This window comes from Bubalus bubalis, chromosome 6 (assembly GCF_019923935.1).
Source record: "Bubalus bubalis isolate 160015118507 breed Murrah chromosome 6, NDDB_SH_1, whole genome shotgun sequence".
In the NCBI taxonomy this organism is placed as follows: Eukaryota; Metazoa; Chordata; class Mammalia; order Artiodactyla; family Bovidae; genus Bubalus; species Bubalus bubalis.
In genome coordinates this window covers 1,778,315-1,922,493 of record NC_059162.1, presented here as the reverse complement: position 1 = coordinate 1,922,493, position 144,179 = coordinate 1,778,315, and the positions used below count along the sequence as shown (strand labels likewise).

The 144,179-nt window shown below is 43.0% G+C and overlaps 2 protein-coding genes and 1 pseudogene across 2 annotated transcripts; 1 reads left to right on the top strand and 2 right to left on the bottom strand.

Annotated features, from left to right (window-relative positions):
- Positions 1-31,746: 31,746 nt before the first annotated feature.
- Positions 31,747-88,218, bottom strand: GPA33 (glycoprotein A33). Its single transcript, XM_006057301.4, has 7 exons — positions 88,017-88,218; positions 70,864-71,018; positions 62,435-62,651; positions 49,603-49,755; positions 33,566-33,685; positions 32,725-32,857; positions 31,747-32,338 (listed from the first exon to the last, which is right to left on the bottom strand). Exons 1-7 carry the CDS (start codon positions 88,057-88,059, stop codon positions 32,272-32,274), a joined length of 888 nt encoding a protein of 295 aa, XP_006057363.4. The 5' UTR covers positions 88,060-88,218; the 3' UTR covers positions 31,747-32,271.
- Positions 88,219-90,873: 2,655 nt separating this feature from the next.
- STYXL2 (serine/threonine/tyrosine interacting like 2) lies at positions 90,874-143,956 on the top strand. The gene is made up of 6 exons (XM_045165976.1): positions 90,874-91,031; positions 91,699-91,824; positions 114,616-114,710; positions 123,434-123,665; positions 127,551-127,768; positions 140,604-143,956. Exons 2-6 carry the CDS (start codon positions 91,715-91,717, stop codon positions 143,429-143,431), a joined length of 3,483 nt encoding a protein of 1,160 aa, XP_045021911.1. The 5' UTR covers positions 90,874-91,031; positions 91,699-91,714; the 3' UTR covers positions 143,432-143,956.
- Positions 126,329-126,873, bottom strand: LOC123465867 (annotated as a pseudogene).
- Positions 143,957-144,179: the final 223 nt, after the last annotated feature.

Genomic DNA, 144,179 nt, shown 5'->3' with positions numbered 1-144,179 from the left:
TTATTAATCCTAGCATGTCCAGAAATGCAAAAGCAGTGTGAGTACTGAAAAGGTCATAAGAGAGGATGAACAAGTATAATGGAAAGTAAAGAAACTAAAAGCCACACTGTGGGAAATAATGCCTCAATAGACTTTCCATGTCAGCAAAATTGTCTATTCAGGGGTAGATGGTCACGCATTTACACGAGGTGAAGAAAATTGAGTACACTGGTTTTAAGGCTTCTTAAAGCTTTGGAGAACTAGTTTACTTCTCCTGCTGTACGGAAATGCATCCAGGGACTTGCGAATTGAAATATCACAGTCATTCTGGACTTGAGATCATGTGGATCTACACACAACCTTTCTCAAGCTAATTTGAAAATTAGAGATGGGTAGAGTTTTACCACTGTTAAGAGTCAGATATAGTTGTCTTTTTCCAATTTGTAGACAAAAAAATACTACATAAAGAATGCATTTTCCAGGGTTTTAGGTTTGTGCTATGAATTTTTCTTCTGTCTTGGAATTCTTAATCACCCGTCATCTCTTCCTGCCTGTTATCAAAACTGCTAAAGTATCACATGTCAGAGAAGCTTCACTGAGCCCCCAGCACATCTTAGAGACCTCAGCCTGAGCCCCTGCTCCATCTACCCTAGCACTCACCACAGCTAGTGAAGGAGAAATATCTGGTGTATTTCCCCAAGGTACAGTTGGGCATGGGTTCAAGTGGCCACTCCAGAGCGTGCATCTGAAAGTATCCAATGACCATGTGAAATCCAAGCTGGTAGATGTGTAAATGGTCACGCTGACAGGTAACAGGTAGCTGGGAGTTGCCTACAAGAATTTCTGTGTAGTTCTGACCATTTATATATTTAAGTGTTTGTATTTATTTCAGAATTTGTTTACTTAGTCTACAATTTATGATTTAAACTCTAGGAGGCAAAAACTTGGCTAACCCATGTGGAAGAACACTGAGAAACTATAGAAGAAATGCTGATGAAACATTAAAAGAGAGATTAAATTGACTACTAGATTAGGCTATTGATAAGGAAAACACCTGAAAAAGAATTGAGGGAAAAGAGAGGAAGAGAAACATCTTAGGACTAATTAACAGGAAGAGGCCTATGCAAATAATCAGCTCTGAAATATCAAGACACAGGAAGATAATCTTACAACCCAGAGGGCTGAGGTGAACTGAACATTGTTTTCATATCATTTGCTACAAATAGGCTCTACCTATTCAAAATCAAGATATGGCATTAATATTTCCTTACTAACACCTAAAATCCACTAGAATAGGTACAAGTGGCTGTATTCAAATTATTTGTTTGTGTTCCCACTCAAGTTCCTAGGCATCAGTTATATTTTTAACCCCAGTCCCTAGCATTTGACAGGTTCTCAATCACATTGAATATTCCCAGGTGGCACAATGGTAAAGAAGCCATTTTCCAAAGCAGGAGACACAAGTTTGATCCCTGGGTCAGGAAGATCATCTGGAGGAGGATATGGCAACCCATTCTAGTATTCTTGCCTGGAGAATCCTACGGACAGAGGAGCCTGGTAGGCTTCAGTCCATAGAGTTGCAAAGAGCTGGACACAACTGAAGCAACTTAGCACACACACACAATACACATTGGTTGAGTTGAATTGATAATCAAACAATGAAATTGACAACCAACCATTAATTCCATGGCAATTAAACACACAAATGACATACAGAAAACTTGAATGTATAAGGAAACACAAATATAGTGATAATGGTCATTTCAACCTTTAGTGGAAAAAATTAAAATAAGTAATGAATTTTAAAAAAGACAACATCTGGAATTCCCTAGTGGTCCAGTGGTTAGGAGTCCACCTACCAATGCAGGGGACATGGGTTTGATCCCTGGTCTGGGAAAATTCCACGTGCCAAGAAGCAACTAAGCCACAACTATTGAAGCTCATGCACCTAATGCCTATGCTCTGCAATTAAAGAAGCCACCGCAACCAGAAGCCTGCACACCTCAATGAAGAGTAGCCCCCACTCGCCACCACTAGAGAAAGCTTGTGCACAGCAACAAAGACCCAGCACAACCAAAAATAATTAATTTAAAAAATAAGATGTCTAGGGCTAAGGGGGTGTTGGTGATACATGGCATTCATCATGTCGTGCATGGTGATGTGCATTCTGGGGGACATACTTGCTGTAAATGTACTGCAAACGAAATGACTGCGCTGTCATGTAAGCAGGCAATTTGCAGTACACGCCTGCCTGCTCAGTCACTCAGCTGTGTCCAACTCTTGTGATCCTATGTAGTGCAGCCTGCCAGGCTCCTCTGTCCATGGAATTTCCCAGGCAAGCATACTGGAGTGGGTTCCCATGTTCTTCTCCTATAGAAAAAAAGAAGAGAAAAATATAATCCATAGTCTCTTGCTGTGTGTGTGCATGCTAAGTTGCTTCAGTCATGTCTGACTCTTTGCGGCCCTATGGACCATAGCCTGCCAGGCTCCTCTGTCCATAGGATTCTCCAGGCAAGAATACTGGAGAGGGTTGTCATGCCCTTCTCCAGGGAATCTTCCCAACGCAGGGATTGAACCCACGTCTCTCACGTCTCCTGTATGACAGGTGGGTTCTTTACCACTAGTGCTGCCTATGGACCATCTTCTCTAGGGCTTTCCTCCATCTTTGCTGCAGGCTTTTCATTTTGATCTCCATTGTGTGCTTCCTTTTACCATGTGCCATTAAAGATTCCTTCAAGACTTGACCTTGGCTCCTTTCTCACCACACGCCATCCAGGGCATCTCCTTGGCATCCATGGCCTTGCTCCTTCCTGGATGTCTATGACCCTTGAAGTCTATAATCAGCCAGAACTCTTTCCAGAGCTCCAGGTACTTAGACCTCACACCTCTTTTCATTGTTCTTATTTATTGCTAATCAAACCCACCTTGTTTTCAAAAGAACTTATGATATCAAGGTGGATTATAAAAATACATTTAAAAAGCTACATAAAGGCAATATGTAAAGGCAAAATCCATGTGAAGATAAAAATGAAGGCAATTAAAAAATAATGGAAGAGTTTTTTCACAAGGTCTGTTTAGAAAAGTTGTACATAGTTGCTTGATCTCTATCATGTTTGTCTTTGAACTTGCTACTAGCCATTGCAAAAAGGGAAACACAAGTTCATCAGTTCAGTTCAGTTCAGTGGGTCAATCGTGTCTGACTCTTTGCAACCCCATGGACCACAGCATGCCAGGTCTCGCTGTTCATCACCAACTCCCGGAGTATACTCAAACTCATGTACACTGAGTCAGTGATGCCATCCAGCCATCTCATCCTCTGCCATCCCCTTCTCCTCTTGCCTTCAATCTTTCCCAGCATCAGGGTCTTTTCAAATGAATTAGTTCTTCGAATCAGGTGGCCAAAGTATTGGAGTTTCAGCATCAGTTCTTCCAATGAATATTCAGGACTGATTTCCTTTAGGATGGACTGGTTGGATCTCCTTGCAGTCCAAGGGACTCTCAGGAGTCTTCTCCAACACTACAGTTCAAAAGCATCAATTCTTCAGGGCTCAGCCTTCTTTATGGTACAGCTTTCACATCCATACATGACTACTGGAAAAACCATAGTTTTGACTAGATGGACCTTTGTTGGCAAAGTAATGTCTCTGCTTTTTAATATGCTGTCTAGGTTGGTCATAACTTTTATTCCAAAGAGCAAGCATCTTTTAATTTCATGGCTACAGTCACCATCTGCAGTGATTTTGGAGCCCCCCAAAATAAAGTCTGTCATTTTTTCCACTGTTTCCCCATCTGTTTGCCATGAAGTGATGGGACCAGATACCATGATCTTAGTTTTCTGAATGTTGAGTTTTAAGCCAACTTTTTCACTCTCCTCTTTCACTTTTATCAAGAGGCTCTTTAGTTCATGTCAAATTAAAACAATACGTCTATAGCAAATTTGTTGTTCATGAGTAGCAAAAATCTTCCTAGTAAGCAGAAAGCATGAAAGCAAATTCTCTAGTGAATTTTAATCAATAAAAAACTTGCAATGTAATGATTAGTATCCTCAATAACATTCTAAAGGTAATTACAAGAATGAGAGACCTAATACTGTTTCTAACAATTTTCTACAATAGTCAGTGGAATAACATATAAAATAATTCCAGAATAAATCAAGATGGTACAAACCAAGAATGCAGATCTGATGATTTGACTTGAGTCAAGGATAAGGAATATTATATACTTTGCAAAATTTTTCTGCAAATTTTATTTTATTCAATGGAAAATTTGAAATTTATTGGTTGGCAGTGATTTTTCTAAAGTGTAAAATATTTCTTTCTTGGTAGTTAAGTGCGGACACATTTGCTTTAAAAGCTAGACAATGAGGGTGAGAGTAAAAGTGACGACCTTTTTTGAGTGTTGAAATGTAGACACTAACCTAAAGGAAGCCACTCCACTTGTTTCTGCGTGGAGATGACCTGAGGGGCTAGCAATGGACAGAAAACAACCCCAGGTTCCCTTTGAACCAGGGATATGTCAGCAGGCCAGGCCTAAGGTCTCTATGCCATGGAACAATAACAAAATAATAAGGAGAACTGAGACGGTGAAGACACATTGGAGAAATGCTAAAAGTAGAATCTTCAGGACTGGGCACAGGATGGTTAAAAGAAAAAGTAGAGTCTAGAAGGACCCTTATATTAGGGAAAGACTTTCATTTTTTTGTACTTTTTTTCTTCTCACCAAATTTCCCTGGGCAAATCACCACTGATAAGGAGAAGAGAAGAGACCCAACACCAGAGGAATCAGCTGCAAGTGTCAAGGTGCCTAGCAGAGCAAATGACCAAAGAAGGACCCTAACTGAACGTTCCTCTCTTCACGCCGTTGAGGCTGAGTGACTGCAGTCAGGAGAAAAGGCTCCTGAAGAGGGGCAGTGCCCGAGGCTGAGGTGGAAAGAGACTCGGTGAGATTCAGGACCTCCTTGAGGGAGAGCAGCCTAATGCCTCCTAAATATTGAGAGAGCTACATACTATGCTCATAAATTGGAAGCCTCGGTATTGTTAATATGTCAGTTCTCCTCAGTTTAATTTATTGATTCAGGGCAATCCTAATCAGAGTTACAACCAAGGAAATGGCAGTCTACTCTAGTATTCATGCCTGGGAAATCCCATGAGCAGAGGAGCCTGGTGGGCTACAGCCTATGGGGTCAGAAGAGTCAGACACAACTTAGTAACTAAATCACCACCATCATATTACAAATGTAAAAGCTGATTCTCAAGTTTATATAGAAAGGCAAAGGATCCAGAATAGCCAGAACAGTCTTGAAGAAGAACTAAGTTAGAGGACTCTGATTTCAAGGCTTACTATAAATCCATAGTAATCAAGACAAAATAGTACTGGCATAAAGATGGACAAATAGATCGAGGGGAAAGAGCAGAATTCAGAAATAGACTCAAATATATCTGGTCAATTGACTTTTTGCAAAAGTACCAAGGCAATGGAGGAAAAAAAAGTCTTTTCAATAGATGGTGTCACAGAGATTGGATAAACATTTCAACAAACTAAAACTTCACCTGATAACATATTCAAATATTAATATGTGATGAATCAAATATCTAAATGTGTAAGCTGAAACTAAAATGCTTCTGGAAGAAATATATGGAAAACATTCATAAACAAGTTAGTCTCCCTAAACAAGGATATGAGAGGATATATGGTTAGAAGGTTGTCCACATGGACGAAAGAGCAGTGGCAAAGTAAAGCAGTAAAAGGAGATTGGTCATCCAGGGAAATTTATCAAATACGCAAATGATTGAAAGAAAATTGAGTCTGAATCTTCATTTCTGGAAGAGGAATATACCAATATGGAAAGCGAGAAAACTCACTTGAACCATGTAGTGTGTTGAAGGCATTGGTGTGAACTAATGGCCGTCAGTATGGAGAGATGAATGTATACATAAATATAGAGGTAAAGTAGAGGATACTGTGTGTGGAAGAAATATATTTCATTCACTAGATCTTTTCACTTCTGAGAGGGGCTCCCATTGCCAAATCTGGGACAATTCAAATGTCAAAGTAAATAATGATAGGAATGGGTCCTAGCCCAGTGGGTAACATAAAAATGCAAGAGCCCATAGAAACTTAATAAGTTGATGAATAAGCTAAAAGTTTAATGAGAAATGGAACATTTCCATTGTCTCTTAAAACCTCTCAATAAAGCATCTTTTAATTGCAATGGGAAAACAAGTAACTTTAGAGTGGAGGAACTGCAGATACCATCTCATCCAGTGATCAAAGTCAACATCATGAGTAACAGGAAAGTTGAATTCCTGTGCCACCTAATAGGATGCAATGAGAAGAACACAGCTTCATTTCTGCAGTATTTTTGCTAAAGATGCATGAGTTTAATCATAAAGAAACATCAGACAAACCCACATTGAGAGACATTCTACAAAATAACTGGTGTGTATTCATCAGAAGTGTCAAAGTCATGAAAATCAAGGAAAGATTGAGGAATTGTTCCAGATTGAAGGAGACTAAATATACATAACTAAATGCAGTGAGTAATTCTGAACTAGAGTCTTCTGCTCAAATGTAAATTCCTGGAGAAACTGGTGAAACTTGAATGTGGTCTGCAGATACTGATACTGATTTCCTGATTTTGATTGCTATATTGTAGTTAGGCAGGAGAATATCCTTACAGGAAGAAAATGCACATTAAACATACATATATAGGATGATGGCATGTTGTGTGGGTAACTTATCCTCAAATGATTCAGGAAAAGTCTTTTATATTTACTTGTATATTTTTTTGTAATTTTGAGATTATTTCAAGGAAAATATCGTAAAGGGGGAAAACTCTAGTGGAGGGGTGTGCAGAATCGTACCTGTTTTCTGTGTATGTTGGCATCTACATATGTGCCAATCTGATTGCAGGACCAGCCATATGAGGAATCAATTCCCCATTTTCTGGAACTAGAAAGATATCGAAAGGTGCTTGTTCTTTTTAGGCCTTCAGAATAAGGTATGAATATTCCTGAGATTCCTTTTTTGGGGGGGAACTTAGATAGCTCAGTTGGTGAAGAATCCACCTGCAATGCAGGAGACCCCGATTCAATTCCTGGGTCAGGAAGATGCGCTGGAGAAGGGATAGGCTACCCACTCCAGTATTCTTGGGCTTCCCTTGTGGCTCAGCTGGTAAAGAATCCGCCTACAATGCGGGAGACCTGGGTTCCATCCCTGGGTTGGGAAAATCCCCTGGAGAAGGGAAATGCTACCCACTCCAGTATTCTGGCCTGGAGAATTCCATGGACTGTAAAGTCCATGGGGTCACAAAGAGTTGGACACAACTGAGCAACTTGCACTTTCACTTTCACTTAACTAGGTCACCTCTGAATGAGCTTTAACTCTTTTGAAGGTAGGATAAGTCTCTCTTGACCATTTGAGAAAGTGCAGGAGTGAGGCTGAGGAGGATGAAGAGACCTAGTTCTTGGGAAAAACAGGATACTCTCAGTTGGTTATAGCTGAAGGCAGCTGTGTTGTTTATTCTTCACTTGCACCTTCCTGTTTTTCCCCCAACTCCATTCTCTTTCCTTTTCTTCCTTAATTTGTACTCCTGGAGAGCACAGCCTGATCCCTTGCCATCTAACTTCTAGTTGGGTTCTGCCAATGAGAGGTGGGCAGGATGGGGGAGTGGGAGGAGAAACTGGTTGTGGTGTTTCCTCCTTTGCACACTCCCTGCATTGGCGCTGCTTTGCTAGCAGAGGCATTTCTCCATGATTCCAACTGCTGAAAATCCCCCTCTGTGCTTCTAGCTCTTCCTGGGTTCTGGAAGGTTTCACCCTCTTCTCTGCCCTGGTCCTTTCAGGCCTTGGGGAGGTTATGGCTTTCCCAGCAATAAAGAACTCATTTCCCATAATGAAAGACAACTCCTAAGCTATATAGTGAAGAAGTGAAGTGAAGTTGCTCAGTCGTGTCCAACCCTTTTCGACCCCATGGACTGTAGCCCGCCAGGCTCCTCTGTCCATGGGATTCTCCAGGCAAGAATACTGGAGCGGGTTACCATTTCCTTCTCCAGGGAATCTTCCCGACTCAGGGATCAAACCCGGGTCTCCCGCATTGGAGGCAGACACTTTAACCTCTGAGCCACCAGAGAAGCCCAAAGCTATATATGATGGACTTAATAAAGAAGCTAAATAGTCTGTACAAGTGGCTTCCTTTCCTTTAAGAAGTAACTTCAAGTTAAGTGATTTTAAGAATTGATTCACTTTCCTTTATGTTTAAGCTGTATGGGGAACCTGTGTACAGAGGAAGGGAATGTGAAGGTGGACTAGATTGTTCAGTGTCTTAATGCCTCTCCCTAAGGAAGAGGATGAACCCCTGCCCTAAGATATGTAACATGTATCTGGCTCTGGATAATGAAATGGGAACAGAAAGGATGGTGCCTCAAGAAGAAGCTTTATGAGTCACTTTGTGAGTCTATCATTTTTCATTCCCCTATACCTTGAGGCCAGAATCATCCAAAGATCTGGATTTGTTACCAAGGCCAAGCTGTACTGCTCACCACATGATGGGCCAATTAATCAAGATGAGTTGTTGTGGCAAGGAATAGTGACTTTATTCAGAAAGCCAGCAGGCCAAGAAGACGGTGGACTTGTGTCTCCAAGAACTATCTTACCAAGTTAGAGCTCAGGCTTCTTTTATACTAAAATGGGGGAGTCAAGTCAAACATTTCTTGGTTCCAGTCAGCATCCAGGAGGGACGTGTTAGTTTCTTCCTCCCTGCGGTTATTCACAATGGGCCTGGTCAGGATGTTTCCTGTGAGCTAAACAAAAGTATTTTATCTTAATGCTCATTACCTGGGAGGCAGGGTTCCCAGAGATGGGCTGTTATAGGCAATATCCCTTAGTGAGTAACATGTAATAGAATACAAAGATTCTTCCCTATTACAATTCCCCACTGTCGGTGTCCATTCTACAATCTCGTGGGGAAAGGCACGAAGAGTTCCCAGTGATGAATATTCCTAGACTCTTTAGTCAATCCTTTATTATCTACAACTATTTGAACCCGATGAAACCTCTCAGCACTTTGCTGTCTGATTTGTCATTGAACTGGAGGTTTTGGCTCCAGTTCCCAATACATATACTAAATTCCTGTGCTACTTATGTGTACAAAATTAAACAAACTGGTTGATCCTTCTCCAGCTGCAATGAAATTACCATCTACTTTGGTTGAAGAGGCAGATCTGTTGGAGGCAAGCTCATGAACAGACGTTGGTATAGTGCCCAAAGTTTTCACATAATTGGCAACTTCTAGGTCTTTTAGGGCATTTATAGATTTTCTCACCTGGATGGACACCTAGAATGGCCTACCATACACTATTTTATTTATTTATTTATTATTTTTTTTTTCATGCACTATTTTAAAGGGGCTTAATTTAAGCCTGCTTCTGGGAACCACTGATCTATAGCAGGGCAACTGGCAAGGCCTTATCCTTAAATTAATATTCATTTTATTGGTTTTTCCTGTTGATTGTGGTCTCCAGGATGAATGTAGTTCTAATGCCCTAACCATATCAGGAGATAAAGGGTTGTAACTAATTAGAAGCTACTTATTTTAAAAACTAATAGCTTAAAACTGTCATACAAAAAAAATGGTCCACAAAACATTCTCCTTTCCTTCTGAAGGTTTTATGATGCATTGTTATCATTAACCAGCCTTTTACTATAAGTTAAATGGCCAATTGAGCCAACTGAGACAAACAGTTCTGACACCATTCTTCCTCCACTGATTAAGATTGGGGTGGCTGGTATTGGGGATAACACTCATTTAGCTTTCTGAGCTTTGTGGGAAGACTTGGTGACCTTGCCAGCTCTCTCTGCCTTCTTGTCCACTGCTTTGATGACGCCTACAGCAACTGTCTTTCCTGTTGTGAGCATCAACATGGCCCAGAAGAGGATAGTCGGAGAAGCTCTCAACATACAAGGTTTTGCTAGGAACCATGTCAACGATGGCAGCATTAGCAGAGTTCGAGAATTTGAGGCCATCTTCCAGCTCTTTTCCTGGAGCAATGATCTATCTTCACCTCGTCCCAGCTGACTTGCAAGCAACGTGAGCTCTGTGACAGTCCAGCACAGGTGCACATCCAGCAATGATTTGGCCTGGATGGTTCAAGGTAATTCCTTGAGCTGTGAAGCAGCCGCTTCCACTGGGGGGTCATTTTTGCTATCACCAGCTGCACTGCCATGATGAACATCTTTAACAGACATGTTTTTGACATTGAAGCCCCACATTGTCCCCAGAAAGGACTTTGCTTTAAAGCTTCATGGTGCATTTCAACAGACTTTACCTCAGTTGTAATGTTGACTGGAGAAAAGGTGACCACCAAGTCAAGTTTGAGAACACCAGTCTCCAACTGACCTGCAGGGACAGGACTAATACTGCCAATTTTGTAGTCATCCAGGAAAGGCAGGCGCAAGGAATACACTGGCTGGTATCCTAACAAGTCAATCTGTGGGAGAGGTGATCCTCTCGCCTCAAATGATATTACTTTGGGTTAGGTGTCAGTGTCCCTTTTTAATGGGATTTGTACTGCCCGAGTGTTTGGCCTTCCCCAGGGTGCTATGAGCACACACTTCTGAACTTACCTTTTAGTAGACCTCGGAGCAGGGGGGAGCTCTGTCCCCTTTTCTGGGGTTTTCATTTGTGAGTTTGGGTTTTGGGGTGTTTTTTTTGCCAGATTTCTTGAGTCTAGTTCACTTTTGCTTTGGTTCTCTTTTTCAAAACCCTGTCAAGATGCATGAATAAGTACTGCTCTAAAAGGGCATACCTCCCTCACTGGGGTCCCAGTTTGGTTCATCTGTGGGTACAACCAAGTGGGCTTCAGCTGTAGAAAATTATCCCTATAAAGGAGGGTTATGATCCTTTCAATTACAATAGAAACCCAGCTGGCTCTTTGCACTTACCCGCCTATGTGAGATAACAGCAATTGAAATTGCCCTGCCCTGGGAGTGGCTCCTGTCCCAGACTGAATAGTCCACTGGTTCTTAGTTAGTGATACCAGGCCAAGTTCCTGTGGTCCAGGAAATAACAGGATTTTCTTATTGGTCCCTAGAAAGAAGGGAAGTCCTGATTCCTGGAGTCAGGAATCAAAAAGAAAGGACGGTGGGAAAGAATGGAAGGTAGAGGAAGGAATGTATACATTGGCATAAGAGCAGGTGCACCTGGGACACCTAGCTCAGCTGGAAGGAGGTAAGGTTTGACTCAGCACATCCTTGCCCTCTTTCCCTTCCTTTCCTTGTTTTCCCTGATGTATTGATAAGGGTACAAGTGCTTGCACATAAGGGATATCATCATTCCTCAAGCTATTCCTCAGCTATTCTTCAAAGAATGGCTACAGAGTCATTCAAACCATGAATAGCAATTGATCATCTCTAACCATTTTGCTTTGGCATCAACCAATTGAGATTGTAAAGAAACTTGGTTACTACTGTGACATACAATTTAAGATAATTCCTAAACTTATGACTGGTATCATTTACCAGGGTATACTAGATTTTGTGAAAGTTAGTCACTCATTTGTGTCCAACTCCTTGCGACCCTTTGGACTGTAGCCTTCCAGGCTCCTCTGTTCACAGAATTCTCCAGGTAAGAATACTGGAGTGGGTTGCCGTTTCCTCCTCCAGGGGATCTTCTCAACCCAGGTCTCTCAAATTGCAGACTGATTCTTTACCATCTGAGCTACCAGGGAAGCCCAAGAATACTGGAGTGGGTAGCCTATCCCTTCTCCAGGGGATCTTCCTGACCCAGGAATCAAACTTGAGTCCCCTGCATTGCAGGTGGATTTTTTGCCAGTTGAGCTATCAGGGAAGCCCATGCCAGATTTTAGGAGCCCCATATAATGTCCAAAATGTGTACATCAATGTTCACCCATCTGATATGATCCAGAGGTTTTATTTTCACTTATTTAATAATTCTTCCCACATTAATTCAACACACTGAATAGGTCCAGTTAGTTTAGTGCTCCTGTCTCAGATGGGGAGAAAACAAATAATTTGAGGTGTTCCAGGAGTCTTTGGAAAACTTCAAACTTAGCTAGAGGTCAAATGAATGGCACCCAAAATTTGATTTTGGAGAAATCTGTCAAAATATCCAGAGTTTTAGTCAGTGATAATAAGAAGATCTCAATGGCAAATACAGATCACTTAAACATAGAAATACAGTTATCAAGGCAGAAAGGCTGGCTCGAAGGCTTAATTGGCCCTAAGGCATGTGGGATCTCAGTTCCTCCAAGCCTTGGGGGAATCTTAGTTCCCCTGAGGTGTGTGGGATCTTAGTTGCCTGACCAGGGATCGAAATTGCATCCCCTGCATTGGAAAGCGATTCTTAACCACTGGAGCACCAGGAAAGTCCCAACATTCATTTTCTTAATTAAGTTCAATCTTATTTAGTGAATCCTGACTATGTCACCTTTTTCCCTTTAACAAAATGCATTTTCATTCCTCATACCTTCTTTGCTGAAAACGCATAATCTATGTCTCTGCATACTGAAATGTTTCCCTTATATTCTTCATGTTTAAACCTTAATCTCTAGTGAAAACCAAGAAGCAAATAGTTGTGAAATGTTTGTCTTTTTTTTTTTTTTTTCTGTTCTCTTTCCTTCATTTGGCATCACTAAAAGTTTTAAATATTCCAAAACTGATTTGGCTGTAAATGGAGAACCAGTACCAAACAAAATGAAACAAACACCTCAAAGGACAAACAGGAAATCCTAAGCTAACCCTCAAGTTTGCTCTTGATTTTACACACCCCAATGACACAGCAAACCATAAGTGATCTAATTAACATAACAAGGTAGCAGTACATGGTGGACAGGGTCCTGAGATAACCCTCCTAAGCCCCTTGTGGAGATCCTAACAGATACTGTGGCCACACATTATCACAATAAAACATCACCTTCCTCTCACTCATGGATTCATATCTGTAATCAGATCACTTATCCAAAATGCATCTCACAGGACTTTAGGGATAGTTGAAATATTCCCCATTGTTAAAGACAAATTCAAGACAAAACACAAACTTTACACACAAATGCTAACATCCAAAGAAATGAGTGAGCCAATTCACAAATCGGGTAAAAATCCAACAATTCCTTCCTCTCTCCATCAGGGTACCCCATTCAAATACAAAACAAATTGGCTTATTCCAGAGAAAGAGCCCTGAATGGAGAGGAAATAAAGTTTCCAGCTGCACACACTGGAGCAACTTACCCTATTTCATAGAGCTTATCTGCTGTCAAGTGTTGATTCCTTGCTCCAACTGCCAATCACTGGGGCAGCCGTGTGCAGCTTTGGGGAATCTTGAAGAGAAGATCCTCAAAACAAGGGATCCTAGCACCTGCTAGGACCTAACTTGAATATCTCCCAATCAAGGCAGCCAGCCAGAAGTTGCAAGGCTCCTGGATGGCTATGGCTAAACTTGTTTATCAAGTCCAAGCTTGTACTGCTCACCACATAACAAGCTGATATATTGAGAGATCATTTGCTGGGCCAAGGAATAAGGATTTTATTCAGAAAGCCAGCAGACCAAGAAGATGATAGACTCATGCCCCCAAAGAACTATCTTGCCTCAGTTAGAACTCAGGCTTTGTTTATACTAAAAGGAGAGAGAGTAAAGACAAACATTTCCTAGTTCTGGTCAGCCTCCAGATTTCTTCCTTCCTGCAGGTACTCATAGGTGGGACTGGTCAGGAAGTTTCCTGTGAGCTAAACAAAGGTATTTTAGCTTAATGCTCATTACCTGGAAGGCAAAAGTTCCCAGAGATGGGAAGTTATGTATAATTTAAGCTTATAGGCAATATCCCTTGTGATTAACTTATAATAGAATGTATAAGTTACTCCTTATTACAAGTTGATCTTCAGCTTGGATTCCAGAATGAGGAATACGTGGAGGAAGACTGAGCCTATCTGAGATGGCATGTTATATGAGCAAGAAATAGTCTTTTGTTGTTGTGAGCCACTGAAATTTTATGTTGTTACCACAGCGTAACTTAATTTAAGCTGGTTAATACAAAAGACACTTCCTTTGTGTAATTTTTTTAAAGGCCTAATGGTACACACTACCCTGCAATATAGTTTGGCCCTTTCCTACAACTGGCAAAGACAGGTATATCCACTTACAGTTGACCCTTGAACAACAGTGGGAGCAGGGATTTCATTCCTGTGCAATCAAAAGTTTGCATTTAACTATTAACTCCCTAAAAACTTAACTACCAATAGCCAACTATTGACCGAAAGCCTTACTGATAACATAAACAGTCAATTAACACATATTTTTGTATGTCATACATATTATATAGGGTCCTGGGGGCTCAGACAGTAAAGAGTTTGCCTGCAATGCAGAAGACCTGGGTTTGATCCCTGGATCAGGAAGATCCCCTGGAGAAGGGAATGGAAACCTACTCCAGTATTCTTGCTTGGAGAATTCCATGGACAGAGGAGCTACGGGGTCACAAGAGTCAGAGATGACTAAGTGACTAACACACCTCCTGGTGGCTCAGATGGTAAAACATCCACGTGCAGTGCAGGAGCACTGAGTTCGATACCTGGGTCAAGAAGATCCCCTGGAGAAGGGATTGACTAATCTACTCTACCAACTCTAGTGTTCTTGCCTGGAGAATCCCATGAACAAAGGACCCTGGAGGACTACAGTCCATGGGGTCACAAAGAGTTGGACACAGCTGACTGATTAACACACATACAAATATATACTGGATTCTTAAAATATAGTAAGCCAGAGAAAAGAAAATATTAAGGAAATCATAAGAAGAAAACATATATTTACAGTAGTGTACTGTATTTGTTAATACCATAAGTTTACATTGTCTGTTTATAAGATAAATCATCTGTCAGTAGCTACATCAATATCATCTTATGTGTACAAAACACTGTAGACGTTACTAACACCAGACATCAAAAATGAAAAGATAATGTGAAAAACAAAAATTCATATTTATTTATAAGTATAAAGAATCATGCATTGATAATGAAGAAGCTGCAATATGATTATTTACTGTAGCTAGTGCTATGAAATTAAAAGACTCTTGCTCCTTGGAAGGAAAGCTATAACAAAACCTAAGGCAGTGTATTAAAAACCAGAGACATCACTTTGCAAGAAAGGTCATATAGTCAAAGCTATCGTTTTTCCAGTAGTCATGTATGGATGTGAGAGTTGGACCATAAAGAAAGCTGGGTGCTGAAGAATTGATGCTTTAAAATTGTGGTGCTAGAGAAGGCTCTTGAGAGTCCCTTAGACTGCAAGGAGATCAAAGCACTCAATCCTAAAAGAAATCAACCCTGAATATTCATTGAAAGGACTGTTGCTGAAGCTGAATCTCCAATACTTTGGCCACCTGATCCAAAAAGCTGACTCACCGGAAAAGACCCTGATGCTGGGAAAGACTGAGGGCATGAGGAGAAGAGGGTGACAGAGGATGAGATGGTTAGATATCATCACTCACTCAATGGACATGAATTTGAGCAAACTCTGGGAGATAGTGGAGAACAGAGAAATCTGGTGTGCTACAGTCCATGGGATCGAAAAAAGTAGGACACGACTTAGTGACTGAACAACAACAGTGTAAAGTTTAGTTTCTTCTAGTAGCCTAGCCTATAAATTAATGAATAAATCATTAGAAAATATTGATGGCATCCAATATTGCAGTCAAATTCATAGTACTGCATTGTAAACATTGTCACATTTTTTTAAAAATCCACTTACCTGTGATGATAGGCTTGTAGGCAGTTTCTCCAATTATGAGAGAAAGAGGCATACTACATGGTAATACAATTTTTTGAAAACAAAGTTAGAAAAGTAACACGTTAATTTTGCATTACTGTAAATATCACTCACCTTATGCCTATGTAAGGATACAAGTCTTACACAAAATGTGCTACATGATAAATACTTGGGCAGTGATGATGATGACACAAAAACTTCTCATAGAGTTCTTGCTGTGCAGTTTTTAGATTTTCACACGAAGATACTCACACACATATATGACAGATAAACCTATTAATATTAGGGCACAGTGATTATTTACTATTCATTAAGGTGAAATGGATCATCTTAAAGGTCTTCATTCCCTTCCTGTTCACATTGAGTGGGCTGAGAAGGAGGGTGAGGTAGAAGAGCCAGGAGAGGCAGAAGAGGTGGAGGAGATGGAAGTGGAGCTGCATTAAAAACATATTCAGTTCTTCCTTTTCTAGTTGCTTTAGGTGTAGAGTTAGATTATTTATTTGACTTTTTTCTTGTTTCTTGAGGTATGCCTGTATTGCTATGAACTTTCCCCTTAGGACTGCTTTTACAGTGTCCCACAGGTTTTGGGTTGTTGTGTTTTCATTTTCATTTGTTTCTATGCAAATTTTTATTTCTTTTTTGAAATCTTAAAAATTAGGGCAGAAATAAATGCAAAAGAAACAAAAGAGACCATAGCAAAAATCAACAAAGCCAAAAGCTGGTTCTTTGAAAGGATAAATAAAATTGACAAGCCATTAGGCAGACTCATCAAGAAACAAAGGGAGAAAAATCAAATCAATAAAATTAGAAATGAAAATGGAGAGATCACAACAGACAACACAGAAATACAAAGGATCATAAGAGACTACTATCAGCAATTATATGGCAATAAAATGGACAACGTGGAAGAAATGGAGAAATTCTTACAAAAGTACAACTTTCCAAAACTGGACCAGGAAGAAATAGAAAATCTTAACAGACCCATCACAACCATGGAAATTGAAACTGTAATCAAAAACCTTCCAGCAAACAAAAGCCCAGGTCCAGATGGCTTCACAGCTGAATTCTACCAAAAATTTAGAGAAGAGCTAGCACCTATCCTACTCAAACTCTTCCAGAAAATTGCAGAGGAAGGCAAACTTCCAAACTCATTCTATGAGGCCTCCATCACCCTAATGCCAAAACCTGACAAAGATGCCACAAAAAAAGAAAACTACAGGCCAATATCACTGATGAACATAGATGCAAAAATCCTTAACAAAATTCTAGCAATCAGAATCCAACAACACATTAAAAAGATCATACACCAGGACCAAGTGGGCTTTATCCCAGGGATGCAAGGATTCTTCAATATCTGCAAATCAATCAATGTAATACACCACATTAACAAATTGAAAAATAAAAGCCATATGATTATCTCAATAGATGCAGAGAAAGCCTTTGACAAAATTCAACATCCATTTATGATCAAAACTCTCCAGAAAGCAGGAATAGAAGGAACATACCTCAACAAAATAAAAGCTATATATGACAAACCCACAGCAAACATTATCCTCAATGGTGAAAAATTGAAAGCATTTCCTCTAAAGTCAGGAACAAGACAAGGGTGCCCACTTTCACCATTACCATTCAGCATAGTTTTGGAAGTTTTGGCCACAGCAAAACTTCAGAGCAGAAAAAGAAATAAAAGGAATCCAAATTGGAAAAGAAGAAGTAAAACTCTCACTGTTTGCAGATGACATGATCCTCTACATAGAAAACCCTAAAGACTCCACCAGAAAATTACTAGAACTAATCAATGAATATAGTAAAGTTGCAGGATATAAAATCAACACACAGAAATCCCTTGCATTCCTATACACTAATAATGAGAAAACAGAAAGAGAAATTAAGGAGACAATTCCATTCACTATTGCAACAAAAAGAATAAAATACTTAGGAATATATCTACTTAAAGAAACTAAAGACCTATATATAGAAAACTATAAAACACTGGTGAAAGAAATCAAAGAGGACACTAATAGATGGAGAAATATACCGTGTTCATGGATTGGAAGAATCAATATAGTGAAAATGAGTATACTACCCAAAGCAATTTATAGATTCAATGCAATCCCTATCAAGCTACCAATTGTATTCTTCACAGAGCTAGAACAAATAATTTTACAATTTGTATGGAAATACAAAAATCCTCAAATAGCCAAAGCAATCTTGAGAAAGAAGAATGGAACTGGAGGAATCAACCTGCCTGACTTCAGGCTCTACTACAAAGCCACAGTCATCAAGACAGTATGGTACTGTCACAAAGACAGAAATATAGATCAATGGAAAAAAATAGAAAGCCCAGAGATAAATCCACGCACATATGGACACCTTATCTTTGACAAAGGAGGCAAGAATATACAATGGATTAAAGACAATCTCTTTAACAAGTGGTGCTGGGAAAACTGGTCAACCACTTGTAAAAGAATGAAACTGGAGCACTTTCTAACACCATACACAAAAATAAACTCAAAATGGATTAAAGATCTAAACATAAGACCAGAAACTATAAAACTCCTAGAGGAGAACATAGGCAAAACACTCTCCAACATACATCACAGCAGGATCCTCTATGACCCACCTCTCAGAATATTGGAAATAAAAGCAAAAATAAACAAATGGGACCTAATTAAACTTAAAAGCTTCTGCACAACAAAGGAAACTATAAGCAAGGCGAAAAGACAGCCTTCAGAATCGGAGAAAATAATAGCAAATGAAGCAACTGACAAACAACTAATCTCAAAAATATACAAGCAACTCCTACAGCTCAAGTCCAGAAAAATAAATGACCCAATCAAAAAATGGGCCAAAGAACTAAATAGACATTTCTCCAAAGAAGACATACAGATGGCTAACAAACACATCAAAAGATGCTCAACATCACTCATTATCAGAGAATGCAAATCAAAACCACTATGAGGTACCATTTCACGCCAGTCAGAATGGCTGCGATCCAAAAGTCTACAAGCAATAAATGCTGGAGAGGGTGTGGAGAAAAGGGAACCCTCTTACACTGTTGGTGGGAATGCAAACTAGTACAACCACTATGGACAACAGTGTGGAGATTCCTTAAAAAACAGGAAATAGAACTGCCTTATGATCAGCAATCCCATTGCTGGGCATACACACCGAGGAAACCAGAATTGAAAGAGACACGTGTACCCCAATGTTTATCGCAGCACTGTTTATAATAGCCAGGACATGGAAGCAACCTAGATGCCCATCAACAGATGAATGGATAAGAAAGCTGTGGTACATATACACAATGGAGTATTACTCAGCCATTTAAAAGAATACATTTGAACCAGTTCTAATGAGGTGGATGAAACTGGAGCCTATTATACAGAGTGAAGTAAGCCAGAAAGAAAAACACCAATACAGTATACTAACGCATATATATGGAATTTAGAAAAATGGCAACAAAAACCCTGTATACAAGACAGCAAAAGAGACACTCATGTATAGAACAGTCTTTTGGACTCTGTGGGAGAGGGAGAGGGTGGGATGATTTGGGAGAATGGCATTGAAACATGTATAATATCATATATGAAACGAGTCGCCAGTCCAGGTTCGATGCACGATATTGGATGCTTGGGGCTGGTGCACTGGGATGACCCAGAGGGATGGTATGGGGAGGGAGGAAGGAGGAGGGTTCATGATGGGGAACACATGCATACCTGTGGCAGATTCACTTTGATATATGGCAAAACCAATACAATATTGTAAAGTTAAATAAAATAAAATTAAAAAAACAAAACAAAACATATTCAGGCAGATTTCCTTCCTCAGTGATTTTCTTCATGACATCTGGTAACTCTCCTGTTTCCTCTTGGTCAGAAGAAGGTACTTCTCCTGTAATGCAGTCCACCAGGCCCCACTGTCCCTGAGATTCTCCAGGCAAGAACACTGGAGTGGGTTGCCATTTCTTTCTCCAATGCATGAAAGTGAAAAGTGAAAGTGAAGTCGCTCAGTCGTGTCCCACTCTTAGCGACCCCATGGACGACAGCCTACCAGGCTCCTCTGCCCATGGGATTTTCCAGGCAGGAATACTGGAGTGGGTTGCCATTGCCTTCTCCAGCTCAGTTTCTTACTAATGATAAATGTCCTTGGTAATGGAGAAGGCAATGGCAACCCACTCCAGTACTCTTGCCAGGAAAATCCCATGGACGGAGGAGCCTGGTAGGCTGCAGTCCATGGAGTTGCGAAGAGTCGGACATGACTGAGTGACTTACTTTCACTTTTCACTTCCATGTATTGGAGAAGGAAATGGCAACCCACTCCAGTGTTCTTGCCTGGAGAATTCCAGGGACGGGGGAGCCTGGTGGGCTGCCCGTCTATGGGGTCGCACAGAGTCGGACACAACTGAAGCGACTTAGCAGTAGCAGCAGCAGTCCTTGGTAAAATTTATTTTTTTTTTTAAGAATAGGGTACTTCTATCTGCATTAAAAACATTTTCAGGCAGATTTCCTTCCTCAGTGATTTTCTTCATGGCATCTGGTAACTTTCCTGTTTCCTCTTGGTCAGAAGAAGGTGCTTCTCCTGTTATCTGGATGTTTTTGAAGCCAAGCCTCTTTCTAAAATTATCAAATCATACCTTGTTGGTTTTAAATTCTCCAGCTTTAGATCCTTCACCTTCCTTTCACTTTAAGTTATATAATGACTTCGTTTTTTCTTGAATCACATTAAAGTCTATAGGTATGCCTTGTTGTTACTGTTCAGTCGCTAAGTCGAGTCTGACTCTTTGAGACCCCATGGACTGCAGCATATGGCTTCCCCTGTCCTTCACTGTCTCCCAGAGCATGCCTGCCTTTCTTAGAGCAACTCTGTAACACATAAAATCTGTACTACCGATACTAGATTGAAAGGTATTTTGCAAAGAGTGCAAGGTTTTCTAAGGCTTCCCAGGTGGCTTTAAAGGTAAGGAATCCAGCTGCCAATGAAGAAGATGTAAGAGACGTGGGTTCAATCCCTGGGTTAGGAAGATCCCCTGGAGAAGGGAATGGCAACCCACTCCAGTATTCTTGCCTGGAGAATCCCATGGACAGAGCCTGGTGGGCTACAGTCCATAGGTTGCAGAGTCGCACACAACTGAAGTGACTTAGCACGCATGCATGCAAGGCTTTTTAGACTGCTGGAGTAGCTGCAACAATGGTTTCATGAATTTTCTCTTTTTTTACAATGGTCCTTACGCTGGATTCATTATCTTGGAATGGTGGGCAGCTGCAGACCTCAATTTACTGTATATATCAAGCCTTTCAACTTTTTCTTGTAATGTCATGTCTTGTAATGTCTGCTTCTTGGGAACACTTCCAGCATCATTAGTGATAGTTCGTATGGGTCCCATGGTGTTATTCAAGGTCTATGGTATTTCACTAAACACAAAGGAAAATACACAAGAATCATGAGATCTCCTTTTAGTGTAACATGCAATTGCCTGGAGAGAGAATCCGCTCACACAATTTTTGATTAGCTGATTAGCATCACACAGCACAGTGGACGCTCGTATCACTTGAGCTTATCACAATAGCAACAGGAGGTTGCTATGGATTATGTACATTAGTACAGTATGTACCACAGTTAATTTTATGCAGTTATGGTTTAATACTATATCTTTACACTTGTTTACATTTCCCTTTACTAAGTGTGGCACCATGTATGGTCTGTTTGTGAGCATAAGCTTTGATAAATTTTATTTTTTATAATATATTTGTGTATATTTTATGATAGTAAGTGGTAAAATAGATTAGTACATACATATACTTTATATATTCATGATATAGTTATCATTATCTTAAACCTTTTGATATTTCTAGGCTACACAATTTGCAAGTTTTTCAAATTGTTGCGGATCTCAAAAAAATTTTCCCATATACTTATTGGAAAAAAAAAAACTGTGTATAAGGTGTTAGTCACTCAGTTGTGTCCGATTGTTTGTGACTTCATGGACTATAGCCCACAAAGCTCCTCTGTCCATGGAATTCTCCAGGCAAGAATACTGGAGTTGGGTTGCCATTTCCTCCTCCAGGGGACCTTCCTGACTGAGGGATCAAACCTGACTCTCCCACATTGCAGGCAGACTCTACCGACTGAGCCACCAGGCCCCCTTTCATATAAGTAGACCTATGCAATTCAAGAAAATTAGAGATACCAAGGACCCATTTCATGCAAAGATGGGCTCGATAAAGGACAGAAATGGTATGGACCTAACAGAAGCAGAAGATATTAAGAAGAGGTGGCAGGAATACACAGAAGAACCATACAAAAAAGAGCTTCATGACCCAGATAATCACAATGGTGTGATCACTCACCTAGAGCCAGACATCCTGGAATATGAAGTCAAGTGGGCCTTAGAAAGCATCACTACGAACAAAGCTAGTGGAGGTGATTTCCAGTGGAGCTATTTCAAATCCTGAAAGATGATGCTGTGAAAGTGCTGCACCCAGTATGCCAGCAAATTTGGAAAACTCAGCAGTGGCCACAGGACTGGGAAAAGTCAGTTTCATTCCAATCCCAAAGAAAGGCAATGCCAAAGAATGCTCAAACTACCACACAATTGCACTCATCTCACACGCTAGTAAAGTAATGCTCAAAATTCTCCAAGCCAGGCTTCAGCAATACATGAACCGTGAACTTGCAGATGTTCAAGCTGGTTTTAGAGAAGGCAGAGGAACCAGAGATCAAATTGCCAACATCCTACAGATCATCGAAAAAGCAAGAGAGTTCCAGAAAAACATCTATTTCTGCTTTATTGACTATGCCAAAGCCTTTGACTGTGTGGATCACAATAAACTGTGGACAATTCTGAAAGAGATGGGAATACCAGACCACCTGACCTGCCTCTTGAGAATCCTATATGCGGGTCAGGAAGCAAGAGTTAGAACTGGACATGGAGCAACAGACTGGTTTCAAATAGGAAAAGGATTACGTCAAGGCTGTATATTGTCACCCTGCCTATTTAACTTATATGCAGAATATATCATGAGAAACGCTGGGCTGGATGAAACACAAGCTGGAATCAAGATTGCCGGGAGAAATATCGATAACCTCAGATATGCAGATGACACCACCCTTATGGCAGAAAGTGAAAAGGAACTAAAAAACCTCTTGATGAAAGTGAAAGAGGAGAGTGAAAAAGTGGCTTAAAGCTCAACATTCAGAGAACTAAATCATGGCATCTAGTCCCATCACTTCATGGGAAATAGATGGGGAAACAGTGGAAACAGTGTCAGACTTTATTTTTGGGTGCTCCAAAATCACTGCAGATGGTGATTGCAGCCATGAAATTAAAAGATGCTTACTCCTTAGAAGGAAAGTTATGACCAACCTAGACAGCATATTAAAAAGCAGAGACATTACTTTGTCAACAAAGGTCTGTCTAGTCAAGGCTACGGTTTTTCCAGTGGTCATGTATGGATGTGAGAATTGGACTGTGAAGAAAGCTGAGCACCAAAGAATTGATGCTTTTGAACTGTGGTGTTGGAGAAGACTCTTGAGAGTCCCTTGGACTGCAAGGAGGTCCAACCAGTCCATCCTAAAGGAGATCAGTCCTGGATGTTCATTGGAAGGGCTGATGCTGAAGCTAAAGAGTTGACTCATTGGAAAAGATCCTGATGCTGGGAGGGATTGGGGGCAGGAGGAAAAGGGGACGACAGAGGATGAGATGGCTGGTTGGCATCACCAACTCGATGGACATGAGTTTGAGTAGACTCCGGGAGCTGGTGTTGGACAGGGAGGCCTGGTGTGCTGCTATTTATGGGGTCACAAAGAGGCGGATATGACTGAGCGACTGAAATGAACTGAACTGACTGATACAATTCAAACCCTGTTGTTCAAGGGTCAACTGTACTAACAGGAAAATTCAAGTACAAAAATAAGCACGTAGCCTAAAACCAACAAGTGATAAAAATCATATTTTTAAAAGAGAGACACTCCCAATTCTATGGTCAAATGAACTGCTCAAAATTCTACAGAATTGAATGCCCCTGGATACTCACAGCATTGACTTAACATCACTTGTATTTTCACTATGATTGTTAATGTTTAAAAGTGATCAGTGTAGAAAGCTTTATTGGTCTGCTTCTAATCCTAACTTTCTTTTAAATCCCATTATTTTTAGCTTGTGATTTTGCAGACAGCAAGGTTTTTTAGAAATGCACATACATTATATCTGAAATGTCTATGTTACAGTAGGTAACTGCCAAACTTAAAACTCCCTAACTCTGTCTCCACTCCCACATTTTTCCCATTCAGTCATCCAGTTCATACACATGGGGTCAGGAGGAAATATGATCAATGGGAAGGTCTTCAGAATCAGACAGAATTGAGTCTAATTCTTATTTTGATACTGACTTGCTATGTTAACTCAATTGACATTATCTCCCTGGGCCTCAATTTCCTCATCCACAAAGCAGAGACAGTAGATAAGACTTTGTGGAAATTGTCCGCAGAAGAGATTGTCTCAGTAAGCAAACTCAATAGCCAATAGCCAAGTGAACCTGAAGAGGCCTTTCCTGGGGAACTACACTTTCCAATGGGGACCAGGCATGATCTCTGCTGATGCCCAGGGCCCTAAACCAGAACATCTAGGGAGAGGGTCAAAGCCAGTGAAGGTTTCAGAACCCCTGCAGATGGCAGAGCCCCTGGTTGCACACATTGTTATAGAGGATGAGCGCTCCTTGAAGACAACTAACTTCCTTTGTTTTGATTCCACACCAACAGCTGAGGTCATGGTGCCCACAGGGTGAGGATGCCTAGGTCAGGTGGACAGAAGTCCATTCTACCTGACAGCTGTAAATATCAAATTGACAGTCTGTATTTATTTCAAATGCTAAAATTCACTGTACCTTGGATTCCTCATCTGTAAAATGGGAATAATAATAAGATTTATCTCAGAGAGTTGTGGTGAGAAATATGAGATGCTATATGGAAAGTGCTTTAAACAGTAGCTGGCTCAGAGCACGTGCTGTCTAAGTGTTTCCTATTCGTACTGTACATCAGGCTCTATCATGTTGGGTAATGTGACTCTGCCTTTGAAAGCCAATGCCCTCTCAGTGTGCCCAAAAGCAACTTAAGAACAAGGCCCTGAACTGTGGCTAATTTATTAAGAAGGTACATATTCCCTGGCCCCGGGCAGCCAGTCTTTCTTTGGGTAATGATATGCATGCCTGACCTTAACATATGCCTTTCTGTTTTCTCATTGTTAGTTTATAGGAATGCAAGGAATTTCTGTGTGTTAATTTTATATCCTGCAACTTTATTATATTCATTGATTAGCTCTAGTAATTTTCTGGTGGAGTCTTTAGGGTTTTCTATGTAGAGGATCATGTCATCTGCAAACAGTGAGAGTTTTACTTCTTCTTTTCCAATTTGGATTCCTTTTATTTCTTTTTCTGCTCTGATTGCTGTGGCCAAAACTTCCAAAACTATGTTGAATAGTAGTGGTGAGAGTGGGCACCCTTGTCTTGTTCCTGATGTTAGGGGAAATGCTTTCCATTTTTCACCATTGAGGATAGTGTTTGCTGTGGGTTTGTCATATATAGCTTTTATTATGTTGAGGTATGTTCCTTCTATGCCTGCTTTCTGTAGGGTTTTTATCATAAGTGCATGTTGAATTTTGTCAAAGGCTTTCTCTGCATCTATTGAGATAATCATATGGTTTTCATCTTTCAATTTGTTAATGTGGTGTATTATATTGATTGATTTGAGGATATTAAAGAATCCTTGCATCCCTGGGATAAAACCCACTTGGTCATGATGTATGGTCTTTTTAATATGTTGTTGGATTCTGTTTGCTAGGATTTTGTTAAGGATTTTTGCATCTATGTTCATCAGTGATTTTGGCCTGTTTATTTCAAATGCTAAAATTCACTGTACCTTGGATTCTTTTTTTGTGGTATCTGGTTTTGGTATTAGGGTGATGGTGGCCTCATAGAATGAGTTGGAAGTTTACCTTCCTCTGCAATTTTCTGGAAGAGTTTGAGTAGATTAGGTGTTAGCTCTTCTCTCAATTTTTCGTAGAATTCAGCTGTGAAGCCATCTGGTCCTGAGCTTTTGTTTGCTGGAAGATTTCTGATTACAGTTTCAATTTCCGTGGTTGTGATGGGTCTGTTAAGATTTTCTATTTCTTCCTGGTTCAGTTTTGGAAAGCTATACTTTTCTAAGAATTTGTCCATTTCTTCCACGTTGTCCATTTTATTTGCATAGAGTTGCTGATAGTAGTCTCTTATGATCCTTTGTATTTCTGTGTTATCTGTTGTGATCTCTCTGTTTTCATTTCTAATTTTGTTGATTTGATTCTTTTCCCTTTGTTTCTTGATGAGTCTGGCTAATGGTGTGTCAATTTTATTTATCTTCTCAAAGAACCAGCTTTTGGCTTTGTTGATTTTTGCTATGGTCTCTTTTGTTTCTTTTGCATTTATTTATGCCCTAATTTTTGTTATTTCTTTCCTTCTACTAACCCCAGGGCTCTTCATTTCTTCCTTTTCTAGTTGCATTAGGTGTAGAATTAGGTTATTTATTTTACTTTTTTCTTGTTTCTTGAGGTAAGCTTGTATTGCTATGAACCTTTCCCCTTGGTACTGCTTTTACTGAGTCCCATAGGTTTTGGGTTGTTATGTTTTCATTTTCATTCATTTCTATGTGTATTTTTATTTCTTTTTTTATTTATTCTGTGATTTGTTGGTTATTCAGAAGTGTGTTGTTTAGCCTCCATATGTTGGAATTTTTAATAGTTTTTTTTCCTGTAGTTGACATCTAATCTTACTGCATTGTGGTCAGAAAAGATGCTTGGATTGATTTCAATTTTTTTTAATTTACCAAGGCTAGATTTATGGCCCAGGATGTGGTCTATCCAGGAGAAGGTTCCGTGTGCACTTGAGAAAAAGGTGAAATTCATTGTTTTGGGGAGAAATGTCCTATAGATATCAATTAGGTCTAACTGGTCCATTGTATCATTTAAAGTTTGTGTTTCCTTGCTAATTTTCTGTTTAGTTGCTCTATCCATAGGTGTGAGTGGAGTATTAAAGTCTCCCACTATTATTGTGTTACTGTTAATTTCCCCTTTCATACTTGTTAGCATTTGCCTTACATACTGCAATGTTCCTATATTGGGTGCATATATATTTATAATTGTTAAATCTTCTTTTTGGATTGATCCTTTGATCATTATGTAGTGTCCTTCTTTGTCTCTTTTCACAGCCTTTATTTCAAAATAAACTGATGGAGAAATATACCATGTTCATGGGTTGGAAGAATCAATATAGTAAAAATGAATATACTTCCCAAAGCAATCTATAGATTCAATGCAATCCCTATCAAGCTACCAATCATATTCTTCACAGAACTAGAACAAATAATTTCACAATTTGTATGGAAATACAAAAAACCTCTAATAGCCAAAGCAATCTTGAGAAAGAAGAATGGACCTGGAGGAATCAACCTGCCTGACTTCAGGCTCTACTACAAAGCCACAGTTATCAAGACAGTATGGTATTGGCACAAAGACAGAAATATTGATCAATGGAACAAAATAGAAAGCCCAGAGATAAATCCACACACATATGGACACCTTATCTTTGAAAAGGAGGCAAGAATATACAATGGATTAAAGACAATCTCTTTAACAAGTGGTGCTGGGAAAACTGGTCAACCACTTGTAAAAGAATGAAACTAGAACACTTTCTAACACCATACACAAAAATAAACTCAAAATGGATTAAAGATCTAAATGTAAGACCAGAAACTATAAAACTCCTAGAGGAAAACATAGGCAAAACACTCTCTGACATAAATCACAGCAGGATCCTCTATGACCCATCTCCCAAAGTAATGGAAATAAAAGCAAAAATAAACAAATGGGACCTAATTAAAATTAAAAGCTTCTGCACAACAAAGGAAACTCTAAGCAAGGTGAAAAGACAGCCTTCAGAATGGGAGAACATAATAGAAAATGAAGCAACTGACACAGAATTAATCTCAAAAATATACAAGCAGCTCCTGCAGCTCAATTCCAGAAAAATAAATGACCTGATCAAAAAATTGGCCAAAGAACTAAACAGAAATTTCTCCAAAGAAGACATACAGATGGCTAATAAACACGTGAAAAGATGCTCAACATCACTCACTATCAGAGAAAGGCAAATCAAAACCACTATGAGGTACCATCTCACGTCAGTCAGAATGGCTGCTATCAAAAAGTCTACAAGCAATAAATGCTGGAGGGGGTGTAGAGGAAAGGAAACCTTCTTACACTGTTGGTGGGAATGCAAACTAGTACAGCCACTATGGAGAACAGTGTGGAGATTCCTTAAAAAACTGGAAATACAACTGCCATATGACCCAGAAATCCCACTGCTGGGCATATACACTGAGGAAACCAGAATTGAAAGAGACATGTGTACCCCAATGTTCATTGCAGCACTGTTTATAATAGCCAGGACATGAAAGCAACCTAGATGTCCATCAGCAGACGAATGGATAAGAAAGTTGTGGTAGACAGCAAAAGAGACACAGATGTATGGAACAGTCTTTTGGACTCTGTTGGAGAGGGCAAGGGTAGGATGATTTGGGAGAATGGTATTGAAACATGTATATTATCATATGTGAAAAGGATCGCCAGTCCATGTTCGATGCATGAGACAAGGTGCTTGGGGCTGGTGCACTGGGATGACCCAGAGAGATGGGATGGGGAGGGAAGTGGGAGAGGGGTTCAGAATGGGGATCACATATACACCCGTGGCGGATCCATGTCAGTGTATGGCAAAACCACTACCATATTGTAAAGTAATTAGCCTCCAATTAAAATAAATAAATTTATATTAAAAAAAGAAAGTTGTGGTACATGTACACACTTGAATATTACTCAGTCTTTAAAAAGAATACATTTGAATCCGTTTTAATGAGGTGGACAAAACTGGAGCCTATTATACAGAGTGAAGTAAGAGAGAAAAACACCAATACAGTATATTAACGCATATATACAGAATTTAGAAAGATGTAATGATGACCCTATATGTGAGACAGCATAAGAGACACAGATGTATAGAACAGTCTTTTGGACTCCGTGGGAGAAGGCGAGGGTGGGATGATTTGAGAGAATAGCACTGAAACATGTATATTATCATATGTGAAACAGATTGCCAGTCCAGGTTCCATGCTCAGGGCTGGTATACTGGGATGACCCTGAGGGATGGATGGGGAAGGAGGTGGGAGGGAGGGTCAGGATGGGGAACACATGTACACCCATGGCTGATTCATGTCAATGTATGGCAAAAACCACTACAATATTGTAATTAGCCTCCAATTAAAATAAATAAATTTTTAAAATAAATAAATAAAAGCAGATAAAGAGAAAAAAATACGCCTTAATATTTGAAAGTCTAAGTGAGGATTACTTGAAAAACTGTTTCAAGTGCCTAATGAGTGTCTAGCAAACAATCTTCCCTCAACCACAGGTTTCTTTTCTTTTTTTCTTCTTTCTTTTTCTTGGTATCTTTTCTCAAACACAGTAAGGCTATGAACTGTCAGCTGGAAACCCCAAATTGGGAAGGAGGCTGTGGTAATGGTGATTGTAAGGGAACCAACAATAATCTGATTCTCATTGAGTTTATGGCTTGAAATAAATACAGCAGGAGGGTAGTCTCATGAACTCATTATGTAATTTAAGACCAAAGTAAAAGAGACCTGAAACGGAGGACAGAAGGCACAGCACCACCCCCTTTCTCACTTTTAAAACCCCTTTTTTTCCTTCAAGATGCAACCCACAGGTCACCTCCTCTTTGAAGCTTTCCCAATCCCCTCTGGCTGAGTAACTCAGGCCCCTGTACTGTGTTCTCATGACATCTTCACCATCTCACATGACCACGCTCCTGCCTGTCACCTCCATTAGATTGTAGCACCTCCTGAGTAATGACGTCATAGTGAGCTCTATATCCCCTGCAGCCAGTACTGTGTTTGGCACATTGTTGTTGCTGTTCAGTCATTCAGTCATGTCCGGCTCTTTGCAACCCCATGGACTGCAGCATGCCTGGTTTCCCTGTCCTTCACCATCTCCCTGAGCCTGCTCAAACTCATGTCCATTGAGTCAGTGATTCCATCCAACCGTCTCGTCCTCTGTGGTTCCCTTCTCCTCCTGCCTTCGATCTTTCCCAGCATCAGGGTCTTTTCTAATGAGTCAGTTCTTTGCATCAGGTGGCCAAATTATTGGAGATTTAGCTTCAGCTTCATAGCATTAGTCCTACCAATGAATATTCAGGACTGATTTCCTTTAGGATTGACTGGTTTGATCTCCTTGCAGTCCAAGGGACTCTCAAGAGTCTTCTTCAACATGACAATTTGAAAGCATGAATTCTTCAGCACTCATCCTTCTTTATGGTCCAACTCTCACATCTATACATGACTACTAGAGAAACCACAGCTTTGACTAGACAAACCTTTGTTGGCAAAGTAATGTCTCTGCTTTTTAATATGCTGTCTAGGTTGGTCATAGCTTTTCTTCCAAGAAGCAAGCATCTTTTAATTTCATGGCTGTAGTCACCATCTGCAGTGATTTTGGAGCCCAGGAAAATAAAGTCTGTCACTTTTTCTGCTGTTTCCTCATCTATTTGACATGAAGTGATGGGACCAGATGCCATGATCTTAATTTTTTGAATGTTGAATTTTAAACCAGTTTTTCACTCTCCTCTTTCACCTTCATCAAGAGGCTTTTTAGTTCTTCTTCACTTTCTGCCATAAGGGTGATGTCATCTGCATATCTGAGGTTATTGATATTTCTCCTGGCAATCTTGGTTCCAGCTTGTGCGTCTTCCAGCCCAGAATTTCTCATGATGTACTTTACTGCATAGATGTTAAATAAGCAACAATTTTATTATTACTGACAGCATTTTGAATGAACCAAAGAATTTAACAAAACATATAAAAAATATATTTTTAAAAATCACAGATGGACAACAGATTTACAGATTTGCTTTCCTGATTATTCAGAAAAAAAATGACAATGTTTACTTACTGGAAAATTGCATTTGAGTGAGACTAGCCACTGGATCACAAGACCCAAGCAGCAGAACACTGTCGAGCTCTTGGGAACAGACGAATTAATCGACCAACAGGTGAGAGGCTATGGGAGGGGCAACTAGACAGCCAGCCAGCAAAGCAGATCTGGCAGCCCAGCCAAGACAGGAACAGGCTGGGCAGAGCAGGGGTTAGGTATCAAGAAGCAGAGATGGGCATGTCAGTTACTCTGGCCTTGAGAAGAATCACTGTGACCACAGGGCCAGCTACAAACTGACTCACTCCAGTGTACGTACTCACATGAGTGTGTGTCCATTTAAATCATTTCTTCCTTCATTCATGAAATTAGCAAGTGGGTTTGGGTGTGTCTCAGGGACCAGACAGGGGAAGGCCCAATCTAGGAAAGCAGTTTCCTAAATTTAGGTGGACTGAGCCTGCTAGAAGAGCTGTAGACTGTGAGGGCTCCAGGAAAACCAGGGGGTTGAGGCCCAAGCCTTGCTCCAGGAGTTCACACTATACACAAAGGGCCATCAGGCACCTCCGTCCATAGGATTTTCCAGGCAGGAGTACTGGAGTGGGGTGCCATTGCCTTCTCCGATACACAGAGGGAGAGACCCTCAGACAACTGTGCCATGTGGCCTGTGATGGATGTGGGACAAAGTAACAAGATTGTCCCCATCTGTGTGTGAGATTAGGATGGGGTTATAGAGTTCAATTGCATTTGAGACAGGCCTGGAGGGGCAGGAAGGATTTGACAGGCAGAGATGGGAGTTTCATGGGCATTCCCAGCCAAAAGGAGAAAGCAAAACCCCATGAGGGTGTGTGCAGTGGGAGCTGGGGTGGCCCTTGCAGGGAGCATCTGGAATGTTCAGAAAAGTTGTGGGAGATGTAGCTGGAGAGGGAGCTTGAGGCCAGGCCAACATGGGTCCAAAGCAAGGAGTTCACACCAAAGTTGGATAAATAAAGGCTTTATGTACTCAATTATTCCTTCATTCATTCAACTAAAATGTATTGCATGCAAAACCTCTGCCAGGTGCTGTTCCCCTGGGTGCTGGGCACACAATGGGGAGGCAACTTCTGCCATCCTGAGGCTAGTATCACCTCTGGGGAGCAGGAGTGCCATGGGGAAGTGGAGGCTGCTGCCTAGTCCAGGGTGAAGGGCCCTGAGGGTAATAGGAGGGTCACTTCAAAGGGGAGGGCACTTGGCAGGGTCAGTCAAAAGTGACATCCCCTTGGCTAGGCCAAGCCAAGTCCTCCAGCAGCCAACATGGGGAATGAAGCATCCCTCAATAACTGGGACAAAGGGTCAGAAAAGTAGGGTCTGGAAAGGAGAGGAGAGGCCTGGAGGCAGGGGGATGACCCCTAATCCTCCCACTGGCCCCAGCCTGCAGCAGGCCCAGATCATCGGCCAGCCTGGTCAGGGGTCTCTCGGCCGGCGTTCCTCTGGTCTTCATGCCTGTAGTCATCCTCACCCTACTCTTCTTGTCTTCTGGAAAGCTCTGTCAGCTGCTCTGGTGGCTCCCGGTAGGCCGCCCGATTCCTGCAGGCATTGAGGACAGAGGGGAAGGGTTCACACTCACCCATCAGGACTGAGGGAGCTGGGTCTAGTGCTTCCTATGAGGAGAGAGCAGCCTATGACAGAGGCTTGCCCCTACACCCGGCTCTGGACACCCACAGGAAACTCTACCCTGGGATTAGAGACTGGCGAACCACGGGCCCTGGAGTCATGTGCCAGATAGCAATGCCACTTTAGGATTTGGGTGAATCATTTACTCTTTTCTCAACTATAAAATGGGATGGATAAAAGTTGTTTTTATTGTTAACAGCTGCCCCCTGGGGTGTTGTGAGAGGAAGAGGCTGTGAGGAGCTGGGGCACATCTTCCTAATCTGCTTAGACCCTTGCCAACAGGCGTCCCCGACACTCACGGCCGTGCGACCTCGGCGTCTTCAGCCTTGCCGGTGTCCCGGCAGCAGCAGCAGTACAGGATGACGCCAATGATGACGAGAGCCGCAGCCACGCCCCCAGCGACGCCCGCATACAGAGCCACATTCATGGAGGCTGGGAGAGACAGAGCCGCAAGTCCTGTGAGCACTAACCACAGTTCCCAACTCGAGCCCATAACACAAGTCAAGATGCAGGGAGCATGCCAGGGATGAGGGACCACAACAGCCAGTGTCCCAGATGTGAGAGGCGGTCCTTCCCAGGCTCTGAGCGGTGCCTGTCTTCCCAGCCCAAGGGGCAGTGCCGCCAGCTTCTGGGGGCACTCCGTGGAAGGCACGGCCTCGTGGGAATGGAACCAGACAATGCGGGAGGATACTTCTCAGGATGGAGGTGTACAAAAGGCAGATGGCCAACAGATCTGAGCTACTCAGGCTCCAAAAAGGCCCTCAGGTGTCATGCCAGCTCCTACTCTAGCTCATTTCCAAACTGCTCAGGGTGTCCCTCCCCAAGTGATGGGGTCCAGACTCTTGTGGAAGCCAGATCTGGGCACTTCCCCCATGCCCACAGAGCAACCCTAAGGGTAGGACTAATGTCTCCAGAAGCCAGTCTTAGGTGCTATTTCCAAACAACAAAAGGAACAGGGCTAGCCTCCAGATGAGGGGAACCTGGGATAGGAGCATCTGGTCATCGCCTCAGCCACCTGCCAATGGGAGACCCCAAGAGGCTGCCCAGCTCACCTCCCAGTCAGCTGACTCTTTGGACCCCCAGCCAGTCACCTTCTGGCCTTCACCCTCCCACTCTCCCTCCACCCCAAACTGCTCTTACGAGATCTGACAGCTACGGTGATGTTGCAGGACTCGGTCCCCACCTCGTTCCTGGAGATGCAGATGTAGTAACCCGACATTTCTGTGGAGATGTTTTTCAGAGAGAAGGTCTGTCCTGTGACTGGGAAGGAAGAAGAGTCAGGCTGAGGAGACAGTCCATCATAGCAGAATAGAAACAGCTAGGAAGGAGTGTGGACTCCTGAACTCCTATGTAGATAAAAGCATTGCCACTGAGCATGTCTGAGCCTCATCTGGAATGTGGAGAAAATATCCACCTCTAGGGCTGCAGGATGATTAAACTAGGCGGGCTGCACAATTCTGAAGTGCTTAGAATTCAGGCAGGAACCGTGTGTTTGAAGCCACCTTAATTTTGTGACTTTGGGCAAGGAACTTAGCTTCATTAAATCTGTTTATTTACAAATAAAATAATAATAGTGCCTTCACAATAGGGCAATTGTGAACATGAAATAAAGTACTAATGAATATAAGCCCACAACCAAATGCCTGATGTAAATGCTTAGGAAACATAATATGCATTATATCTTACATAGAAATGTTTTATAATTAGATGATACGATTATCACTTTTATGATCTTCAGAAACAGAATTCTGCAGCTTAGACTCATGTGAAAGCAGGCTTTAGAACCTCAAGAACTCTAACTTTTGTATTTCTGTACCATGAGTGGTGTGTGTGTGAGTTTATGTGGTATTTGTACGTTCTGTATGTACATGTATGTGTGGTGGGGCGGGAGGAGGCAGGCAGTCAGTCTAGACTCTTCCTCTTTCTTTTCCACCACTTAAGTAAGCCATTTAACTTCTGTGAGCACTAGTTACCGAACCTGGAAGTGGGAGGGAAAGTATCTGATCTCCCCAAATTCAGGGCAATGGTCTAGATGTCCTCATGAGAAGACATTCTACTAAATCTATGATCCTACAAATGTCTTCACCTTGAAAGGGAGAGCTAAAGCATAAAACATAAATGTTTAGGCAAATTTATATATCCTATCCTCAATGATGGGCTTTCCTGGTGGTGCTAGTGGTGAAGAAACCCCCTACCACTGCAGCAGACATAAGACATGTGAATTCAACCCCTGGGTCGGGAAGATCCCCTGGAGGAGAGCACGGCAACCCATGCTAGTATTCTTGCCTGGAGAATTCCATGGACAGAGAAGCCTGGCAGGCTACAGTCCATGAGGTCGCCAACACTTGGACACAACTGAAGCAACTGAGCTCACACACACACACCCTCATTAATGCTGTGTCATAGCCACTATTATGAGAGAATAGTTAGAGACCTTGTCCTCTAATGTGCTGCACAGCCAGCTGCCCCTGCTGTCACCAGGTGGGTTACACTCCTTCCGAGGAGATATTCTAAAATGCAAATAGGATCTGAGTGACATTTCAGAGGCAGTCCCTCATCTTCAGTAATAAGCCCATGTTTCTTAATATGGACATGATGTTACAGATCTGGCCTTGACAATCCAGCTTTCAGTTCAGTTCAGTTGCTCAGTCGTGTCTGACTCTTTGTGACCCCATGGACTGCAGCACGCCAGGCCTCCTTGTCCATCACCAGCTCCTGGAGTTTATTCATAATCATGTCCATTGAGTCGGTGATTCCATCCAACCATCTCATCCTCTGTCATCCCCTTCTCCTCCTGCCTTCAACCTTTCTGAGCATCAGGGTCTTTTCAAATGAGTCAGCTCTTTGCATCAGGTGGCCAAAGTACTGGAGTTTCAGCTTCAACACCAGTACTTCCAATGAACACCCAGGACTGATCTCCTTTAGAATGGACTGGTTGGATCTCCTTGAAGTCCAAGGGACTCTCAAGAGTCTTCTCCAACACCACAATTCAAAAGCATCAATTCTTCAGTGCTCAGTTTCCTTTATAGTCCAACTCTCACATCCATACATGACTATTGGAAAAAACATAGCCTGGACTAGATGGACCTTTGTTGACAAAGTAATGTCTCTGCTTTTCAATATGCTGTCTACGTTGGTCATAACTTTCCTTCCAAGGAGTAAGCGTCTTTTAATTTCATGGCTGCAGTCACCATCTGCAGTGATTTGGGAGCCCAGAAAAATAAAGTCAGCCACTGTTTCCACTGTTTCCCCATCTATTTGCCATGAAGTGATGGGACTGGATGCCATGATCTTAGCTTTCTGAATGTTGAGCTTTAAGCCAACTTTTTCACTCTCCTCTTTCACTTTCATCAAGAGGCTCTTTAGTTCTTCTTCACTTTCTGCCAAAAGGGTGGTGTCATCTGCATATCTGAGGTTATTGATATTTCTCCCAGCAATCTTGATTCCAGCTTGTGCTTCATCCAGCCCAGCATTTCTCATAATGTACTCTGCATATAAGTTAAATAAGCAGGGTGACAATATACAGCCTTGACGTACTCCTTTTCCTATTTGGAACAAGTCTGTTGTTCCATGTCCAGTTCAAACTGTTGCTTCCTGACCTGCATACAGATTTCTCAAGAGGCAGGTCAGGTAGGCTGGTATTCCCATCTCTTTTAGAATTTTCCACAGTTTATTGTGATCCACAAAGTCAAAGGCTTTGGTATAGTCAATAAAGCAGATGTTTTTCTGGAATTCTCTTGCTTTTTTGATTATCCAGCAGACGTTGGCAATTTGATCTCTGGTTCCTCTGCCTTTTTTAAAACCCACTTGAACATCTGGAAGTTCATAATTCACGTATTGTTGAAGCCTGGCTTGGAGAATTTTGAACATTACTTTGCTAGCATATGAGATGAATGCAATTCATCTTGGTAGTTTGAACATTTTTTGGTATTTCCTTTCTTTGGGATTGGAATGAAAACTGACCTTTTCCAGTCCTGTGGCCACTGCTGAGTTTTCCAAATTTGCTGGCATATTGAGTGTAGCACTTTCAGAGCATCATCTTTTAGGATTTGAAATAGTTCAGCTGGAATTCCATCACTTCCACTAACTTTGTTCATAGTGATGTTTCCTAAGGCCCACTTGACTTCACGTTCCAGGATGTCTGGCTCTAGGTGAGTGATCACACCATCGTGATTATCTGGGTCATGAAGATCTTTTTTGTACAGTTCTGTGTATTCTTGCCACCTCTTAATGTCTTCTGTTTCTGTTGGGTCCATACCATTTCTGTCCTTTATTGTGCCCATCTTTGCATGAATTGTTCCCTTGGTATCTCTAATTTTCTTGAAGAGATTGCTAGTCTTTCCTGTTCTACTGTTTTCCTCTATTTCTTTGCACTGATCACTGAGGAAGGCTTTCTTATCTCTCCTTGCTATTCTTTGGAACTCTGCATTCAATGGGTATATCTTTCCTTTTCTCCTTTGCTTTTGGCTTCTCTTCTTTTCACAGCTATTTGTAAGACCTCCTCGGTCAGCCATTTTGCTTTTCTGCATTTCTTTTCCATGGGGATGGTCTTGATCCCTGACTCCTGTACAATGTCACAAACCTCCATTCATAGTAACCCAGCTTTACCTCTTGCTAGTTCCCCTGGTGGCCAATCCTTTCCCTGCCCAGCTCTACTCTGTTGCAAGATTGTATCTCAGTGTGAATTTTTCTTGTCTGAATGTGCTACTCACTATACTTCCTCAAATATGATGTCCTCTGATTTTTCCAACAATCTTGTATTGTGGATGGAAGAAATATTTCAATCTCCAGTGCCCTAGAGGTAACTGGAGGATTGGAGAAGTTAAGGGACTTCCCCAAGGTCACAAAAATAAGAAATGACAAAACAATAACAAAGATTCATTTTTAGGTCTAGAATTCCCAGGAACAGTTGACACCTTTCTATAAAAAAATATAGAAAAGAGAACAGAGAGGGTTATAAGGAGAAAGACCATGCCAGGACTTTCCAGATCATAGATGAAGAAGAAGCACAGTTTATGAGTAATTGCCCCATTGTGGTCTCAGAAAGGACCCCATGGAAGAGAACATGAATCTTGGTGTTCTGGACAGTGCCACTCGCAGGAATGGCTGCAGGAACAGGCTGTGTGGTTCTAAAGGCTAGCATCATATAGAAACACATCATTTATCTTCAAAATGAGGCCTCTCTGACCAAGAAATTTTGTGAACAAGATTCCACATTTGATGGGGTGACCAACAAACCAATCTTAGACTGCTGTGCCTATGGAAATACCAAGTACAGACACATATTTTATGTGAATTTGTCTAAGAAGACACACCCAAAGGATTACCCACATGTCCACACCTATGGTTGTTAAAGAACTTTGGCTTCTGGTTGGAGACAGGATGGCAGAGTAGAAGGACTTGAGCTCAACTCCTCCCACAAAAATACCAAAATCATATCTAACTGCTGAAACAATGACTGACAAAAAAGACTGGAACCCACCAAAAAAGATACTCTACATCCAAAGACAAAGAGGAAGCCACAGTAAGATGGTAGGAAGGGCACATTCACAATATGCCCAATCAAATCCTATACCCACCAAGTGGGCAACCCACAAGCTGGTAAATAATTATATCACAGAGTTTCTTTCACAGAAGTGAGAATTCTGAGCCTCACATCAGGCTGCCCAGCCTGGGGGTCTGGCACTGAGTGAGGGGACTCTTCAGAGCATTTGGTTTTGAAGGCCAATAGGGCTTGATCACAAAAACTCCACAGAACTGTGGAAATCAGAAATTCAACTCTGTTGAGTTAGAGGGTGCACACAAGGTTTTATGTGCACTGGGACCCAGGGAAAAAGCAGTGACTTCATAGGAGCCTGAGCCAGAAGTATTTGCTGGTTTTGTAGAGTCTCCAGGGAAGGCAGGGGGTAGCTGTGGCCACTGTGGAGACAAAAACACTGGAGGCAGAGGTATGGGGGTGTACTCTATGGTGTGGGCTCTCCTGGAGGGCACCATTTTGACCTGGCCCCACCCAAGAGCTCCAGTGCTGGGATGCCTCAGGCCAAACAACAAACAAGGCAGGAACACAGCTCCACCCATCAGCAGAGAGGCTGCCTAAAGTCTTCTTGACCCCACTGTTGCTGTTGCTAAGTCGCTTCATTCATGTCCGACTCTGTGTGACCCCATAGATGGCAGCCCACCAGGCTCTGCCATCCCTGGGATTCTCCAGGCAAGAACACTGGAGTGGGTTACCATTTCCTTCAAACACAGCCCTTGACATGGTTCTGCCCACCAGAGGGGTAAGACCCAGCTCCACCCACCAATGGGCAGGAACCAGTCCCTCCCACCAGGAAGCTTTCATAAGCCCCTAGGAGAGCCTCACAAATAAGGGAGCAGACACCAGAAGCAAGAGGAACTGTAGACCTGCAGCTTGTGAAATGGAGATCAGAAAATTAGACAAAATGTGATGGCCAGAAGCATATGTTCCAGATGAAGAAACAAGACAAAACCCCTCAAGAAGATTAAGTGCAGTGGAGATAGGAAATCTACCCAAAAAAGAAACCAGAATAATGATAGTAAAGATGACCGAAGACCTCAGAAAAAGAATGAAAGCACAGATGGGGAAGATACAAAAATGGTAAACAAAGAGCTAAAAGATATAAATAACAAACAGCTGAACAATATAATAACTGAAATGAAAAATAAACTAGAAGGAATCAGTAGTAAAAATGAGATAGAAAAACAGGTAAGGGAGTTGAAAGACAATATGCTGAAAGTCACTATGGCACACCACAATAAAGAAAAAGAATGAGAAGAAATGAGGACTTATGGGACAACATTAAACACACCAATATTCACATTATAGGGGTCCCAGGAGGAAAAGAGAGAGAGAAAGGCCCTGAGAAAATACTAGAAGAGACAAAAGCTGAAAAACTCCCTAACATGGGAAAGGAAACCTGACCCAAGTCCAGGAAGTACAGAGAGTCCTATATGGGATAAACTCAATGAAGAACATGTCAAGAACACATATTAACCAAACTGACAAAAATTAAAGACAAAGAAATAGTGTTAAAAGCAACAGGGAAAAGCAAAAAATAATATACAAGGGAATTCCCATAAGGTTATCAGCTGATTTTTCAAGAGAAACTCAGCATGCCAGAAGAGAGTGGCACAATATGAAGTGATAAAAGGGGGAAACCAGGACTTGCTTGGTAGTCCAGTATTTAAGACTCCATGCTCCAAATACAGGGGCATGGGCTTGATCCTTGGTCAGGGAACTAGGACCCTGCATGCTGCATGGTGTGGCTAAAAGAAAAAAGGGGAGGGGGCGCAAACCTACAACCAAGAATACTCTACCCAATAAGGCTCTTGTTCAGAATCAATGGAGAAATCAAGTTTTACAGACCAGCAAAAGCTAAGACAATTCAGTACAACCAAACCAGCTTGACAACAAATCCTAAAGGAACTTCTCTAGGTGGAAAAGAAAAAGGCACAAGAAAATTACAAATGGGAAAGCTTATCAGTAAAGCCAATAAACAGTAAAGGTAGGAAATCATCCACACACAAATATGATATAGAAACCAGCAATCATGAGAAGAGGAGAGAACAAATGCAGCATATGAAATATACATTTGAAATCAAAAGACCAGAACTCAAAACAATCTTGTACCTATATAAACTGTTATTTCAAAACCTCCTGCTAACTGCAAACCAAAAATAAACAATAGATACACAAACAAAAAGGAAAAGGGAATCCAAACATAACACTAAAATTTGTCATCAAATAACAAGAAAACAGAACAGAAAGGAAGAAAAAAAAGTACAAAAACAAACCCCAAACAATTAACAAAATGAGAATAAGAAAATACATATCAATAATTAACTTAAATGTAAATAGATTAATTGTTTCAACCAAGGGATATAGACTGACTGAATGAATACAAAAACAAGACTCATATATACAGTGTCTAGAAGAAACCCACTTCAGATCCAGGGACCCACACAAACTGAAAGTGAGGGTATGAAAAAGGGTATTCCATGAAAATGGAAATCAAAATCTGAAGTAGCAGGACTCATATCAGACAAAATATACTTTAAAATAAAGGCTGTTATAAGAGACAAAGAAGGACATTATGTAGTGATCAAATGATTAATCCAAGAAGAAGATATAACAATTATAACTATATATGTACCCAACATAGGAACACCTCAATATATAAAACAAATGATAACTGACATAAAAGGAGAAATCAACAGTAATACAATAATAGTGGGAACTTTAACATCCCCACTTACATCACTGGACAGATCATACAGACAGAAAATCATTAAGGATGGATCTCCTTGGTGGTCCAGTGGTTAAGACTCCACACTTCCAATGCAGGGGGCACAGGTTTGATCCTTGGTCAGGAAACTAAGATCCCATATGCTATGTGATGTGGCCAAAAGGATTTTTTAAAAAAAGAAAATTAATAAGGAAACATAGACATTAAATGAAACATTAAACCAGATAGACTTAATTGATATTTATAGAGTATTCCATCCAAAAGCAGCAGAATATACATTCTTCTCAAGTACACATTCTTCAGGATAAGTCACATGCTGGGCCACAAAGCAAGTCTTGGTAAATTTAAGAAAACTGAAAATATATCAAGCATCTTTTTCTGTCCACAATGCTATACTATTAGAAATCAACTACAAGAAAAAAAAAAAAAAAGCTGAAAAACACACACACATGGAGGCTAAACAATATGCTGCTGCTGCTGCTGCTAAGTCGCTTCATTCATGTCCGACTCTGTGCGACCCCATAGACGGCAGCCCATCAGGCTCCCCCGTCCCTGGGATTCTCCAGGCAAGAACACTAGAGTGGGTTGCCATTTCCTTCTCCAATGCATGAAAGTGAAAAGTGAAAGTGAAGTCGCTCAGTCGTGTCCGACTCTTCGAGACCCCATGGACTGCAGCCTACCAGGCTCCTCCATCCATGGGATTTTCCAGACAAGAGTACTGGAGTGGGGTGCCATTTCCTTCTCCTAAACAATATGCTACTAAACAAAAAATGAATCACTGAAGAAATCAAAGAAAAAAAAATTTTTAAATACCTAGAGGAAAATGAAAATATAAAAATAATGATTCAAAACCTAAGTAGTTCTAAGAGGGAAGTTTATAGCAATACAGTCTTACCTCAGAAAACAAGAAAAATCTCAAATAAACAACCTAACCTTACACCTAAAACAACTAGAGAAAGAAGAACAGACAAAACCCAAAGTTATCAGAAGGAAAGAAATCATAAAGATCAGAGCAGAAAGAAATGGAGACAAAGAAAACAATAGAAAATATCAATGAAACGAAAAGACGGTTCTTCAAGAAGATAAACAAAACTGATAAATGTTTAGCCAGATTCGTCAATAAAAAAAGGGAGAGGACTCAAATCAATAAACTTGGAAATGAAAAAGGAAAAGTTACAATGGACACCACAGAAATAGAAAGGATCATAAGGGACTACTACAAGCAACCATACACCAATAAAATGGACAATATGGAAGAAATGGTCAAATTTCAGAAAGGTATAATCTCCCAAGACCGAACTGAGAAGAATACAAAATATGAACTAATTACAAGTACTGAAATTGAAACTGTAATTTAAAACCTCCCATCTAATAAAAATCCAGAACCAGATGGCTTCATAGACTAATCTATCTAACATTTAGAGATGAGTTAACCAGAGTTCGAGTTGTGCAGTCCATTAGTACTTGGTACTTATATATAGAAAAGACTTAACACCTATCCTTCTGAAACTCTTGCAAAAATTACAGAGGAAAGAACACTCTCAAACTCCTTCTTTTAGGCCATCATCACCTTGATATCAAAACCAGACAAGGATACTACAAAGAAGAAAATTACAGGCCAATATCACTGATGAATATAGATGCAAAAATCCTCAACAAAATACTACTCAAACAAATCCAACAATACATTAAAAGGATCATATACCATGATCCAGTGGGGTTTATCCCATGGATGCAGGGCTTTTTCAATACCTGTAAATTAATCAAGTTAGTGTGATATAATGCGCTAAGAAATTGAAGAATAAAAAACATATGATCATCTCAATAGATGCAGAAAAGAAAAAATAGAAAGCTTTTGACAAAAGTCAACACCTATTTATGATTAAAAAGAACTTCAGAAAGTAGGATAGATGGAAACTACCTCAACATAATAAAGGCCATGTATGACAAACCCACAGCCAACATTATACTCAGTGATGAAAAAGCTGAAAGTGTTTCCCCTAAGATCAGCAATAGGACAAGGATGTCCTTTGCTCAACATAGTTTTGGAAGTCCTCGTCACAGTGATCAGAGAAGACAAAAAAAGAATCCGAATTGGAAAAGAAGTGAGACCACAAAATGACCAGATCGCATCAAAGAATTTGGTAAATTTGCCAGATATAAAATTAATACACAGAAATACACTTCTATGCACTAACAGTGAAAGATCAGAAAGAGAAATTAAGGAAACAATTCCATTTACCATCACATCAAAAAGAATAAAATACTTAGGAAAAACCTACCTAAGGAGACAAAAAACCTGTACTCTGAAAACTATGAGACACTGATGAAAGATACCAAAGATGACACAGATGGAAAGATACACCCTGTTCCTGGATTGGAGACATCAATACTATCAAAATGACTACACTATCCAAGCCAATGGCTTTTTTTTGCTGAATTAAAACAAAAAATTTTTAAATTTGTATGGAAACAAAAGACTTATAATAGCAAAAGAAACCTTGAGGGGGAAAAAAATGCAGAGTTGGAGGAGTCAGGCTTCCTGACTTCAGACTATACAACAAAGTTACAGTAATCAAATCAGTATGGTTCTGGCACAAAAACAGAAATATAAGTCAATGGAACAGAAGAGAAAGCCCAGAAATAAACCTACACATGTTTGGCCAATTAATCTACAACAAAGGAGGAAATAATAATATCAGTACAATGGATAAAAGACAATTTCTTCAATAAGCAGTGCTGGGGTAACTGGACAGCTGCATGTGAAGAATGAAATCAGAACATTCTCTAACACCACACACCAGGCTTCCCTGGTGGCTCAGTGGTAAAGAATCCACCTGCAATGCAGGAGCCACAGGAGATGCAGGTTCAATCCCTGGGTCAGGAAGATCCCCTGGAGGAGGGCATGGCAACCCACTCCAGTATTCTTACCTGGAGAATCTCACGGACAGAAGAGCCTGGTGGGCTACAGTCCACAGGGTCACAAAGAGTTGGACATGACTGAAGTGACTTAGCACTCATGCACTAACACCACACACAAAAACAAACTTAAAGTGGATGAAAGATCTCAATGTAAGACCAGGCAGTATACAACTTTTAGAGAAAAACATAGGCAGAACACTCAATGACCTAAATCGTAACAATTTTTGGAGCCACCTCATAGAGTGATAAAAATAAACAAATAAAAAATGGGACCTCATTAAACTTAAAAACCTCTGCACAGCAAAGGAGACCATAAACAACATGAAAAAACAGCACACAGGATGGGAGAAAATATTTGCAGACAATGTGACCAACAAGGGATTAATCGCCAAAATATATTAACAGCTCATGTAGCTCAATATCAAAATAACAAACAATCCAATCAAAAAACGTGCAGAAAATCTAAATAGACATTTCTCTAAAGAAGACATACAGATGGCCAAAAAGCACCTCATCATTAAGTCAAGGATGCTCAACATCAGTGACTGTTAGAGAAAGGCAAATTAAAACTACAAAGAGGTTTCACCTCACCTGGCCAGAATGGTCATCATCAATAATCCTACAGACAATAAATGCCAGAGAGGGTGTGGAAAAAAGGGAACCCTCCTACACTATTGATGGGAACGTAAATTGGTACAGCCACTATGGAGAACGATACAGAATACTGTTCAAGAATAGAGCTACCATATGACCCAGCAATGCCCCTCCTGGGAACACATCTAGAGGACACCATACTTCGAAAAGATACATGCACCTCAGTGTTTACTGCACACTGAGCACAACAGCCAAGACATGAAGACATCAACAGATGAACGGATAAAGAAGAAGCGGTACATATAGACAATTACTCAGCCATAAAACAGAGTGGAATAATGCCATTTGTCGCAACACAGATGGATTTAGAGATTATCATACTAAGTGAAATAAATCAGAGAAAGATATCATGTAAATCACTTATATGTGAAAGAAAGTGAAGTCCGACTCTTTGCGACCCCATGGACTGTAGCCTACCGGGCTCCTCCGTCCATGGGATTTTCCAGACAAGAATACTGGAGTGGGTTGCCATTTCCTTCTCCAGGAGACTTCCCGACCCAGGGATTGAAACCGGTCTCCTGCATTGTAGGCAGACGCTTTACTGTCTGAGCCACAAGGGAAGTCCACTTATATGTGGAATCTAATAAAATAATACAAGGGTAACTTATTTACAAAACAAAACAGACTCACAGATATAGAAAACAAACATGGTTACCGAAGAGGAAATGTAGGGGAAGGGATAGATTAGGAGGTGGAGATTAACATATACACACTCCTATATATAAGACAGTCAACAAAAACCTACAGTATAGCACAATAACTTAAATGGGAAAAGAACCTGTAAAAGAATAGATATATGTGTATGTATAACTGAATCATTCTGAAACTGACACATTTTAATCAACTATACTCCAATATAAAATAAAAAATTTTTAAAGAAAAGATAATTATACAAGCAATAGACACTTATTATAAAAACTTATATTACGTTATGCTCATTATAATAACATGTACATAATACACAAGAATTTATGACATAAAATTATTACTTCAATTTAGTCTAATCTAGAAAATCTTGCTATGCTTATCACATCATTTCAAAACAAGATGAAGAGGGTCCCTATCCTTTGGTGTATATAAGGGAGAACAGACTAGAGTTCATAATGGGAGCCCTATTAGATCTTAATCTCATCTGAAGGGTCTGAGAAGGCCTCTGTGAAGAACAAAGAACAAAATAAAAATCGTTCATAATCTCACCTGCTGGAAATAATAGCACGTTGATTTGAGATTATTTTCTTCCAATCTTTTCGTATATACTTTCTCTAGATTCATCCCCTAAAACTCAGCATGATAGTCTCTGGTTACTCATTCTCTGTAACACACTATTCCTTCCATCCTAGAATTTCATACCTTGGCAATTTTTCTGGAACACTGTTTACATGTGATATTAACATATGATACTAAGAAAGGGTTTGTGACCAAAGCAAGTTCAGCATGAGTTAGAGTTTCTGATGTGCTGATAGCACCGGACACTTCTAACATGGGGTTATGGTATTAATGGCCTTGTTTTCTAAGCCAATTGGATTTTCATATTTTTAAGAGGTGTCTTGAAGGAACACAAAACCATTCTGAGAAATATTCTATGAACCTGGACATGTTTCAGAGGTGTATGGCTCTTAACAGAGTCCCACTATTTTAGAACATGAAACTCATTCTATATGTTAAATGTGCCCAGCACATTTCAAACAGATCAAGGTGGAAAACCTCAGGCTCTTGCCAGGCTCTTCCCATTTATCAGAGCCCAGCTTGGCACTCCTGGCCCTCTTTAGGGTCAGGAACATGTGGCAGCCTAGGCCAGAGTCAGCACTTTCCTTCCCCAGTCTCTCAAAACAAACAACAAACATGAGAAGCTACCCTCGGATTAACCAGCACACAAACATTGCCACAAGACCTGTTTTGATTCTGATTTGGAGCTCTCAAGTCCCTTTTCCTCTGGAAAGGACCCAGTTGTTCTTGAAATCTGGCCAAAATGAATGTTTCTTCTGCAATGACACCTCGTGGTCAAGAAGGGAAACACGTAGGACAGAAGGGTTTCCACATTCCCTCTGCTTCAGCCAGGGAGACGTTTCCCTCCAGAGCAGCCCAGGTCAGCAAGAGACACTGATGTCAAATTGACAAGGTTTAACTTCTCTGCCCACTACCCCAGCATCTCCCTGATCCCATGGTTTGTCAACAAGCTCAAGCTGCCTTCAAGATCTTCCCTGGCTGCTGGGAGCAACGTCCATGCTGCCCTTCAGAATGCACGTGGGAGTGTGTGCTCAGCGTGCCCAGTCGTGTCCGACTCTGTGACTCCACGGACTGTAACCCACCTGCCTCCTCTGTCCATGGGCTTCTCCAGGCAAGAACATTGGAGTGGGTCACCATTTCCTCCTCCAGGGATCTTCCCGACCCAGGGATCAAATCCAGGTCTCCTGCATCTCTTGCATCGGCAGGTGGGTTCTTTTATCACTGAACCACCTGGGAAGCCCATCCTTCAGAATATCCTCCCCTAAAGTGCTCCCGCCCCAGAATTACTTCTCCCACCTTCCTTATTACCCAGATTCCTACTCCTTCAGTGCATGAAACTCAGCTGACTGACAGGGTTTACAAGGATGTTCAGAGGTATCACATACCTCTGATCACAGAGGTGATCGCCTCTTACCCTCCCCACAGTCTTTGGGGAAGGCTGTATAACGATCATCCCAATCTTGCAGATGAAGACCCTAAGGGTCTGAGAGGCCACGAGTGACAGAAGAAGCCAGAACTCAAACCCTCATTTGTTGATTCCAGATTCCCTGTCCTTTTCCTCCTGGCTTACTCCCGCTGATCTAAGTTAAAGCAAACAATCTCTAATGTTGAGAATTCTCTCTTTGGATGTAGAAGGGTTGAGGAACTCTGCTCCCCAGATTGCCCACTATGGGTTGTTTTAAAATATTTTAAAAGTCAGAAATGGGTTTCAACTGACCCACACAAGATGACATGATAGACTCCCTAGGGCTCCGTGAGGCAAGGCAGAGCCGAAGTCTTTAAGAACAACGCCCAACCCGCACCACCATCCAGATGCTTTTTTCGGTCACTGTCAAATCCCAATTCTGACTCCGAGTAATTCTTAACTAGACGCTGAATAAATCTTTTCCAAAGTAACTAAGCAATCTCCATTTAACCTCTTTTATGGCCCTCATGTTTTGGATCATTGAAAAACTGAGCTTTGGCTTCTAACAAGCAGAGGAATCTTTCCTGATGGAGGCGGGAGAGCTGTGAGCAGGGTCCCCACATCCTCCAGGGCAGAGGCCAGCCTCCTGAGTCCAATGAGCAGGCCCTACATCATCTCTCATCTCAGCTTCTCTTCAGTGGCACCTCCCATCCTTCCTGCATGCACAGTTCCTAAGCTTTCTCCATCCTTAGCCTACTCACTCATAAGGAACCAGCTCAGATAACAGCTGATCATTCTACCAGGCACTTGGTGGTCTCAGTACTTTACATGGACTTTTATTTAAACTTCACAATAGGACTTCCCTAACTCCACACTTCCAATGCAAGGGGCATGGGTTCGATCCCTGGTTGAGGAACTAAGATCTCACATGCTGCAAAGAGAAGCCAAAAAAAATCTTCACAATATCCCTATGAAATAAATACTAATTTTATGCCCATTTTACAGATGTGCAAATGAAAGCACAGAGAGACTGACTTGCCAAGGTCACACAGCTAACAAGCCAGGATTCAAGCCCATGCATGCTCCTAACCACCATGCTCTCCTGCCTGTTCAAGTGCCCCCTCCTTGAAGAACTCTTCTTTGACCCCTCTGGGTTCTAGCACCACTGGATACAAACTACGGCAGCATTTCCTATCTTGTTACCCTCTGCTAGCTTCACTGACAGGTGGGTCAGTGGTAAAGACTCTGCCTGCCAATGCAGGAGATGTAAGAGACACAGGTTCGGTCCCTGGATCAGGAAGATCCCCTGGAGAAGGAAATGGCAACCCACTCCAGTATTCTTGCCTAGAAAATTCCATGGACAGAGGAGTCTGGCAGGCAGTCTGGCAGTTCATGGGGTCACAAAGAATCAACTGAGTGACTGAGCATGCACTCATGCAACCCTCTGCTATACATACTCTGCTGGAAGGCCAGATCAACTAGTGTCTGTGGTTGACCTGTTACCATGTATGGAGTCCCTGGGCTGTTCACAGCCCAGAGACAGGACGTCATACAGCCAGAGGAGAGCTGCCAACCAGTTTTGACACACTCAATAAAAACTTGCCAGCTAGAAATATGTAAACAAATCCAGAAGCTTGTTGAAATCCATAATATATCTTCTATTTTACATTCAATAGAGTGGGTTCTACTAATTCTTTTTTTTTTTTTTAACTTTTCAGAAGTTCTTGTTTTACCCCCAGACAAACAAATGGTAGAGAGCTTAAGTCCCCTCCTTTGGCGGGAGCCCCTGTCTGCGCCCTCACTTGGTGGGACTCGCTCTCCCGTCTCATCTCCTCAGACCTGCTGTCTATACCCACTGCTCCACCACTCACTTCCTTTCCACCCACACTGGATAGAAAGTCTTCCCAGAAGTTAATCCAGTGGGACTTTCCAGACCTTGTCTTTCTTGATCTTCAGGAGTGGTAGGTGCAGCTGGCTAAGCAGCTGGTGGAAACAGGGCCCAGGGATTCCACTGGGGTTTTCCCACATTAGTTGACTCCAAGGTAATGGCAGCGGGATGTTTATACAAAAGGCAGCTCCTTTTTTCTTTCCAGTTTGTTTCCTGATTGAAAGGTCAAATACCAAACTGCCTGGTACAAAACCAGTCTCCTGGCAACCAGAGCAGAACCTACCATTTCCTTCCCTGAGAATGTGGGAACCTCAGAGCAGACCCAGTTGTGTAGCGGATGGGACCATATAATGGGGTGAGTTTGGGGGTGGGAACCAGGGCAGTCTGAGATGTATCTGCCTAGACAGAGGGTGGAAATAGAAACTTCTCCGTCCTTAAGTGGAGCCACAGAGTCAGACTTGAGGACTCAAATGTATACTTTAGGACATAATCATAATCAAAACTAAAATCCCACGAGTGCTTGTGTAGCGACTGGTTACTGATACATGCTTACTAAAGAGAACTCAGTTATGGGGAATAAAGAAAACAAGTTAATGTGTACGATGTTATTATTTGTCACAATAACCTATGAGGTGGGCACTATTATGAGAAAAATGCTGCTTAGAGAGATGTCCAAGAGAATCCAGTGCAAAATGCAGGGGGGAGGGGCAGCCTTCAGGGGCATCTGACTGGTCAGCCCAGGGTCTCCTCTGGCAGTGCTAATCACATCAGCGGCACCTCGATGTGCGGCGCTGGCCTTCCTTGCCGACCTTTTTACCTGGTGTGACTTGACGCTCTTGGTGCAGGACATCGTAGCTCTTCCAGCTGTACTGAGGGGCTGGGGAGCCCTCCTTTGACTGGCAGGTCAGCTGGATGTCGTTCCCAATGACAGTCTCTCCCTGGATGCCACAGTCTGGCTTGGAGGGCGGCACTGCGCAGGGGAAGAGCCAGAGAGAAGCCAGGAATTAGTTGGGGCTTGGTGACAGCCACTCCCTCACCCCAACACACACCAATTACCTTGTTTGTTCACAGGCAAAGAAAGGTAAAAACCATTCTTAGCTCACATGCCATAGAAAACAGTCTGCAGGCTGGATTTGGCTGCAGTTTGCCTACCCTTGGTTTCAGTGAAAGCCTCTCTCTCTGAAACCCTTCAATGCTAACTTCTTAGCAATGTTCCCTTCAGTTAAGCAGAACTCTCTTCCTGTGCTTTGCTGATGAAATGGAATTACCATAAGTAACTGGGTGATGGAAGAGCCCCCTGGCGGCAGTAGGATTATGTGCAGGGTAGAGAACGAGGGCTGAGCGGATGGAGGGGGCAGGAAGGAACAGACACACACAAAAGAAGCCCACAGAAAGAAGGTTGCGAAAACCAACAGGCCACCCTTAATGCACAAGCCCAATCTGATCTCTTAGAATTCCTGAAGACCTTAAGCCAGGGTCGTTCACTCAACACTGTAAGTTAACACACCACTGTGTACAGTGGTTTTTCTACAAAAATACTGTATACCTGACTGCTGGGCATGGAGATGACATAGTGTGTGAGTTTTTGTGTTTAAGGAATCCAGTGGGGGCAAAAAAAAAAAAAAACAAAACAATGACCAGTGCCGAGGTCCAGCCCCGGCTGATCCAGGGTATTCGAAGGAGAGACGGCTAGGCGACCTATTCAAATGTTAATTAGAGATAATAAAGAGTAATAGAATGAGGATAGCTCAGTAGGAAAATTCAGTGGAGAAAAGAAGCTGAGTGGCTTGGTTTACGCGGAAAATCAATATAACCCGTGACACCAGGTTAGCTCTGACCACGGAGGCCGCAGGCGCCCTCTCGAATAGCGGAAGGTGCCCCACCTTAGACACCTTCTCGAGTGGGTCTTAGAAGCCCAGGCAAATAAATGGTCGCAGAGGACATCCGCGCTCCAGATGGACACTCAGCTGGAAGTTAAAGGGAAGAATGACATGGGGAGACCAAGCGTTGGTGAGCAAGGCCCATAGCTTTATTTTCAACAGGGGCTTTTATACCCTAAGTTACACATAGAGGATAATAGGGGATGCAAAATCAGCAGTCTCTGATGCTTATCAAAAACCAGGGTTTCTTTCCTGCAGATTTATCGTATACAAATGGTTTAGGTGATTTACATCATCTTCTGGCCAGAGGCCTATTAACATTTTATGACTCTTGACAAGGACTTATCAACAAAGACTTATTTTCTCTAAGAGTAATTATTTTATGGTTTGGCGCCATCTTCCGAAGATAAGATTACGTTCCTATAGGGTGGATGTGTAATGGGTTTACAAAGGAAAGAATTTACTACCTTAAGGGTCTAAAGTTACTAACACCAAGGCCACTACTTATTTTTTCTACATACCAACTATATTAATTAATGCACATTCAAGGATACAATTCAGGGGATGTGAAAACTTGGCAACAAACATTGGCTCATCAATGAAATCTTTTACTAGTTTTATTCTGACAGTTTCTAATTCTCTGAGAGGCTCTAAGCTATTTGAATATCTTAAGCTTCCCGTGCCTCTGGAGGCTGGGAGACTGTAAACAATCGTATGCATAGCTGTAGGTGTCCGGGTAAACTTGTCAGGCGAGTTAGAGAGCCATCTGAGGGGTTTGGATTTAAACACTCCTAATAGCCCAGGAACTTTATTAATTGGAGCTGTAAGTTAACTCTTTGACAGAGAGAGTGAGATGGTGGTGGGGGACAGCCCCCAGTAAAGTCAGAGGTGAGAGCACAAAGCAATAAAGTAGGCAGACTCTGGTTTTTGGGGGGTAGATGCTCGAGAATATCCGGGGGCACTCCTGAGGCTCGATCCCGCCTTTGCGTATGCCGAGCCTCCTTCCTCATGACCTTTGTCACGAGTGGAATGTCTCTCACCGGCTCCCGGCAGACCAGGCAGGACGCAACAATGCTGAGACAGGACAGGCATGACAAGGGACACTGCCCCAGTCGTGAAGCCAATAATGGAGGTGCTGGGAGGGGTTAGAGAAAGAGACTGGATGGCACTCCAGCCCGAGGCAGCAGCCTGTGCAAAGGCCCTGAGGCAAGAAGACTCCATGGAGTGTCCTTTTGGGTGGGAGGAAGAGGACACCAGTGGAAAGTACTATTACTGAATTCCTCAGCGGCAGGCCTGTCCATCCTGCTTCTTTCTTCACATGCCCCCTTGGACGGCTTGCTTGCCCCAATAAACAGTGCTGCCCTTTCTACAGTGCAGACTGCACAGGCGCACACTTGCTGGGCGTGGAGGGTGAATTCCAATCTCCGCTCGGCCCAGGGCTGCTGGGAGAGGCTATCCAGGAGGCACCTCTCCCCTCTAGCCTCACATCTGCTCTGGTATTTGCTCTCCGACAAAGGCAGGTGGTTGCTGGGTGTGCCCCCTCATTTCCTGTTGTCTTGGTAAGGGACAGCCAGGCATGGAGCAGCGTGGGGCAAATCAAAGGCATTTCCCACTGCCACTCTAATCAGTTAGTCCCTAAACCTAGGTTCAAGAACAGGACTCAGGTATCCATGCCCAGACCCCTGCTTCAGGACTGAAGCAGCCTGGGGAGGAAAAGGCTGCTACCCACGGGCTATTCTCATAAACAGCTCTCTGCCCTCCCTGCAGGCCCAGCCAGCAGGTATCTGCAGGACAGAAAAAGAGAGCATCACTTCTGAGGAGACTGGCTACTGGTCAGAGCTGTTCATGAGCCAAGCTTTATCTCTTGAGCTCTCCGCAGGTCCAGAAACATCCCTCCCTACCAATAAAAATTATCACCCTTGCTTCCCAGGTACTCCTTTAACAGGATCCTAATCTTTTATTCCACAAAAGAGACTGGCCACAAATACGACACCACCTTCGAAGTCTCTCATTGACTCAGAACCATGCTAAGGGTGCATGACTAATAGCCAGCATATGCTGTACATATCCGGTGACTAGCTTTCTTATGCCACTGTTTGCTGAGGGAAAATTATTAAAAACAAATTCTTAATCCACTCTAGTCAAGGCTATGGTTTTTCCAGTGGTCATGTATGGATGTGAGAGTTGGACTGTGAAGACAGCTGAGTGCCAAAGAATTGATGCTTTTGAACTGTGGCGTTGGAGATGACTCTTGAGAGTCCCTTGGACTGCAAGGAGATCCAACCAGTCCATTCTAAAGGAGATCAGTCCTGGGTGTTCTTTGGAAGGAATAATGCTAAAGCTGAAACTCCAATACTTTGGCCACCTCATGTGAAGAGTTGACTCATTGGAAAAGACTCTGATGCTGGGAGGGATTGGGATCAGGAGGAGAAGGGGACGACAGAGGATGAGATGGCTGGATGGCATCACCGACTCGATGGACGTGAGTTTGAGTGAACTCCGGGAGTTGGTGATGGACGGGGAGGCCTGGCGTGCTGCAATTCATGGGGTCGTAAAGAGTCAGACACGACTAAGAGACTGAACTGAACTGAACTGAATCCAGTCTAGAGGCAGCAGTAGAAAAAACGGCAAACAAGGGATCAAGCACTTCCTAGGAGACCCACCTTACGGAGGAATATGTCAGGGTCCTTTCCCCAGGCCCTAAACCACAGCCCTCAAACTACTTTCCCACCTCAGCTCATCCTAGGCACCGCCAGCCCTTACTTCGTCCAGCTCCTCCCCGAAGCTCCCCTCCGCAGCCCTCACCATCAAGAACAGCTAGGACCTAGAATCATACAGATCTAGTTCAAACAACCCTTCCACCCGCTGAGGCAGGGGGCGGGGGGATTTAGGACTCTTGTAGACTTTGGATTCTCAGTTGGCGCGTCCCAGCTCCTAAATAAATTGTAGATAATACCTGAATATTTATAGAGGGCGGAGTGATGGGAGGGAGCTGGTCCAGGCCTCTCCAAAGCCTGCGACTCCCGCTGCAGACGTCAGGGGGCGCCAGAGGCCGGGAAGACGACCAGTCCTGCCCGGCGGCGCCAGGTCCCGGGTCCCCGGGCCAGGTGACTGTCCCTTGGTGACCAAGACGGTTCCCCTCCTTCCGGAAGCTCCATGCTCACCTCAGTTTACTGTGAGGTCACGCAGCCTGAATGGACGACCCCATTTAATTCAAAAGCTGTTCTGCCTAAAATCAGCCCAGCACCAAACCATTTGGAAATGAAACTTGTAAAAATCTTTTTCCCTGGGTTTACTTAACATATAGTACCAATTATTTCTCTTTTTAAAGCAAAACTGTCTTTTCACCGAGTTTCATAATCTCATTAAATTTGTAGTCTTTGCTGTTCGAGTTTAACTAATTCGTCTCTTAAAGTGCAGCTGGTCCTAAGAGAGGAGAGGAGGGAAATCCAGAAGGTCACACTTGAATTGGGTCCGGCTGCCCTGCCTGAAACCAGTTTGCTGCCAAAAGAAAACCAAAGCCGTTAAATACGGAAGCCAGAGGAGCCAGAATCAGCCAGAGAAGGACCAGGTGGAGCACAATGAGGGACTCAGCTGGGGGTGAATCAGGATAAGGGGAGGGGGTGAGGGAGGGCAGACAGTGCAGAAGAGAAACTGGAGGAAAATGCTCGTTTCCCTGGCTGAGTAATCTCTCTCTCGGGAGCTAATGCAGATAAAATTAAGTGCTGTGAACACAAAACGGTTTAATGAAACATTAATTATAATAGCTTAAATTGGAAACAGTGTCCAGTTCTGGGACAGAGGACTCAGCATTCCCTTGCTGAAGTGGCATGAAGCTTACAGAACAGCAAGTGCTAAGACAGCACATAATGAAATGAAAAGAGAAAAGTTCCTATGGTTAGGTTACAAATTCCATTATGTATGGAAATAAGTATGTGGATAGGAGCTGGAAGAAAACACGGAGAAATAAAACCCAATGATATATGTGAATGTTTGTCTTTTTTTTGTTTCATCTTTCTTTAAATTAGTATATTTTTAAGAGACAAGGGGTCATCAAACACAGCTATTTGTTTATTTGTGTCAGGACTAAGGTCCTTGGAGCAGGAGAACAAGAACAGGCCAGCAGAACAGAAACAGGCTTCTTTCTAAGAGTCCGGTGCACTAGAGATTTTGACATGAGGAGCCCTTCACAAAGAGGCAGACTCTTGATTCCATGGGGCCAGTAGAAAAACCATCACGGCACTCCACCTGGTCCGGGTCAACCGAAACACAGCTGTAAAAATGCCTTAAGATAATAAAATGTGATGGTGTCAGCCTTGTCCAGGAGATTAGGGGAGGTGTTCCTGCAGCTCTAAGACCATCAGAGCTCCCAGTGAAAACCTTGAAATAAATATCCATGTACTCAACGGGCTGTGGGGCTTCAGTGTCCCAGACCTAGGTTAAGACCTTCAGTGTGGAAGAGCAGTTACAGAACCTCAGTTTTCATTGAGTGATGCTTCCAAGATGGGCATGTCCTGTGGACAGTGGGCACATCCATGGCTGGCACTGCTCTGCCTCTCCAACCTTTTTTCATTGCCATGGGCACAGGAAGGGCAAGATACAAGTTAATGCAATGACACCATAAAACATAATTCGCAAGCTTACATCTGCCACAAAGTGAAAGAAAGGGTATGCTGAAAAGTTGTCAGCCATGCAGAGTTTGGGAATCACCCAGAATTGGAAGGCTTGATGGTTGGGAACAGTGAAGGGATTTGAGCATCAAATCCTTGTTTGCATCAAAGCTTGGACACTTTCTGGTGGTCATTTAACTGCTTGGGTCTCAGTGTTCCCTTCTATCAAATATGAGTGTTAATACCCACTGTCACAGATGTATTGCAAAGATGAAATGAGATCATATCCATAGAGGACTTATTGAGATGCCTGGCACATACCAAACAGACACTCAAAAAAGGATAGTTGTTATGATTATGAACTTGGTGTTATCTAATTAAAAGATGCTTACTCCTTGGAAGGAAAGCTATGACCAACCTAGACAGCATATTAAAAAGCAGAGACATTACTTTGCCACAAAGGTCTGTCTACTCAAGGCTATAGTTTTTCCAGTAGCCATGTATGGATATGAAAGTTGGACCATAAACAAGGTTGAACACCAACGAATTGATGCTTCTGAACTTTGGTGTTGGAGAAGACTCTTGAGAGTCTCTTGGACTGCAGGGAGATCCAACCAGCCCACCCTAAAGGAAATCAGTCCCGAATATTCATTGGAAGGGCTGATGCTGAAGTTGAAACTCCAATACTTTGGCCATCTGATGTGAAGAACTGACTCATCTGAAAAGACCCTGATGCTAGGAAAGCTTCAGGGTGGGAGGAGAAGGGGATGACAGAGGATGAGATGGTTGGATGGCATCACTGAGTTGATGGACATGAGTTTGAGTAAGCTCCAGGAGTTGGTGATGGACAGGAAAGCCTGGCATGCTGCAGTCCATGGGGTCACAAAGAGTAGGACACGACTGAGCGACCGAACTGACTGATACAGGCAAAGGTCATTGCAATTTGATGATAGTTTACAAGAGAAGACTCTATACATGGACATCACCAGATGGTCAACACCAAAATCAGATTGATTATATTCTTTGCAGCCAAAGATGGAGAAACTCTATACAGTCAACAAAAAACAAAAACAAGACCAGGAGCTGACTATGGCTCAGATCATGAACTCCTGATTACCAAATTCAGACTTCAATTGAAGAAAGTAGGGAAAACCACTAGACCATTCAGGTATGACTTAAATCAAATCCCTTATGATTATACAGTGGAAGTGAAAAATAGATTTAAGGGACTAGATCTGATAGACAGAGTGCCTGATGAACTATGGACTGAGGTTCATGACATTGTACAGGAGACAGGGATCAAGACCATCCCCAAGGAAAAGAAATGCAAAAAAGGCTGTCTGGGGAGGCCTTACAAATAGCTGTGAAAAGAAGAGAAGTGAAAAGCAAAGGAGAAAAGGAAAGATATAAGCATCTGAATGCAGAGTTCCAAAGAATAGCAAGAAGAGATAAGAAAGCCTTCTTCAGCGATCAATGCAAAGAAATAGAGGAAAACAACAGAATGGGAAAAACTAGAGATCTCTTCAAGAAAATTAGAGATACCAAGGGAATATTTCATGTGAAGATGGGCTCAATAAAGGACAGAAATGGTATGGACCTAACAGACGCAGAAGATATTAAGAAGAGGTGGAAGGAACACACAGAAGAACTGTACAAAAAAGATCTTCATGACCCAGATAATCACAATGGTGTGATCACTGACCTACAGCCAGACATCCTGGAATGTGAAGTCAAGTGGGCCTTAGAAAGCATCACTACAAACAAAGCTAGTGGAGCTGATGGAATTCCAGTTGAGCTATTTCAAATCCTGAAAGATGATGCTGTGAAAGTGCTGCACGCAGTATGCCAGCAAATTTGGAAAACTCAGCAGTGGCCACAAGGTCAGTTTTCATTCCAATCTCAAAGAAAGGCAATGCCAAAGAATGCTCAAACTACCGCACAATTGCACTCATCTAACATGCTAGTAAAGTAATGCTCAAAATTCTCCAAGCCAGGCTTCAGCAATACATGAACCGTGAATTTCCAGATGTTCAAGCTGGTTTTAGAAAAGGCAGAGGAACCAGAGATCAAATTGCCAACATCCTCTGGATCATGGAAAAAGCAAGAGAGTTCCAGAAAAACATCTATTTCTGCTTTATTGACTGCCAAAGCCTTTGACTGTGTGGATCACAATAAACTGTGGACAATTCTGAAAGAGATGGGAATACCAGACCACCTGACCTGCCTCTTGAGAAATCTGTATGCAGGTCAGGAAGTTAGAACTGGACATGGAATAACAGACTGGTTCCAAATAGGAAAAGGAGTACGTCAAGGCTGTATATTGTCACCCTGCTTATTTAACTTATATGCAGAGTACATCATGAGAAATGCTAGGCTGGAAGAAGCACAAGCTGGAATCAAGATTGCTGGGAGAAATATCAATAACCTCAGATATGCAGATGATACCACCCTTATGGCAGAAAGTGAAGAGGAACTAAAAAGCCTCTTGATGAAAGTGGAAGTGGAGAGTGAACAAGTTGGCTTAAAGCTCAACATTCAGAAAATGAAGATCAGGGCATCTGGTCCCATCACTTCATGGGAAATAGATGGGGAAACAGTGGAAACAGTGTCAGACTTTATTTTTCTGGGCTCCAAAATCACTGCAGATGGTGACTTCAGCCATGAGATTAAACGATGCTTACTCCTTGGAAGGAAAGTTATGACCAACCTAGATAGCATATTCAAAAGCAGAGACATTACTTTTACAACAAAAGTCCATCTAGTCAAGGCTATGGTTTTTCCTGTGGTCATGTATGGATGTGAGAGTTGGACTGTGAAGAAGGCTGAGTGCCGAAGAATTGATGCTTTGGAACTGTGGTGTTGGAGAAGACTCTTGAGAGTCCCTTGGACTGCAAGGAGATCCAACCAGTCCATTCTGAAGGAGATCAGCCCTGGGATTTCTTTGGAAGGAATGATGCTAAAGCTGAAACTCCAGTACTTTGACCACCTCATGCAAAGAGTTGACTCATTGGAAAAGACTCTGATGCTGGGAGGGATTGGGGGCAAGAGGAGAAGGGGATGACAGAGGATGAGATGGCTGGATGGCATCACTGACTCGATGGACGTGAGTCTGAGTGAACTCCGGGAGTTGGTGATGGACAGGGAGGCCTGGCGTGCTGCGATTCATGGGGTTGCAAAGAGTCGGACACAACTGACTGACTGAACTGAACTGAACTTCCCTTCATTTAAGAGGATCCCCTTGGTTTGCAGAGCAGGGGGACACAGAGACTGGGTCTTTAGTTGCATGGAATGGGTACAGTTTCCTGCCCTCCTCTTACGCAACTAAGTAAACACATTAGTCTTTATTTGGCCACAGATAGCCTGGAATCCAGTCATTATAGATTCACCAATATAGGTCAGAAAATCTGATATATCATCTTTCTTATATCATTAAAATGTCCTTCCATTGCAAATTAATACGTAAATTGAATATAATTCCAACCAACTTTTTTTAAACATAGCAAAGTGATTTTAATATTAACACGAAAGAATAAATGTGTAAAACTGATTTGGAAAAGTTTAGTAAGAGCAGATATTACATAGTGCCAGATTTTAAAAGCCATGCACACAAATGCTGATAACTAAATATGTATGTGTGCATGTGTGTTTGTATCTCAACACGGACTATAGACACACTATAATCACAACAATGTGATATTGGCATAGGAATAATCCAAAGGAGAAAAAATGAAATCAGGAGTAAAAAACAGCTGTGTGTTTGTAGCAATTTAACTTGTGACAAACCTGGCATTCCAGTGGGAGAATAATTGTTTCTTTGGTATAATAAATAAATGATGTTGATGTAATTGGCTATCCATTTGGAAGAAAACAAAGACCCTTAGTATCCTGTGTTCAAAAATAAATTCCTGATGAAACAAAGATCTAAGGGTAAAAAACAAGACTTACAGACATAAGAAAAGAACATTAAGTTCATTTTTATAACCACAAAGGTGGTGTGAGAGATCTTGTACAAGACAAGAGTCCCCAAATCCAGAGCAGAAAACATCAATGGGATATGGAGGGGACTTCTCCTGTGTCTCAGAATGTCCACTAAAATCTTCAAGTTGAGGCTCTGAATGGCTAGCATCCTCCCTGCTGAGGAGAGGAGTGGCCTTCCCAGGAGTGAATTCTCTAATTATCAGTTGCCCTCCTCCTTCCCATTTAAGAGAAGACTAGAGATTCATCAGAGAGATTTCTTTAAAGAAGACTGCCAGAAATAGGGACCATGAGCATTTCTCCTCCTTCTCTTGGTGGAAGGGAAGGAGGTATTTCCCCACATCTCGTTCCCAGCCGGGGAGGAACCAAGAGAATACCATGTGGAGATAGCAGTTGTCTATTGTCGGGAACTAGCATCTCTCACTTCTCGCTGAGACTTGTAAGGAATCATTAAGTTCCTACAGTGTACTCCTGGAACGTGATGTTGGAAGGGCTTTATAGATGTCCTTGGGTATCTGAGGAACCATCTGGGGTCACATTCAGGTCCTACCTCTTGCTCAGAGAAGCTGGCTGGGGCAGACTGCAATGGCAAGGTGAGGAGAGCATGCAACAGTGAAAAGGATCTGCCCTTCCAGGTGCAGGGTTTAACAGAATAAGGACGGAGGCGTGTTCTTGTCACACTGAAAGGATTTGGCCCCAGAGAGCTGTTGGCTGGGTCAAGGGGAGCCCAGAGTGGACAGTGAAGAGTAAGAGCAAGTTACCATAATCAGGGGATGGTGGGAAAGGGTGAAAGATGTGAAAATCTGCCCTGCAGGTGTGCAAAATACTTGTGTCAGGTGGATCCCTTGGTGGGGGCCAGTGCTGAGAAACCCTATCACGCACCTCACAAAAGAAACAGTAGTGGGATGTCTGCTCTGGTTGGGATCATGAGATAGCAAGAGAAGACTGTAAGTGGCCTGGCTAGGTGATCACGGCTTTGCTTTCCCCTTTAACACTTGGCCATGACCTCAGAGTCACAGAAGTGAGAGTGGGAGGAAGTGGACTAAGGAGAATAAGGAAACAAACCCAGCCTTTAACCCACTGCTGGTCTCCTCACCTAAGGTGGTCAGCACCAAGTTAAGGAGACATGTGAAGCTTATCCAGGTTTCCTAGGTGGTGCTAGTGGTAAAGAACCTACCTGCCAATGCAGAAGACATAACAGATGAGAGTTGGATCCCTGGGTTGGGAGTATCCCTGTAGAAGGGCAACCCACTCCATTATTCTTGCCTGGAAAATCCTCCCATGAACAGAGGAGCCTGGTGGGCTATGGTCCATTGGGTTGCAAAGAGTCAGACACAACTGAAGTGACTTAGCATGGATGTGAAACTTGAACTGAACAGATTTTTTTTTTTTCACTTAGTCAATTAACAAAATTTATAAAAAATAAAGGTTCCCTTGTGGCTCAACTGGTAAAGAATCTGCCTGCAATGTGGGAAACCTGGGTTCGATCCCTGGGTTGGGAAGATCCCCTGGAGAAGGGAAAGGCTACCCACTACAATATTCTGGCCTGGAGAATTCCATGGAATTCCATGGGGTCACAAAGAGTTGAACAGGACTGAGCGACTTTCACTTTCACAGAAAAATTAAGAAGATTGATAATATTCAGTTCTGGTAAGAACATAGGAAAACAAGCATGATCACATAATGTTCATGGCAATAGTAAGTTGCTTTGGAGAAAGTAATTTGCTAGTATGTAGTAACTTTTAATGAAGGCAAAGTCTTTGACCTAGAAATCCTTCTTTTTAATTTTTTTTTCCTTGATGCCTAATGATGTTGAGCAATAGAAATCCTACTTTTAAGAATGTATCCAACAGAAACAAAGGTAACACAGTAAAAGAATATGCATATACATATATATGTACATACATATATGCACACATATTATACATACACATATATTGTTTGTACAAAAAATGGAAACAGCTTGAGAATGTTCATCAGTATGGGCCACTGGAATAATCATAGTACATTCATGCAAGGGAATGTATTATATTAATAGGTATATTTGTATGTAATGATCTGGAGAAATTTACATGAAACATTAAGAAAAATAAAGTTACAAAAAAACCTTTATAATATGATTTCTTTTTTAAGAAAAGGAAAGAAAGAAAAATGAAATATGTGTGTGTGTGTGTGTGTGTGTGTGTGTGTGTGTGTTGAAAGGACTTGGAAAGGAGTCTAGAAGAATGCACACAAGTACTAGCCTTGGCCACCTTGTTAGCACTAGGGTGCAAGGAGGAGATGGTCATTCTTTATTCAGGGCTTTATTGTTTAACTCACTACAATGATTCAAAAACCCAGGCAGCTACCTTATGCAATTAAAAATAAAATCCCACTATGTAGTGTAAAGGGGGTAAAATGGAGGAACATGATCCATTTGTTTGGTTTAAAGTATGGCTAAAAAGTATTGCTACCTACCAGTGTGGGGATCATTTCTTAGAGGAGACACAGGCTGGCTCACTAAAGTTTTTCCAACAACTGTTTGACATTGAGTCTCTGGGCCTCATCTACAAAATGAAGATCCTAAAAGTAGGTGATAGTTCCAATCATTCCAAAATGATAGACTCCAATAATAAGCTATTTGTATAAAAAGAATGTTATTGTGGGACATATTTCAGAAACAATAGAACCTGATGAATGGTGTGTTAGAGCCAAGGTCTGGAGAGATGGTGGTGTGAAGGACTTCTACTGATTAGCTGAATTTAGAGCTGGAAAAGATGCCTGACTTGTAAGAGTCATGATTTGGCCCTCAGCATCACAACAAGGCAGTTAGAATCTTTCCAGTAGGATCTAGGATTTCCATTTTTCTTCTCTTTAGTAAGTTTTCCATGAAAAAGAGAGGAGCTGGTGTGAAGGAAAGAGCACTGGAGGGAGCATGGACAAGAATCTTCAGGGATGACCTCCAGGGACCACTCCAAATCAGCCTTGACCTCTGTCCTGGGGAGCTGTATGCCCAGACAGAATCGTATTTGGTTCCAGGGGAGAAGCAGACCCCCCAAGCCTCCGGACAGACTAGATGAGGGGAGAAGTCTTAGCTCTTCATTAGGCATTGTTTCCAGTTTTATCTTGCCACCAGGGTGCCTCCTCCTCACACCCCACCCTCCCCAGCTTCTTCCTATCACCCCAGCAAGGAGGAAGCACTCACCAAGGACCAAGAGATAGACACGTGACTTGGAGACGCCACCCAGATCTGACGTTAGCAAGACGGAGCACTCATAGGTGCCATTGTCATCCATGGTCAACTGGTCAATGGTGATGGAGGCATCTGACTGCTCGGCGTTGTTTGATATACTAGCACGATTCTGATAAAGTTCACCGTAGACATAGTTTTTGGTCGAAAATGCCCAGATGAGCACGCTTTCCTGGAAGGAAGAAGAAATACCACTTGGTCTTCAGCCTAAGACCCTGGCACGATGCTGCAGCCTGTCCTGTCTACCCTCACCCACCGTCCCCAGGCCCAGATGTACTGACAAGCCGACCCTGAAGAACAAAGAGCTCCACATATGGGGCCCATTCATGGATTCCTCTTATGATATATAGTACTAAAAGCCCGGGGCACTGGAGGAATCAACCTGCCTGACTTCAGGCTCTACTACAAAGCCACAGTCATCAAGACAGTATGGTACTGGCACAAAGACAGAAATATAGATCAATGGAACAAAATAGAAAGCCCAGAGATAAATCCATGCACCTATGGACACCTTATCTTTGACAAAGGAGGCAAGAATATACAATGGAGAAAAGACAATCTCTTTAACAAGTGGTGCTGGGAAAACTGGTCAACCACTTGTAAAAGAATGAAACTAGAACACTTTCTAACACCATGCACAAAAATAAACTCAAAATGGATTAAAGATCTAAACATAAGACCAGAAACTATAAAACTCTTAGAGGAGAACATAGGTAAAACACTTTCCGACATACATCACAGCAGGATCCTCTATGACCCACCTCCCAGAATATTGGAAATAAAAGCAAAAATAAACAAATGGGATCTAATTAAAATTAAAAGCTTCTGCACAATGAAAGAAACTATAAGCAAGGTGAAAAGACAGCCTTCAGAATGGGAGAAAATAATAGCAAATGAAGCAACTGACAAACAACTAATCTCAAAAATATACAAGCAACTCCTGCAGCTCAATTCCAGAAAAATAAATGACCCAATCAAAAAATGGGCTAAAGAACTAAACAGACATTTCTCCAAAGAAGACATACAGATGGCTAACAAACACATCAAAAATGCTCAACATCACTCATTATCAGGAAAATGCAAATCAAAACCACCATGAGGTACCATCTCACGCAGGTCAGAACGGCTACTATCCAAAAGTCTACAAGCAATAAATGCTGGAGAGAGTGTGGAGAAAAGGGAACCCTCTTACACTGTTGGTGGGAATGCAAACTAGTACAACTGCTATGGAGAACAGTGTGGAGATTCCTTAAAAACTGGAAATAGAACTGCCATACAACCCAGGAATCCCACTGCTGGGCATACACACCGAGGAAACCAGAAGTGAAAGAGACACGTGTACCCCAATGTTCATTGCATCACTGTTTATAATAGCCAGGACATGGAAGCAACCTAGATGTCCATCAGCAGATGAATGGACAAGAAAGCTGTGGTACATATACACAATGGAATATTACACAGCTATTAAAAAGAATATGTTTAAATCAGTTCTAATGAGGTGGATGAAACTGGAGCCTATTATACACAGTGAAGCAAGCCAGAAAGAAAAACACCAATACAGTATACTAACGCATATATATGGAATTTAGAAAGATGGTAATGACAACCTTGTATGCGAGACAGCAAAAGAGACACAGATGTATAGAACAGTATTTTGGACTCTGTTGTGGGGGGAGGGGGATGATTTGGGAGAATGGCATTAAAACATGTATAATATCATATAAGAAATGGATCGCCAGTCCAGGTTGGATGCAGTATACAGGAAGCTTGGGGCTGGTGCACTGGGATGACCCAGAGGGATGGTATGGGGAGGGTGGTGGAAGGGGGTTCATGATGGGGAACACATGTACACCCGTGGTGGATGCATGTTGATGTATGGCAAAACCAATACAATATTGTAAAGTAAAAAAAAATAATAATAATTTTAAAATCTTTTAAAATATTTAGACAGAAAAAAAAAAAAAGAACAAAGCAGTTCCTCAGAGTTATCTGTGAGGCTGTCTCCCAGGCTAAAGTCCTTAGTAATGTCCCAAAATAAAACTTAATTCACAATCAAAAAAAAAAAAAAAAAAAAAGCCCAGGGCAGGCAGGCACTTCATACCAGAGGCTTTCACCTCTTGTAACCTATGGCACCTCTTCCTTACTCCATTTTAGTTCTGTTTTCAGACCTTCAGTCAACCAATATTAACTGAGTATATAAGATGTCCAGGCATTGTGTTGGGCAGTCATCCATGGCTTGCAACCCCCTACATTTATTTGACTCTTACCTTTGGAATTTGTTTATTCATCAATATACTCATCATTTATCAAATAAAACATGGTATAGCTAAGATCACTACTTTTGAACCAGACAGCCTCAATTCACATCCCAGCTCTGCCACTTAGTAGTTGTATGATCTTGAGGAAAACAATAGAATGGGAAAGACTAGAGATCTCTTCAAGAAAATTAGAGATACCAAGGGAACATTTCATGCAAAGATGGGCACAATAAAGGACAGAAATGGTATGGTCCTAACAGAAGGAGCAGATAATAAGAAGAGGTGGCAAGAATACACAAAAGAACTATACAAAAAAAGACCTTCATGACCCAGATAACCATGATGGTGTGATCACTCACCTAGAGCCAGACATCTTGGAATGCAAAGCCAAATGGACCTTAGGAAGCATCACTACAAACAAAGCTAGTGGAGGTGACAGAATTTCAGTGGAGCTATTTCAAATCGTAAAAGATGATGCTGCTAAAATGCTGGACTCAATATGCCAGCAAATTTGGAAAACTCGGCGGTGGCCACAGGACTGGAAAAGGTTAGTTTTCAATTCAGTCTCAAAGAAAGGCAAAGCCAAAGAATGCTCAAACTACCGCACAATTGCACTCATCTCACACAGTAGCAAAGTAAAGCTCAAAATTCTCCAAGTCATGTTTCAACAGTACATGAACTGTGAACTTCCAGATGTTCAAGATGGATTTAGAAAAGGCAGAGAAACCAGAGATCAAATTACCAAAATTTGTTGGATCATCAAAAAAGCAAGCGAGTTCCAGGAAAACAACTACTTCTGCTTTATTGACTACAATAAAGCATTTGACTGTGTGGACCACAACAAATTGTGGAAAATTCTTCAAGAGATGGGAATACTAGACCACCTTACCTGACCCCTGAGAAATCTATATGCAGGTCAAGAAGCAACAGATGGTACTAGACATGGAACAGTAGACTGGCTCACAAAGAGGGAAAGGAGTACGTCAAGGCTGTATATTGTCACCCTGCTTATTTAACTTATATGCAGAGTACATCATGGAAAACGCTGGGCTGGAAGAAGCACAAGCTGGAATCAAGATTTCCTGGAAAAATATCAATAACCTCAGATATGCAGATGACACCACCCTTAAGGCAGAAAGTAAAGAGGAACTAAAAAGCCTCTTGATGAAAGTGAAAGAGGAGAGTGAAAAAGTCAGCTTAAAACTCAACATTCAGAAAACTAAGATCATGGCATCTGGTCCCATCACTTTATGGCAAATAGATAGGGAAACAATGGAAACTGTGAGAGGCTTTATTTTGGGGGGCTCCAAAATCACTGCAGATGGTGACTGCAGCCATGAAATTAAAAGATTCTTGCTCCTTGGGAAAAAAAGCTATGACCAACCCAGACAGTTTATTAAAAAACAGAGACATTATTTTGCTGACAAAGGTCTGTCTAGTCAAAGCTATGGTTTTACAAGTGATCATGTATGGATGTGAGAGTTGAACTATAAAGAAAGCTGATTGCCAAAGAATTGATACTTTTGAACTGTGGTGTTGAAGAAGACTCTTGAGAGTCCCTTGGACTGCAAGGAGATCCAACCAGTCAATCATAAAGGAAATGTTCTGAAGTCCTAATATTCATTGGAAGGACTGATGTTGAAGCTGAAGCTCCAATAATTTGGCCACCTGATGCTAAGAGCTGACTTACTGGAAAAGACCCTGATGCTGGGAAAAATTGAAAGTGGGAGGAGAAGGGGACGACAGAGGATGAGATGGTTGGATGGCATCACTGACTCAATGGACATGAGTTTGAACAAGCTCCAGGAGTTGGTGATGGGAAGCCTGGTGTGCTGTAGTCCATGGGGTCACAAAGAGTCAGACACAACTGAGCAACTGAACTGAACTGAACTGAGTGAAATATTTGACTCCTTTATGAGTCTCTTTCTTCTTCTACAAAGTGGAGATAATGATAATAACACTTGTATCATAGGATTTTTGTGAGGATTGAAGTAGATAATATATGAAAAGCAAATGACATTGAGCCATGGGCTTAATGGAGCCACCTCAGGTAAGCAAGTAGAGAAATGGCAAGCCCCCAAGCTACTTAATTGAGAAAGTCAGGGAGAGGTCAGAGAGATAAGAGTGGAAGCCAAGATAAGACTATCAGAAAGCCAAGAGAGAGAGGTTCTGAGATGGGGAAGTGGCTGATAGTCAGAAAAGCTAGGGAGAAATGAAATAAGATGAGGACAGAATCAGTACATTAAATTTAACAAAAGAGAAGTTGCTGATAATTTTGGTGGAGTGTTAGGGGAGGAAGGCAGACCATGCTGGGTAGGGAAAAGAGTCAGGTCTGAGGTCTGAATGTACTCTTTATGCAAATCAGGAAAAGATACTCTAGTTGTTGGACAGACACATCTGTGCCAAGCTAATGGTGATCAGGTCCCCTGGGCTGGGTACCCAGATGCATAATTCACCCGGTCACATGCCACAGCTCTGGTAGGAACAGATGACTCTCAGGAAGCTTGGCTGAGAAAGGGAGGAACAAGAAAGCAGGAGATGAGGACCTGTCTTGAGCTGTGGATGACTGTATGGATGTCGGTCTTTCTCAGTTCAGCTTTTTTTTCTGACCTACTGGTTACAGCCATCCTAAGGCTTCCCCTTCCTTGACTCTCCCCCATGTCATCTCCCACTCTTGCTAGTACCTGTCACAATAATCTCCTTGAGGGCATAGATGTAATCCTTTTCTCTGCACTCTTACTTGCTCTCAAGTAACAGCAAATTAAAATTAAAAATAGGGCTGTGGTAGAACTCACAGAGTATTCTCACACCTAGACAGCATATTAAAAAGCAGAGTCATTACTTTGCCTACGAATGTCTGTCTAGTCAAGGCTATGGTTTTTCCAGTGGGTCACGTATGGATGTGCAAGGTGAACCATAAAGAAAGCTGAGCACCGAAGAATTGCTGCTTTTGAACCATGATGTTGGAGAAGACTCTTGAGAGTCCCTTGGACTGCAAGGAGATCCAACCAGTCCATTCTAAAGGAGATCAGTCCTGGGTGTTCACTGGAAGGACTGATGCTGAAGCTCCAATACTTGGAACACATGATGAGAAGAACTGAATCATTAGAAAAGACGCTATGCTGGGAAAGATTGAAGGCAGGAGGAGAAGGGGATGACAGAGGATGAGATGGTTGGGTGGCATCACCAACTCGATGGACATGAGTTTGAGCAAGCTCCGGGAGTTGGTGATGGACAGGGAAGCCTGGTGTGCTGCAGTCCATGGGGTCACAAAGAGCTGGACACAACTGAGCAACTAAACTGAACTGAACTTACTTGCTCTCAACGTGATTGCCTCAAATCCTTTAGGAAGTAAGGGATCAGTCAACATAAGATCTTTAGTATTTATCTCAAAAGAGGTAAATTTATCTTTGTTAGGTGCCTGGCAGAGACCTAACATCTGGTTTGCTGAGAGAACATGTCTTCAGTTTCTGCAAGCTAACGGCAGCAGCTGCCTTCTCTAGGTTTCTTCCCTGAGATTCTGGAAACAGATAGGACAGGTACTCTGGCCCATCAGGGTCCCTTGGGCAACAGAGAGTAAGGTGCCTCAGGCCAAGAATTACTCTCCTTTCTCCTCAGCCCTGCTGCTCTAGGACTTGGATGTCTTGGGTCATCCCTTCTTCTCTGTCAGGGAAAAGCTTAATGCCTTCTCTCTGAATAGCTGGGGATCTAATGCCAGGCATGTCTGCACTTTAAAAGTAGAAGTAACTTTCAAATTGATGAATAGGGACTTTCTGGTGGTCAGTGGTTAAGACTGTTTCCACTGCAGGGGGTGAGGGTTTGATCCTTGGTTAGGGAACTAAGATCCCATATGCCACTTGGTGTAGCAAAACAGAACAAAACAAAACAAAAAAAATTAAACCCCAAAAAACTTATGAATAGATGTCCCTCTCCTTACAGTTAAAGAAATGTGAATTTGATCAATAAAGAGATATTTTCCCACTCATCAAATTCACAAATATCAGATAGTTTGAGAATAGTCTGAATTAGAGAAATAAGTGCCTGCACTGTTGGTGAACCTGAAAATTGGTCTGACATACAAAGAAGGCAACTTGACATTTATCAAAATTTTAAATTCATATAGCCTTTGACCCCAAAGTTCCATTTTAAAATAATTTATCTTATATATGAATACATATTTATTAACAATTACAATAGTAGTTATAAATATATACCTAGAGACATGCATATATGAATATTTATTGCAATATTATTTGTAGTAGCAAAATATAGGGAGTAAAACAAATGTCCATCATTGGTACATATAGAGCATTCATAAAATGAAATATATAATATGAATTTTTTAAAAAAAGATGAATATAAATGCACTGACATATGGAAAGAGCTCCAAAGTATATTAAGAAGAAAAAAGCCAAGTGGAGGACAGTGTACATGAAGTTTATAGAAACTTACATATTCATATATGTAAATATATGCCTATGTTTACATGTGATGCATCTACAGAAGGCCACCCCAAAATCTGGTAATAGTGGTTGCCTCTCGCTGAGGGTCGGACACGACTGAGCGACTTCACTTTCACTTTTCACTTGCATGCATTGGAGAAGGAAATGGCAACCCACTCCAGTGTTCTTGCCTGAAGAATCCCAGGGACGGGGGAGCCTGGTGGGCTGCCATCTATGGGGTCGCACAGAGTCAGACACGACTGAAGTGACTTAGCAGCAGCAGCTAGTGAGCTTCCCAGGTAGTGCAGTGGGAAGAATCCCACTGATAATCCACCTGATAATGCAGAAGATGTAAGAGACCAGGTTCGATCCCTGGGTTGGGGAGATCCACTGGAGTAGGAAATGGCAACCCACTTCAGCATTCTTGCCTGGAAAATTCCATGGATGAGGAGCCTGCCAGGCTCCAGTCCATGGGGTTGCAAAGAGTTGGACACTACTGAGCACACACACTCACACACTCATACACACACACACACATACCCCTCTAGTGAATAGGGGACTGGGATTCTAGGGTGGAAAGCATATGTATTTTCATGTATATGAATACATACATTTTCTGAACTGGCATAAAGAACCATTGGAAGGAAACACAAGAAACCAGATCTTAGCCAAAAGTGGTATTCACAGTACTGAATGATTGTGGCAGAAATACCAATAAATTAGAGCAAATGCGGCCCCCAAAGAACCAGTACCAGTGAAAATTAGCCTTGTCTGGGAGAAAGGGGAGATAAGGGGATTAGGGTATGGAAACTGGGGCAGGGATGGGACAAGATTGGCAAGGATGGGAATGAGACTTATCAATGTACTTCTTCACAATGTTTTAATTTTTGGACCATAGGATTACTATCTATTCCAAAATAGAAAATAAAATCTCCCCATACTCCCTGAAAGAACCCAAGCAGGAAGGGGAAAAAAGCTACAATAAAATTTGGTCTCTGGGAGAGCTCTGTGTTAATCAAAAGTAATGACTGACTCAAATGATACAGTAAAGGTCCCTTGAGACTGGACAACAGAAAGATGTTTGAGGGAAGGTAACTCTTTCAAACTAGAGATGGCACAGTACAGCCCTCCCTGGGTCCAACATTCACTGCTCCTTCCCCACCCAGCCCAGCCTGGGCATTAATGAGGTTTAGTCTGTCTAACTTGTATTGAAAGGTTTTGTAGTGCGTGTCCTCTAAGACAGGAGTCCCCAGCCTCCAGGTCACGGGCTGGTACTGGTCCTTGGCCTGTGAGGAGCCGGGCCACACCACAGGAGATGAGAGGCAGGCAAGCGAGCAAAGCTTCATCTGTGTGTACAGCTGCTCCCATCACTCGCGTTACCACCTGAGCTCTGCCTCCTGTCAGATCAGTTTCTGGAAAATAAACTCAGGGCTTCCACTGATTCTCATTATGATGAGTTGTATAATTATTTCATGTATATCACAATTTAATAATAATGGAAATAAAGTGCACAATAAATGTAATGTCTTGAGTCATCCCCAAACCACCTCCCACCCCCCAGTCCCTGGAAAAATAGTCTTTCATAAAGTAGGTCCCTGGTGCCAAAAAGGTTGGGAACTGCTGCTCTATGGTCAGGTCATACTCAGTCCTATATGCATGCTCCCAGCGTTTTAAGGATCCTTACCGTATGACTCCTTAGAAGCTTGTCCCACTGGATAAATCCGTCTCGGTTGGCGGAGGAAGTCTGGTAGGAGCATGGAAGGGTAACATTTTTCCCCCTCGCAGCCCGAAGAACATCCTTTGGGGTTTCCACAAAGATGCCATGGACAGTCACCCAGACTGGAAAGAAAGTAGGAAGTAAATGACATGGCACACCCACTCACTATCCACTGGATCTCCTCCAACCACAGCTCAACACACTACAACTGTGATCTTGGCCATGGCACACCGGCTATTCTCCTCCAAGCCTTGGGTGAAGACAAACACGTATACCTTGGTTCACCCTGCCCCATCCTGCAGCATCTCAATAAAGTCAAACGGCTTGTGTGGTGGGCAAAAGCCTGGCTTTGAGCCTCAGCCACACCCCTCCCCTTAGGCATTGTGTGAACTTTTCTTAGCCTCAGTTCTCATCCAGAAAAAGGAACATTAATACTTTTCAGAACTGTTTGGAGAATTAAATGAGATAACATGTAAATGTTTTGCTTAATGCCTGGCACATAGAACACACTCAATAAATATTTTCCCCCATCTTTTTTTGTTGCGATGATAATTCACTCAATATTTAATACATATTTATGGAGCACTTATATATGGTAAATTCATTGAATAAGATTAAGTTAAGGTAAAGAGAGAGAGGGTACTCCCAGGAGCATTTATTCTATATAAGTTTATCAGAAAAAAAAGAAAATGGTGAGAAAAAGAGTGTGGTCACACTAGCATCTCTCATCACATACATTCTTACCATGTAACACTGACTCTCCTCCATCGAGACCTGGGGTCTGTGTCCCCTCCCCTTGAATCTGAGTCAACCTGTGACTGCAATGTGAGTGATGCCCATTTGGCTGAAGCTGTAGCAAGTGGATTTCCTTCCATATAGTCTGGGTGCCCTTCAAACTGCTGATTTTTATGCTGTTTCTCAGGTGGGCAAGTCCATGATTAGGCCCATCAGCAATAACCCTCCTTATTGGTGTTAGGGGTTGGGTTCCCATGGATACAACATCTCTGTGTTTCCTACTCATTTCTATGTTGCCCTTCTGTATGTAGTGACTTTGATCAGCCCCCAGGTCTTCCTTAGGAGGAATTGTTCTGTATGTCGGTGTAGATTCGGTGTGCCTGTAAGGGTAGCATAGCACTGAGTTTAAATGCACAGGCTTCAGAGCTAGAATGCCTCTTTGGAATTCCAGCTCCTTTATCTATTAAATGTATAGCCTTGAGCAACTTACGTAAGCTGTCTGTGCCAGAGTCCTTGCTTGAAAAATGGGTTGTTTGAAAATTAAATAACATGAAATGTGTACTTTGTTTAGAATGATTCCGGACCCATAATCAGTGCTTAATATATGACAGTTACATTACATATGTGTGTGTTCTATATATATATATATTCATATTGAATAACTTCTACTTTTTCATCTCATAGTCTTTTGTTGAGGTGCATCCTTAATTAGAAGTTAATCACAAGAAAAACCATCACCATCACCATGGGTGAACTATTGTAAATTAATAATAATTACCCCACTCCAATGTTCTTGCCTGGAAAATCCCATGGATGGAGGAGCCTGGTAGGCTACAGTCCATGGGGTCGCTAAGAGTCGGACATGACTGAGCGACTTCACTTTCACTTTTCACTTTCATGCATTGGAGAAGGAAATGGCAACCCACTCCAGTGTTCTTGCCTGGAGAATCCCAGGGACAGGGGAGCCTGGTGGGCTGCTGTCTATGGGGTCGCACAGAGTTGGACATGACTGAAGCGACTTAGCAGCAGCAGCAGCAGCAGCAATGACTATAACTAAAGAATAGATCAAGGGGCTTCCCTGGCAGTCCAATGGTTAAGAATATGCCTGTCAATGCAGGGGATATGAGTTCAATCCCTGGTCTAAGAAGATTCCACATATGGCGGGGCAACTAAGCCTATACACGCTAGAACCCATGCTCTGCAATTAGAGAAGCTGCCACAGTGAGAAGTCCAGGCGCCGCAACTAGAGAGGAGCCCAAGAGCAGCAACCGAGACTCAGTGCAGCGAAAAATAAGTAAGTTAAATAATTTAAAAAGAATAGATCACTTTTAAAGATCATAATAACAGTGAGTTAAAGTCATTTTATGTTAGTGAGAGAAGAGATTGAAATGAATGGATGAGGAAGAACTCATAAAGAAAGGGAAAATATCTTGAACAAATATAGAGTGCTATTTAAATGTTATTTGTAAACCTGAGAAGGATTTTTAAAGGCCAATCCTGTGCCCTAAGGCACACTTACATTTTCCATAATCCTAGATGAGAATTTATCCTATGTTTAAGCACTTCGTGCCAACAGCCATCACTGGGAATCCTCCATAGCTAATCTAAATCCTTCTCGCTGACTTCAGTGAGTATCCTCTTGTTCTGACATTACTGGCAGCAAAGACATCTGGCTTAACTTCTTAATAGCCTCCCATCATAAACTCAGAGGCTTCTGATGTTTGTAATCACCAGCTTTCTCATTCCTAGTTCTGTAATAAACTGTAATAAGTCCAGTTCCTTTCACCTCTTCCCATAGGCTTACTGTGACCCACATTCTATGGAATCTTTGCATCCTACGCAGTGGATGAGGGAAAAGCACTGGGTAAGGATATCTAATCTATAATCAGAACACTAGGGAGTGGAGAAGTTGGTTTCTAGAGCTTTCCAACAACCTCCCTTTCTACTTTTTGTATAGGTCTACACTGGGCATCTTCTTTCCAGTCGCCCAGAACCCACGCTCTCCCCAGTCGTTGCCACTCACACATCCTGTTGCTGCTAACAGCTGTGTCTCTCCTGCTCCAGAAGTATTCTTTCTCTCCTCCTCCCTGCTGCTCTCCTTTCTTTTTTTCCAAGGCTGGGCTCTTCCGATATTGATGAAGATCATCTGTCTAAGCTAATTCACCATAAGGTGTTAAAAACTAATAAATAGTTCAGGGATGTGTTGCCCTTCCCAAGGTATACAAATTGGGAAGTAGGTGCTTTCACCTGCAAAGAAGGAATGAAAATCTCAGACTTTTGTGCCACAAGCACCACCTGTGCGTGCCTTCATCCTCGTGCTCTCTCGTGAGAGTTTGTCACACACGTGGCAGAGTGGCCAAAAGCACAGCCACTGAAGCCAACTGCCCAGGCCGGCATCCTCATCCTTAGTTTTCCTAGCAGTGCAACCTTGCACAACTTAATTAACTTCTCTGTACCTCAGGTTCCTTGACTATAGAACGAGGTTAATTATACTACCTAACTCAAGGCTGTGAGGGCTGGATAATAGCATATTTAGTATGCACAACCTTTACCCTGGCAGATAAGCAAGAGCTGTGTCCACATTCTATATTGCCGTGTCTTCTCCTCTGCTACACTGTGCTTCTTTCATTTTCACATCCTCAGGGCTCAACAAAGTGCCTAATACATAGGAAATACTCAATTAAGCGCCCTTTGCCAACAAAATGAATGAGTTACGAAGAACTTAAATTTAAAAGATAGGTAGGATTTACAACCAGAGAAACTTAGTTGCTAGAAGATGTAAAAAAAAAAAAAAAAAAAATCAAATAAATAACCAAAGGAGCCCCAGAGAGGGGACACCAAGTCTGCAGGTGGCCCCAGGTGGAAATGGTAAAGGTCACTGAAACTCCCTAAGTGACTGGGGTGTGAAGACTCAGCTTGAGGCCTCCAGAATTGCTTGTAAATAATTAAGGTTTGTTAAGAAGATAATAAACGGTCTCCTGAGAGCTAACTAGAAAGCAATACATCCAAGGAGGCTAATGAAATGCTTGATGGAACCGGCTGTTTGAGGCGTACATAGCACATTATGGGAACCCTTGGGAAACTGGCAGTAATGCCTCCACTTAGGAAAATCCATTTGCACAGAGAAACCACAGTCTTAGTCAGGGAGGAGGTGTGCTGGAGGCCAGAAGGGACCCATCGTGCCTTAGGACTAGATAAATAGAGCTCTTACACTGAGAAAGTGCTGGTCTCTAGGGCAAGGGGTGCAGCTCATACGTGCACGTGCGTGTTGGTTTGTCCTGTCCCCCAAGGTGGACATGACCCCTGCAGGCTCTCAGAATGACAGCTGGGGAAGGAGAGATGGAGAGGCGGGGAGGAGGGGCTAGAACTCAATGGACATTTGTGGAAGCCTTTTTTCAACAAAGATCTTTAGGAATCTATATATTCCTGTCAATTTACTGAATTTTTCCTAAGGCCCTAGCTTAGTGCAAGGCACTGAGAAAATGATCAGAGGCATGTTCATGCCTCACCTTCTTGGGGAATCCACCAGGACCGTCTCAGCCCTTACTGGCTTTGCTGAACTGCTCCAGGGAGCTTGTGTTCCACACACATCATTATCATGTCAGTGTGGGCCTACGTGTGCAGGCTGCCTCCCCTCATCACATGGCAGCTCCTTCTAGCAGGGTGTGTGTCTCAGACTCCTCTTGTACTCATCATTTGCCAGTTCCCACCCCCAAGGTGTCTACACAGAGCTGGGTGCTAATAAGACCTTGTATGTTGAGTGGTTTGTATTCCCTGCCCAGGAAGCAGTTAGAAGTCACTGTCAGCCAGCATCCTAACAAAGCCTAAGTAAGTGTTTAGTGCAAGTGTTAAGGAGTGAAGTGTGAAGGGATGGAGGTGGGGAGAGAGGGGAGGGACTGCGTTTGGATCCAGAAGAAGGATTTTAATGGAAAGTCTTACTGAGCTGATGGGACTTGAAATAGCCCCCAAGGGACTCAGTTCATGTTGTTGAACTTGTGTATATAAGAGAGTAAAGCAGGGTGCATAACTGTGCATATAACAGTATCTCACTTCCACAGAGTCACAGAAAGTAAATTTTAAAAGAAAATATATCAAAGTATAGAATTAATAGCAGTTATCTCTGGATTCTGGATTTCTTTTTTGTGTATTTTTATTTTCCAAACATTCTGCAGCAGACATGTGATACTCTTGCAACCATAAAACTGAGTTACATTTCTACAAGTCAAGTAGGAAATAAGGAAGCAGAGAAGTAGGGACGGACTGTTTTGTCAGGGAGCTTGCCTAACACAGAGAAATGGGAAAGCTGCAGACAGAAGGCTATGAAAGATCTTGAGACGGTCTCTTTCATCCCCTCTGGAATGGAAGATGGATAGACTTGAGCAGGCTCCTAGGTCATACGGATGGAGCTCCTAGAAAAGAAGTGACACCTTAAAAAAAAAAAAAAAAAAAGGAGAAGAAGCCGATGGAGCACGACCCCTGCCTGGGTGGGTATGGGCAAAGGTGGAGGACTAGCCTTGCCCATGGCAAGAGGCACCTGTGCCCGAGTGTGCAGAAAGAGAGCAGCCAGTGGGCAGGAGTGGAGCAGTGAGCTCTGCCTGGGGGCTTTGCCTTGCACCGCTACGTGCACTGTCTGTCTGTCTGTCTGAGCGTCCGTCTGTCGCCATGTTCTACCTATGCCGGGTGTTTATGGCATCCCTGACTCACAGGGCAGAGGACAAGGAAGCCGCCCAAAGGGCACTGACTGCCAGGAGAGGAAGAACCCCGGAAGGAGGCGGGTTCCAAGTGTGACAGTTGGTGCCCTGGGCAGAGAGGGTGCTCTGGGAACAGAGACAAGCTCAACAGTCAGAGGTTAGACTGTTGGGAACAAAACCTGAGTGTTGCCAAAGTGGAGTGGTTTGAGGAGCAACTGAACTTTACCTCCAAGTCAAATATATTCTCCACTGGCTGTCTCAATACTAAAATCCCACCACTGAGTGAAGGCACTGTGTGTGAGTGTGTGTGTGTGTGTGCGCGTGTGCATGTGCATTTGTGTGTGTGTGTGTGTGTGTGTGTGTCTGCATGAGCTTAGCCACTTGGTCATGTCTGACTCTGCAGCTCCATGAAGCCCTCCAGACTCCTCTGTCCATGGGATTCTCCAGGCAAGAATACTGGAGTGGGTTGCCATGCCCTCCTCCAGGGGGTCTTCCCAGGAATGCAAGCGCTGCCTGGGAGGGAGGGAAGGCACAGTGAGTGGCTCTCTTCCTTTAACCTGCAGGGCAAACCCATCTCCTTAATTAGCCCCTCTCACCCATCCATCCCTAGAAAGGGGATGCAGGATGGATAAATGTTGATTTAAAAAAACAAATGCTATTAGGAAACTGAGGCTTGGAGAGAAGGATAGTGTAAAGGCAAAGGAAGAAAGACAGGTAGGAAACACTGAGAGCAAACCAGCTTGCTGCCTGCTGAGGTTCAAAGGGGTGGGTGCTCATTCGTTGACACCCACTCAGCAAATGGCTGCTGGACACCTGTGTTCCAAAGGCTCTGCTGGACTCTGGGGGAAAATGGCAAGCAGAGACAGACACAGTTCCCACATCACAGAGATAAATGTAAAACCATCATGGTAACCGGTGGTACACAGTCAATGACAGGATATAACAGAGGATTTGGGGATGAGGAGAGGTTGTCCTGAGGAAAGGCCCTTTGAGCTGACATTGGAGGATGGGCAGGAGGGAACCACAAGAAAAAAAGGGAAGAGGTGAGAGGAGGAGAGAAGAGCATGTACAGAGGTCAGGGCATGGGAGAAGGTGGGCCACGTTCCAGAAACTAATAGAAGCCGCTGTGCAGCAATGGAAGTGGGTGGTGTGGGTGGGCCGTGATGATTCCAAATAAACAGAGGCCAAGTTCAAACTTCATACTTGGGCCTCAGGGCAGTTTAGGATAATTCTTGCTATCTGTCAGACTTCACCCTTCAGGACTCTCCTAGAAAGCAACTCCAAAGTTACACCTCCCCCAGTGTGGTCAGAAATATGGGATGGGCCCAAGTCTAATAGGCCATGATAGCAATTGAGGGTTTTGGGTTTTTTTTTTTCCCATTATCTACATCTATTTGAAACAGTTCTTTTGAGTATGAGGGTTCTTTCTTGCATCGAATGAGTGAGCGCTTGTCAGTTTGAAAATCACTGATGTTTATCTTTAGATAATTAAATTAGGAGGAAAATGAAGAACCTACTAGTAACAGGAAGAAGCAAGAGTCCTCTCCCGTCTGGCATTTGATGAGATAGATATTCGTTACTGTGCATTCCCATTGCTTTTCCAGGACAGAACATAGGGCAGAGACTTGACAACATGGGTGTGTGAAGCCAGATTGAGCTTACATTCCGTAACTATGTCTCTTGCAGGGCTATCATTACTATATTGTCTGGCTGTGCCCCAGACAAACAGGATCTGCTGCTACAAACCTTTCTCCCACTCTTCATCATGAGGAGGGCACTGCTATGCTCTCAGCCACTGTCTCTTATCAAAGTTTCCTGGTTTGGTTGACAATATCCTGCTCAATATGATTTTTGTTGTCACAAATTGAGTATGATGATTGATTTCAACCCAAGGAACCTGGTGGTGAGCATAAAGGGACAAGCAGTGAATTGCTGCTTGGGACGTTACTGCTTGTTTGGGACATCAGCATAGTTTGTAAGATACTTCCAATTTGGAAATGAAGGAGGCAAATCCAAGTGCATGGTCCAAACACGCTTGTTCTTCAGTGCCCTTCGCCCCACATCGGTGTCATAGCAAAGCTCACTTCCAGGTCCTGATGCTGAAGGTAAGGCCCCCACTTCCTGTGCTCAGCAGTCTTGGCTCTGGTCAGAGTGTGGAGCTAGGGGCTCAGCCGTGGGCATAATGGTCGCCACCATCTTTGGACCCCTTTCTCTGGCCCTTCTCACTCCTCAGTGTCACCTCCTCGGGCCCATTTTCTTTTAGCGCATCCTCTGGCTCCCAGTCAATCTTTAGGGAGATCAACCCTGAATATTCACTGGAAGGACTGATGCTAAAGCTAAAGCTCTGGTATTTTGGTCATCTGATGCAAACAGATGATTCATTAGAAAAGTCCCTGGGAAAGATCAAAGGCAGAAGGAGACAAGGGCATCAGAGGACAGACGGCATCATTGGTGCAATGAACGTGAACTTGGGCAAACTCTGGGAAGTAGTGAGGGACAGGGAGGCCTGGCATGCTGCAGCCTATGGGATCACGAAGAGTCAGACACAACCGGGCGACTGAACAAAGCCGCAGCAGCAAAGTCTGGCCCGCAGGATGCTAGTGGCCTTGCAGGAGTGGAGCTTGCATGGCCTACACTGGCTTTCTGGGGGCCATCTAAGAAAAGAGGGCTTAGAAATGGGCACTGGCGGAGGCAGGGGGGCTGGTTAGAGGTCAGGTGCTGGTTGGAAAGAAGCCTAGTTTGGGAAAGTTGTCCAGATGGAAAGTTAACTTAGATTTGGAGGGGACAGAGAGAAAAATTATAAAGGAGATAAGCAGGCAGAACAGCCTCAAAATCAATCATCAAAGACAAGAATCTAGCTGTTTATGTTTAGCACACATGGTAGAATCTCATAATTTAAAGGTCAGTAATAGAATCTGAGAATGCTTGGTAAGATGGATACCCCAGCTGGATTAAAGGGAGTTTTATATCTGAGGAGAGAGCCCAGTGAAAAGAGTCGGAGGAAAAAAGAGGACCACAAAACTATAACTTGATACTGGAAAACCAAAATATATTGTTCACAAATAGATTGTGAGCACTTGTTCTGGAAACTATGATTCAGAAAAAAAAAAAATATATATATATATATATATACATATATAAGCAGTAGTTCTTGTCCCCGTGCTGCTTAGGCAAACATGTCTCAAAATAGATGAAAGGTTAAATGGCAGCAAATCAGATGGGAGGAAAAAAAAAAAGTGATTGAGACTTCAAAGTCAAATCAGGAAAAAAACAATGTGGCTCAAAGTTACCTGGAAAGGCTTTATGGAGAGAAAGAACTTGTGATACTTCAAGGTTAGCCAGAAAAAAGGAAGGTGCTGACCCTACAAAGAGGTCTGATGATAACATTTTTCCAGACCAAGAAGTGCAAGATGTAATGTGACAAACATTTTTGTAATATCAAAAGTGTAGAGACATTCTGCTGCTGCTAAGTCGCTTCAGTTGTGTCCGACTCTGTGCGACCCCATAGACGGCAGCCCACCAGGCTTCCCCATCCCTGGGATTCTCCAGGCAAGAACACTGGAGTGGGTTGCCATTTCCTTCTCCAGTGCATGAAAGTGAAAAGTGAAAGTGAAGTCGCTCAATCGTGTCCGACCCTCAGCGACCCCATGGACTGCAGCCTACCAGGCTCCTCTGTCCATGGGATTTTCCAGGCAAGAGAGACATTCTAGGTGCTGAAATATTGGGATTTGGAAGAATGTCCCTGTGGTTTACAGAGTCTAAATAAGAGTTAGGGTAAACTAGCCTCACAATATGAGTCTTATCCTAATAGTAATGGACAATCACTGAATAGCTTCAAGTAGGTGTAGTATCATGGTCATAATTTTATTTTAGCAGATCATTTTGGCTTCAGGGTGGACAGCAGGTAGAAGGGGCAAAATAGGCTCAGGAGCCCAGTTGGAGACTATGGAAGTAGCTTAGGAGAGGGAGCTTACTTCAGAGAGGTGACAGAGGAAATAGAGAAAGATGAACAGGTTTTAGAGATACTGGAGGGCTAAAATCATCAGGACTTAGTGATGACTTGAATTTGTAGCTAAAGGAGAAGAAGCTGTCAAGGGTGATATGGTGGTTTTAAAATATGGTCCCAAAATACTTTGGAACTCCTCTCATCAAAAGGACTCATGTCCCCTCCCTTGAACCTAGGTTCTGTGATTGCTTGATCAATAGAATATGGTGGAAGTATGGTAAAAGATGCTGGGTCAATATCTGGGCCCAGACTTTAAGATATTGGCAGCTTCCGCCTTATATCTCTTTAGATATTCACTCTTATAATCTAGCTACCATGCTGTGAGGAAGCCCAAGCTTCCCTGTGGAGAAGTTCACAAACAGAGGGATCAGAATTAGCAACTACTTGCCAGCCAGTGAGCCAGAGTCTGGGAAGTGGGTCTTACAACCCCAATCAAGTCACCCCAGCTGACACCACATGGAGCAGGGACAAGCTGTCCCTGCCAAGCCCCATCCGAGTTGCAGATTCGTGAGCAAAATAAATACTTATTATTATTGTTTTAAGTTACTACTAAGTTTTGGAATGGATAATTACATAGCAATAGAAAACAGTAACAGATGACTCCTATTTTTCTGGCTTTCATTCCTGGAGGGATTGGGTGTCATTTACAAATGTAGAGATCACTGGAAAAGGCCCAGATGTGGAGACAAATATCATGAGTTTGGTTTACAGCTTGTGAGTTTGAACTGATTCTGAGATACCTAAATTGAAAAGTCACGCATACTTTTGGATTTATGGGTCTAAGGCTCAAGAGAGAGATTGAGTTTGAAGACAAAAATGGGGTCAAATGTGGGTCAATCAGAATGAGTGAGTGAGTGAGTGAAAGTTGCTCAGTTGTGTCCAACTCTTTGTGACCCCACAGTCCATGGAATTCTCCAGGCCAGAATACTGGAGTGGGTAGCCTTTCCCTTCTCCAGGGGATCTTCCCAACCCAGGGATTGAACCCAGGTCTCCTGCAGTGCAGGCGGATTCTTTACCAGCTGAGCCACAAGGAAAGCCCAGTCAGAATGGGTGTTAACTAAAGATGCAGATGTAGATGAGGGTCTAAGTGGAGGGGATTCTAACATTTCATGGTAGGCCGAGAAGCATGAAGCTGCAAAGGAGATGTGAAAAGGTTAGCCCAGGAATGCCAGAGGAGAACCAGGAATGGGTGTATCTTGGGGGACCGACAGACTAGAGTATGTTAGGAAGGAGGGAGGGATTATCAGGGTTAGACCTTGCCAGGAATACAAGCACCTGCTGAGCCAGGCTCACTTTCCCCCAGGCTTCCTCCCTGCTAGCCAGCATCGCAGTAAGCAGTGCTACTTGGTTACCAAGACCCTGGGATGGGGCCCTAGAGGGCAAAGATGAGGGCAAGATGAGGATCACACCTGTGCCCATGAACCAGTTCTTCCCTGGAGGCCTTGTTTTTCAAACTGTAGTCCCTGGAGGAGCAGCAACATCACTTGGGAGTTTGTTAGAAATTCAGATTCCCAGGTCCTTCCCTAGACCTACTGAATCAGTCTGTGTTTTGACAAGATCTCAAGACGACTTCTATGCATATGAAAGTGTGAGTTAAGACATCAGTTTGGAGGCTGGACTTTAACTCAGGGAAGCAGCCAGATGCTGCAAAATTGAGCTGCAAATCACATGCAGAGTATCAGCCCCAGTCATGCAGACAACTATTCATTAAACCTATTTCTCCTCAAGGTCCAGTAGGCAACTCTGAACTGAGGTTTTCACATCAGAATCACTTGGGTAAATTTTCATAATCAGAGAGATGGCCAGATTCTGCCTCTCAAGAGTCTGATTCAGAGGGTCTGGGGGTACCTGGACACGTGTACTTTTACTCCCCAGGGGATACTGATGGGCTGCCTGGGTTGCAGCCACTACCCTAAACCATCACTCATTGCACACATACCACACTTAGGGTGACCATTCATTGCATTCTTCCCACTTCAAGGCTGGAGCTGGGACTGGGGCATTTTAATCTGATCTCGTCTCTGACAGGCAGAAAGTGTAATTCCCCAGGCACACGAGCCCTCCCTGTGAGCACTGGCTTCTGACTTGTGCTCAGGCAGCAGCAGGCCCTCCCCAGGCTCCAGGTGTGAGTCACACCCTGGGATCAGGTGTGGCAACAGGGCTTAGAGCCGGGGAGGAGATAAAAGGCCAGCCTGGCCATCTTGCAGTGTACTTGATGGCCAACACTACTGGCTGTGGTCTGAATACCACCCTCTTAAAGTGGAGATGGACTGGGCACAAGGCCACTCTCTTAGAATTTGCCTGCGGTGCAGAAGATGTAGGAGACCCAGGTTCGATCCCTGAGTCGGGAAGATACCCTGGAGGAGGAAATGGCAACCCACAGCAGTATTCTTTCCTGGAGAATCCCCTGGACAGAGGAGCTTGGCAGGCCACAGTCTATGGGGTTGCAAAGAGCTGGACATGACTGGGCTACTAAGCACGCACTCATGGGGTCAAGATGAACTGGCACAAGGCCACTTATCTGGTTCTCATCTTTGTACATGTTTGAGATTGAGCCCTGTAAACCTCAGAGTCGACCAGGCCACTGTGTGGACTTAGAGATGCAAGGGACACGAGGCGAAGATACGCCACCCTCTGACAGGGAGGGTCTCGGGAAGCTGCCCAAGCCTGTGTGACTAACAGGAGCATGGTACTTCAGAGTGGGCAAATCTAAGTCATGGAGGAAAAGTCTCCTGCTGGGGACTGTAGCTCTAACAAAGGCCCCTGGGGGAGGGTTCTAAAATGGCATGATCAACTTTACAAAGATAGGAAATTTGAAACTTATTAATAGTTCCCAACAAAAACCCATCATGGATGAATCATCCATGAGCTTATTGAAATTTTTTTTTAGATGGAGGAGGAAAAAAAAAAATTTTCTCATCTTGAATATTTCAGGATGATAGAGTCCCTTATTTCTTGGTGAAAAGCAGTACTTCCTGCTTTTCTAACTTAAGCTCTGAGGTTTCCTCTAGTTCTAGGAAGGTAGGGCTTTTTGTTTGGTTATGTTTTTTATCAAGTCTTCAAAGATTTTAGTGACTCTGGGCAGAGTCTCAGAGACTTTTTTCCCCTTGGTGGACTCCTCTTTATGCCTCTCTTTTCCTGCAGCTGTACCTTCTACTATATCAAGTCTTTCATGGAGTCTGGTGGCTGAAAAAATTCCCAGAGTGGAAGAGCTTTGGTCTTATACACAAGTTGGAGCATTTTCTCTAGCAGCCTTTGGGAGGGTGGATGAAAATCTTTCATCCACAGTGACTCTCAATCTCTTGGCAGATGTCGGCCAGGTCAGAGTGATCAGACAGTTGATCATCAAAGTCTAGTTACTTTCCTATAATTTACACTTGCCCACACTAATAACAGCAACAATAATAATAACAGGCATTTATTGAATGCTTGTTATATGGCAGGCACTGATCCAGGGTCTTTACATTGACAACCTCATTTGCTATCTCTAATAACCAAATGGGAGGTAAAATGTGCATTTTTATACATTATAGGTTGCCCTCTCCATTTCACAGATTAGGAAACTGAGATTTATTGAGGCAACTAATTTGCCTCAAGCTAAAGTCAGTTAGGAGAAGGCAATGGCACCCCACTCCGGTACTCTTGCCTGGAAAATCCCATGGACAGAGGAGCCTGGTAAGCTGCAGTCCATGGGGTCTCGAAGAGTTGGACATGACTGAGTGACTTCACTTTCACTTTTCACTTTCATGCACTGGAGAAGGAAATGGCAACCCACTCCAGTGTTCTTGCCTGGAGAATCCCAGGGACGGGGGAGCCTGATGGGCTGCTGTCTATGGGGTCGCACAGAGTCGGACACGACTGAAGCGACTTAGCAGCAGCAGCAGCAGCAGCAAAGTCAGTTAAGGAAGAGGGCCTGCCCTTCTTGAGTGCCTGTGACATGAGAGGATAAGCGGGTGGGAGCATCTGCCAGGGAGGGGGAGGTATTGTGTCACTGACATTTTTGGATTGTCATACTGACTTTTAGTAGGTTTAAGTGCTGTTTTTAAATTCTTGAATGCACCACCTTCTGTTTGCATACCCTTCATATGACCTGCTTTTGCTGCTGCTGCTAAGTCACTTCAGTCGTGTCCGACTCTGTGTGACCTCATAGACGGAAGCCCACCAGGCTCCCCTGTCCCTGGGATTCTCCAGGCAAGAACATTGAAGTGGGTTGCCATTTCCTTCTCCAGTGCATGAAAGTGAAAAGGGAAAGTGAAATCGCTCAGTCATATCCAACTCTTAGCGATCCCATGGACTGCAGCCTACCAGGCTTCTCTGTCCATGGGATTTTCCAGGCAAGAGTACCGGAGTGGGGTGCCATTGCCTTCTCCATCATATGACCTAATGTGATTTTATTCTGATTCCCCAAAGTCCGATGAGTCCTGGGGCCTGTTTTCATTCATTCTGTTATGGTACTCTGCCCAAGACATCAGCAAAATTTTAGTGGTTACTGAGCAAGTTCAGGTGAAGAACAGAACAACAGGGAAAGCCAGTAGGTCCTCTGGAATCCAGCTGAATCCCCACCTCCTCCAGAAAGCCCTCCCTAATTTCCCTGTTCCTCCTCATGGTGGGGAGTGTCACCCAACAGTTTTTATGTTTGACTTTCGAAGGCCTTTATTGCTCGCTTACACATGGAAATGACTATTTCACCCACAAACATTTCCACTTGGCAAACATATACCCAGAGCTAGCCACCAAGCCCGGCTTCCATGGCTCCACTGTTCCAGCCCCTTCCCCTTAGTATAAAGGATGGAGGCAAAGGTGACGAGCCCCTGGTGCCAGACTTGGAGGGTGGAGGGAAGTGGATGGAGGCAGAACACTCTATCAGTGTGTCTGAACACAATCCCAAGAACTGGTTCCACTGGATGAGTTCACCCAGGGGTCACATGCCTTCTCACAGGAAGAGGTGAAATGTACTGCTCAAGGCTGTTCACAGTTAGGGCCACTTTTCGGTCTGTTTTGTTTTGGGTTATTTTTTCCCTAAGCCCAAATCCCTTCTTTTTATTCGTGCATGGCTTTCAGGTTGCAGCCAGACTGCAAATGCAGGGGTGTGTAGGGGAGGAGGCAAGGCATGAGAGAGACTTCTAGGCTCTGGAGAAGAGGATCAGAGGTCGCTGGCCCAGCCCAGAAAGGGTGGTCATTTCCTCTTAGCCTCCTACCCTTGAGACTTGAAGCACGTCATTCGGGTCTGGATGTGATGGCTGAGACAGATTCCCTGATGACTGCAGTTCATTCCAGACCCCTCACTCCTGCGTTTCCTGCACAAACTATGTGCTTGGTAAAGAGCTGTTTGGGTTAAAGAATGAACCAAGTAGGCCCTCTAGCCTGATGACGAGGGCCCCTCTGCCCCAGACAGATGGGCCTTCTGGCAGGGCCTCCGAGTTTGACCAGACCCTCCCGAGCAATCAACAGCTTCAAGATTGCGTTTGGAGAGATGGGGAAAGAAGGGGAACCTGGGGAAACCTGGGGACCTGGGAGAACCACCCTGGGCTGGCAGGCCAACTGGTTTGGAGCTTGCCTCTAGAAGCGGAAAAGTGAACCCTAAATCAGACCCTGTTCCATTCCACTTCCCAGGTCTTAGGGCTCCCAAGTTTCCTGGCAGAACTCTTCACCTCCTCCTGTAACTGCGCAGGACCCTATGGGACTGCCCAGGACAGTTCCTTCTCCGCATGTCCTCTGCCTGCCCCTTGTTTGTGGAAAAGCTGTGGTCTCCCAGGCCTACCCTGAGTCATAAAAGTCTGAATCAAGAGTGAATGCAAAAGTAGCAGTTGGAGCAGGAAAACTGGTAAGAATTTAAACAGTAAACTAGCCATATAGCAGTAACAGAATGTTTAGCTCCTCCCTGAAGAACCTGGACAGCACTACCTGATCCACATTTCCTGGGTTGTTTTAGAGTTACTGAAACCCCTACCAAATGGAAGGAAGTACTTAGTGATCATGAGCATGCAGCCTCCAGAGCTACTGGAGCCTGAGAGGGATGTCAACCCCTGTGACACCACTCTGTTACCTCACCACCAGCCAAACAGAAAATTGTGCACAAGCTGATCACACATCCTGTGACTCTCCTTCCTCACCTGGCCTTTAAAACTACTTTCTTGAAACTCATGGGGACTTTAGGTCTTCTGAGCATGAGCCACCCCTTCTCCTATTATGGCCCTTGCGGTAAAACTTTCTCTTTCACACTCCAGTATTTCAGTTTATTTAGCCTCATTGTACATGGGGCACATGAACTTGGATTCAACAACACACCGTAGTCTTGCTAGATCCCTGAAGCCCACAATAATTTCTAAATTGCAAGCTAATACAGAGAAAGACGAACACTGTATGATATCACATGTGGAATCTAAAAAATGCCACAAACAGATGAATAAAATGAAAAAACAAAAGCAGATTCATGGATATAAAGAACAAACTAGTGGTTACCAGTGGGGAGAGGGAAGAGAGAAGGGGCAAGATAGGAGTAGGAGAAGAAAGGGTTATTGTGGGATTATATAAAATCATGTATGTGAAATATTTGACAATTGTAAACACTACAGAATTTAAAGAATCTTTCATTCAAAGAAAAACAATATTTTTAGTTTTAAAATATGGCCAAATTTTAAAATAAATAAATAAATCGCAAGCTGATGAGATTCTCAGCACGGTCAACTCCTAAAATTCCCCCAACCCTTATCTCTCAAATTCCTTGCTCATTCTACTTTCTGTCAGTTCCCAGGAGTCTAATGCCAAGACCTCCGTCCTAACCCATAGACCCTCCATGGATCCCCACACAGTGACTTTGCTATTTAGCACCTGATTTGGAGTCTACCATTATATTAATGAATGTCTGTTTTTTATTATGTGGAGTTTCCCCATGTTCTGCGTTTTCAACGACCAGAGTACAAAGAGAGCTAAAGAGCTTTGACCTTTGGAAAGAGCCTTTCTAATTGGTTGTTTTTCTCTTTGTTTTTGCTTAGTCTTCTCTCGCTCTGTAAATTATATTGGGTGAGTAGTAGTGTCTCTCTGCCTCAGTTTCCATATATGTGATACAGATGTTACCACTTTCACCAGTGCCTCTTTCTCTGGTTTTAAGGCAATGGCTAAAATCTCACGTATTGGTGGTTTAGTTGGAAAGTTGTGTCCGACTCTTGCAACCCCATGGGCTGTAGCCTGCCAGGTTCCTCTACCCATGGGATTTCCCAGGCAAGATTCCTGGAGTGGGTTGCCATTTCCTCCTCCAAAATCTCAGGTAGTGAACACAAATCCTGGATCCACATATCCTGGCCTTTCTGGGGTTTAAAAACCCTGATTTTAAATATTTTGTCCTAATTTTCAGATTTTATTAATATATTTGATCTGATGATTTGACTTGGAATCAGAAAATATAGTTTTGAGACTCTTATGAATTCTTCATTCCAGAAATGGGCTCAAATTTTATTTACTAATATGCTGCTACTGCTGCTGCTGCTGCTGCTAAGTAGCTTCAGTCGTGTCCGACTAATATGAGAATTAAACAATTCTGATTCTGGCCTGGAACCTGCTTTTTCAACAACTCAACATGTCATTCTGCCCAGAGGGAATACACTGTGTCATTTGAGGCCCTCCCTGGGGGTGTCTGGGAGACCCTCAGCATTCAGCCCCTATCTTGCCCACCCCTGGACACCACTCACCTGCACAAAGCCCCCACAGCACAGGCTGTATCTTCCCCTCCATAGTCTGGCTTCCTCTCTGCCCCACGTCCAGCCTGGCACTGGTGGGCTCCTGTCTTGAATCAGTCTGGGCTGACTGGTTAAAGCTACAGTGGCCTCTGGCCCGGCCCAGCCCAGCCTTCGGTCAGTCCTCCCTTCCTCTACCTCTGCCCGGCTTGGCCCCCATGTCCCACCCCGCAGCTGGACTGACAGGTGAGCTCACCTGTGGGACTAGACTCCAGCCCCACCCACTCCACCTAAGGCCCCAAGAGGAACCTCCTTCAGCCCGTCAGTTCCTTCTCCTGCCTTCTCTCCATTTAGCAGGTGAGCAAAGTCCTGGGCTTCTCACTATAATGCAGGTTTACCTATATGAGATAGGAAGTTGCCACCTGTAATATAAAGGGAAACTATCTCAGAGGAAGGGTTTCAAAGTCAATAAAAGAAGGGTGTTGGCCACAATTGCCGAAACACTGCAAGACATATTATGATCTGTTCCTCTGCTTCCCTTCCTTGTCATTTCCCCCCACCCCACATCATGCTAGAGACACAGTCATGAGGAAGACCAGAAGTCTCTATCCCAAAGAACTGCTAATCTGACTGAGGAGGAAAATAGTATACAATCAAGACAGCCAGAAATACCATGACCAATTCATCCAGTTTGCTTGGAGTTGCCCCACTGTTAAAACAGAAGGCCCTACGTCCTAGGAATGTCTCTGTCTTAGGGAAACTGAGATGCTTGGTCACCCCACTTAAAGATCACCAGTACTATGGGGAGCATGACTTAGAAAAAGACATAGGTAATGAAACTGTGGCCGTGGAAGGACCCACCTTGGACTGGGTGGTCAGAACGCAGTGGGAAAATTAGTACTTTGATTTTCTATGTTACAGATAGGTATCTATATCTCAAAGAAGTTAAATGGGTTATCTATGGTCATATAGCCAGCAAGTAGTCTTCTGATTTTCAGTCCACTCTGCTAGTGATTCCAATGTCACCGTCTGTGAGTTTGGGATGGTGACTAAGGTTATAAAGAAAACAGAGGCCCTCTGCCATCCTCTCCTCCTGAGTGGTCCCGTCTTTATCTGCAGCCACTTTTTGGTATATTCGCTCTCCCTTTTCTCTCTCTCCCCTCCCCTCCACCGTCTGCTTCCTTATGCTGGCGGTCTGTCCACCTGATGGCCCTCTTCAGCTCCCTGCCTGATTCCCATCCCACTCTCCATCCCTCCCTCCTTCATCTCACCTCTCTCTCATACCATTTTTCATCTTCATGGAGCCTTGAAGTCTGGAGGTACATTGAACCCCCATGGGTACTCCATTGTAGTCCTTGTTCCATTCTTCAGCAGCCACTCACCGAGCCCCTATTTTGATGCCCAGGACAGTGGTTTGGCAACTGGTCAGTGGTGATGCCATGTGCTTCTCCAGAGATGCCTTCCTGAACCACTCTATCCAAAGATGCTCCCATCCCAGCTTTGCCAAGTCTCTGCACTCAACCTTGTTTTCTTTCTTCAAAGCTCTCATCACTATGTGAAATTAATTTTTGCTACCCTAAAACTTTTTCCATGTCGTCCCCTCTGGAAATCCTCCCCTCACCATATCTGCTGTTGTGATGCAATATGTGCTTTAAAGCCCGGTTCGTGTATTATCTGTTCTTTCGTGAAGCCATTCCTGACTTCTTCAGTCAGAAGGGCTCTCTCCCTCCTTTGAACTCACACAGCACTCTGGATCTCTCTTAGGATACTAACAAACTACATTCTGCCTTGCGCTTGAGCTATTTTTGGTCTGTGTCTCATCCCTCCTAATAAACTATGAGGTCATTCATTTGTTTGGCCAATTGTTAATGATACTATGCCCCAGGCATTATTCAGCCTAGCTGGGAGGAAACACCATTTAAGTGTCTTACTTTGGTCACATCAGAGCCCGATGCATAGTGGATATCAGTACATATTTGTGAATGGGTAGACAAATGGGCGTTGCTAAGAGTCGGACACGACCAAGTGACTTCACTTTCACTTTTCACTTTCATGCATTGGAGAAGGAAATGGCAACCCACTCCAGTGTTCTCGCCTGGAGAATCCCAGGGGCGGGGGAGCCTGGTGGGCTGCCATCTATGGGGTTGCACAGAGTCAGACAAGACTGAAGCGACTTAGTAGCAGCAGCAGACAAATGGGCAGATGGCTGGACGAAGGGATAGGGGTCATTACAGAATGTACAGGGTGCGGGAATGAACTATTGGGTTACTGGGCTTTGTTTTGATTGTAATGTTGGTGGGAGTTGGTGTAGTGGAGTAGGATGGATTATGAACTCATTTGAAGTTCATGAAGCTCAAGGGGTGTTTATATCACCCAGGGATGATATGGGCTGAGTGTGGGACGGGGTTGTGGAGGGGGTGCACGACTGCCCAGTTCACTATCCAGAGTCATACTTCTGAAAAGAAATGGAGTCCTGGCCACAGGCAGTTAGTGCCCCTTAGTCTCACCATGGTGCTCTCCCAACATCTATCAGAGGATCCTCCCCATTCTATATATCTGCTGACAGAGGGTTAAAGTACAGTTTACTTCATTCTTCTAGATCCTTGGCTTTAGATTATCTTCTGGAAGCACTCTGCATAGGCAGCCCCAGGCAGGGAGGCATGGAGAGAGAGCCCAAAGTAAACCTGTTCTTGAGGCCACTCTGTGAAGCGTGACTTCTCCCAATTCTGCGGCTCAAGGTCAGTTTCCAAAGAAGCAGCCAGGAGGGAAAGAGTTAAGTGGGGCCCACGTTTGGGTCTGAGTCCTGAGCCTGCGTGCCTTCCTCTCAGAGATCTGCCAGGCTGAGGGGCCAGAGGCTAAATTTAGCAGGCAGCTAAGGTTTCCTGTGAACAGCTGTCCTGCCCCTCAGAGAAGGAGACTGGAGAGAGGAGGGAGGTCCCTCTCACTGGTCGGAGTCTCTGGCCATTTTGTCTGGGCCCCTCAGCCTCTGGGTGGCTGCCCTCTTGGTGTGGAGATACAGGCAGATCAGCGGTGAGTGTTCTCCCTTCACTTTGTCCTGTGAGCCCAGGACTTACAACCAAAAGGGCAGCAGCTCTTTCCTGAGTGTCAGGGCCCGGCCTCGTCTGGGACCAGCTCCTGGGGGGGTCTCAGGTTCTTTAATAAGCTGTGGGATGGCTCCTGAGTCAAAGGCAGTGGCTCCTGTGGCCTTGGTTAGAGTCGCTGAAGAAGGTACCTTCCCAGTAGAGACAAAAGGTGTGTGTGTGAGAGTGGGAGAGAGAGAGTGTGTGTTCAGAGAAAGTTCAGAGAGAAGGTTCAGAGAAGGACCTCTCTGGTCTGGGGAATACAAATATGTTCAGCATAAGCTATAGTTAAGGCAAACTTCGGACTCCCCTCACTGCTTTCTTGCTGGCACCTGTGGAAGAAGCCAAGGTATCACTTCTTAAATTTCATGACTCCAAGGTGGACTGGGTGGAGTGTTTACATGGCCAGCCGAGTGTGCATTTTGGTGTCCTGATAACAGTAGCTGAATCAAGTCTGACTGGGTTTTCCTCATGAGTTGTTTTCCCACCAGGCGATTAACATGTGGTGACTTTCCCATCCCTAGTTCCATTGAGATGACATCACCAACACACCCCTCACCCCCACACAACCTCCAGAACTAGGTTTTCTAACTGCCTTATTCATGCTAAACCTACAGAGACTGACGGGCTGTCATGGCAACCAGTGGGGACCCAGAAGAGGAGCAGGTAGTCCCGAGTGAAGAGGATGAAGCCAACGTGAGGGCTGTACAGGCCCGGTACCTCCGGAGCCCCTCCCCCAGCCAGTAAGTGTACACTTGCTGAGTGCGGGCCTTCCTCCAGCCATAATGGAAGTGTGCTAGGGAGCGTGATGACGAGTGGACCCCAGGGAGCCTACAGCCACAGCCTTAAGTTCATTCATTCAGCAAACAGTGTTTGCAAATTTTTTATGTGTTATAGTTTATGGAAGAAAAAACTTGCAGATACATTGCAACACAGCATGGTAAGCGCTAGAATTAGCATGCTTAGGGTCTAGTTGATGTGGGGAAGGAAAGGATCACCTGGGCTTGGAAGGTTCATAGGAGGCTTCCTAGAGGAGATGATGCTGGACTTGAACCTCAAAGGGTGAGTAGAAATTTGGCAGGTGTCCCTGGATGATCGTACTTTTTTCCCTAGGAGGGAAATAAGGCTGGAATGGGGATGATAGACCGTAGATCATAGATAAGAGAAGGCATCAAGACAAGAAGACGCCCTTAAGACATCAAATTCTAGCACTAAGGTAATTTTGTATCTGTGATCAGGCTGTGTCTTTCCACTGGGAAGTGTGCTTCCTGGAGGGTTTTCTTTATTTTGTGACAATTAATTTTAAAGCTTCTTTTATATAAAATCATTGAGGATATATGATGATGTAGAATGAAAAATTTGCATACAAATTTTAAGAAAAACCATAAAGCAACAAAGAAATACTTAATTGCTTGCTAAAGCAGTTGTGTGTATGCCTTTTCTTTTTTCTTTTGCTACAAATAATAGTAGGGGACCTGACTTCTAATCTTAACTCTGTCACCAAATTTTAAGTGAAGAATCACTTTAATTTTTGAGCCTATGTCTCCTTATCTAGAAAAAGGGAAGAAAAGACTTAGAATATTTCAAGGTAAATTCACATCAGAGCATCTCTGATGCTGCATGACTTTCCTTTTCCTCGGGCCTCTTGGGGTCTTGTTGGTTCCGGCTTCTTGGGGCTCAACAGGCTTCCCCTTTGGAGTGAGATGGGAGCAAATGTAGGTGCTCGTCACCATAGTGGGCCAGACCACATTGGCCAGATGGAGCTTCAGGGATTTTCCCTTAAAGTTCAGGCTTATGTTCCCACTTAGAAAAACTGTCAGGATTGAGAGATTTAAAATACTGTCCTCCCCTCTCTATGCCACCAGACAAAGCATAGGTAATTTTATGTGTGGTTAGGGTAAGTGATGGCTTCGTGTAGTAGTTGGAGTAATGACCACTGTTATAGCAAATGGACGTTTTTTTTTTCACTCAGGTCTGTTTCAGAACAGGTACCTGAGCAGTGATTCAGGAACTGAGGCTACTTTTGTCTTGTAGATCCTCCACCGTAAGCCCTGACTTCTAAAGTGACTGTGTTCATCAGTCTTGAGACAAAATGGAGAATCTCTCAGGAGGGTTTTATGTGCCAGGCCTGAAAATGGCCCTTTTGCTTCCAATCATACTGGCTTCCCTGTAGCTCAGCAGGTAAAGGATTAGCCTGCAATGCAGGAGACCTTGTTTGATTCCTGGGTAGGGAAGATCCCCTGGAGAAGGGATAGGCTATCTACTCCAGTATTCCTGGGCTTCCGTGGTGGCTCAGCTGGTAAAGAATCTGCCTGCAATGCTGGAGACCTGGGTTCAATCCCTGAGTTGGGAAGATCCCCTGGAGAAAGGCATGGCAACCTACTCCAGTATTCTTGCCTGGCAAATCCCCATGGACAGAGGAGGCTGGTGGGCTGCAGTCCATGGGGTCGCACAGAGTCGGACACAACTGAGCGACTAAGCACTGCTGTTGCTGCTAAGTCGCTTTAGTCCTGTCCCACTCTGTGCGACCCCATAGATAGCAGCCCACTAGGCCCCTCTGTCCCTGGGATTCTCCAGGCAAGAACACTGGAGTGGGTTGCAATTTCCTTCTCCAATGCATGCATGCATGCCAAGTTGCTTCAGTCGTGTCTGACTCTGTGTGACCAGATTCCATTGGCTAGAACTCAGCAATGCCACGCTTTCTTGTAAGGGAATGGTCCATGAACCCAGGAAAAAGAAGTAGGCTTGTTAACACACAGCAGGCTCAGTCACTGTAGTCTCTCAAGGCAGTTAATATTCATGTCTCCTTTTTCACACTCTTAGACCACACTTACTGCCTTCCCAGGGAAACAGCCTGAAATCCCATTTACCAATTGCTGCAAAGTTCAAAGGCTGGGTTCTCTGGAAAGTATGCCCTGTCCACTTCGGGGCTGAATGCAGCTCCTCATGGTCTGACCAGGATAACAGCCCCCGGCCCTACCAAAAAAAAAAAAAAGCCTTCCATCTAATGAAAGGAGGAGTAGGGGACACAGCAGCCATCAGCCCTTACAAATAATGACCCTGTTGAGTGTGGCTTTGCCCCAGAAGTGGAGAGATCTCCTAGGTGTGACCTTGATGTGGCTCTCAGGGTGGCATTCTTGGTCTGTTGTTCTCTGCGGCTTTTAGCTCCATCCCCTGGGCCTTTTTCCTTGTCTGTTATCCTCCACAGCCACATCTGAAATGAAGCTGAAGAGGGTCTCTTCCTTGAGCGCTGCGTAACTTTTGCAGACTTGTCCTGCTTATGGAAACTTGGAGGTCCAAGGGCTGTTTTAAGGCTTATACCACCCAAAGGCCTTTTAAGAGTCATGACTTCTTAGAAAATGTTATCCCTTCAAAAGTTTAATTGGTTTCTGATTTACAGAAACCAGACAACTCCATGTGCCAGAAATCACACCCATAGTTCTTTCTCAGATATAATTTTCAATCCTAATTTATTTCTCTGATTCCTGGTGTACGTGCCTCACTCTCTCAGCTTAATGACAGATATCTTGAGAGATTATCTGAAACTTTAAATTTGAGTAGGAAGTTCAGGATCAAAGTTATTTAGAATGTATAAGGATGCAATAATAAAATGTAATCAATCCAAAAGAAGGTAAGAGAAAAAAGAATACAGGAAAAACATAATTGATAGTAAGAAAATAGTAGGATGGAAGATTTAAACCCAAATATATAAGTAGTTATTTAAACATATATAAGCTAAAATACGTCAGCTTCCCTGTTAGCTCAGCTGGTAAAGAATCCGCCTGCAATGCAGGAGACTCCCATTTGATTCCTGGGTCAGGAAGATCCCCCGGAGAAGGGATAGGCTACCCATTCCAGTATTCTTGGGCTTCCCTGGTGGCTCAGATGGTAAAGAATCAGCGTGCAATGCAGGAGACCTGGGTTTGACCCCTGAGGTGGGAAGATCCCCTGGAGGAAGGCATGGCAACCCACTCCAGTATTCTTGCCTGGAGAATCCCCATGGAAAGAGGAGCCTGGCGGGCTGCAGTCCATGGGGTTGCAAAGAGTCAGACACAACTAAGTGACTAAGCACAGCACAGCAGACTAAATACTTCAATTAAAAAACAAAAATTGGCAGACTCAATTTTTTCACAAGCCTACATACTTTTTACAAGAGACACACTCAAAAATAAAGATGTACAAAGGTGAACAAAAGATAGAAAACTTATACTACACTGTTCTGGTTACTATTGTTCATAACTCCAAAACTTAGTGTCATAAAATAGCCATTTTATTATGTTCATTATTTGGAATCTGGATAGGCACAGTAGTGTGGCTTGTTTGTTTCAGGATGTCTGGGGCCTCAGCTAAAAAGACTTGGAGACTGGGGATAAATTTTAGCCTGCGGTGACTCAAGAGCTGGGAGCTGGTGTCAGAGAGGCATCATCACATGTTTGGCGCTTGAGGTCAAGACCTCAGTTAGGCAATTGGCCTGAATACCTAACATGGTCTTTTCATATGATCTGTCCAAGTGGGTCACTGTGGGCTTTCTCAGAGCCTGGGAGCTGAATTCCAAGACAATAGGACAAAAGTGCATTGATTTTCATGATCTACCCTCAGAAGTCACAGAGAGGACCACCAAAGTTCAGAGGAGGCAACACAGACTCTACCATTCCATTGAAGGTGTATTAGGGTCACGTTGTAGGGAGAACAAGTGGGATGGGATACATCGTGGCCTTCTTCAGAAAGTACCCACTGCTGTAATTGCCAACACTGGCTAGAAGCAAGCCAGTGAAGTGATTTATTGATAGCAAACAAAGAAAACCTTAAAGTTTCAGAATAATCAAAATTGCTATATATTATATTCATTTAAATTATTAAAATTTCTAGGATCTGATAAAGTAACCTCAAAATATGTAAAGCAAAGAATTAACAGAACTGAAGAAAAAGTAAAATTCACAATCTTAGTCAAATGTACATTTTAAAACACACAATCTCAGCAACTGATAGAATGAGGCAAAAAAAAAATCAAAAATATAAGAAATGTAAATAAAACAATAAATAAAATTAACCTAATTTGCATTTATAGAATATATACCCAACAATTGCAAGAGATAGATTCTTATCATGTGCACATGGAATTTTTAACCAAAAAGTTCATACATGCATTGGGTCATATGTATATCAATAAGTTTTTAATGCTTGAAATCATATAAAACATGTTCTCTAATCATTGCAGAGTTAAGCTAGAAATCATTAAAGACAAAATACACAGTAGAAATTTCAAGAGTTAGTATCTAAGAGAATAGCATGGAAGTTCATTGATTTTCCTGATCTAGCCTCAGAAAGAAAGTCACATGAAACAAATATTCAAAAGGAGACAACATAAACTCCACCACCCCCCTGGAGAGGCATCAAGGTGACACTTACAAGGAGCAAGTGGGATGGGATATATTGAAATATATGGATGACAGACATTCAAATTACAACCACAGTTCAATAGTACGATACTCACCAGACTGCCTAAAATTAAACACTGACAATAGCAAATATTAATGAGGATGTGAAGCAAACAAGATGTTCCTGTTCATTGCTGGTAAGAGGGTAAATTAGTACAACCCTATGGAAAATTGTTTCCTAGTATCTAAACAGGAGAAGGCAATGGCACCCCACTCCAGTACTCTTGCCTGGAGAATCCCATGGACGGAGGAGCCTGGTAGGCTGCAGTCCATGGGTTCACTAAGAGTCAGACAGGACTGAGCGATTTCACTTTCACTTTTCACTTTCATGCATTGGAGAAAGAAATGGCAACCCACTCCAGTGTTCTTGCCTGGAGAATCCCGGGGACAGGGGAGCCTGGTGGGCTGCCATCTATGGGCTCGCACAGAGTCGGCCACGACTGAAGCGACTTAGCAGCAGCAGCAGTATCTAAACACATGCTTGTCCTATGGCCCAGCAGGCTCATTCCTGATACATACTTAACAGAAGTAAGTATATATGTGCACCGGAAGAGAAGTACTAATACTAGAATGCTTTAGCAGCTAACAGTCATTAAGAATATAGAATGTTTGAGCAACATGAAGAACTGTCTAATTAATAGTAGGCTAGATAAATAAAGTCTGGTGAATATTTTAAAATACTGACCTAGGTGTTTTATTAAGTGCCTGTCACTGTGGTGTGACTGAGCTTCTGAGGTCATTGGCTGGAGAGGGCGATCAGTGAGTGCCAGGTGTGAAAGCAGAAGGTGGGTCACCGCAGGGAGAGCTGGTTCTGCCAGTTCCAGAGTCTCACATAAAGTGAGCTGGCAGCAGGACACAAACATTGATTAATACAGACTCCCAGCAGCATCCAGTTCTTAGTCATTCCAGCTGCCAGTCCCCCTCCTAGACAAAAACAGGCTCAACCTGAAAGCCCCACTTACCTATGAAAAGGGCTGAACTCCTGAAAAGTAAGGTCCCACAGAGAGAGCACATTTTCTCTGGGCTCTCAGTGAAGTGAAGTCACTCAGTCGCGTCCAACTCTTTGTGACCCCATGGACTACAGCCTACCAGGCTCCTGTGTCCATGGGATTCTCCAGGCAAGAGTACTGGAGTGGGATGCCATTTCCTTCTCCAGGGGATCTTCCAGGCAAGAGTACTGGAATAGGGTGCCATTTCCTCTCCCGACCCAGGGATCGAACCCAGGTCTCCCGCATTCCAGGCAGACGCTTTAACCTCTGAGCCAAGTGACTCCCTAAATCAATTTGGTTTCAAAGCCCCTTTTGGTTTGTGTACAGTATACTCCTTTGTTGGTGTTGTTCAGTCACTGAGTCATGTCCAATTCTTTTTCGACTCCATGAACTATAGCCCACCAGGCTCCTCTATCCATGGGATTTCCCAGGCAAGAATACTGGAGTGGGTTGACATTTCCTTCTCCACAGTATACTCCTTAGTTTTTAGTTGGTTTTTAGTAGCTGATCCTAAATCAACTAGCCCTTTTCAGAAATGTTCAAGAAAGTCAAACACACAGTAACACTTCACAGACTATCCCTTCCTGCAATTATCATAAAATCTGAGGTATAAACTAGTGCAGCCGCACTGACTTTTGAGTCATCACCCAGTCAAGCCCACTGCGCTGTGCAGAACCAGGCTTAAACTAGCCCAGGTGAGTATCTACAGCATCGTTAAAAATGAAAAGGCAACTCACAAACTGGGAGAAAAAAATGAAAATCACATATCTGATAATGAGCTCATACCCAAAATATACATTTAAAAAACTCTCAAAACCCAGTAAAAGAGAAACCACACAATTTTGATTATGGTAATGATCTCATTTATTTGTATATCAAACTTTACCAGTCTGTACATTTTAAATATGTGCTGTATGTGTAACAATTATACCTTAAATAAAACTGTGGGTTTTTTAAAGCTATGGAAAGAGAATTATTAATAAAACTCTCTTCTAGGAGCCTATATAGTGATGGGGGAAGAGTGAAAATGGTGTAATTAAGGTCAATATTAAGGTCAGCTCTGCTCTGCCACTTTCTAGTCACGAAAGCCTATATAAATAACATAGTCATAAAACTGGGATATCAGTTTTACCTAGTGACAGAAATTAAACAATATAGTAAAATATATACTATTTATATTATATATAATATATAACCTACATTATTACAATATAACATATATCTCCTGCATTAGCAGGTGGATTCTTTACCACTGAGCCACCTGGGAAGCCCATTCTAAGCAACAGATCATCACCCAAGTCTGAACAATCCTCCCTGTACTTAATAAATGCCTGAAATTCCATCCTCCTTGTTTTATCACTTTAGCTAAAAGCTTGAGCCTTTTTTAAATTAAGTTATGTGTGGAAGAGCAAATATCCCACCAGCAGAGTCTCAGTGCTAGTTTCCTAGGGCTTCTGTAACAAATTCCCACAAACTGAGTGGCTTAAAAACCACACACACGCACACAGCACAAATATATTCTCTCACAGTTTTAAAGGCCAGAAATCTGAGATCCAGGTGCTGGCAGGGACACCCTCCCTCCAAAGAATCCAGGGAAGACTTTGTCCTTGCCTCTGCCTTGCTTCTGTTGGCTCTAGGAGTTTCTTGGCTTGCAACAGTGTGACTCCAACCTCTGCCTCTGTCTTCATATGGTCGTCTTGTCTCTGTCTTCTCTTGTGTCCTTTTTTTACATATAAATTTATTTATTTTTAATTTGAGGATAATTTCTTTACCATGTTGTGTTGGTTTCTGCTATACATCAACATGAGTTAGCCACAGGTCTTAGAGGAAACCATAGGCAGTATGCTCTTTGACATACATCACACCAGGGTCCTCTATGACTAAAGTAAGGAAAATTAAAAAAAAAAAAAATGTAAATTACTCAAACTTAAAAGCTTTTGCACAGCAAAGAAAATAATAAACAACATTAAAAGACAAACCTCAGAATGGAAGAAAATAATTGCAAATGAAACAACAGACAAAAGGATTAATCTCCAGAATATATAAATAACTCTTACAGCTCTTGTGTTCTTTTTAAGTGACATCTGCCACTGAATTTATGGTCTACCCTATTCCATGAATGGACTTCCCTCATAGCTCAGTTGGTAAAGAATCTGCCTGCAATGCAGGTTGACCCCAGTTCGATTCCTGGGTCAGGAAGATCTGCTCAAGAAGGGATAGGCTACCTACTCCAGTATAGGGCCACCCAAGATGGATGGGTCATGGTGGAGAGTTCTGACAAAATGTGGTCCACTAGACAAGGGAATGGCAAACCACTTCAGTATTCTTGCCTGGAGAACCCCATGAACAGTATGAAAAGACAAAAGATAGGACACTGAAAGAACTCCCCAGGTCGGCAGGTGTCCAATATGCTACTGGAGATCAGTGGAGAAATAACTCCAGAAAGAATGAAGAGACAGAGCCAAAGCAAAAACAACACCCAGTTGTGGATGTGACTGGTGATGGAAGCAAGGTCTGATGCGGAAAAGAGCAATACTGCATAGGAACCTGGAATGTTAGGTCCATGAATCAAGGAAAATTGGAAGTGGCCAAACAGGAGATGGCAAGAGTGAATATTGACATTTTAGGAATCAGCAAACTAAAATGGACTGGAATGGGTGAATTTAACTCAGATGACCACTATATCTACTACTGTGGGCAAGAATGCCTTAGGAGAAATGGAGTAGCCGCACAGTCAACAAAACAGTTCAAAATGCAGTACTTGGATGCAATCTCAAAAATGACAGAATGATCTCTGTTCATTTCCAAGGCAAACCATTCAATATCACAGTAATCCAAGTCTATGCCCCAACCAGTAATGCTGAAGAAGCTTAAGTTTAATGGTTCTATGAAGACCTACAAGACCTTCTAGAACTCACACCCCCAAAAAGATGTCCTTTTCATCATAGGGGACTGAAATGCAAAAGTAGGACGTCAACAGATACTGGAGTAACAAGCAAATTTTGCCTTGAAGTATGAAATGAAGCAGGGCAAAGGCTAATAGAGTTTTGCCAAGAGAACACATTGGTGATAGCAAAAACTCTCTTCAAACAATACAAGAGAAGACTCTACAGGTGGAATCACCAGACGGTCAATACTGAAATCAGATTGATTACATTATTTGCAGCCAAAATGGAGAAGATCTATACAGTCAGCAAAAAGAAGACCGGGAGCTAACTGTGGCTCAAATCATGAACTCCTTATTGACAAATTCAGACTTAAATTGAAGAAAGAAGGGGAAACCACTAGACCATTCAGGTATGATCTAAATCAAATCCCTTATGATTATACAGTGGAAGTGAGAAATAGATTCAAGGGATTACATCTGATAGACAGAGTGCCTAAAAAACTATGGATGGAGGTTTGTGACATGGTACAGGAGGCAGTGATAAAGACCATCCCCAAGAAAAAGAAATGTAAAAAGGCAAAATGGTTGTCTGAGGGGGTCTTACAAATAGCTGAGAAAAGAAGAGAAGCTAAAGGCAAAGGAGAAAAGGAAAGATATATCCATTTGAATGCAGAGTTCCAAAGATTAGCAAGGAGAGATAAGAAAGCCTTCCTCAGTGATCAGTGCAAAGAAATAGAGGAAAACAACAGAATGGGAAAGACTAGAGATCTCTCCAAGAAAATTGGAGATACCAAGGGAACATTTCGTGAAAAGATGGGCACAATAAAGGACAGAAATAGCATGGACCTAACAGAAGGAGAAGGTATTCAGTAAAGGTGGCAAAAATACACAGAAGAATTGTACAAAAAAAAAGACCTTCATGACCCAGATACGCACAATGGTGTGATCAGTCACCTAGAGTCAGATATCCTGGAATGTGAAGTCAAGTGGGCCTTAGGAAGCATCACTATGAACAAAGCTGGTGAAGGTGATGGAATTCCAGCTGAGCTATTTCAAATCCTTAAAAATGATGCTGTGAAAGTGCTGCACTCAATATGCCAACAAATTTGGAAAACTCACCAGTGGCCACAGGACTGGAAAATGTCAGTTTTCCTTTCAATCCCAAACAAAGGCAATATCAAAGAATGTTCAAACTACCGCACAATTGCACTCATCTCACACACTAGTAAAGTAATGCATAAAATTCTGCAAGCCAGACTTCAACAGTACATGTTGAACTGTGGACTTCCAGATGTTCAAGCTGAATTTAGAAAAGGCAGAGGAACCAGAGATCAAATTGCCAACATCCATTGGATCATTAAAAAAGCAAGAGAGTTCCAGAAAAACAACTAATTCTGCTTCATTGACTACACTAAAGCCTTTGACTGTGTGGATCACAACAAACAGCGGAAAATTCTTAAAGAGATGGGAATACCAGACCACCTTACCTGATTCCTGAGAAATCTGTATGCAGGTCAAGGAGCAACAATTAGAACTGAACATGGAACAACAGACTGGCTCTAAATCAAGAAAGGAGTACGTCAAGGCTGTATATTGTCACCCTGCTTATTTAACTTATATGCAGAGTACATCATGAGAAACGCTGGCCTGGATGAAACACAAGCTGGAATCAAGATTGCCAGGAGAAATATCAATAACCTCAGATAAGCAGATGACACCACCCTTAAGGGAGAAAGTGAAGAGGAACTAAAAAGTTTCTTGATGAAAGTGAAAGAGGAGAGTGAAAAAGTTAGCTTAAAACTCAACATTCAGAAAACTAAGATTATGGCATCAGATCCCATCACTTCATGGCAAATAGATGGAAAACAGTGGAAACAATGAGAGACCTTATTTTGGGGGGCTCCAAAATCACTGCAGATGGTGACTGCAACCATGAAATTAAAAGAAGCTTGCTCCTTGGAAGAAAAGCTATGACCAACCTAGACAGCATATTAAAAAGCACAGACATTACTTTAAGGTCTGTCTAGGAGAAGGCAATGGCACCCCACTCCAGTACTCTTGCCTGGAAAATCCCATGGATGGAGGAGCCTGGAAGGCTGCAGTCCATGGGGTCGCTGAGGGTCGGACACAACTGAGTGACTTCACTTTCACTTTTCACATTTCACTTTCATGCATTGGAGAAGGAAATGGCAACCCACTCCAATGTTCTTGCCTGGAGAATCCCAGGGATGGGAAGCCTGGTGGGCTGCCATCTATGGGGTCGCACAGAGTCGGATATGACTAAAGCGACTTAGCAACAGCAGCAGCAGTCAAAGCTATGGTTTTTCCAGTAGTCATGTATGGATGTGAGAGTTGGACTATAAAGAAAGCTGAGCGCCAAAGAACTGATGCTTTTGAACTGTGCTGTTGGAGAAGACTCTTGAGAGTCCCTTGGACTGCAAGGAGATCCAACCAGTCCATCCTAAAGGAGATCAATCTTGAATATTCATGGACTGATGCTGAAGCTGAAGCTCCAATACTTTGGCCACCTGATGTGAAGAACTGATTTATTTGAAAAGATCCTGATGCTGGGAAAGATTGAAGGCAGGAGGAGAAGGGGATGACAGAGGTTGGGATGGCTGGATGGCATCACCAACTCAAAGTCTGAGTTTGAGTAAGCTCCAGGAGTTGGTGATGAAAGGGAAGCCTGGAGTGTTGCAGTCCATGGGGTCTCAAAGAGTCGGACACAAGTGATCGACTAAACCGAACTGAATCCATGATAGTCTCTTCTCAAGGTTTTTGACTTAACTAATCTGCAACAATCTTTTTTCCAAAAAGGCTTGCATTCGCAGGTTCTGGGAGATATATCTTTGGTGGGGCCATCATTCAACCCATTGTAACTTTAGATCCAGCCCCGGGGCAATACAACGGTATTCTGTTCTGTGGAACCAGGAGAGAGATTTGCAAAAGTCCAACTAGTGCTGCAAACAGGCACAGCCAACAGGGCAGAGTTCATTCGGGGATGAAGTGTGATTGCTGTCCCAGCAGGGAGTCTTAACATTCCCAGCCTCATCTGCAAATCTCATCCCTGGGTGAGTAAAGAACCTGAGAAAGGGGTGTAGACAGTAGAGAGAGGTGTCAAGTCTTCTATTTTTGCCTGAGTTAGACCCTGACCTCAAACACCTTAAATTCTAAACTAGCTGCTGTGTGTCACTTTCTCTGGAGGAAAACCTGTAGCTAGTCACCCATTTTCCATCTCGGCAAATTTCCTGAGGTAATTCATGAGTTAACATTAAAATGTAAAACCCCATATGCAGTGGGGCCACCTGGTGGAGCCTTCACCCATATCCATAACCTCCATCAAACCTCCCCAGTAAACCCCGCAGTTTGAAGAACTGGTGTGCTTGCGATGCAAACCAACCTCCAGACAGGCCCTCCGTCACAGGAGGCTGCTGCCCGCCAAGCCTGCCCACACAGAGGGTCTGGAGTCTACATCTGCTGCTTCTCTTCCTCCTCAGCTATGACCCGTTTTCTCTTCCTTTCCAAATAAAGATCAGACTTCTTTATCCTTCTATTATTCTAATTTGAATAATGTTTTTCTGTTTTCCTTAATTTTTTTCCAAGTCAAAAATCCATTTCTTGCTCTGACTTCAGATCTGATTTTTCAAGCCTTTGCAGTGTTTTGGAACTTCCCACTGATCTGGTCAGGCTGCCTCTCTCGGTGGCATTTTCCCCTTCTCTCTCAGCATAGCTCCGTAGCTGTGCTTTGCTTGCCCCTCTTATCTTGAGGCCTGCATGTCTGGTGGGGGGGGGTGGCAAGAGACAGGGGCATGGCACGTCAGGTCTGTGTGTCCTGGTCATGCGTCCTTGGGAAATGGCTCCTCCCATACACCCTTGCTCTTTTATATATCTTTTCCCATGAAAATTTTTCTGCCATGCCTCTTTCACAAAGCTTGCTAGAAGCAGCTTGCTAAAAATAGATTTGCTTTGGTGACTTCTCGTCTTCCTTGGAGCCTGAACTTTGCCTGTATGGTCACTTTCACTGAAGCCCAGAAATCTGTTCCTTTTTTGCAAAAGCCAAATCAAGGAAGACACCCTCTCCGGGGCCTCTGCCTCCATTTCATTTCCAAGGGACTCACTGAAAGGAAGTGACCAGCTGTAAGGGGGTCAGGGTTGAAGGATCCCAATTCCACTCCATTTTGGGTCTTGACAACCTGGCAACTGATTTAAAGAACTGGCTTACAAACTTTGTCAACTGTAATCCACAGTGGGACATACCATTTACTCACAGCATATGCATATAGGTTTGTGTAAATTTTAAAAAGGTTTCAAAAATTGTATTTATCTTTAAAATGGATGGTACCATTCTCTATTCTTTTTTTTTCTTTTCTTTTCCAGATGCTAGGTGCGACCCATTGATTTTATGATACACTAATAGGTCACAGTCTGCAATTTTGAAAAACACCGATTTAAAGAAAGCTGCCCCCATCTCTGCTCTTGGTTAGGAAGTCCATCAAACTCTGCTTTATTATTTATCTTCAATTCACCTTCAAGGCTCTTTAGCTGCTGCTTCCTGATCCTATGATGAGGTGTATATCGATCCTAGCGCCTCTGCTTCCCTGCCAGCCTTTCTGAGCAGCCAGCCCTTGCTGCTTTCCAATCACACTGTGTCATCCCACTCCATCTCAGGCATGCGGGTGGAGGTACAGACATAAATCAAAACCTCTAGAGCCGCTGTCTCACTGACCTTGCAAATATAAACAGGGCCACTTGTCCAGATCTCAGCCTCCTTCCTCCTTTCTTTCTCTGCAGTCCTGCTTCTCAGTAGAAAATAAGAGCAGCTTCACAATGCCGCTGGGACACTTGTTCTCCATTCAGGTCATTTCAAGTCCTACCCACACACCTTCTTTATTAGACTCAGTAAACTGTGTCTCCACCAAATAGTCTGAGGACTGTTATGTTTCCATCTCCTCCTCTCGTAACAGGTTAACTCATAAAGCACTTGGAATTTACATCCTTCCTTAACACTGGAGGATGCTGAGCTGAGTTTACTGCAGCTTGAATTTTTGCATCAGCAGTCAAAACAGATGCATTGTGGGGTAGGGGAGGGGCATTTGAGCATAACTTCCCTCTTTTCTCAATCATAAAACCTCCAACTTCTCAAAAGTGTACTGGGTCGTCTTCAAATGATTTCTCAGATTCACTGACTCATGAGCTGGAGTTCAGTCTTTACCACCAACAAGAATGAAGAATGTTTCTCCACCATTTCTATTTTCAGATTTTAATTTCAAATACTCCCCTATCAAATGTACAGCCTCAGAGTTTAAGTATATTTAGGACAGGCTGTTAGTTCCTGGTATTTGTCATGTGAAATCAAATCCACACGCTCTGAAGTCAACATTGTTTAGGGAAAATGCCAGGATCAAAGGCTCGAAGAAAGAGTACCTGGTGGGGATCCCGGGGGACACCACCTGCTGAGCTCCTGACTCGGGTCTTTCTGCACACCTGACAGGTGAGGGCTTCTCCTGTGTTTCTTTTCAGTTTGTGCCTGTCACCTCCCTGAATGCAGAGCCCTGGAGACCTGCAGAGGAACAAAGAAAACAGATCTCTGGGAGAATGAGGGGCCATGCTAGGAAGAAGTCCTTATCATCCCCAGAGTAACACGAGAATTCTTGGCTAATTACCCTTTCAAGGTTTTGATTTGATCCCCCTCATCAACTCGAATCTCATTTTAAAATAATACTGACCCTTAAGAAACAAGACAATTATTTTATTAACAATTAATAAATAAGGGCTCTCCTGATAGCTCAGTGGTAAAGAATCCGCCTGCAGTGCAGGAGACACGGGTTCAGTCCCTGGGTCGAGAAGAGCCCCTAGAGAAGGAAACGGCAACCCACTCCAGTATTCTTGCCTGGGAAGTCCCATGGACAGAGGAGTCTGGTGAAATATAGTCTGTGGGGTCACAAAGAGTCAACACAGCTGAGTCTGCATGCACCTTATGCATTAATAAATAAAAAAGTAAAACTCGCTTAATAAATATCATTGAAATGGAAATGTGACTCAAATTTATATAAAATTTAAGACTCTGAATCTAGTTTTATGAAATGTTGCTATGTTAAAACTGAGACTGCTTATATATTTTGGAGATTAATCCTTTGTTGCTTTGTTTGCAAGTATTTTCTCCCATCCTGAGGGTTATTTTTTAACCTTGCTTATGGTTTCCTTTGCTGTGCAAAAGCTTTTAAGTTTCTTTAGGTCCCTTTTGTTTATTTCTGTTTTTATTTTTATTACTCTAGGAGGTGGGTCAAAAAGGATCTTGCTGTGATTTATATCATACAGTGTTCTGCCCATGTTTTCCTTTAAGAGTTTTATAGTTTCTGGTCTAACATGTAGGTCTTTAATCCATTTTGAGTTTATTTTTATGTATGGTGTTAGGAAGTGTTCTAATTTCATTCCTTTACCTGTAGCTGTCCAGTTTTCGCAGCACGATTTATTGAAGAGGCTGTCTTTTCCCCATTGTATATTCTTGCCTTCTTTGTCAAAGATAAGATGGCCATAGGTGCATGGGTTTATCTCTGGGCTATCTGTCCTGTTCTATTGGTCTGCATTTCTGTTTTGGTGCCAGTGCCATACTGTCTTGATGACTGTAGCTTTCTATTATGGTCTGGAGTCAAGGAGCCTGATTCCTCCAGCTCCAGATGAACCCATTTGTGGGGCAGGGATTTAGATGCAGATGTAGAGAACAGACGTGGACATACGGGGGGAAGGGAGCCCAGGACAACATTCACACAAACGATTATGTGTAAAACAGATAGCTGGTGGGAAGCAGTGGTATAGCACAGGAAGCTCAGCTCTGTGATGACCCAGAGGGGTGGGTTGGGGGTAGGGTGGGAGGGAGGCTGAAGAAGGAAGGGACACATGTACAGATATATAGCTAATTCATATACATATGGCTAATTCACTTTGTTGTAGCAGAAACAAACATTGTAGAGCAATTATATTCCAATTTTTACAAAAACTGAGACTGCCCTGAGTCCTGGGCCCAAAATATCACTAGGGGCTGGAACAGTGTTAGAGCTTACTTTCATATTGGTGTTATTTTATTGTTGCCTCCCAACTGCAACAAATTGAGGTCAGCCACTGGTATTTACTAGGTTCTGTATTACTATCAGGGAGAAGAATGCCTTGGCATTTGCTCCAAATTGACTACTTACTTAGTCCTTGAAATGGTGTTGTTGCTGTCATCTCCTGCAGCCTAACAGATTGCCCCAAAATGTTATGACTTAAGACAATAATTTTTTTTTTTTGTCTTCTTTCTGTGGGTAGGGATTTGGACGGGATGGGGCAGCTTCTCTGTGTTTCACGTGGTGTCAGCTTGAGTGGCCCAAGAGGTGAAGGATGTTCCTCTAGAAGGCTCATCCACATGGCTGAATGTCGGCTAGGAGCTTGGCAGAGAGTGTTGGTCAATAGCTTTTCCAGCTTGGTGGCTTTGGGGTGGTTGAGGTCATCTGACTTCTAATATGGAAGCTCAGGGTTTCTGAAGAGAGAACACCAAGAGCCAGGAGCAGGGAGCTACCCTTAAGGTTCAGATCGAGACATTGTAATGTCACTCCCACCATAGTCTATGTGAGAACAGTCACAGAAGCCACCAAGATGCCAGGGAGGGGGACAAAGATTCCCTCTATGTGAGGGGCGTCATGGATCTGGGGCCACCATAAGAAAAGAATTTCTAACTGCCAATATAGGCCTCCAAGATGTACACATCTTGACCTCAGAAGAGCTGAGAATGAGCATGGACACAAGATAGCCAGCACTCTGGGTTTGCTCCTGGGTTTGCATCCCAGTAAAATGATGAGCCAGTAGCCAATACTTGATAAATACCATTGTGTTCTAACTATTGTACCTGCCACATTCCCTTAAATATGGTACTTCCCTGAGGACAAATTCAGTCAGTCAGTGAATCAGAAAATATCTATTAAGCAGACAGTAAACTAGATTCTGGGAACCTAACAGCTCACAAAATACTCTAACAGCACTAAGACTATTTTGCCACAGGTGTGGTTTAATGAGTCTAATAAAGAAGGTGTGGTCTCTGCCTCACAGAGGGTATGGTCTTTTATAGGAAACAGAATTTATCAAATTATTTTGTAAATAAATGTAAAGTTACATTAATAGAAGTGCTACAAAAAAAAGGTGTATGGTGCAATGAGAGGTGGAAAACAGGGAAAACTTCCCTAGTGAAACGATGATTAAACTAAGATCTGAAAGATCAGTGAGGAGGGGGAGGACTGATTATCCAGGCAGTGGAAATTGGCTTTGGCAAAATGCCTGGGCAAAAGGAAAATTGGTGAGGATGGAAAGCCTAGAGAATCAGTGTACTGGAAAGAAGTGAGCCCAAGGGAAGCCAGCACAAGCTGAGGCTGGAGAGTAGAAAGAGATCAGAGACTGCTGGACTGTGGAGACTATCAAGTTTGATCGCCAAGGTGGTATGTGGTATGTGGACACCCTGTCTGCTGCCGAGAATTCCGTCCATTCAGCCAGTCACCCATGTGTTCATCCATCTACCCATCTGTCCACTTACCATCCATGCAGTCATCAAAACCTGTCTGGTCACTCACCATCCATGTGCTGGAGGTACAGGGAGAAATATGACTGCTTAATCTGTATGACAAAGGTCCATATAGTCAAAGCTATGGTTTTTCCAGGAGTCATGTATGGATGTGAGAGCCGGACCATAAGGAAGGCAGAGTGCCAAAGAATTGATGCTTTTGAACTGTGGTGCTGGAGAACTCCTGAGAGTCCCTTGAACAGCAAGGAGATAAAACCAGTCACTTGTAAAGGAAATCAACCCTGAGTATTCATTGGAAGGACTGATGCTGAAGCTGAAGCTCCAATACTTTGGCCACCTGATGTGAAGAGCTGACTCACTGAAAAAGATGCTGGGAAAGCGTGAAGGCAGGAGGAGAAGGCAGTGACAGAAAGTGAGATGGGTGGATAGCATCATTGACTCAATGGACATAAGTTTGAGCCAACTCTGGGAGATAGTGAAGGACAGGGAAGCCTGGTGTGCTACAGTTCATGGGGTTGTAAAGAGTCAGACATGACTCAGCGACTGAATAACAACAAATCTGTACATTTACAGCTTGTGTACAACCCGCCGGGTGTTCTACTCTTTATTATCTTTACAAAGCAATGAGGTCTCAAAAAGCCTCTCTAGTTCTGGCATCCAGGATAATATTAATGTTTCACAAATCTCACTCTTAATAGTCACACTCACTCCCCGGTTACGCTTATTTGAAATGCATCTTCTGGTCACAAGTCATACTTGGGAATCATCCATCACAGTTGCTCTTGGAAATCCCTCAGGAACTACCAGTGATGAAGCCACATTATGCTGACCTGCATGGAAAGATTTAGCCACATCCTGGGTAGAGACATTAGCTACTCCTTTCTTCTGTCAAAGACATTTCTTTCTTCATATCTTTGCTGGTTCTGATTACATCATTCTCCCAAGTGGGAAATCCAACGTGTGTGTCTACTACAAGGTAATTGTTCTGCTAATCAATTCAGCTAAACTTAGCACAACTTAGCTCCGTTCAGTTCAGCTGGACTCAGCTCAACTCAACCAAATCCATGCAACCATCTATCCATGTTTTCAACAAGTATTCTTTAAGTATTTTCTGTGTCAAAGTCTATGTTGGGCCTGGGAATCCAGCTGGGGTTTGTCCACCAGCCAGTTCACTTCCCCTTTCCAATCAAAATGGTATCCATGCATTGCAATGGACTGGACTCAGAGCAGGACTGCTCTATGTTTGCAACTTAGCTATCCCACTTATTTACTCTTCGGGGCAATTTTTTTAACCTCTCTATGCCACAATTTCCTCACCTTAAAGCATGAAAAATAAAACCTATTTTGTCAGGATTATTACAAATTCATAAAAGGCACTCAAAATGGTATCCATAACACATTGGATTATCATTGACCAAGGAATATATTTTTGTTGTTGTTCACTCAGTCATGTCCGACTCTTCATGACCCCATGGACTGCAGCATGCCAGGCTTCTCTGTCCATCATCAACTCCCCAAGCTTGCTCAAGCTCATGTCCATTGAGTTGGTGATACCATCCAACCATCTCATCCTCTGTCAGCCCCTTTTCCTCCTGCCCTCGATCTTTCCCAGCATCAGGGTCTTTTCCAGTGAATCAGCTCTTCACATCAAGTGGTCAAAGTATTGGAGCTTCAGCTTCAGCATCAATCCTTCCAATGAATATTTAGGACTTATTTCCTTTAGGATTGACTGGTTTGATCTCCTTGCAGTCCAAGGGGCTCTAAAGAGTCTTCTCCAACACCACAGTTCAAAAGCATCAATTCTTTGGTGCTCAACCATCTTTATAGTCCAACTCTCACATCCATACATGACTACTAGAAAAACCATAGCTTTGACTATATGGACCTTTGTTGGCAAAGTAATATCTCTGCTTTTTAATATGCTGTCTAGGTTTGTCATAAGTCTTCTTCCAAGGAGCAGGCATCTTTTAATTTCATGGCTGAGATCACTCCATCTGAAGTGATCTTGGAGCCCAAGAAAATAAAATCTGGCACTGTTTTCATTGTTTCTCTATCTACTTGCCATGAAATGATGGGACTAGATGCCATGATCTTAATTTTTTGAATGTTGAATTTTAAGCCAAATTTTTGACTCTCTTCTTTCACTTTCATCAAGAGGCTCTTTAGTTCCTCTTCACTTTCTATGATAAGGGTGGTGTCATCTGCATATCTGAGGTTATTGATACTTCTCCCTGCAATCTTGATTCCAGCTTGTGCTTCATCTAGCGCAGCATTTTGCATGATGTACTCTATATATAAGTTAAATAAGATGAGTGACAATATACAGCCTTGACATCCTCCTTTCCCAATTTGGAACCAATCTGTTGTTCTAGGTCTGGTTCTAACTGTTGGTTCTTGACCTGCATACAGGTTTCACAGAAGGCAGGTAAGGTGGTCTGGTATTCCCATCTCTTGAAAAATTTTCCACAGTTTGTTGTGATCCACATAGTCAAAGGCTTTAGTGTAGTCAATGAAGCAGAAGTAGATGTTTTTCTGGAATTCTTTTGCATTTTCTATCATCCAACAGTTATTGGCAATTTGATCTCTGGTACTTTTGCCGTTTCTAATTCCAGCTTGAACATCTGGAAGTTCTCGGTTCACATACTATTGAAGCCTAGCTTGGAGAATTTTGAGCATTACTTTGCTAGTGTGTGAGATGCGTGCAATTGTGCAGCAGTTTGAACATTCTTTGGCATTGCCTTTCTTTGAGATTGGAATGAAAACTGATCTTTTCCTGTCCTGTGGCCACTGCAGAATTTTCCAAATTTGCTGGCATATTGAGTACAGCATTTTAACAGCATCATCTTTTAGGATTTGAAATAGCTCAGCTGGAATTCTATCACCTTCACTAGCTTTGTTCTCAGTGATGCTTCCTAAGGTCCAGGATATCTGGCTCTAGGTGAGTGATCACACCATCATGGTTATCTGGGTCATGAAGGTCTTTTTTGTACAGTTCTTCTGTGTATTCTTACCACCTCTTCTTAATATCTTCCACTTCTGTTAGGACCATGCCATTTCTGTCCTTTATTGTGCCCATCTTTGTATGACATGTGCCCTTGGTATCTTTAATTTTCTTGAAGAGATCTCTAGGCTTCCCCACTCTGTTGTTTTCCTCTATGTCTTTGCACTGATCACTTAGGAAAGGGCTTTCCTGGTGGCTCAGATGGTAAAAAATCATCCTGCATTGCGGGAGATCTGTGTTTGACCCCTGGGTTGGGAAGATCCCCTGAAGAAGGAAATGGCTACTCACTCCAGTATTCTGGCCTGGAAAATCCCATGGGGTCACAAAGAGTCAGACACAACTGAGCAAATTTCAATTTCATTTTTCACTTAGGAAGGCTTTCTTATCTCCTTGCTATTCTTTGAAACTCTGCATTCAGATGGGTTTATCTTTACTTTTCCTTTCACTTCTTTTCTTTTCTCAGCTATTTGTAATGCCTCCTCACACAGCCATTTTGCTTTTTGCATTTGTTTTTCTTGGGGATGATTTTGATCACTGCCTCCTTACAATGTTATGAACCTCCATCCATAGTTCTTCAGGAACTCTATCAGATCTAATCCCTTGAATCTATTTGTCACTTCCACTGCAAAATTTTAAGGGATTTGATTTAAGTCATACCTGAATAAGCTAGTGGTTTTCCCTACTTTCTTCAATTTAAGTTTGCATTTGGCAATAAGAAGTTCATGATCTGAGCCACAGTCAGCTCCTGGTCTTGTTTTTGCTGATTGTATAGAGCTTTTCCATCTTTGGCTGCAAAGAACATAATCAGTCTGATTTCTATATTGACCATCTGATGATATCCATGTGTAGAGTCTTCTCTTGTGTTGTTGGAAGAGGGTCTTTGCTATGACCAGTGTGTTCTCTTGGCAAAACTATGTTAGCCTATGCCCTGCTTCATTTTGTACTCCAAGGTGAAATTTGTCTGTTACTCCAGGCATCTCTTGACTTCCTACTTTTGCATCTCGGTCCCCTATGATGAAAAGGATATCACCTACAAGACCTTCTAGAACTAATACCAAAAAAGGAACATCACCAGGAAATTTCTAAACATTGCAAACTAAAAGGGACCCTGTTGGTTTCCACAGAGAGAAAATAGGTCAATTATAAGGGTCAGGAAACATATTGACTTCAGACTTTTAAAATCAAAAAGATAAAGTACAAGTTTCCAGTTCTGGAAAAGATGGCAAACACACTCTTCACCCAGACTCTCCCATGGATTGCCCTTATAAAACCTGGACAGAAGGATACAGCAACTGTTTCAGGATTCTGAAAAGTAAATAGTAGCAGGCAGATTGAGGAAGAAAACCAGAATGCAAAGTATCACCACATCAGGAGAAAGTGTATCATACTTTGCTATGGAGCACACAGTCGTCACTCAGGCAGTGTGGCAGCGATGGCAGCAACAGCCTGCAGTGCCTAAGAAATGAAATACTATTCAGCAATAAGAAGGAACAACTTATTGGCTCTATTATTATTATTATTCTATTATTGCAATAGATTAGATGACTCAGATTCATTTTGCTAAGTGAAATAAACCATATCAAAAAGACTACTATATTATCACATTTATCTAACCTTCTGGAAAAGGCCACACTTAGGGACAGAAAACAGATTGGTGATTGCTAGGGGGTGAGGTACAGGGAGGGTTTGACTATAAAACAAATGAGGCATGATGGAATTTTTGTGGGAAAATGGTACCCATTAAGCCTTCTCACTTTAAAAAAAATCCTCTGTAGATATAAAGGAAAGGAAAGACTAAGTAAAAAAGACCCAGAGCTCACCATGACACCTGGAAAAGAAAAAGAACCCATCAGAGAGGAGGGAACCCACCACTATGCATGTATGTGTGACCCCATGGACTGTAGCCCACCAGGCTCCTCTGTCCATGGGATTTTCTGGCCAAGAATACTGGAGTGGGTTGTCACCTTCTCCAGGGACCCACTATTATATGTCCTAAGCCTTGTTTCTGCCCTTGATTTACCATATTCCTCAAAGATCCCTTTGGACACCTCTGCTGAATTCTTTCCGGAAAACTAACATATACCTAAGTGACTCTATTGCTTCCCTGGACTTAGGAAGATCCTGGATTTCTTGTATTCAGAATCAGGACTGTGCAGTTTATCAGGTCTTCACACTTCCCTTGGTGCTTTGCCAGCCCTTCTTCATCAGCCCATGCCTTTAAGCAGGCAGAAGATACGGTGCATGGAGGGAGTGGTGGCAGCCTACCCAGCCCAACAATCTAGCAGAACCCTGGTGGAAGCACAGGTAGGGACATCCGATCGTAATGGTAACAGAGAGGCAGGGACAGGGAAAGAAAGAAGGAGCAGCAGTACATCCAAGGGTAGGAACACACAGAGAAAGTGGGGCCACATTAGTGTAAGTTCTCCCCAGTCTCTTCCCTCCACAACCCAGACTACCACGTCATCACATATCAAGGCATCGATTCTGGTCTAAAAATAAGTAGGTGACTAAGCCATAGCATACCCAGTGGTCTGCATTCTTAAGAAGGCATTCCCTTTATCTCTCATTGTTTGCCACTCATGGCTATAATCGGATCTAGGTTTCTTGTCTAAAAAGATTATCTTCCATTCAGATGCTCTAAGTCATCTCACATGATATCCTCTTCTTTCAGGTACTCAATGGTCTCAGATGCAGAAACAGAAAGCATTTTCATGGATCCCATTCACCTCTCCTCAGCTGTTGCAGCTAAACAGATCATCAATGAAGGTGATGCCATCAGACGCCAGGTGGGAGGGTCCATGGGTCATCTGGAGACCCTCAGAAGGGGCTCATTGGGAGATGTCATGTGTTTCTCACGTGATTCCCATCACATTAAGAAGAGCAGGTCCAAAGAAGACAGTTCCTCCAACCCCTCCTCATCAACCTTCATGGGACAGAGTGGAAATTATTATGTCTCAGTGTGAACAGTTCTCTAGTCAACAGCCGGGAGGTAACTCCAATCTGCCACTAGGGCCTCTACTCCAGTTTTTCAGTTAAACTCAGGGGTCCTGGTTATGCTACAGATGCTGATCTGAGAGCCCCAAAAATGGCTGGGAGCATCCACAGAGTTCTGTTCAAGGCCGTGTCTATATTTAAACCTGCATTTACACCAGAGATTAAAGATGGTTTTCACACTGAAGTATGAATGGGGAGAAGGTTAAAAAAAAAGATGGAATGGAAAAAGATGTTAATATTTATACAGGAAATTTTAGAGCAGAATCCATACAATATTTCATTCAAGGATACGCATCCAGATTGGATGGAAATTGGGGCAATAACCTTTCACAATTTCATTCCTCTCCCTTCTCATGCCTTTGCCTTTGGTGTCTCTCTCACTTTGATGGGTATAGTGGGGTTGCTGCTGCTGCTGCTGCTAAGTCGTGTCAGTCGTGTCCGACCCTGTGCAACCCCATAGACAGCAGCCCAACAGGCTCCTCTGTCCCTGGGATTCTCCAGGCAAGAATACCGGAGTGGGTTGCCATTTCCTTCTCCAATGCAAGAAAGTGAAAAGTGAAAGTGAAATTGCTCAGTTGTGTCCGACTCTTATCGACCCCATGGACTGCAGCCTACCAGGCTCCTCTGTCCATGGGATTCTCCAGGCAAGAGTACTGGAGTGGGGTGCCATTGCCTTCTCCGATAGTGGGGTAAGGCAGTCCTATTAATGACACAGCACCCACCTGGCCTTGAGCCTAATCTGGCATCCACAGCTGGTGGCCAGGATCACTTCCCTAGTGATGAGAACCAAACATACTACTCCTTTTCCATGTAACCCCAGGTCTTCCTTAGGCCCTAGACCCTTTGGGTCTCTGAGGACATCTGGATCTCCTGTACACTTGATGAGGAATGAGATATTTTACCTGATGTTGCTTGTTGGTCTGGGAATCCCAGGAGGCTCCATCTTCTCAAATAACTACTTTTTTTCTGTTTTCTTTATTGCCCTTCCTGGGGTTGCTATTGCCTCGCTCCCAGGCAGGCCTAGGTGTGCATTTTGAATTTTTATGTATTTATTTTTGGCTGTGCTGGGTCTTTGTTGCTGCACCGGCTTTTCTCCAGTTGTGGCGAGTGGCGGAGACTCTTCGTTGCAGTGTGAGGGCTTCTCACTGCAGTGGTTTCTCTTGTTGCAGGGCACAGGCTCTAGGGTGCAGAGGCTTCAGAAGTTGCAGTTCCCTGGCTCTAGAGCTCAGGCTTAATAGTTGCAGTGCATGAGCTTAGTTGCTCCACAGCATATGGGATCTTCCCGGACCGGGAATCGAACCCATGCCTCTTGTACTGGCAGGAGGATTCTGTACCACTGAGCCACAAGATAAGCCCTGGCCAAGGTGTCTTGACCCCAATCCAGTTCTTTCTAAACTGCTCACAGCACCACTCTAACTCTGAAAGTTCTTTGTCCCTCCTGAGTGGTTAGGAATGTCTCTAACAGCCCATCCTGCATCATCCATGCTCTGCGCTTCCCTTTCTGCTCTACTCTCCAGGCTTTGTGTGTGAGTAAGAGTCCAGTTTAAGGGGTAGTGAGAAAACCATGTGCTCTCTTTGAAAGCTTCACTGTCAGGTCTGTGGGGTTCTAGGGACATTCAACATTTATACTGAGACCTGAAAATGAGCAATGCATTTTTTTCCAATCCTAGGTCATATTTAGGCATTAAGTCAAAGTTTCAGTAGTCTGAGTGGCTGATGGGTGGTGGGTGGTGGAAGAAGAAGCAAAGAATAAATTACAGAAAAAAGGAAAATGTACCAAGTGATCTTTCAAAACATTGCCCTACTCAGTAATGACTAGAGAGGTAAAAATGGATGTGGCAGAACCTTCCAATTTCAGGAAAGTCTGCATATGCCACACATCTGAGAGAGTGCAGAGAATTGTCTGGGCTTAACTGTCTTCTAAAGAAACTTCCAGGAGTAGAAATAAATGGGAGGAACTGATGTGGCTGAGGTGTGGACTAGAAACCTAGGGAAAGTACCCGGTGTGGGTAAGAAACTGGGACATTTGTTTTAAACAGGAAGGAAAAGAACTCAAAACAATACCCTGCTATGTAAATAGCTGAGGAAGGCCTCGCTGTATGTTTTAATGAGGCAGTGGGGAGTCTTTTTCTCTGTGTAGTAAAAATACCTAAGTAGAAATCTTACTTCTACTTAGAAGTAAGGAAAGAGAAAGGCTTTTACATTTGCCATTTAAGACCCCAGGAGAGTCCAGAGTGGTGGAGAAAATAGGAACACTTCATCTATTTTTAAACAAAACAGAGCACTGGGATTGCAGAGGTTTCCTTCTTTCTGCTTTTGAAACAGAGATCAAAGAACATTTAGAGCTGAGACCTGTGAATGGATGTGGGGCCCATCAGGTGGTGCAGAAATAAGGGAGGAGAGGAAAGGGAAGCTTTAGGGAAATGAAGCACTCAGCCCTCGGCAGAACTCAGGACTCCTGGATCGACAGAATTTGAGTACCATGCCCAGCTTACACACACCTGCTCATTCCATGAAGAGCAAGGCCACATCTATTTGCCAAATGTGGCTGCACTCTTCACCCACATTTCACCCATGGAGAAGAGGTGGTGCTGGCAAGAGGTTATGACCAACATGGAGGACACCTGTTTCCTACTTACCTTCTTTTTCCTTCTCCTTAGTAACTAGACCATTCAGGTATGACCTAAATCAAATCCCTTATGATTATACAGAGGAAGTGAGAAATAGATTTAAGTGACTAGATCTGATAGACAGAGTGCCTGATAAACTACAGACAGAGGTTCGTGATATTGTACAGGAGACAGGGATCAAGACCAATCCCCAAGAAAAAGAAATGCAAAAAAAGGTAAAATGGCTGTCTGAGGAGGCCTTACAAATAGCTGTGAAAAGAAGAGAAGCCAAAAGCAAAGGAGAAAAGGAAAAATATACCCATTTGAAGGCAGAGTTCCAAAGAATTGCAGGAGAGATAAGAAAGCCTTCCTCAATGATCAATGCAAAGAAATAGAGGAAAACAATAGAATGGAAAAGACTAGAGAGCTCTTCAAGAAAATTAGAGATACCAAGGGAACATTTCATGCAAAGATGGGCTCAATAAAGGACAGAATGGTATGGACCTAACAGAAGCAGAAGATATTAAGAAGAGGTGGCAAGAATACACAGAAGAAATGTACAAAAAAGATCTTCATGACCCAGATAATCACAAGGGGGTGATCACTCACCTAGACCCAGACATCCTGGAATTGGAAGTCAAGGAGCATCATTACGAACAAAACTAGTGGAGGTGATGGAATTCCAGTTGAGCTATTTCAAATCCTAAAAGATGATGCTGTGAGTGCTACACTCAATATGCCAGCAAATTTGGAAAACTCAGCAGTGGCCACAGGACTGGAAAAGGTCAGTTTTCATTCCAATCCCAAAGAAAAGCAATGGCAAAGAATGTTGAAACTACGGCACAATTGCACTCATCTCACATGCTAGTAAAGTAAAGCTCAAAATTCTCCAAGCCAGGCTTCAACAATACGTGAATTGTCAACTTCCAGATGTTCAAGCTGATTTTAGAAAAGGCAGAGGAACCAGAGATCAAATGGCCAACATCTGTTGGATCATTGAAAAAGCAAGAGAGTTCCAGAAAAACAACTACTTCTGCTTCATTGACTATGCCAAAGCCTTTGACTGCGTGGATCACAATAAACAGCGGAAAAGTCTTAAAGAAATGGGAATACCAGACCACCTTGCCTGACTCCTGAGAACTCTGTATGCAGGTCAAAAAGCAGCAGTTAGTTAGAACTGGACATGGAACAACAGACTGGCTCCAAATTGAGAAAGGAGTATGTCAAGGCTGCTTATTTAACTTATATGCAGAGTACTTCATGAGAAACACTGGGCTGGAAGAAGCACAAGCTGAAATCAAGATTGCCGGGGAAAATATCAATAACCTCAGATATGCAGATGACACCACCCTTATGGCAGAAAGCGAAGAAGAACTAAAGAGCCTGTTGACGAAAGTGAAAGAGGAGAGTGAAAAAGTTGTCTTAAAACTCAACATTCAGAAAACTAAGATCATGGCATCTGGTCCCATCAGTTCAGTTCAGTTCAGTGGCTCAGTCGTGTCCGACTCTTTGCGACCCCATGAATCGCAGCACGCCAGGCCTCCCTGTCCATCACCAACTCCCGGAGTTCACTCAGACTCACGTCCATCGGGTCAGTGATGCCATCCAGCCATCTCATCCTCTGTCGTCCCCTTCTCCTCCTGATCCCAATCCCTCCCAGCATCAGAGTCTTTTCCAATGAGTTAACTCTTCGCATGAAGTGGCCAAAGTACTGGAGTTTCAGCTTTAGCATCATTCCTTCCAAAAAAAATCCAGGGCTGATCTGCTTCAGAATGGACTGGTTGGACCTCCTTGCAGTCCAAGGGACTCTCAAAAGTCTTCTTCCAACACCACAGTTCAAAAGCATCAATTCTTCTGTGCTAAGCCTTCTTCACAGTCCAACTCTCACATCCATATATGACCACAGGTCCCATCAGTTCACAGCAAATAGATGTGGAAACAGTGACAGATTTTATTTTTTTGAGCTCCAAAATCACTGCAGATGGTGACTGCAGCCATGAAATTAAGACACTTACTCCTTGGGAGAAGTTATGATCAACCTAGACAGCATATTAAAAAACAGAGACATTACTTTGCCAACAAAGGTCTGTCTAATCAAAGCTATGATTTTTCAATAGTCATGTATGGATGTGAGAGTTGTTCTATAAAGAAAGCTGAGTGCTGAAGAATTGATGCTTTTGAACTGTGGTGTTGTAGAGGACTCTCGAGAGTCCCTAAGGCTGCAAGGAGATCCAACCAGTCCATCCTAAAGGAAATCAGTCCTGAATATTCATTAGAAGGACTGATGCTGAAGCTGAAACTCCAATACTTTGATCACCTGCTGCAAAGAGCTAACTCATTGGAAAAGACCCTGATGTTGGGAAAGACTGAAGACAGGAAAAGGGGCTGACAGAGAATGAGAAGGTTGGATGGCATCACTAACTCAATGGACCTGAGTATGAGTAAACTCTGGGAGTTGGATGATGGACAGGTGATGGACCCCAAGGACTGCAGCACCGAGGAGGCCTCGGGTGCTGCAGCCCATGGGATCACAGAATCAGACATGACTGAGCGACTGAACTGAACTGATAAATTCTTAGAGAAATGAAAGATCTTACTTTCCTCTATATTTGATAATTTGGAAGAAAATACATTGGAAGGAGAAGATAAAGTTTCACTCAAGAGGGAATTCATTTGAAATTTGAGCTTTTCTGGGCTGTTGTCAAAAAGGTCCTGTATGATGTCTTGTGACTGGCATCAGGGCTCATTGCAAAGTTTTCCCAGCTGTCATAGAGCTGGGAGGTTGTGGATCACAGGTGCCTACACTCTAGAGAAGCAGTCAGTTCAGTTCAGCTGCTCAGTCATGTCTGACTCTGCAACCCCATGGACTGCGGCATGCCAGGCTTCCCTGTCCATCACCAACACCCAGAGCTTGCTCAAACTCATGTCCATTGAGTTGGTGATGCCATCCAACCATCTCATCCTCTGTCAGCCCCTTCTCCTCCTGTCTTCAATCTTTCCCAGTATCAGGGTCTTTTCCAATGGGTCAGTTCTTTGCATCAGATGGCCAAAGTACTGGAGTTCAACTTCAGCATCAGTTGTTCCAATGAATATTCAGGACTGATTTCCTTTAGAATTGACTGGTTGGATCTCCTTGCAGTCCAAGGGACTCTCAAGAGTCTTTTCCAACACCACAGTTCAGAAGCATCAATTTTTCCATGGTCAGCTTTCTTTACAGTCCAACTCTCACATCCATACATAACTACTGGAAAAACCATAGCTCTGACCATATGCACTTTGTGGGCAAAGTAATGGCTCTGCTTTTTAATATGCTGTCTTGGTTGGTCATAGCTTTTCTTCCAAGGAGCAAGCATCTTTTAATTTCATGGCTGCAGTCACCATCTGCAGTGATTTTGGAGCCCCCCAAAATAAAGTCTCTCATGTTTCTGTTGTTTCCCCATCTTTTTGCCATGAAGTAATGGGACCAGATGCCATGATCTTAGTTTTCTGAATGTTGAGTTTTAAGACAGCTTTTTCACTCTCCTCTTTCACTTTCATCAAGAGGCTTTTTAGTTCCTCTTCACTTTCTGCCTTTAGGGTGGTATCATCTGCGTATCTGAGATTTTTTATATTTCTCCCAGCAATATTGATTCCAACTTGTGCTTCATCCAACCCAGCATTTTGCATGATGTACTCTGCATATAAGTTAAATAAGCAAGGTGACAATATACAGTCTCGATGTCCTCATTTCCCAATTTGGAACCAGTCTGTTCCATGTCCAGTTCTAGCTGTTGCTTTTTGACCTGCATACAGATTTCTCAGGAATCAGTTAAGGTGGTCTGGTATTCCCGACTCTTGAAGAATTTTCCAGAGTGAGTGTGCTCCACATAGTCAAAGGCTTTGGCATAGTCAATAAAGCAGAAGTAGTTGTTTTTCTGGAACTCTCTTGCTTTTTTGATGAGCCAACAGATGTTGGCCATTTGATCTCTGGTTCCTCTGACTTTTCTAAAACCAGCTTGAACATCTGGAAATTCACAGTTCATGTACTGCTGGAGCCTGGCTTGGAGAATTTTGAGCATTACTTTGCTAGTGTTTGAGATGACTGCAATTGTGCAGTCGTTTGAACACTCTTTGGCATTGCCTTTCTTTGGGACTGGAATGAAAATGGACCTTTTCCAGTCCTGTGGCCACTGCTGAGTTTTCCAGATTTGCTGGCATATTGAGTGTGGCACTTTCACAGCATCATCTTTTAGGATTTGAAATAGCTCAACTGGAATTCCATCACCTCCACTAGCTTTGTTTTTTAGTGATGCTTTCTAAGGCCCACTTGACTTCCAATTCCAGGATGTCTGGCTCTAGGTGAGTGATCACCCCATCATGGTTATCTGGGTCTGAAGATCTTTTTTGTATAGTTCTTCTGTGTATTCTTGCCACCTCTTCTTAATATCTTCTGCTTCTGTTAGGTCCATACAATTTCTGTCCTTTTTTGTGCCCATCTTTGCACGAAATGTTCCCTTGATATCTCTAATTTTATTGAAGAGATCTCTAGTCTTTCCCATTCTATTGTTTTCCTCTATTTCTGTGAACTGATCACTGAGAAAGGCTTTCTTATCTCTCCTTGCTATTCTTTGGAACTCTGCATTCAGATGGATATATCTTTCCTTTTCTCCTTTGCTTTTGGCTTCTCTTCTTTTCTCAGCTGTTTGTAAGGCCTCCCTAGACAAGCATTTTGCCTTTTTTGCATTTCTTTTTCTTGGGGATGTACAATGTCACAAACCTCCATCCATAGTTCTTCAGGCACTCTATCAGATCTAATCCCTTGAGTCTATTTGTCACTTCCACTGTAAGGGATTTGATTTAGGTCATACCTGAATGACCTAGTGGTTTGCCCTACTTTCTTCAATTTAAATCTGAATTTGGCAATAAGGAGTTCATGAATTTCATGACATGAGCCACAGTCAGCTCCCAGTCTTTTTTTTTTTTTTTTGCTGACCGTATAGAGCTTTTCCATCTTCTGCTGCAAAGAACATAATCAATCTGATTTCGGTATTGACCATCTGGTGATTCCACGTGTAGAGTCTTCTCTTGTGTTGTTGGAAGAGAGTGTTTGCTATGACCAGTGTGTTCTCTTGGCAAAACTATGTTAGCCTTTGCCCTGCTTCATTTTGTACTCCAAGGTGAAATTTGCCTGTTACTCCAGATATCTCTTGACTTCCTACTTTTGCATTTCAGTCCCCTATGATGAAAAGGACATCATTTTGGAGTGTTAGTTCTAGAAGGTCTTGTAGCTCTTCATAGAACCATTCAACTTCAGCTTCTTCAGCATTACTGGTTGACACATAGACTTGTATTACTATGATATTGAATGGTTTGCCTTGGAAATGAACAGAGATCACTCTGTCATTTTTGAGTGTGCATTCAGACAATAAATGAAATAAGTAAACTAAAGGTGTATTAGAACATGACCTAGCATAAGTGACTGTTGAAATTTTTACTTTTCCCAGTTATTTGCCCATTTGTACATAATGGATTCGAACTAATGGAATGAATTATGTTACTAAAGAATGTCATGTATTCATCTGGTAAATGCATCTAAGCATACATTTTGTTTCACTATGGGTTTTACAAGTATAAATCGGACATATACTAGCTACGTAAGGACTGTGGTCCAAGAAACTATCAGCCAGTATTATAGAAATATGGGAGGAAATGAGGGAAACTGACGTCCCTTCTCCCACCCCAGTACATCTATGCTCCTGGTGATCCCTGTTAAGTCCTTCCTGGAAGATCAGATTCATCTCATACACAGAGTCCTGGCAGAAAATGGGCCAATTGTGGATTCTTCTAAGGAGCAGGGAGGGTCGTGGTGTTCTTTCTCTTTGATGAGAATGCTGCTTCTCCCCCTAGAACTCAAGCCACGTGGGGTCAGAGTCGAGGCAGAGTGTCCAGGCATGCTGGAGTCTGCCGAGCAGTTGCTGGTGGAGGACCTGTACAACCGCGTCAGGGAGAAGATGGATGACACCAGCCTGTACAACACTCCCTGCATCCTGGACCTCCAGAGGGCCTTGGTCCAAGACCACCAAGAGGCTCCCTGGAATGAGGTGGATGAGGTCTGGCCCAACGTCTTCATAGCAGAGAAGTGAGTCTGATGGCTGGATGGTCATGAGCCTTTGTCCCAGCCCTCTGGGTAGTGCCCAAGAGAGATGAAATTCCCCCAACTTGGACCAACAGCTCCAATAGCTCCATCCAGCAAATGGATGCTGCCTGAGCATTTTTCCAGCCCCCACATTGGAGAAAGACCCAGCCCACCCATCTGCACACAGGGATTCCCAGGCAAAAATGCTGGTATGATTGTTTATCCTCCAACCTCCTGACAGGGCTCTCATTCACAGCCTTCCCCGCTGCCCCAGGTGCCCTCTCTGGGCCTCCCTACCCACCCAGAGCCTTGCCAATAGCACACACCTCACTATTACCATTATTCCATGACATCTGTAACAACCATATAATGGGGCACTTGGAGCCATTGACAATATTGATTTTATATGTATTTACTAACTTATGAAAATATCCACAATATATTAAGAGGATAGATAGGTTACAAAACCTGTATATACGATATGATACTAACTGATATAGTGTGTGTGTGTGTGTGTGTGTGTGCATGTGTGCTTTTGCATAGACAACAAATTAGAAACAAATGTGATAAAAATTTCACAATACTTCTTGCTGGGAGGTGGTTCTATAAGTGATTTTTGAATTGTATAGATATCCTACAGTAAACATTTGTTTTTATAATCAGAAAACAAAATGTTGTTTTTCAAAAGTTTATCAGTGGTATCCAGAACAAAACCCCAAACAACTCACTCACATCTTATTCCTTCATCATGGTCTTGCCAGTACATAATTGGTAACAAAAGATTGATTTGTGAAACCATTTTTGCTGACCTACTGGCTTCTTAATGATATCTTTTCCTAATATAAGGGAGGGAATTGGGGGCCCTGAAAGCAGGCAATAGGTAAAATAGCTTTGGACATTGGGTCTTATACTCCAGCATGATATAATATGTTGCCCAGAACCCAATTCCCAGAGCTGGGCACCAAGTCCCAAGTGATCTCTAATTAGCTCCATATATCCAGAAACATTCACACTGTGATGAACAGAGACTCTGGGCATCTCCAGAAATCCCCAGCTGAATGCCTATGCTTCTTCTTGGGCAACCCTGTGTGCAGAAGCTCTTCAAACTAAGCTCCACCTATTCCACTGCAGTAAAAAGAACTCTGAACTAGGAATCCCAAACTCCAGTTCTTTTTCTGTTTGTTTGTTTTATGTGTCACACCTTTAATGTACAAACATTAAAAAATGATAAACCAGAAAGCAGTTTTACATTGAACTAGCAGAGGTGACTACATAGAGTTCTTTTTGCAAACCCCAGACCAGATATTAAGTCAAGACAGCTGCTGCTAGATCCTAACCTTTGAGGTTGAACTGTCCTACCCCATTCACAGTAGCACTAGAGCATCAAGCAAGGCCAACCTTCTCAGGCCTTCACTTCTAAGTCTTTCTACTAGAGCAGAACGGGAAGGATTGTGCCATTACCCAGGAGATAAGGACAGCACTGGAAACTCTGTATGCTCCTTGGGACTCCAGGCCCCTAGAATGACTTTAAGAGATCCTTATGTACATATGAGATTGGGCCCAAGTATTGATATTTAGGTCTGAACTGTGAGATTTATGGCAAATGCAGGATGGTTTGAATGGTTCCAGGCCAGAAAGCAAGTGTCACAAATGCTACATCTCCAGTGAAATAAGGCATACACTGCTGCCCCTAAACACCATGAGACAAGGAGTGGCTGCTAGTCTAGTCCATCCATACGTGAGACTCAAACATGCGACTTTGCAAAAGCAAAATCTGGATGCTAAGGGCCCCCCTTTTAATGAAAGCCAAGGCCCTAGAATAGAACTCTAGAAAGTCTTAAATTATTCACCCCTAATTAAGATGATCAGGTCATTTTGGAAAGAAGAGAAATACTAACCACCCTCCCTGCAAGTTTTAGTAGCCAAGAGGAACCTGGACACTGAAAAGTGGCAAACACTTTTTTTTTTTTTTGCAAATGACAAGCAGCTGTGGCAACTGGCCAATTGCATGAGCAGCAGGGAAGCCAACAGTGACCCCTGCGAATGGTGCTCACTGAGGCAGCTCATGGCCAGGGGCTACACACAACCTCCCTGCTGGGATAGAGTGCCCTGCTCCACCGGCTGCCCGCAGGGCAAAGGGTGGGAGTGCTGGAAACAGATGAGTCTATGCTCCCCACATCATGGTACAGAGTGACAGTGAATAGATACGGTTTAAGCACAGCATTTGGAGACAACCCTCCAGTCGTTCTGTTATTATAGTCTTAAGAGCTTAGAACCTGGGAGGATTGAGAAATTCTAAAGAATGAAACAAACAAGCAAAAAAAGAGTGTGAAAAGTGAAGTCGCTCAGTCGTGTCTGACTTTTTGTGACCCCATGGGCTGTAGCCTACCAGACTTCTCTGTCCCTGGGATTTTCCAGGCAATAGTCCTAGAGTGGATTGCCATTTCCTTCTCCAGGGGATCTTCCCAACCCAGGGATCGAACCCGGGTCTCCCACATTGTAGACAGACGCTTTACCGTCTGAGCCACCAGGGAAGTCAACAACAACAAAAAAAGAGTGTGGGAGGTGTCAAAGACACAAGAGCTCTTTGTAGATGCTGTCTGGTTCACTTTGTCCCCAAGTTCATCTTAGAGTTCTAATCGAATTCAAGGCACAAGGCAGAGACATTAGACCTGTGTTAAGGGCAAAAACTGTTGGTAGTCGCTCTTGGTGATGTCAGTCATCAGCTCCTGAGTACATTCTGGAAGCTCCCCTGAGAAAAGTCCTGGGCAGCCTGAGAAGACGGTGAATGGTGGGACCACAGTTTCTGGGGGTAATACTGTGTTGTCAAGAATTTTTCAACAGCCTTTCAAGACACACCAGCACCCAGTCACACAATTCTTGCCAATGTGAACACAAGAGCCAATATGAGCTGCGTTGACCACACAATCTTCCTCAATAAAGATGTGGTCCCCAATATGTAAAGGAAAAAATGCAACCTTTGCTGAATTTCTTGAACGGTGGCCTTAGGACACTCTGACTTTTCACACCACAATGACGTCCAACTCTTAACATTTGTCAGATCCCCTTGGATAATACAGTCATTCATCACAATGGTCTTGCCACTGAGAACGATGTTCTGACTTCCTCACAATACAGACTGGCGACTAACTTTGTTCTCAGATGCCATCTTGATGTACTCGGACTTGTAGAGTGGCTTGCCCAACTCCATGGCCACCAACTCCTCAGCACAGCTCTGGCTCCTGTCAAAGTATGTCTGCCAGTCTTTCTGACTGGAACTCTGGCAACTTCTGGCTGCTCCACCACTTCCGCTCTGGGCAGTCAGTGGTCCTGACCTCCAGTTCTTGTTCAGAGTCTTTTCTTAGGAACAAGTCCTAAAACATAGTTGATTCATTTTTACAATCTTCAGATAGGAATATTCTACTTCTTAAGTTTATTATTAGGATAAATTAAAATAGTGCATATGAAAGCACTTTAAAAATATAGCATGCCACATCAGTGTGAAACATACTTAATTTTATAATTATTTTTGACTGCCACTTTTGTGTCTTGATAAATGTCCATCCTGAAGGCATGGAATTTTAGCCTAGAGCTTTCTGGGTCAATCAATGGTTTCCTTGCACATCAGCCCTGTTCTCTTCTTTCTCCTGTCCTCCCCTGCCCAGCTCTCCCTCCCTTCTCTCTCTTGCTAGAGCTAGGTCACTGGTCCATTTTTATAACAATATTTGCAGTAAGCCCCAGACATACTGTGGAGCAGAGGAAGTGGTATTCACCCAGCTGGGCTCTCCTGACCCTACTGAAGCAGGCTCCCAATCTCAGTGGTAAGGTACCTTTCTAGTTCTGATGCTGGCAAAAAAAAAAAAAAAGTCCCTGCTTCTTTCTCTTTAGGAGTGTGGCTGTGAACAAGGGGAGGCTGAAGAGGCTGGGAATTACTCACATCCTGAATGCTGCTCATGGCACTGGTGTCTACACGGGGCCTGAATTCTACACTGGCCTGGAGATCCAGTACCTGGGTGTGGAGGTGGATGACTTTCCTGAGGTGGATATCTCCCAGCATTTCCGGAAGGCAGCCGAGTTCCTGGATGAAGCCCTGCTGACCTACAGAGGTGAGGGGGTCTGCTCACTCCAGGCTGCTGGAATTCCACAGCAGGAGGAGCAACATAAAGAATGTTAGGAAAGCCTCCAGGTTATCTGCTGTCTGGAGGTCATCTATGTTAAGACGGTTATTGCCTCATTCTAGGACAAGGGGAAAGGAATGGAGCAGTATTCACCTGATAAGTAATTATTGAGGGCCCAACACAGGCCAGGTGCTATTCTAGACATTGTGGTGAAAGATATGGACAAAGCTTCTGGCCTTTGATACTTACATTGCAGTGAAGGCAGAACAATATAAAAAAAAAAAGGAAAAAGAAAACGGTCAGATACCAATCAGTGTAAGGCAGAGATGACAACTGGGATGATGTGCTGGAGTGGCTGACAAGCTCCTACCAGAGTGGTTGAGAAGGCCTGTCTGAGAAGGAAACATTTAAGCTGAGTGACAAGAGGAACTAGCCATGGAAAAACTGGAAGAAGAATATTCCTGGCAAGGGAAGTGTCAACGCACAGACCCAAAGGTGGAATAAGCTTTATGTGTTCAGGAATCACAAGGTGATTAGCCTGGTGGGTTAGGTGGGCGAGTGAGGATGGCAGGGGCCCATTGTGCAGGAAGCTGAGGGCGGGGGAAGGGAGCTGAAAGGCACCTTGAGCTGACCTACATTATGAGAAACTCATTCCTTGAGCTTTGGAGGCAAGACTGGCTGGGGAGGTGAGAGTGGGAATGAGGAGAGCAGAGCTGATGCTATCCCTGCTGTCCCAGTGGGATGATCAGAGACTGTCCACAGAGTTGATGGGCATCGGTCTCGTGAGGGTCTCAACAAGGAGAGACTGGCGTTTATGCAGTGGGGGTGAGTGGTAGCTTAGGATCTGGGGCCCAAAAATCCAGGCTGCAGTCAGTAGTTGCTATGCTGTCTTTATACAAGGAATCACAATTTTCTTACCTATAGAACAAATAGATCTAGTGCTCCTAAAATTACTGTGAGGATTAAAATTGCAAAAAAATGCATATAAGAGCTCATTTAGCACAGAATTGGACCAATAATAAATGTTTTAAAACTTATAGCTATTACTATAATAAATATTAGTCATTATTCCTGGGAGGGACATTTCCTGTCATCACCAACTGGCCAGGAAGGGTAACTTTTAATGGAAATATGTATAATGCAAGAGACACAGGTTTGATCCCTGGGTCAGGAATATCCCTAGAGTAGGAAATGGCAACTTGTTCCAGTATTCTTGCCTTGAAAATTCCATGGACAGAGGAGCCTGGAGGGCTATAGTCCACGGTGTGGCAAAGAGTTGGACATGACTGAGAACACACATACACCCACTTTATGGATCACAGTCTTGTCATGCTGAAGGAGCTTGCATAACTCAATGAGGAGCCATGCCATGTGGGGCCGCCCAAGACTGATGAGTCACAGTGAAGACTGCTGACAAAACACGGTCCACTGGAGGAATGAATCACTCCAATATTCCTGCCATGAGAACCCTATGAACTGTATGAAAAGGCAAAAAGGTATGACACCAGATTATGAGCCCCACAGGTCAGAAGGTGTCCAACATGCTACTGGAGAAGACCAAAGGGCAATTACTAATAGCTCCAGAAAGAATGAAGCAGCTGAGTCAAAGTAGAAATGATGCTCAGTTGTGGATGTGTCTGGTGGTGAAAGTAAAGTCCAATGCTGTAAAGAACAATATTGCACAGGAACCTGGAATATTGAGTCCCTGAATCAAGGTAAATTGGATGTGGTCAAGCAGGACAGGGCAAGAGTGAACATCAACATCTTAAGAATCAGTGAATTAAAATTGATTAGAATGGGTGAGTTTAATCCAGATGACCATTATATCTGCTACTGTGGCCATAAATCCCTTAGAAGAAATGGAGTAGCCCTCATAGTCAACGGGAGAATCTTAAATTCAATACTTGGGTGCAATCTCAGATATCCAAAAATGACAAAATATGCAAAAACCTCAGATACACAGAAACGACAGAATGATCTTGCTTTGTTTCCAAGGTAAAACATTCAACATCATGGTAATCCAAGTCTATGCTCCAACCACTAGTGCTGAAAAAGTTGAAGTTGACTAGTTCTATGAACACCCACAAGACCTTCTAGAACACCAAAGCTCCTTTTCATCATAGGGGATTGGAATGCAAAAGTAGGAAGTCAAGAGATACTTGGAACAACAGGCAAGTCTGGCCTTGGAGTACAAAATGAAGCAGGGCAAAGGCTAACAGAGTTTTGTCAAGCAAATATCCTTTTCCAACAACACAAGAGACAACTATACAAGTGAACATCACCATATAGCCAATTCTGAAATCAGATTGATTATGTTCTTTCCAGCCAAAGATGAAGAAACTCCAACAACCAGCAAAAACAAGACCTGGGGCTGACTGTGGCTCAGATCATGAGCATCTTATTGCAAAAATCAAGCTTAAGTTGAAGAAAGTATGGAAAATCATTAGGCTATTCAGGTATGACCTAAATAAAATCCCTTATGATTATACAGTGGAGGTGATGAATAAACTTAAGGGATTGGATCTGGTAGACAGAGTGCCTGAAGAGGTATGGATGAAGGTTTGTAACTTTGTATGGGAAGCAGTGACCAAAACCATCGCCAAGAAAAAGAAATGCAAGAAAGCAAAGCGGTTTTCTGAGGAGGTTTACAAATAGCTGAGGAAAGAAGAGAAGCAAAAAGGCAAGAGGTAAAAGGAAAGATATACCCAATTAGTCACAGTTCCAGAGACCAACAGGGAGAGCTCAGAAAGCCTTCTCAATAAACTATGCAAAGAAATAAAGGAAAACGATATAATGGGAAAGGCTAGAGATCTCTTCAAGGAAACTACAGCCATCAAGGGAACATTTCATGCAAGGATGGTCACAATAAAGGACAGAAAAAGAGGACTGAAGATGGCAGAGAAGTTGGTGGATGTGGAGTACATCTCTCTCCATGGATACATCAGGAATACACCTTAAGATACAGAAGTGCGTGCATAACACCAGCTGCGAGTGGACAGGAGTACCTGACCAGAGGAAAAGAATATATAGAACCATGCAAAACTTGGTAGGATGAAGGAACTAAGGGGAAAAACAGGAGTGTTAGTAGAACTGGACCTGCCCTCGGTGAGTGGGGGAACTGAAGCAGGGGTCCGATCACACATCAGGGTAGTTGTCTGAGTTGGAGGAGAAACATTTAAGGCTGAGAGTGAAACAGCTGATCTGTGGCAGCTTAAGTGGAATGAGAATCAGACAGTCCTTGCTGCAGCCATACATACCCTGGACACGGATGAGGGTCCCCTGGAAGGCGCAGCTCGGCTGGGAGCTGGAGTTTGGGGAGTGAGCCCAGGGTGAGGGCTGCTGTTGACTGCAGAGAGACAGATTGAGGGGAGGTGAGGGAGGAGATTGTGATGAGAAATGCCTGTGGAGGAAAGCCAGGTGGCCATGGAAGCAAGGCGATACTGCTGAGTCACGCATAGGGGATGGAGCCATCACCATAGCCTCTCTCTCCCCACATGCCAGCATTGGCAGCAGCTGAAGAACAGAGAGGCTGGCCCATCAAACGTCTGATGCACTGAACTACAGAGTAGGACCTCACCCACTTTGCTTCTTTAAGTGACTGATGTGCAGAACAAGAGTAGGACGCCCAGCCAGGGGGGTCCCTCTATGTGCCTGAATGGGCAGAGCTACAAAGAAAGACTGGCCAAAGAGGCCTTCTGATTGCCAGCTACAACATGCTCAAATAAAAAACTCTGATAGAGTCATAACTCCTGCGGCGGAGGCAGTCCGTGTCCCTGCACACTTCGCGCCGCCAGGGTTCCCACAGGCCAAGCAGCTGGGCCACCTTCACACTCAACTCTCACTGGGGCAGAGCTGCCACAGGCAAAAAAAGTCTTGCATCTATGCGTGCAGGGTCACTTCAGCAGTGTCCAACTCTTTGCGACCCTGTGAACTGTGGCCTGCCAGTCTTCTCTGTCAGGGAAGGGGGTTCTCCAGGCAAAAATACTGGAGCGTACTGGCCAGTACTGGTTGCCACGCTCTACTGCTATGGCTGCTAAGTTGCTTCAGTCCTGTCCAACTCTGTGCGACCCTATAGACAGCAGCCCACCAGGCTCCCCCGTCCCTGAGATTCTCCAGGCAAGAATACTGGAGTGGGTTGCCATTTCCTTCTCCATGGAGTGCCATGCCCTCCTAGAGCACTGTATTTCCTGCTGCCCTAGCCACCAACTCCCCTGAGTATCTGGTGCTGCCAGAACCCCTGGGACACAAGCAGCTGCACCTCCTCCACACCTGGCCCTCACTGGGGCAGACCCAAGTCCTCCAGGGAAGCCTCAGGACCAAACCCCAGTGGATGACCCACATGCAGAGGTGGAAATAAAACCCAAATTGAAACCTAGGGGCAGTGTGGCTAAGGAAGAAGACCCAAAACCTTCCCACCAGCTGTACTAGCTGCAGATTAAATCCACATGATCAACTAGGCAGACTCTGTGTCTATGGAATGTATAAATGGTCATTGAGCACTCCCACCAAAGAAAATTCAGTAGTTCTGATAACTGTGGACATTGGAGGCAAGAACATACAGGAGTAGGACCAGATTAGAATCTGAGCTGCCCCCACAGCAGGTCCAGAGATCAGCACAGTGTTGGAGGGCATCCTAGTAGGTGAGGTGGACTGTCACTCCCATCGAGGGGAAGGACTCTGACAGCAGTGACTCAAGAAAAACATTTATTATTTTTATGTTTTGTCTTACTCTGTAGATTCCTTTGTCTTTTTTTCCCCTTTCCACCCACCTCTGTTGCAGTTGTTGATTTTATTGGCACTATGAAATCTAATTAAGATTTTGAGCTTTATTTTTTAATCAGTAACATTTTTGTATTGCTATTATAAACCTTTGCCTCTACATTGGGCTTTTTCAGTTCTGTGGAGTTTTCCTTTTTTTTTATTTTTTCTTTCTTTCTTCTGTTTTTTCTTTCTTTTCTCTTCTTTATAATTTTAATTTTTTAAACCTATTATATTTTTTCTACATTTATTCTTTTGTTTGTCTTTCCTACTGTTCTTTTCCCCTTGCAGTTAATCTTTAATGTATATAAATCTTCCTAATCTACCTCTATTTAACTTTGCATATCTATTCTTTCTTTCTTTCCTTTCCTCTCAACAATTTGGTAGTTTAATTTTCATTGCTTTATTCCCCAATTGGCACCTTGCTTTAGTTTTGTTTTCCAGTTTGTGCTTTAGTTAGTTTTGTTCTTAACTGGTAAATATAATTTTTTATTTCCTTTGTTTGTTGGGTCAATCTACTGTACTTTACTTTTGTCGGTGGACCATTTTCACTTTGCTCATGGGTGTATATGTATATGTGTATATTCCATTATTTTAATTATTTGCCTGATTTTGTAATTGCCATTTGTCTGGGGTTCATCTTTGGTTTCTCTTTTTTGGATATTTGTTTTAATCTCACTTAATCCCATAACAAGGAGAAGGCAATGGCACCCCACTGCAGTACTCTTGCCTAGAAAATCCTGTGGATGGAGGAGCCTGGTAGGCTGCAGTCCATGGGGTCACAAAGAGTCGGACACAACTGAGCGACTTCACTTTCACTTTTCACTTTCCTCCATTGGAGAAGGAAATGGCAACCCACTCCAGTGCTCTTGCCTGGAGAATCCCAGGGATGGGGGAACCTGGTGGGCTGCCGTCTATGGGGTCACACAGTGTCAGACACGACTGAAGTGACTTGGCAGCAGCAGCAGCAATCCCATAACAAACCACTTGTGGAATCTTTGTTCCTAACCAGAAATCAAGCCCAGAGCTTCTGGAGTAGGAGCACTGACTCCAAGACTCTAGACAACCAGAGAACTAACCTTAGGGAGTATCAAATAGTGAGAACTCACACAAAGAAAACCACTTGAATACAAGACCCAGCATTACCAACCACTAGTAGCACCCTGTGCAGGACGCCTCTTCTAAACAACAAACAAAACAAAAATACAAACCCAATCATCAGCAGACAGGATTACCACCTCACTCAGCCTTACCCATCAGAGGAAAAACAAACAAAAACTCAGCACAAATCTCACCCTTTACAAGCTTACACAAACCACTGGACCAACCTTAGGAGGGCAGAAACCAAACAGAAGAAAGAATTCAACCTTGAAGCCTGGGAAAAGCAGACCTCAAACACAATAAGTTAAAAAAAAATAATGAAAAGGCAGACAAATACTACACAAATGAAGGAACAAACTAGAAACACATTAGTCCAAATAAATGAAGAGGAAATAGGCAAACTACCTGAAAAAGAATTCAGAATAATGATAGCAAAGATGATCAAAAACCTTGAAAACAAAATGGATAAAATGCAAGAATAAATTAACAAAGACCTAGAAGAATTGAAGAATAAACATACATAGACAAACAACACAACTAATGAAATTAAAAATACTCTAGAAAGAATCAATAGCAGAATATCTGAAGCAGAAGAATGAATCAGTGAGCCAGAAGACAAAGTGGTGGAAATAACTTCTGAAGAGCCGAATAAAGTAAAAAGAATGAAAACAACTGATAACAGTCTCAGAGACCTCTGGGACAATATCAAATGCACCAACATTGGAATTATAGGGGTTCCAGAAGAATAAGAGAAAAAGAAAGGGTATGAGAAATTTTTTAAAGATATAGTTTGAAATTTCCCCAACATGGAAAAGGAAATAGTCAATCAAGTGCAAGATGCACAAAGAGTCCCATACAGGATAAATCCAAGGAGAAACATGCCAAGACACATACTAATCCAACTAATAAAAACTAAGCACAAAGAAAAAACATTAAAGCAGCAAGGGAGAAGCAACAAGTAGCATACAAGGGAAAGCTCATATGCTTAACAGCTGATCTTACAGCAAAAACTCTGCAGTCCAGAAGGGAATGGCAGGATATATTTAAAGTACTGAAAGGAAAAATTTACAACCAAGATTACTATACCCAGCAAGGATCTCATTCAAAATTGATGGAGAAATAAAAAGCTTTTCAGACAAGCAAAAGTTAAGAGAATTCAGTACCACAAAATCAGCTTTACAACAAATGTTAAAGGGACTTATATAGTCAAGAAATACAAGAGAAGAAAAAAGAGCTACAAAATCAACCCCAAACAATTAAGAAAATGGCAATAGGAACATATATATCAATAATTGCTTTAAATGTAAATAGATTAAATGGTCCAACCAAAAGACACAGACTGGCTGAATGGATACTATATATATATATATATATAAGCTGTCTACAAGAAACCCACTTCAGACCTCAAGACACATATAAACTGAAAGTGAGAGGATGGAAAAATATATTCCATGCAAATGGGAAGCAAAATAAAGCTGGAGTAGCAATCCTCATATCAGACAAAATAGACCTTAACATAAAGACAATTACAAGAGATAAGGAAGGACACTACATAATGATCAAGGGATCAATCCAAGAGGAAGACGTAACAATTGTAAATATCTATGCACCCAACATAGGAGCACCTCAATACATAAGACAAACACTAACAGACATAAAAGAAGAAATTGACAGTAACACAATAATAGTAGAAGACTTTAACACCCTACCCACACCAATTGGCAGATCATCAAAACAGAAAATTAATAAGGAAACACCAGTCTTAAATGACACATTAGATGAGACGGATCCCATTGATATCTTCAGGACATTCCATCCAAATGCAGAAGCATACACCTTCTTCTCAAGTGCACATGGAACATTCTCCAGGATGGACCACATCCTGGGTCACAAATCAAACCTCAGTAAATTTAAGAGAATTGAAATCGTATCATGTATCTTGTCCAACCTCAGCACTATAAGACTAGATATCAATTACAAGAAAGAACTGTAAAAAACACAAACACATGGAGATTAAACAACACATTTCTAAATAACCAACAGGTTACTGAAGAAATCAAAAGGGAACTCAAAAAATTTCTAGAAGCAAATGACAATGAAAACATGACAACTCAAAACCTATGGGATGCAGCAAAAGCAGTTCTAAGAGGAAGTTTATAGCAATACAATCCTACCTCAAGAAACAAGAAAAACATCAAATAAACAACCTAACTTTACCCCTAAAACAACTGGAAAAAGAAGAACAAAAAAACCTCAAAATTAGTAGAAGGAAAGAAATCATAATGACCCAAGCAGTAATAAATGAAAAAGAAATGAAAGAAACAATAGTAAAGATCAATAAAACTAAAAGCTGTTTCTTTGAAAAGGTAAACAAAATTGACAAAACTTTAGCCAGACTCATCAAGAACAAAAGAGAGAAGAATCAAACCAACAAATCAGAAATGAAAAAGGAGAGGTTACAACAGACAATGCAGAAATACAAAGGATTATAAGTGACTTATGATCAACTATATGACAATAAAATGGATAGCCTGGAAGAAATGGACAGAGTCTTAGAAAAGTTCAATCTTTTAAGACTGAACCAGGAAGAAATAGAAATTATGAACAATCCAATTACAAGCACTGAAATTGAATCTGTGGTCAAAAATCTCCCAAAAAACAAAAGCCCAGGACCAGATGGATTCACAGGAGAATTCTATCAAACATTTAGAGAAGAGCTAAGGCCTATCCTTCTAAAACTCTTTCAAAAAACTGAGGAGGAAGGAACACATCCAAACTCATTCTACAAGGCTACCATCACCCTGATACCAAAACCAGACAAAAACAGCACAAAAAAAGAAAACTACAAGCCAATATCACTGATGAACATAGATGCAAAAATCCTCAACAAAATTTTAGGAAACAGAGTTCAGCAACACATCAAAAAGTTCATACACCATGATCAAGTTGGGATTATTCCAGGGATGCAAGGATTCTTCAATATATGCAAATCAATCAATGTGATATACCATATTAACAAATCAAAAGATAAAAACCATATGATCATCTCAATAGATGCAGAAAAAGCCTTTGACAAAATTCAGCACCTATTTATGATTAAAACTCTTTTTGAAATGGTCATAGAAGGAAACCCACCTAAAACCCATTTTTTGAAATGGGCATAGAAGGAACCTACCTCAACATAGTAAAGGCCATATATGATAAGTCTACAACAAACATTATTCTCAATGGTGAAAAACTAAAAGCATATCCCTAAGATCAGGAACAAGACAAGGGTGTCCACTTTCACCACTATTATTCAACATAGTTCTGGAAGTCTGAGCTACAGCAATGAAAGAAGAAAAAGAAATAAAAGGAATCCAGATTGGAAAAGAAGTAAGTTCTCACTGTTTGCAGATAACATGATACTGTACATAGAAAACCCTAAAGATAGTATCAGAAAATTACTAGAGCTAATCAGTGAATTTAGCAAAGTTGCAGGATACAAAATCAATACTCAGAAATCACTTGCATTTCTATGTACTAACAATGAAAAATCAGAAAGAGAAATTAAGGAATCAATCCCATTCACCATTGTAACAAAAAGAATTAAATATCTAGGAATAAACTTACCTAAGGAGACAAAAGAACTGTACACAGAAAATTATAAGACACTAATGAAAGAAATCAAAGATGACATAAACAGATGGAGAAATATTCCATGTTCCTGGGTAGGAAGAATGGATTTTGTGAAAATGACTATATTACCAAACTGCAATCTACAGATTCAGTGTGGTCCCTATCAAATTACCAATGGCATTCTTCACAGAACTAGAACAAAAAATTTCACAATTCATATGGAAACACAAAAAACTCCAAATAGACAAAGCAGTCCTGAGAAAGCAGAATGGAGCTGGAGGAATCAACCTTCCTGACTTCAGATTACACTACAAAGCTACAGTCATCAAGACAGTATGGTACTGGCACAAAAACAGATATATAGACCAATGGAACAAGATAGAAAGCCCAAAAATAAACCCATGCTCCTATGGGTATCTTATTTTTGATAAAGGATACAAGAATATACAATGGAGCAAAGACAGCCTCTTCAATAAATGATGATGGGAAAACTGGACAGCTACATGTAAGAATGAAATTACAGCACTTCCTAACAGCATACACAAAGATAAACTCAAAATGGATTAAAGACCTAAATGTAAGACCAGAAACTATAAAACTCTTAAAGGAAAACATAGGCAAAACATGACATAAATCATAAATCAAAGCAAGATCCTCTATGACCCACATTCTAGTATAATGGAAATAAAAATAAAAGTAAACAGGTGGGACCTGATTAAGCTTAAAAACTTTTGCACAGCAAAGGAAACTATAAGCAAGGTGAAAAGATAACCCCCAGAATGCAAGAAAATAATGGCAAGTGAAACAACTGACAAAGGATTAATTTCCAAAATTATAAGCAGCTCATACAACTCAATGCCAGAAAAGCAAACAACCCAATCAAAAAGTGGGGAAAAGACTTAAACAGGCATTTCTCCAAAGAAGACATACAGATGGCTAACAAACACGTGAAAAGATGCTCAACATCGCTCATTATTAGAGAAATGCAAATCAAAACTACAGTGAGATATCACCTCACACTGGTCAGAATGGCCATCATCAAAAAGTCTACAAACAATAAATGTTGGAGAGGGTGTGGAGAAAAGGGAATGTTCTTGCACTGTTGGTGGGAATGTAAATTGATACAGCCACTATAGGAGACAGTATGGAGATTCCTTAAAAACCTAGGAATAAAACCACCATATGACCCAGCAATCCCACTCCTAAGAAACCAAAATTGAAAGAGACACATGTATCACATTGTTCATTGCGGCACTAATACACTATTACATGGAAGCAACCTAGATGTCCATCGACAGATGAATGGATAAAGAAGTTATGGTACATATACACAATGGAATATTACTCAGCCATAAAAAGGAATACATTTGACTCAATTCTGAGTCAGAACTCTCCACCATGACCCATTGAAGCCTAGCTTGAAGGATTTTGAGCATTACCTCACTAGCATGTGAATGAGTTTAAATGTGCAGTAGTTTAAACATCCTCTGGCACTGACCTTCTTTGGGATTGGAATGAAAACTGATCTTTTCTAGTCCTGTGGCCACTGCTAGTTTCCAAATTTGCTGACATATGGCATGCAGCACTTAACAGCATCATCCTATTTTAGGATTTGATGTAGCTCAGCTGGAATTCCATCACCTCCTCTAGCTTTGTTCTTAGTAATGCTTCCTAAGGCTCACTTGACATCATACTCTACTCCAGGATGTCTGGCTCTGGTTGAGTGACCACACCATTGTGGTTATCTGGGTCATTAAGACCTTTTTTGTAGAGTTCTTCTCTGTATTCTTACCACCTCTTCTTAATATCTTCTGCTTCTGTTAGGTTCATACTATTTCTATCCTTTTTTGTGCCCATCTTTGCATGAAATGTTCCCTCGGTATCTCTAATTTCTTGAAGAGACCTCTGCTGCTGCTGCTAAGTCACTTCAGTCGTGTCCAACTCTGTGCGACCCCGTAGACGGCAGCCCACCAGGCTCCCCCGTCCCTGGGATTCTCCAGGCAAGAATACTGGAGTGGGTTGCCATTTCCTTCTCCAATGCATGAAAGTGAAAGTGAAGTTGCTCAGTTGTGTCTGACTCTCAGCGACTCCATGGACTGCAGCCTACCAGGCTCCTCCATCCATGGGATTTTCCAGGCAAGAGTACTGGAGTGGGGTGCCATTGCCTTCTCTCTAGTCTTTCTCATTCTGTTGTTTTCCTCTGTTTCTTTTCCTTTGTTCACTCAAGAAGGCTTTCTTATGTCTCCTTGCTATTCTTTGGCACTTTGCATTCAGATGGGTATATCTTTGATTTTCTCCTTTGCCTTTCACTTTTTTCCTCAGCTATTTGTAAGGCCTTGATTCTTTAGTGGCTTGCTTACCTACCCCTAGTGACTGCTGGCCCTTGGTAATTGGCCTTTCAGCATTATTGGATCTCAGGTGCCCTCAAGTCTTGCCTGGGTCTCTGACCTGCTATAAGACAAAGATATGGCCTTAACTGGTGCAAAGATATAATAATAAAAGCCACCCCCATCTCATATTGTAAGATAGGACTCCTGAATGATTGAATAAATATCCCTGAAGACTGCTGGCAAACAGATTGATGATAGCCTGGAAGGAGATCTCTAGTGATCCCAATGTGCATTTTAAACAGTTATTAGAATGAAGGCATAGAAGGCATGTTTGTCATTTTTATGAAGGAGGCAAGGTAGAGGGGGAGGTTGGGGAATCACTAATGTATTGAATGGTAAAGTTGAGACTTGCAAAAGCTTCTGTTAGGCTATAAGAACAGGCTATATTTACCAAAAGCATTCATAGGAATTTATACAACTATCCTTATGCTTTAAGAATGCTACAAGAAAAGAGAGACATGACTTAATAGCAGTTTTAGAAGGCTTTACAGGTTTCAGTTGATATAAACAATAATTTGAGTTCATTGTATGACATATCCACCCACATTTCAGGCTCAGATGGCATCAGTGAAGGCCCAGTGCCTACAACAAGAGTAATGAGGGGCCCACTCCACTCTATTTGGGTCATTCCAAACCTGAAATATCTTGTTCCACACTGACACAAATTCCTTTGGAATAAAGCTAATAAATCCAAGTTTGACCTGAAGAGAGTATCCACTCCCCAATCCTTGTACATGTTCAGAAAATGTTTCCACAAGCACAGGGTAGCCTCACTGCTCTGACTTCTGTAATATGGGGACAATGATGCTTGTCCCTAATGTGACTTGAGCATGGATGAATATGAGAGGCAAGGAAGCATACTAAATCCAGCACATCAAAACTTAAAAAAAAAAAAGAAAAGAAAAAAGAGCCTAACTATTGCTGTTCCATCACCATCTGCTGTGTTTTCTTCGCAGGGAAAGTCCTGGTCAGCAGTGAAATGGGCGTCAGCCGTTCGGCTGTGCTGGTAGTAGCCTACCTGATGATCTTCCACAACATGGCCGTCCTGGAGGCCTTGATGACTGTGCGCAAGAAGCGGGCCATCTACCCCAACGACGGCTTCCTGAAGCAGCTCCGCGAGCTCAACGAGAAGCTGATGGAGGAGCGCGAAGAGGACTTCAGCAGGGAGTGTGGGGAGGAGGAGGCGGAGGAGGACGAGGACGCAGGGAGCACGGTGGCAGCCAGAGTGCACACCCTCACCGTGGAGGAGGAGGACGACGCTGCCAGTCACCTGAGTACCTCCTCCTTGGGGAGGGCCAGCCAGGCCTCCAAGCCCCTCACCCTTATCGATGAGGAGGAGGAGGAGAGGCTCTACGAGGCGTGGAAAAGGGGGCAGAGCCTCCCCACGGGCAAGGTCCTGCAGGGCGAGGACGGCGGGTTCTCAGCCTCCTCTCGTCAAGGTGAGGAGCCCGAGGATGAGGATGCGGAGCGAATCATCCGGGAGTGGCAGAGCCGAAATGAGAGGTACCAGGCAGAAGGGCACCGGAGGTGGAATAGGGAGGAGGAAGAGGAAGAGGAGAGCAATGGCAGCTCCTTCGTGAGGAGAAGAAGGAGGCACACGCTGAGTGAGAGCAGCACCTCCGAGAGTGTGAGCAGCCATGACATCCGGGTCCTGAAGCAGCAGCTGCAGGTGAGCAGCCAGAACCGAGGTGGGAGACGCCGCTCTGACTCCATGTCCACGGAGAGCACCTGGGACATGTGGGACCAGAGGCTGCAGGAGATTGAGAAGGAGGCTTCCCGAAAGTACCACTCCAGGAACAAGAGAGAGGAGGTGGACGCCAGCTCGGAGGTGGGGAGCAGGGTGCGGGAGGATGACGAGGAGAGTGTGGCCTCCGAGGCCAGCTCCTTCTATAACTTCTGCAGCAGAAACAAGGACAAACTCACCGCCCTGGAAAGGTGGAAGATCAAGAGAATCCAGTTTGGATTTCACAAGAAGGACTCAGAGGCAGGAGATGGCAGCAGTGAGCAAGGTGCGGAGGAGGTGGAGGGGGAGAAGAAAAACCTCTCTGATGTCAATCTGTCTGCCTACCAGGCCTGGAAGCTGAAACACCAGAAGAAGGTGGGCAGTGAGAACAAGGAGGAGGTGGTGGAGCTCAGCAAGGGAGACGACTTGGCCTTGGTCAAGAAGCGGCAGCGGAGGCTGGAGCTGCTGGAGAGAAGCAGGCAGACACTGGAGGAGAGCCAGTCAATGGGAAGCTGGGAGGCAGATAGCTCAGCTGCCAGTGGGAGCATCCCCCTGTCTGCATTCTGGTCGGCAGCCCCCTCAGTCAGCGCTGATGGGGACACAGCATCTGTGCTCAGCGCCCAGAGCCACAGCTCCCATCCCTCTCAGGCCCTAAGCAAAGTAGGCGGATGCTTGGCTTCCACCCCCACCACACCTCTACCTAACCTGCATGTGGGGCCGGGAGACACAATCTCCATTGCCAGCATACAAAACTGGATTGCCAACGTAGTCAGTGAAACTCTCGCCCAGAAGCAAAATGAAATGCTGTTGTCGCCCCGCCCACCGTCCATTGTAAGCATGAAGGCGGCACCAGCAGGCAGCTGCCTAGGGGATGACCAAGTCTCCATGCTCAGTGGACAGAGCAGCTCCTCCCTGGGTGGCTGCCTGCTGCCTCAAAGCCAGGCAAGACCCAGCTCTGAGACCCAGTCTGTGTTGTCCTCCCATACCATGAGAAGCGCAAGAGCTGAAGGTACTGGGAGCAAAGTGAAGGGGACCAGCAAGCCTATCTATAGCCTCTTTGCTGACAATATTGACCTAAAGGAGCTTGGCCGGAAGGAGAAGGAGATGCAAACAGAGCTGAGAGAGAAGATGTCCGAGTACAAAATGGAGAAGCTGGCCTCCGACAACAAACGCAGCTCCCTTTTCAAGAAGAAGAAGGTCAAGGAAGATGAGGATGAGGATGATGTCGTGGGTGATAGGGATGAGGACACTGACAGCGCCATAGGGAGCTTCCGGTATTCTTCCCGCAGTAATTCCCAGAAACCGGAAACAGACACCTTCTCCTCCCTGGCTGTCTCTGATGGCTATGGAAGTGGCAGCAGAGCTAGCAGAGAGAAGGATAACAGTATTAATAAGTGGCTCAGTGGCCTCAGGACAGAGGAAAAGTCTCCTCCCCAAAGTGATTGGTCTGGAAGCTCCAGGGAAAAGTGCACCCGATCTTCCCTGATTCGGGAGACAGAGTCTAAGTCTTCCAGTTACAAGTTCTCCAAATCCCGGTCAGAGGAGCAGGACACCTCCTCCTACCAGGAGACCAACAGCAACTCGGTAAAAAGCACTTCACGGTTCTCTGCTTCCTCCACCAGGGAAGGCAGAGAGATGCACACATTCTCCAGGGCCATGTTTAGTGAGACCTCAGGCTCCCGGGAGGAAAGCCCGGAGCCCTACTTTTTCCGCCGGACCCCCGAGCCCTCTGAAGGAGAAGAGTCCCCAGAACCACGGCATCCAAATGGGGCCAGATCCAGGGACTGGGAAGATGTGGAAGAGTCATCCAAGTCAGACTTTTCTGAATTTGGAGCCAAGAGGAAATTCACCCAGAGTTTCATGCGATCTGAAGAGGAGGGAGAGAAAGCGAGGATGGAAAAGAGAGAAGAAGGGAGGTTTGCTTCAGGGCGGCGGTCCCGGTATTGGAGAAGCACTGACAGGGAGGAGGAGGAGGAAATGGATGATGAAGCCATCATTGCTGCCTGGAGACGCCGGCAGGAAGAAACAAGGACTAAGCTGCAGAGAAGAAGGGAGGATTGAGCTGGGCAAAGGGAATCTGGGAGAGACTGAGAACACAGGGAGAAGCCTTACAACTTAGCACAGGGCTCAAGACGCACTTAGCCACAGACCACCAAGGGACAAGAATGGGGAAAGCATCATATGGAGGGGCAGAAGTGAAAAGAGCGGCACCAGGCAGGAAGGCACCAGAGGTGGGGTAGGGAGGAAGCAGAGAAGGGGAAGAAGAGCATAAATGTGAGGTCCAAATGAGGGACCAGCTGACACCATTTCTGTTGCCCAATGCTTCTGAACTTTGATGCTTCACTTATATGTTTGATTTTTTTCATCACAGACTAGAGATGAGCTTACAAAGGCACTGTAGTTTGTTGGAGACTCCAACTTATTCCAGGAAGGCTGTGAGTACAGGACATGGTTCTCTATGTAGAGGTTTGATAATGAGACCCAAGAAATCTATCCTGTGGCAAGTCTCACCTCTCCCAGCAGCTGAGTTCTGGTTGTTTCTTTTGAATGTTTTGGATCTCCATTAAATTGATATGTTGTCAAGCATTTCTTCTTCATTCTGGTCACTTTTAACTCTTTGGGTATTAGTGTAAACCCACTTTATGAGACACAGATGTGTTACCAAGAGCCACCCTCACCTTGTGCTACAAAAGCTGTCTCCAGGCAATACGAATATCATCTTATATTAAAAATATTAATATATAAAATATTATTTTAAAATAATATTATTATAAAAACTAATAACCAAGTGTTTAGTTTAGGATACAGT

What these genes read in the sequence shown, in the direction of transcription:
- GPA33 (XM_006057301.4), bottom strand. Translation starts at nt 88,059, where the DNA reads ATGGAGGGGAAGATACAGCCTGTGCTGTGGGGGCTTTGTGCAG. An exon ending in AGAGCGTCAAGTCACACCAG is followed by an intron (nt 33,686 to 49,602) that starts GTAAAAAGGTCG and finishes CTTCCTTCCCAG; the next exon opens with TCACAGGACAGACCTTCTCT. An exon ending in CACCGTAGCTGTCAGATCTC is followed by an intron (nt 32,858 to 33,565) that starts GTAAGAGCAGTT and finishes TGTCTCTCCCAG; the next exon opens with CCTCCATGAATGTGGCTCTG.
- STYXL2 (XM_045165976.1), top strand. Translation starts at nt 91,715, where the DNA reads ATGGCAACCAGTGGGGACCCAGAAGAGGAGCAGGTAGTCCCGAGTGAA. An exon ending in AACGTCTTCATAGCAGAGAA is followed by an intron (nt 123,666 to 127,550) that starts GTGAGTCTGATG and finishes CTTTCTCTTTAG; the next exon opens with GAGTGTGGCTGTGAACAAGG. An exon ending in AGCCCTGCTGACCTACAGAG is followed by an intron (nt 127,769 to 140,603) that starts GTGAGGGGGTCT and finishes TTTTCTTCGCAG; the next exon opens with GGAAAGTCCTGGTCAGCAGT.